The sequence below is a fragment of the Meriones unguiculatus genome, chromosome 15 (genome assembly GCF_030254825.1).
Source record: "Meriones unguiculatus strain TT.TT164.6M chromosome 15, Bangor_MerUng_6.1, whole genome shotgun sequence".
In the NCBI taxonomy this organism is placed as follows: Eukaryota; Metazoa; Chordata; class Mammalia; order Rodentia; family Muridae; genus Meriones; species Meriones unguiculatus.
Genome location: NC_083362.1, coordinates 65836625 through 65950118, shown reverse-complemented (window position 1 = coordinate 65950118; position 113494 = coordinate 65836625). Strand labels below are relative to the sequence as shown.

General features: G+C 42.0%; 1 protein-coding gene across 1 annotated transcript; it reads left to right on the top strand.

Annotated features, from left to right (window-relative positions):
* The first annotated feature begins 15538 nt into the window (after positions 1-15538).
* Positions 15539-80179, top strand: Ap1s3 (adaptor related protein complex 1 subunit sigma 3). The gene is made up of 5 exons (XM_021644483.2): positions 15539-15787; positions 62251-62429; positions 63757-63865; positions 73037-73174; positions 78171-80179. Exons 1-5 carry the CDS (start codon positions 15785-15787, stop codon positions 78204-78206), a joined length of 465 nt encoding a protein of 154 aa, XP_021500158.1. The 5' UTR covers positions 15539-15784; the 3' UTR covers positions 78207-80179.
* Positions 80180-113494: the final 33315 nt, after the last annotated feature.

The following is a 113494-nucleotide window of genomic DNA, read 5'->3' as shown; positions in this document are numbered from 1 at the left end:
GACTGATTTGCCTACATGCTTATTTATACACATACCCCTAAGAATGCACTAAAGATGCAGATAGAAGAATGTGAGTTGGAAACTACACAAACCACATTGTGGGCCAAAGATTTTGTTTTATTAATGCAAATATAAGCAATAGTGTATTTTTTATTTCTAATTTATAACTTTGGTTATATTGGTTCCTTATAAATACAAGTCTTTAAAAAAAACTTCAGAAAGAATATTTCTTTCCAGTTTCCCATATTTACATAAAAATAAAGTTGAAATTGTGTGCCCTCACTGGATTGCTATTTTCCAAGAATAAAGAAGCACAAAATACATATGTTCTTGTATGCTGTTTTTCGATTCGATACTAGCACGTTAGCGGGGGAAGAAATAGGGCATTCACTTGGATACACAGTGAATTCAATGTTCTGTATCCTTGCAAGTTGTTATTCCTTTGCGACGCCTTTATTTGATTTTAGGTAGTTCATTTAAAAATTTGAACCAGAGCTGAACTAATCTCCTTATTGAAAAAAGTATTTGCCGTCAGCCTATGATTTTATCACTTTGAGTCTCGGCCTGACTGGACACGAAGTTATGTAAATATTTTCTGTCAGTGTATGAACTGAGACTGCATACTTGAGGCCAAACCTGTGTGGATGGGTGCAGAGGTATGTACCATTTCTTTCCCCCCTCAGTACTGCTGCTGCCCAGCATTTTTTTTAAATGAATTGATATTATCAGTTCTTCAAGTCCCAGAGTTGGGTCATCTGAGTCCAGAGTTGAAGGAATGGAGTAGCAGGTGCTACTATGTCTTGTCATTATTTTCCAGTTCCAGTGCTAACTTAATTTACCTGGACTATTTTATTTAACCCATTCAAGAAGGATTAAGTTAGGATTAAGTTAAGTTAAAAATAATTCCCAAGTTAGGAATTATTTTTATTCCCATTGCATACATAGAAAAGCACTTCTTAAAGTCTACCTTTTCTGACCCCAAAGTATATGTTCTTACTTTCCTGAGGATTCTGGGATGCAGAACTATCCAAGAAGAAGTGTTAAGGAGCACCTTCAGGTTGGCATAGGGTAGAAATATCTTGAGCTTGGGCTTTGGCCCCAGACTCAACTGCCTTTAAACTCCATCGCTGGGTATCCCTGGCTATGTTAACATTTACAAACATTGGGGGTAACTGGCCGCTCTCATCACCTGTAGAATGTGTACATAATGAAGACAAAAGGCAGGGAGGCCAGGCTCTGTGGGGGAAGACTGAGATGTGTCACCTGGCCTTGTCCTGAGTTCCATGCTCATGGCCTTGAAAGACCACAGGGTGCTTCCTGGGCAGGGTCATGCACACGTTTTCAGACGCAGCCCTTGTGAGTCTTGTTATCCGGTTTCTTGAAAAAGGGACCCATGAAGACTGAACAAGGTCAGGGTTGGGATGAGGTTGCTCCCCAAAGGTAGCCAAGAATGCACTGTGGGAGAGAAACCCTCCAAGAACGAGGGGTGGAGCTGTCAGTCTGAGGCTGAAAATACTGTAGCCCAAAAAGCATTGCAAGGTGTTGGGAGTGGTGAGTGGTGGTGATGGTGGTGGAGCATTTTCTCAGTGAGTGAATTTCATCTTGGTTCAGTCAAAATGTATCCACAAGCCCAAATGCCGTAGCACATCCAGGGCTTGGGGAAGGAGTTGGAAGACACAAAGACTGTGGGTTTCTGTCTGATTCCCCAGAGCACTGTGTCTTCTGATTACGTGTCTATCGGGTGGGGAGAAAACTTACCTCCAAAGAATGCTGTAGCAAGGATGATTCCAATGAGCTGTTGCCCATTGGGTGCTTTTAGTCCTGTTTGCCTGCCACACAGACCCTCCAAGGAAATCTTGTTTATTCTAACAGGCTGGACTGGGCCAGAGCAGCAGTTTATAGCCCAATAGGCTATCCCATTGTGATGGGTTCAGAGCTTTGCTCCGTGGCAGCTAATCAAAGTAAGAATGGTACTGAGTGGAGCCCAGATTCAGTCACCAGTCCAGAGGAATGGACTTTGAGAAGCCCACCTTACCTCTCTTGGGGCTTCATGTTTGAATCAGTCTTTGATTCCCCCCTCATCTTTTTCCTTATGCCTTTTCATTTGAGGACAGCCCGCACTGTAATGGAAATGACCCCAGATTCACAAACAGAAATGCATAGGATCATGGGCTTGGAGAAATTGCAGCGAGGATATATTGAAAATAAACCTGAAATTTACAATATATGGATTGCATCAGAAGTGCCCAGGCGGTCACCAAATCCTGCTGTTCTTATTTGGAAAGGCACCAACCGTGTGTACGCAGAGTCAGAGATGCTCTTGAGTAGCTCTGGTATGTAAAGAATACTTCCTACACAGACAACTTATAACTTGATTTAGATAAATGTGAGTTGCGGGGTAGGGGGAGAGACAGGAAGAGAGGGAGAAAAAGAAAAAAGAAAATTAAAAAGCGAGAGAAGCAACGTCTTACTGGTAGCTATTACTCATAATGAACAGTAGATGGCGCCACGGACATGTTTTGGCCTAAAAAAAATTTCTTGGTCTTAAACTCTTTCAAGAGCGTTAAAACCCATTTTTTAAAGTCGAAGACAAACCCAGAACACGATTCTTCGCTGCTCTGAGCTTCATTGACGAGGCATCCAACCCTAAGCTAATATCCTGATGGCATTATTTTGCCCAGAAGTGTAGGCTTGCAGCAGGACCATCTAAGTCAAGGTTGAGTGATGACTGGATGGCAGCATGAGAAATGTGGGGTCTCCGCATAACCACCTCCCAACACAAAAGCATTCCTCAGGCTGCGTACTGAGTCGTGGGCTCAGTCCCTGATGACAAGGGCAGGGACCTAAGGACACCATTTCATATGAATTGAAAGAGAAATGGCAGGAGAGGTGGGCCGGGAAATCAGTTCATAAATGCTGATCAGAAAGAGAAAAAGAGGTTCTTTTTCCACAAAACCCCGGCTTTTTACCAGAATCGGGCTTACCTAGGACCAAGATCTTCCACCACCTTCCCCCTTCTGCACTCCAGCCCCACCTACCTTCATTCAGCTCCTCCCTGCTAACACCCCACCTGGTTGGCCCCCTTCAGATTTCAGGTTAAACGTCCCCTTTCCAGAGTTTCTCTCTGAATTCCCCAGCCAAGTCTGTTTCCCGTTCTTCCCTATCCTCGTCCTTGGCTGTGTCAATACTGGGCCTTACCCACTTGCCAGGTGTGCCATTTCTGTGACGGATTGCTTGCCTGTTAGCCCCACCACCGAATTAGAAACACGTGCATGGCGGAAATACCCGTCCCCCCCCCAGACCTGGGCATGTGTGACTTGAACTGTGCTAGACTAGAGAAGAGACTGGAGAGAACTCTGGAGGGTTCAATGAGGAAATAAATAATGATAAGTGGATGCCTGTGAGCAGGGAAGCCACTTCTTGTATTTAATAATTAACTGCTTATTAATTAATAAATAATCCAAAGTCTGCAGTCGTTTATGTTAAAAAGTGGAACATGTTAATTAATGCAAACTCGTTATATCCTTTAACATGTAAGAGGAAAATATGTCCACTGCCTTGAATCTGGTATTTTCAACCTGGGCAGGCAGGCCTTCTCGGGGATTGACTAGAAGCAAATCACTGGGCATCTGAGACAAAATGAACTGAAAAAAATGGCTCACACAGGAGCTTACTGAATGAGTTGGAGAAGGAAAGTCAGAACCTGAGCTCTGCTATGGTTCCGTTGAGCAGACAGGGTCCAAGAGAGAGCTATGTCGTGCGGGTTCTGGACAGAACTCCATGAACTGTGGTATCAACCAGAGCTGTTAACTTTTTTTTTTAAGATTTATTTATTTATTTTATGTGCATTGGTGTTATGTCTGCATGTACATCTGTGTGAGGTTATCAGATCCTCTGGACCTGGAGTGATAGACCATTACAAGTGAACATGAGGGTACCGGGGATTGAACTCAGGTCTTCTGGAGGAACAGCCATGTTCTTAAGTACGGAGCTATCTCTTCAGCCCCCAGAGCTGTTAACTCTTCTTCAGTGTGTACTAGATCCTGGCATCTTAGCAAGCATTTTCTAGGTATGCTGTGGTTAAGCTCTCACAATGATGCTGAGTCAGCCACTGCTGTGGCCTCCATGTACAGATGAGAGAGCTTGGGCAGAAGCCAACACATAGCGAGACAAAAACTGAAACCAGAGCTTTTCAGTAGTCTTAGACCAGTGCCACGTCACCATGAGCCTTTGGACTGACCTGTGTTCCACTGGGCTGTGAAGATGTTGAGTGGGCCCTCAGTGATTCTTTTTACAGAGCGAAGTTTGGGGCTCATTGGCTCTGGAGAGAGAGGCCTGGGTCTCATGGCATCTCCTAAGCCTTCTCAGAATGTTTGGGTTTTACCTTGTAGTCAGAGAGACCCTTACCTATGCCTGGAGTATCAACTCCGTGCCTCAAGGTGGAGAAAGAGGTCTGGATACAGTGTGAAGGACAGGGGAACCTCTTCAGAACGGTCTCCCAAGGGACTGGGGGTGTACTTCTGAGGCAGAGCACTTATCTAGCATATGAAGGTCTGCATTCAAGTCATAGGAAAAACCAAGCCCCTGCCTACACGCTGTCCCACAAACATGACATGTTAGTGCCATGATTGGCGTGTTGGATGCCCCTCAAAGACGATCCTGTTAAAGGCACAGTACACAGGGTGGGTCTACTAGGAGAATGATACAATCTTTAGGAAATGGGGACCAGTCAATCTCCTTTGTGGGGCACATGCCCTTGGAGGAATTGTGTGATACCGTCTCTTTCGCTTTTGCTCATATTCTGTGCCCCCTCCTCAGAGGCCAAAGCAATGGGGTTGCTGGATCGTAGACTAGATCTTCCAAGGCAGTAAGCAAAAATAAACCTCATCCCTATGTAGGTTATTTGCCTCTGTTCCTTTGGTGTGTTTGGTTTGGTTTTGAGATAGGGTCTCAACTGTATAACCTACGCTTTTTAAAAGTTGCCATCCTCCTGCCTCAGCTTCCAGAGCGTTGCATTACAGATGTGAGCTACCATATCCACGCTATCAGAAGGCTTTTGTCGTTACTGTTCGTTTGTTTGTTTGAGGCAGCCTCTGACACTATAGCCCAGGCTGTCCTAGAACTGACTACGTATACCACAGCTGGGCTTTGAGACTGTGGCTCTCCTCCAGCTTTGGCTTCCCGAGTGCTGGGATTATAGACACACATACAATCTCAGCACAGTGAGAGATTGTAATGTATCTCACCAGCCTGAGTCTCAGTTCCCCCAAATACAAGCAGAATTGTGATGCATACATAGCATCCGGGATAATCTCAGCTCTGTAATATGTGGCGTGAGAAGAAACAAGGGGAAGGGGATGTAGAAGAATGTGGTTAAGCAAGGAAAATTCTTCATCAGACTCAAGCTAACATCGGTCTACTACTGGTAGTAACAGCTGTAACTACTGAGCATAGACTATTTAATGCCACTGCAATGTTTAGACATGTAGGAGTTATAATCTCCATTTCATAGATGGGGAGACAGTCTCTTGGCTGGTAGGGGAGACTGAATGGTCACTGAAGGCATCTGGCTACCTTTCCTCTTGAGAGGCCAGTTCAGAGCCAGGACAAGTTCTGTGGAGCTGCATGTATTATCTTGGACAGAGATTTGTTCTCAACCTTTCTCCTGTAGCAAGTCACCTGAGGCTAAGTCACTCGGCCTGGCCCCTCTTCCAGCTCTGCTCTAGATTTTGAACTGCTGCCCACTGAGGTTCAGTCCACTGTCCAGCGCATGAATTTTTACCCAGGGACTCTGCCCTTCATGCCCAGCCTTCATGGGGCCATAAGATTGCAAGGGGAATGGATCTCAAAGCTTCCAAAACAGAGTGTCACCAGGACTGACAATTCTACTTACTGCTGAGTTTAAATATTACCAGCCAGTTCTGGTGGCACATGCCTGTACTCCCAGCTACTTGAACTGAAGCTGATGCAGGGGGATTGTCAATCTGGGCCACTTAGCAAGACCTATGTCAAAACAAGCAAGCAAGCAAGAGAACAAACAAACCCAAAACAAAAAACACGCCATAGCAAGTTGAAAGAGTCAGACACCAATGACCAATGCGGCAACAATGTTGAGGTCAAATTTAAAGCCTTTATGTATGTATGAGTGTGTCTCTCTTCCATACTCCTGGTCCTGGCCCCCAATTCTTCTGTGTCGCAGGAGATCGATCCACATCACCACAGCTTTGAATTGTGGTTTTTAAAACTGCTCAGTAACTACTAGGCATTCCAGAGGGTGGCCCTTGTTTGAATATTCAGAATCCCAAAGTAGGGTTGCTGTGGGGGAGGGCGGAGTGAGCGTAGAAATCATAGCAAAATGGGATCCTGACGGTAGGAGCACCGCTTGCTCCCTGAAACCAAAATCTCGAGTGAAGAAAAGACTACCAGCAGTGACTTTGACACCAAATCACAGCTGTTTCACGGGTTTTGGAGGCTCGCCATCTGGGCACTCATGACTCTGGCCTGATGGGGTTTTCCCTGTGGCTATTGTCGACATCTGAGTCCTCAGGTGCACCTGCACGCCACTTAGTGTCTTCCTTTCGGCGTAGTGGTGATAACCATCAGCGAGCATTTTTGAGGTACTTTGGAGTTAAAAAGGCTAAACGGATGAGAAAGTAGGTAGCTGCTCCTCCAAAGGCCCACTTTTATCTTCAGCGTAGCTAACCTTTAACCAGTCTCCCACAATGGGCTCTGCTCTAAAGCAAAGACCTGTTTATTTCCCAACAAGTCCTGTTTGATGACTCCAGGTGAGTCTATTTGAAGATTCCAAAGATTATCGGTGAGAATTCATTAGGTTTCAGGAATAGCCTGAAGATAGAGATGGCTATCCGCCTTTGGCTGTTCTGCATCCTTTTTCTTTAAGACAATCAGAGATTTATAGTGTTGATAAAGCTATATGTATATTCCCAGTGTGTAGGGATCTACTAGATTAAGATAGCCCTAGGCCTCTTAGGCAAAGATAAACGTAGCCATAGGATTATTGTGCAATTCCCTAATAATGTCCCATTCTGACTGGTCTGTAATGTTTATACTAAAAAATATGAAGGATTGGCTCACTCTCAGGAGTTTGTGGAAAGCTAGGTCTCAAGGGAGTTGGTGTTGTCCACAATGGACAGAGCTAACTTATGAACGGTCCAGCCTTGTTTTTTTCCCTGAAATGCATCCGCTGTGGAGAACATGCCGGGTGATGATCAACCTAAGACATCTGTCTTTCTGACTCTGCCACCTTCCTCAAAAACCTCTGAAGGCCCCACCACGGCTCTAGCTCTGGGGGTTCACTTCCTTTTTCCTGTAAACCTAGAGTGCAAGGAAAGCATATTGTTAAATACACTCGTGTAAAAGTGAAAACAACTCAAGAGCTGGTGTACTGCCTTTCTTGTTGGTTAATTTCTAGGGACAATACGAGCATCAGCTGGCTGAAATGAGCCTCTATAGAACGCTGTGACGCTGTTTGTTTTGTATGCATAAGCATGCATACTTAGACCTTACATTACAAAAATATGTGAATCTCTGTTTCCAACTAGTTACTAGGTGCTTCTCAAGCCTTAAAAATACATCTAAATTTTCACCACATGGACATTTAGTAGTTTGAACAGTTCTTTCTGCCATTACGTCCCTATGCCCTGCAGCTGAATATCTTCTCAAACTAACCTTCAAGCACAGCTCTGTTCCCACAACACTAACTTCTAGCCTACTCCCTCACCCTCTCCATCTTTCTCTTGACTCAACATCCTTCACTACATCCTGCTTGTCTAATTACTCAGCTGGCCTCTGTGTCCCTTCAGGACCCAAACCTACACTAGCAGCTTTGGAACAATGCTATCCTACCTACCTGCGCATGCTAGGAAGGCAGGAGTAGGTCAGAGAGCCAGCTGGAGCACGATATGGCTTAGAGGTCTGGATGAGGGACTTTAGCAAAGGCAGAAGGATCAGGGCAAGGAAGCAGCAGGACCCACTGCCTGCTGGACAGTAGTGCTTCCCAGTTGGGGCAGTTTAGATGCAATGAAATGAAGAGTGGGTGATGCCCATCAAGGAGGGATAGGTGCAGAAGCCTCATGAAAGAGGGTTGATCAGAATACAAGGAAATATAGAGGGGAGCAGAAAATGAGGGAGCCTGTCAGAAGTTATGAGATCAACGAAGTCCCCCCCCCCCACAACCCCAGAAGAGGATTGCTGTGTGCTTCAATAATCCTCAAAATGGGAAAAATGATGATAAAAGTGAAAATTGCTGAGTTAGGTCTTTGTGTGAGGGACAGAAAAACGCTGCTCAGAGGGGGACCCCTGCAGACTTTGTTTATTATTGTGACAGGGATGGCACATGAAAGATCCCCAAATTGTGGCAGGGCTGGACTGCAGTGCTTGATGCTTTAATGATGAGGAAGTACTCTCTGATTGCTTCTGTTTCCTGAAGAAAAGTGAAGAAGGGAGAATGATGAGAAGATACTGAAGCAGTCCTTCAGAGGAGAGAGGAAATCAGAGTAGGGAAAGGAGCGAGGGTGCCAGAAAGCCTCTGGCCACTGAGTTTCATGGTCAGGACTTAAATGAGTCCCACTACTACTGGGGACAATTCCCTTAGTTATGAAGACATAAGCTCCAGGAATTGCTTATGTCAGTGATAGTGCTTGCATATAGCATTTATAAAGCTGGGAATAATCTGTGTTGAGTTCTAATGCCACAGAGATAGCAAATTATATTACTCAATTATTCAGAAGCAAATATGAAAGTTCAAGAATGGACTATTTTATATCCTTGAAGTATTATTTTCCAAACTAGAAGTTGATCACAGGAAATCTCCACAAAGCAACAGTAGATCAAGTATCCATTGTAATCCCCTTTCTACAGCCACCACAACACTTTTAACTGGAAATCATTTCGAACTCTTAGCCACAGTCCTGTATCTTTTCTTATCCACCATCCTTTTTGTTCCCTTTTGTTCAGCTTGCCAGGTTGCATCAAACAGAATAGTTGCGAAATAATATTTCTAAAACTCATTCTTGAAGATTTTCTGTTATGTGAGCTCTTACGGCCTCCTTTTGCTTAGATTCTGATTCTGAGCAATAGATGACGCATCTCTGCTTCCAGGGAACCTTTTGTAACAAGAATCAACAACATGCAATCTAGCAAACTGGTTCAAGTAACCAAAAAGTTTGGTACTTGAGCCAGGCCTTAGGAAATGTCAGCGGTGTTTGGTCAAGTCTCTATTAGTTAATCCATTATTCTTTTTCACAAAATATATTTTGCTTACTCTTTGCCAGTGGCGTATATGTGTAATGTACCTCAATCATCTTACCCAACTCTCCCCAGACACTCCCTAACACCCCTGCCTGCCCTCCCCCAACACCATGGTCAGGTACTTTCCTTTATTTCAGATTGATTTTAATTTGGTACTTCTATCTCTGTTGACTTCTTCTTTCATATCTTGCATTACCTTTTGTATTTCATCCAGCTGTTCATGTCCTCAATCAGGAGTTTATTTTCTTATTTGAGTATACTTATAAATCATTCTTTTGTGTTCTCTGTCAAGGATTTCATCTAACCAGCTCCCTAGATGCTATTTGGTAGGATTAGTAATTTTTCGAGGAGTCTTTTTGTGTTCCATGTTTCTTGGGCCACACCATTGAGGTTTATACATCTGTTGATATTTCTCTGCCACTCTACCTGAAGGTGGCTTCTTTGAGAAGTGAATCCTTCCTCTCTTTTAACAGCTACAGCAACACCAGCTTCCCCTTTCATATGTAACATAGCAGAAAGAAACGGGTGTTCTTCTCCCAGAGAAGCACCCTTCTACTCTTCCCCAGCCTCCCATCCCCAGTATACCAGAATTTAGTTTTGTTAGTTTGGGCTTCTTGACTCTGGGCATGTGCCTATTTGAGGATTAATAATTATTACTATAGTTAATCAAATTTCTGATTGAGATAGATTGGGTCTCCTCTCATCTATAAAGTTAACGTGAGTGTTGGGTCCCCAAGCCCAAACTAGGACTTACAGGATGATGAGGGACTGGATCTTGGAAAAGTAACCAGCAAACGGGTCATCTGGAAGAAACTTTTTTTATTATGTGTTTGTATAGCTCCTGCTGCTTTCCTTTCAAGGTATTTGAGATAACTACATATTCGTGTAAGCTATTATTTGCTGAATGTATGTCTTCTGTGTCACAGTGACCTCTATCTATCCTATCTATCTGTCTGTCTGTCTGTCTGTCTGTCTATCTGTCTGTCTGTCTGTCTGTCTGTCTATCTATCTATCTATCATCTATTTATTTATCTTGGTGGTGAGACGTTCACTTGTCATGTAAAGAGTGTGGAGGTCAGAACACAACTTTTAAGTTTCTTCTCTCCATCCATCACTTGGGTCCTGGGGATCAAACTTAGGTCATCAGCATTGGCGGGAAGTCCCCTCCCCCCCTTTCACCCAGTGATCCATCTTGCTGTCCCTGTGAGAGAGATCATGCCTCCCTTTTCCACTTTTTTGTATCCAGTGCCCAGCACCGTTCTTTGTGTAGAGCCCATGTCCGATAAGTGTTTCTTCAGTAGCCGTGACACTGAAAAATAAAACAGTAGGCTGGAAGGCAGTGCGTATGGTAGTTGTTTCAGTCCACTTGTGCTACTGTAACAAATGGTCCAAGACTCTATAGTGGATTTAAAAAAACAAAAGAGTGTTTGTTTTTCACAGTTCCAGAAGTACAGGGTTAAGATGCCAGTAGCTTTGGTACCAATCTGGTGAGGGTTCAGTATCTTTTCTAAGGTTAAGCCTGGAATGCTTCTTGCTCTGGAGGGGGCTGATGTGTCCATAAATGTCAGCTGGGACACAAGGTCAAAAGGGGCCTAATCAAACTCCCACCATCTCTTTTATAAGTCCTGAGCCCTTATGATTCAATTGTAACCCCAAAGATGCTTCTTCCTCTTTGTTATGTTTTGTTGACAGAGGATCTTACTCTGCAGCCCAGGTAGATCTGAGACTCAAGGTGTAGCCAAGGCTGAACTTAATGTCTTGGCTATCTCCCTGCTTCAGCCTCTGAAGTGCTAGGATCACTGGTGTGCAGCACAAGGCCTAGCCAAATACCCTGCCTCTTTATATTCTGGCCAGGAAAGTTAAGTTTCAACATAAATTTGGAAGAGGACACATTTGAATCATAATATCAGGTCCAAAGGGAACCCTAAAATGCCAGTCTTGGCTTGGCTCAGGCTGAGGGACTGCTGTTGGAGAGACAGAAACGTTTAGCCAGTATGCCTCAGGAACCTGCAAAATGGGTTTCCCCCTGCCATTTTCCTTGGCTAGACCTGTGGTTACCTATCAAAGCCCGTGCTAGCCTCTAGACAATTCCAGTCCCTATTCCGATGTACCTGTTACACATTTTAAAGTCCACACTAGCCTCTTGGCCCTTCTTACCTCCTAGTCTACCCTAAACTCCCAGGCTGCTCTATTTCACAGGCATCCCTCCTGGTATCTCCTCATCGTCCCTATAACCTGTGTGATTTTTCCATACCTCGTTTATTTCGTCCTGGCCACATACAGTCTGCCTCTTTTTCTCTGTGCTCTAGACTTGTTCAGATGCCTGCAGCATCTCTTAACCAAAAGAAAAATGAAGTGACCCTAAAAATGAAGTGACCAGTTCTGTACCCTTACTTACCCATAGGAATAGGTTTTGCATTTTTATAAAAAAACAAAAAACAAAAACGAAACCTCTTAGCTTGGCATAGGGGCACTTTCTGCCATCCCAGTATTTAGGAAGTCACGGGAGGGGGATTGACAGTTCAAGGCTAGCCTGAGCTACACAGGGAGCCACACCAAAAACCTATTTAAAAAATAAACACCTTTTCTCTTCCTAGTCTTCCTCTAGAGAACACAGACCTAGATGGAAAGGTTCTAAATGTAGCTGGTATTTCTTGAGGTAGAATTAAGGGTCAAGCGTCAATTGAGTAGCTGCATGTGTTTTCTACTTTTGCACAGAATCTCTAATATTTTATAACTGAGCAGTTTCTGAACATGTTCTCTAGAAATATATTGGTTATGGTTTTCTACTCCTAACTATTGTTGTGCAAAGTCAAGGGAGTCTCTAAAGCACATAAAGCCAGGAACTGAATGTTTCACCATGCTCAGATGAATTGAATTTCTTGATGCCCCGAGAGATTTCTGTAGATGCTGATTGCTCGTGACATTAATGGGAAGGCAGGGAAGAAAGAACAGCAGGACTGGGGCCCAATTAAACATGCCTGTTGCTGCAGGAGAATGTTATCGAATTCTCTCTGTTTCTTTGATTATCTCAAGGTTGAAACTCCTACATCAAGGTGTCTAATGGCCTGACAAGTGTTGAATCACATGTGCATGCCCAGAAATAGCCTAAGCTGATACACAGAATGGCTTCAGGCTCATACCACACAGTGTGAGCCCCAGAACCCCTGTGGGACCTGAAGGGTCTCATCTTAGCAGTGGGACATCTCTAGCTACTAGACTTTGAATCTTCTCTAAGATGAACGTGATGGTTGACGGCCTTTCTATAGAACCAGGAGTTAAAAAGGGAGCAAGATAGGCTAGGGCACGGAAACTCAGGATGTCTGAGCTCAAGGTGAACCCACATACACTGACTGTCCTAATTAGGTCTCTATTGTTGTGATAAACATCATCATCAAAAGCAACTTGGGAAGGCAAGGGTTCCTTTGACTTATGTTACAGTCAATAATTAGGGGAAACCAAGGTGGGAACTCAAGGAAGAAACTTGGAGTCAGGAACTGAAGAGAGGCCATGGAGGGGTGCTGTTTTCTGGCTTGCACTTCCTGGCTTGCTCAGTTGGCTTTCTTATACATCCCAGGACCATCTGGCCAGGGGGCTGGACCATTACTCATCAATTATCAATCAAGAAAACATCCCACAGACTTTTCTACAGGACAGTCTGATGGACAAATTTACTCAGTTGAAGTTCCTCTTTCCTAATGACCCTAGTTTGTTTCAAGTTACTGGGGTTGGGTGTGGGTAGGGACCCAAAACAAGCAAACAAACAAACAAACAAACAAACAAACCAAAACCTAACCAGGCTTACTTAGCTCAATCTACAAACTCTTGCCTAGCATGTGTGAGGTCCCGGGTTCAATCCCTAGTACTGAAGGAAAGGAGGGTGAAAGGTAGGGGAGGAGGGAGGAAGAGAGGGAGGGCAGGAGGGAAGAAAAGACAACCTAAAAAAGTCAAATTGAAACTGTAATTTACTATTCCGGCTATTCTGGCATCTAAGAGCCAGCGTCCTTCCCCCCTACCAGGTGCCTTTCAGGAGTCAGCCTGGATTCTGATGCCTTTGCCCCTGTTCACCTTTGTCTCTTATTAGCTGAGCCTGCTTTGGCCTTGTCCCATACAGCCTCAGGCATTCATCTGCACAGTACAGTGGACACATTTCTCATTTTATGGCTGATGAGATAACTTGTGTAAAATGTTCAGCCCGCTGTAGGCCTTCCTCTTAGCATGACTGGGTAAGCTGTGAGAATGTGGAGAGAAGCCCTTTAGACACCAGGAGCCCAGGACAGTGTCAATCTCAGCAGGATCAGAGGGAAGGCGAAGAATGCGACTTACTTTTAAGTTAACCTCTGATCCCACCCTCTCCAACATGAGCCAAATACTCTGGGAACTTTCCCGTTTCAGGATTTGACTTAAGTCTTAACTCACTGAGATTTCTTTAGTTTTAAAGCTCTTTAGTAATCCCACCTCTTTCCCACTATAGATTAAAAAAAAAAAAAAGGTCAAAACAAAGCTTTGCAATTGGCTCACCAAGGCGAGTGGTCTGTACAGAGCTGTGCCCTGCACTGAAGAGATGAACTGAGCTATGACAGTAGCAGGAATGAAGGTTACCATAGCTAGGTAAAGCCAAAACCAAGGCAAGGAGCCTAGGCCTGTGCAGGAATGTAGAAAGCAAACTTTCTGGAGTTATGTTCTTTTTCAGCAGGCAAAAATACAGCCTGGTGTTTACCTGAGGCCAAGTAATTCTCTTCCATGTCCCTGCAGATGGCACAACACCAGCTTGTCAGAGTACATAGCAACTGGTACCTGGAGGCAGAGGGCTTAATGGGAACCTGAGGCTGGAGGCTGTTGACTCATGAGTGCCTTTAGCACTCACGTTCCTCCGTTCCCTCAGATCTCCCTGGCACTGCACTCCAGAGGCTGTCTTTGTGGTCTGACTAGGACAAGACTTTTCCTTCAGTTCTCTGGCTTCTCTGTCGGGACCTTCTATCACCTTGCCAGGGGCCGGTATACCTGGTTTCTTGATAATTTACAGAAGCTAATCTGTGCCTAGCTAGGCTAGCAGCTAGGGTCTCTTAGCACTCCCTGGGCTTTGTTGCAACTTGTGTATCACCGACTGTCCCGCACGCACGAGAATGTGAGCACCAGCAGAAAGACAACCTGTATGCCCTCAGCCACCAGCTGGATTCCTCCACAGGGCATGGCATGGGGGAAATACAACAAATATTTGTAGCAGGAATTCAGGAGCACAGCGGGAGTTCTCTTTGCTTTCCTGTCCCTGGATGGGGTTTATATCCTGCAGAAGGTTCAAAGCGGATCCTGGGGGAGGACTTCCGTTGATTTGTGGGTCTAAGAGCCACCCAGACAAAGGTCAATCTTTTAAGGGTCATTGTCTCTGTTTAGGTATACGGCAAGACCAGTCTATTCCCCTCCAAACTGAAAACTCTGCTTACAACTCTGCGACCTGTAGATTCTTAACGCCGGCAATTTAAAACTCCTTTAATTGGTTATCCAATATCAAGGGGTCAGCCATGATAGCATATACATTAAAAGACAGAGCAAGTTGTATTTATGCATTTAGGTCACCGCGCACATAAAAGAGGCCATGATTTCAAAAGAAAGCGCGGCAGTGGGGCGGAGGAGGGAGCGGGAGACGAAGCGAGAGAGGGAGTGTACGCGAGAAGAGTTGGAGGAAAGGGGTGAATACTGTAATTATATTTTAATTTAAAGAACACAGACATTCTAGGCTTAAAAATCAAGGGGAGGGGAAAAAACAACTGGAGAGAAAAAAAAAACGAGTTTCATTATCATAACGTCTTAGAGAAATTTAAGTGGGGAGGGCTATGTATGTTCTTGAATTGCAATTTTGGTAAAAAGCAAAACAAAACTCAAGTGTGTGTGTGTGTGAAATTTCTATCTATTTCTAACTGCCCCCTCTCTTAAGTGTAGGGCCAGGCAGCTCTCCACACTTTCTCAGGTGTAAAGGGAAGCAATCTCCGCCAGTTCGAGGAACGCTTTTCCAGCAATTGTCCAAGTACACAACCCGGCAGCCGCAGGAGTGAGCAGAACTGGACCAGCAGCGAAGCGGCGGTGGGGGCAGTGGGTAGGGCCAGCGTAGGAGGTGCGCGCGCAGGTGCAAGCACCGCCCTGGGCGGGGCTAGCAGTGATGAGGGGCGGGGCGGGCTTTGGTTCGCGCGGGAGGGAGCGAAGAAAGTACCTGGGGAGGAGGCGGGAGGAGGAGAGGGAAGAAGGAGGAGGTGGAGCGGCAGACCTGTGGGGAGGCGGAGAGCGGGTGGTGCGGGCGGAGGGAGCCGGGAGGAATTTGTGTGGGAGGAGCGGAGTGGAGGAGCGGCCAGGAGCAGGGAGGAGTCTGCAAACTTTCAGTTCAAGGGCATTGTGGGAAGCAGCCATGGTCTGAGGCTAGCGCCTCACCTGTCAGCCGCCCGGGCTGCTGCTACGCTCTCGTCTAGCCCTCGCATCCCGGGCGATCGCCGCTGTCGGGACCCGGGCGGCTGCGGACACCATGGTGAGTGAAGTTGAGCAACGCGGTGGAGCTCGCGGGGGCGGTGCTCGCTCCGGGTGACACCTGCGGCTCGGTGGCTGGGAGGGGGCGCGCGCCGAGCCTGGCTCCGGGTACCGGCGAGTCACACGCGGGGTGGCCCGGCTGCTCCTCCGGACAGGGCAGGTTACCCCGCCTGCCAGTCCCAGCGCGGCTCCATTCATTTCAGTCTCTAACTGATCGCTTAGTCCGAGTCAGGCGCTGGGGATGTCGCAGGGCACCAGGTACTTGTAGTCTTTGGAGAGGATGCCGAGGGAAGGAAACTGTGATGGAATGGTGAAATAAAAATTAAAACAACTTCCCAGAGTGAGAACTCCGAAGCCTCAAGCAGCCGGGCTGAGAGGCAACTTTGATTTGATGACCTTTTTGTGTGTGTGTGTTGGGGGTGTTGACATTTGAACTCCGGGTGATCCTAGAAGAGCGCAGCAATTGGAGGGGTTAGCAACTGTGGAGGAGAGAAACGAAACCCCAGCGTGTGGTTGGAGAAGCGGCCAGGGTACTTCATGTCTCCATCAGCTAGAGTTTTGGTTTTTGTTTTGTTTTAACGAGAAAACCGACCTTATCTGTCCAACGTTTCATGAACCCTTTATCTGATGATGGAGAATGGACTGGTGTGTGTGTCTCTGTGTGTGTGGCTCGTGTCAAAAGGAAAGCCGGGAGACGCGCTACACTCAGAAGTGAATGTCCAGTTCTGGGTGGAAACAGTACCCGAGGATTGTCTTGCGCAGGCTTTCTGCTGGGACTGTTACTGGGTGGGCACTTCCCCAACTGTGCACCTCTTCCCAAATTCTCAGAGAAGTGACCTCCTGCAGGCACTCTCTTCTCCACTCACCGCAGACAGCAGCACCGGGTGAGTTAAGAAAGAAGGTTGAGGAAGACGGTAGCCCCTTGCTTAGGCGTCCAGCCCAGAGGATGTCGGTGAGGTTCTCAGTGTGCCCATTTTTGTTTGTGGAGGGTTCCTGGTGAATGCTGGGTGGTGCAAAAAGGCACCTGTAAATAATGGAGTAGCTCTCTTGGCTTGCTCAAGTTTCCCCAAGGAACAAGGTGACAGTGTGCCCAGGCAGCCAGCTCATTTGCCTAATGAAGGTGGAATTGGGGGCTGTCCCCCAGTTTCTATGGAGCTCAAAGCTGCGCACTTCTGTAGGCAGGGGCAGGATCTGAGGGAAGGACCCGGTGTTTTAGACACCTGGGGGGAGTTTGTTCTTCTTGACCGTGTCAAATGTGGGAAGTTTTTCAGCTTTCCCCCCAGCCCCTGTCCTCATGTCATGTCGTTTGGCCCTCACCCCCAGTGGGAAATACCTCTGGTATGCCAGATCCTCCCCTTCATGGTCTCACTCAACCCTTGCAACCTCCAAGCCAGGTGGTCACCTGTCAAGACTGTTTATTTGAGTCCAGGTGATCTGAGATATTAATAACACAACAAACCAGTTGCAGAAGTTGACAAGGAGTCGGCAACTGTTTTCTGTTGGGCCAGATGAGAGGCATTTGCCAAAGTCTAATAAGATGGCACTCTTTTCCCTCTTTTCTTTCCTCTCTCCTCACCCCTATCTTTATTATTTTCAATTGAATTAGTAAATACCCAAAGTTCATTTCTTTTCCGTTGTCTTTTCCAATGCAGTAACTATCAATGGCGTAACCCATGTAAGCAAAAAGATCCTTGCTGTTCACATTGTCATGGAGATGCTCCCAGGACCATGAAACAAGTTCACACACAAGTGCTTTAAGGAACTCCACCCTGATTGGTGCTGAGTAGCATTTCATCGTTCCTGCTCTGCTGTCAGGAGCAAAAGAGGATAAGCAAGCCAACTGCTCTATTGCTCACAGCCCTAGAGCTCAGCCCTTGCTGCTGACAGCCAGTGACTTCTTCCTCATTCCTAGATCCTATCTCTAGCCAGTTTCACTACTGAGATATTTTCAGAAGTGGTCCATTCCACTCAGAGCTTACCATGTGTGGAGGCTGCTTAGGCCCTGTTTGCACCTTGATCATGCCGTTTGAATCAACTGTACCTTCCTCTTGCTTTTTTGTGAGAAATCTTTAGGGATGGGCGTGGTGGCACACACTTTTAATCCCAGTGGAGACAGAAGGATCTCTGTGAATTCAAGGCCAGCCTGGTCTACAGAGTGAGTCCAGGACAGCCAGGACTCTGTTATGCAGAGATGCCCTGTATACCCTTGACTTTGGAAAACAATGCTGAGCATATTTCGCTTAAGAACACCCCCAAATGGGGAGTTTGGGAGGAGTAGAGAGAATGATCTTTGGTGTTGTCTTGTTGTCTCAAGTGCTCTTCCCACATGTCTCTCCCAGCACTACCACTAAGGCTGGTATTGACCCCTGACCATGATGATGGCTACTTCTGAACTCCCATCACTTCTTTTTCTCTTTTGTGCCAAATATCGCCATCCGCTTGCAGATTTTGCATGGGGTTTTATTAGCACAACTAATAAACAGTTGGTACAATGTGTATTTGCCACCTTGGGTGGTCAGTGCCTGTTCTTCAGGGGCTCATGAATTATGCCATTATGAGCTAGGGTATAGCAGCGAAAACTACCCCCTTTCTGCAAACACACACACACACATCAAATTCCTTTAAGAGTCCCTTGAGACGTACTTTGTGACGTCCCCATGAATTGACTTTTTGGTTTTATCTTTTTGTCACCAGAACCAGAACTTGTTCCTGGGATCAGAGCTCTCACCCTCATTGCTTTTGGCCTTGGTCTGGTCCTTGTCTTCCTCATAGAATTTTCCTTTCTGTTTATCTAAATCTCCCCTGACACTTTCTTGTGAAACATCCTAGCCATTCCCCAGTAAACTGGCTTGAAACAAATCGAAGCTCTGAGATCCTATGACTTAAAAGAATGGACATTGTGGATGACAGGAAGTACCCTTGAGTCACGTCAGCCACCCACCCAACTCTCTAGAGAGATTTATTTCATATAAAGCTGCTACTAGTGTGGTCAGTTAGGAATTTCAGCACCGCTGGGCAATGCTGCAGATGGTTCCTGTCGGGAATGGAATGCCTTAAGAACCTGACCTGCAAAAAACTGCCACTCAAATCCCCAGTCTGGAAGCTTCCTGACAGGTAGAGCTGGCTCTCAAGATTGCTCTCTCTAAATAGTTGTGAAAAACTGCCTGGGGGGAGAAAATGATCACTCAGTAGTCATTCAGTGTAATCACGAATGGATTTAAAGTCCATTCAGGCAAGAAGAAGGGCACAAAGAGGTCTTCATGCAAATGACCTTCCTGGAGCATCTCTTGCAGGTTTCTGCAGTGGAAATGACTGGTTTATGTTGAAGCTCAGGAGACTTGTAAAGGCTATGGGAGACTTCCCAACTGAGTGTATAAGAGAGCAACTAAGAGTGATTTGCACACTGAGGTGCCTGTTTCCTTTGCATGCTTATCCTTATAGAGCCTTATAGTGCTTCTCAACCTTCTTAATGCTATGACCCTTTAATACAGTTCCTCATGTTGTAGAGACCCCCAGCCATAAATCATTTTTGTTGCTACTTCGTAACTGTAACTGTAACTTTGCTACTCTTATGAATCATAATGTAAAGATCTGATGTGCAGGATATCTGATATGCTATCTCTATGAAAGGGTCATTCGTCCCCCAAAAGGGTCATAATCCCAAGTTGAGAACCAGTGTTAAAAACAGTGGATGCAGAGGGATAATCATGCGTCATCCTTGGCGCATTGTTTAGATTTGGAAGAAAGTGTTTATATTAAAACACATGCATGAATGAAAATGAGGACATGACCGCTCCTAGGCATGTTTGAGAAGGGTTTTTATTGTAGATATGAGGGAGAAAACAGCCAGAGCCATATGGAAGGGTCCAGAGCAGAGAGAGAAGGAAGTACATTAGACATGGCCAGCATACTGAACCAGGCCTTGAGAGGAGAGAGATGGAGCAAAGGGAGGGGACCAAGAGAGGGAGAAGAACCGAGAGAATGAGGACTAAGAGAGGAGAAGAATCAGGAGAGCCATGCCTGAAGTAGCTGGGTGTTATAGGACTCAGAAGCTGGGGAAAGGGAAGTGATGCTCAGAGGCTGGAGCAGCTTAGGGTAGAGAGTAGGGCGGAGGTGGTGTCGAAAAGTGCTGAGAGGAGGCAGGACCCTGTAACAGGTCCTTGTGCTGCTGGGAGAGCCAGGCGGCCAGCATCCGCTTTCATATTTTAGTAGACAGCCCAGTTAGCCATTTGGGACCTAGCAATGCATATTAAGGTTGGAGATAAAAAATCCACACATACTTATAAAGTCCCAAGACAGGTTGTTTGTGGCTTAAGGCAAGACAACGTCTCTGGTGGCTCTCAGCTTTTCCTGTTGTTTTTAGATAGGATATATGAGAGACAGTGATGCAAGGTTCTAGGACAGCACACTTTCTTTGGAGAGGCTAGTTGGCTGACCCTAAAGTCTCTATCACCCAACTTTTCTTTTAGGAATCAAGGCAGGCAATAAAATGTTGTATACAATGGCAGTCTGGGGAGAGGGGCCTTTACCTATAGAGTGTAGTTTTGTGACCTGTATTCATCTTATACCTACATGTGTGCACATGTTGTATGCATGCCTGCATGCACAACCCTGTATGCAGGTTTGGAGGTTAAAGGTTGACAGCAGGTATTTTCCTGTGTAGTTCTCTACCTTCTTTTTTGAGACAGTCTCTTGCAGAATCTGGAGCTTTCCATTTTGGCTAGCTTGGCTGGCTGGTGAGAGCTCCTGGGAGCATTGGGGTTACAGGTATATGCCATAGTACTTAGCATTTACATGGATTTTGGGGATCTGAACTCCAGTCCTCATGCTTGCATAGCAAGCACTTTACCCACTAAGCCATCATCCTAGCCCCCAACTTTTGGTAATCCACTCATTTGTATATTGGATAAATGCATTGGGTATCAGCTTGGTGATTATCAGCTAGCTACCTAATTTATGGTTCCCTGCAGAGACTAAGAACTCAAGGCTTTTCTTCTTCAAAACATTTTGAGAATTTGAAGACAGTGATGATAGAGAATTAAACCTAGTGCCACGTCCTTCTGAATGCAGGTCCTTGTGTAGTGACCTTATGTCCACAGAAGCCATCCTAGATTGAGGCTTTAGAGACAGAGGTGGACAAACCAGAAACTCCCCGGCCTCCCGGGGCTCATGCTCTTGGTATGGTGGTAGCTAAGTTCTGGCAACACTTGAATCTACTATTGTGTGTCAGGCAAGGAGAGCTTTCTCTAGCAGATCTAGCTGTCATACAAGGGACATTCTGATGTTTCTAAGGCATGTGGTTGTGTGTGTGTGGACCTTGCTGTGGTACTTGAAGACGAATAGCACTGGCGTCCACGGCTACTTCCTTCTTGGCCTGAAGGGGCGGGCCATTCCTCCTCCTGTCTTAGCTAACTCTTGACCTTTCCTTGAGCTGGTTCTGACAGGATTATGGTATCAGAAGCCATTTTCACCTCCCGGCACGGCATTTGGTTTCAGATTGGGAGCTCTCTGCTGAAGGCTTGCCACATCAAGTGTCTTTGGTGAGCCCTGGGTGTGGGGTGCCAGGGTTTCACCAGCCCTGCCTGGTTTGCCCGCTGCCTGTAAATGGTGGGATTTGTTGGCTTAGATATTCTACATGTCTAAAATAAAGAGGTTGTAAGGGGTGGTGGTGACCACCTCACACCCGAGAACTCAGGAAGCAGAATCAGACAGGCCTGTGGGTTCTGGGCTGGCAAGAGTCATATAGTGAGATCTGGTCTCATAAACTAGACTACAAAGGAGGCAAGTACAACTGTATTGAAACTGGAAAGTTCCAGAAGGTTATGTAAGAAGTTGCTTTTGCTGAAAGTTGGTTCTAGATGTCTGATGTGGTATTTTAAAAAGTTCTTTTTTTTTTTCAGCTTTTTGAGCCTATCTCTTTATAGTGAATTGAAGACCTTACATTTTCTCAAATTTTATCACCTTGCTAACTTTTTAGGCTAGCACATGGTGAGATAAGTTTCATCCCAGCATCTTCAAATGTATATGTCATTATACCGTGTCCTCATTCGTTCTCTTCCTGGACTCTACAGCCAGCTCCTTTTCTTCTTCAGTTGGCCCCACTCTTTTCCCACCGTGTGGATTTTACCACCCTTTCTAGTCCCACCTTCTTTAAAATTTCTTCTTTCACCTGGGCTCCGTGGCACACACCTGTAATCACAGCACTCTGGGAGGCAGAGGCAGGCAGAACTCTGTGAGTTCTAGGCCAGCCTGGTCTACAAAGTGAGTCCAGGACAGACAAGGCTACACAGAGAAACCCTGTCTCGAACAACAACAACAACAACAACAACAAAAGATATTCCCTTTGTGAGCTACATGTAATTTTAAGTATGAGGGAAAACATGGCAATACTTGTCTTTCTGAGTTTGGCTTATTTTATTTAACATAATGATTTCCAGATCCATTTTGGAATATTTACTTTTCAATTTATTTTTTTATAAATTACAGTTTATTCACTTTGTATCCCCACTGTAGTCCCCTCCCTCAGCTCCTCCCAATTCCACTCTCTGTCCTTCATTTCCTCCCATACTCCTCCCCAAGTACACTGATAGGGGAGGTCCTCCTCCCCTTCCCTCTGACCCTAGCCTATTAGGTTTCATCAGGACTGACTGCATTGTCTTGTTCTGTGGCCTGGTAAGGCTGCTTCCTACCTCAGGGGAGGTGATCAAAGAGCCAGCCACTGAGTTCATGTCAGAGACAGTCCCTGTTCCCATTACTAGGGAACTCACTTGGAGACTAAGCTACCATAGGCTACATCTATGCAGGGGTTCTAGGTTATCTCCATGCATGGTCCTTAGTTGGAGTATCAGTCTCAGAAAAGACCCCTGTGCCAGATTTTTTGGATCTGTTGCTCTTCTTGTGGAGCTCCTGTGTCCTCCAGGTCTTCCTATCTCCCCCTTCTTTCATAAGATTCCCTGCACTCTGCCCAAAGTTTGTCTATGAGTCACAGTATATCCTTCGATAACTAGCTGGGTAGAGTGTTTCAACAGCCCTCTGTGGTAGGCTTCTGTCCTGTTACCTGTTTTCTCCTTCTTTCAATGTCTATCCCATTTACCTTCTGAATGAAGATTGAACATCTTACCCAGGATCCTCCTTCTTGTTTAGCTTCTTTAGGTGTACAGATTTTTATTATGTTTATTCTCTATTATATGTCTAATATTCACTTATAAGTGAGTGTATACCATGTGTGTCTTTCTGCTTCTGGGATAACTCACTCAGGATGATTTTCTAATTCCCACCATTTGCCTGCAAATTTCATGATTTCTTAGTTTTTAATTGCTGAGTAGTATTCCATTGTGTTAATGTACCACAATTTCTGTATCCATTCCTCAACTGAGGGACATCTGGGTTGCTTCCAGGTTCTAGCTATTACCAATAAAGCTGCTATGAACATGTTTGAGCAAATGTCCTTGTTGTGTACTTGAGCATATTTTGGATATATGCCTAAGAGTGGTATAGCTGGATCTTGAGGAAGCACTATTCCTAATTGTAAAATATTTACTTTTAAAATTCTATATTATTTTATACACTTCCTTTTTTCTTATATGTCAATAATGCATTTTAAGTTATGTAGGAATGTTATACTTTCAGAAAAAAAAAACACTATGTTGTCTTTTCCTGCGCTTTTCCCTTTCTTAGGCTGGGCATCTCTGGAGTTGACATGTAAGCAGAAGAAGCCCCATAAAACACATATGCACATGGACACATTCATATCTGTGGACACACCCTTCCTAGGTGTAGTCTGCTCATTTGCTATCTGTTTTGGTTTCTTGGCCAGACTTTCAGGACTCTAGCCTTCTGTATGAGAGAGAGAGATCAGAGGAGGAGAGTGGAAAAAAAAAACCCTCTTGTCTCTCTTTTCTTCTTAGTGACTCTGAAGAGACTTGGTAATGAGACCTATGCTGTTTCTCGTCAGTTCTTAGGAATGAGCCTGAAGCACAGGGATGTTTGTCACACCCGCTGGGATTGGCGTTTGTGTTCAGAAGACACTGAACACGTCTAGAAGATTAACACTGTGTGGTGGTACATGTCCGTAGTCCCAGCACTGGGAAGGATGAGGCAGGAGGTTTGCCAGTTAGTGGCCAGCCTGAGTTACACAGGGAGACTGCAAAAACAAAACAAAAATAAGTCATTCCGTGAAAAAGTAAAAATAAATAAAATAAAATAAAATAAAATAAAGGAGCTGCTGGGCTGGGTATGCAGACCTAAGTGTTCACTCTGAGAACACACGTAAAAAGCCTGTGCAAAGCCAGTGTGCTGTCATTCCAGTGCTCATGTAGGACACAGGAGAAGTGGACACAGGAGAATCCGTGGAAGCTTGTGGGCCAGCTAGCGTGGCACACAGCAGAAAAACAGCAGAGACCTTACTTCACAGTGAAAGCTGAGCAGCACCCAAGGTGTCCTCTGACCTCTACACATGAGCCATGGCACACATACACACACACACACACACACACACACACACACACACACACACACACCGAGTCAGGTCACAGGTTCATATTATTCAGTGAATTGCCCTGCTTCAGGTTTCATGTCTGCCATTTTGCCCCTCCCCCAATTCTCCCTCTTTGCCTCCACAGTCAGGGCGGCAAATTTTATTTTGCAGTCGAAGCTATGAGAGGTGAATAAATCCGGGCGTGGTGATGCACACCTGTAATCCCAGCACTCCGGGAGGCTGAGGCAGGCAGATCTCTGTGAGTTCGAGGCCAGCCTGGTTTACAGAGTGAGTCCAGGACAGACAGGGCTACATAAGAGAAACCCTGTCTCGACAAGCAAAATAAACCAACCAACCAAACAAACAAAAAAAGAGGCGCATAGAATGAAAACATTATTAAAGAGTGTTGGAATCTCATCTGATGACAATGCATGCTGTTAGAAGTGTTTCTGTATGTGCACATTGGGCTGTATGTTCCCTGGGCAAGTGACACTTGGGGCATCTTGCTGGCCCTTCATGAACTCCTACCTGAAGGACGGCATGGACCCCATGTGGTAGAAAGGGAGACGCTAGGACTCAGGCTTCCTGTTCCCTCTGCTCAAGCTTACCCAAGCATTGGATGAGATTATCCCATTCAGCCAGCGCAGTACCTGTCACCAGGAGCACATTCGAAAAATGTAAGATAGGGCTACTGGGAAGAGACACAGGAAAACACTTTACAGTGGCTTGTAAGAAACTACATTGGGAGCCAGGTGGTAATGGCGCAGCCCTTTAATCCCAGCTCTCGGGAGGCAGAGGCAGAGGCAGGCACATCTCTGTGAGTTCAAGGCCAACCTGGTCCATATAGTTCCAGGACAGTCAGGTGACACAGAGAAACACTGTCTTGAAAAAAAAGAAAGAAAGAAACTTAGTAGTATAAGTAAGTAAATACATAAATTATTGTAGGCATCACAGTTTAAAAGAGTCAAAACTCTGGAGGTAGAACTTTATTTCTTCACCATTTTTCTCTCCCTCTGCTTCTTTGATTGTTCTTTGACTCTGTTCCTATGCTGGGGATTGAATGTAGGGCTTTGTGCATGGCAGGCAGGTGCTTTTCCCCTGGGCTGTATCCCCAGCCTTCTTTCTAGTTTCTATTTTGAGACACATGAAACCAGGTTGCCCAGGCAGACCCTGAATGTTTGATCCAACCGCCTCGGCCTCCTTAATTATTGGGAGGACAGGCCTGAGTCACTTGTCCTGGCTCAGTTTCTCTACCACGCAGTCACAGCTTAGTTCCAAGTGCAGCCTGTGTAAATGCTGGCTTTCGAAACCTGTTTGATCTCACATTTTCAGTGTGTTAAGAATGCAGCCAGGCATGGTGGTGGCTCATGCCTCTAATCCAAGCGTTTGAAACTGGATTATCCCAAGACTGAGGCTGGGAGGATTGCTGTGTATTCCAGGCCAGCCTGGACTAAAAGTGAGTACCAGGTCAGGGCAGGCTATGGAAGGAGACCATCTCTTAAAATGGAAGAATGTATATCATGCCCTCCACATCGAAAAGTCTTTGTAAAAGAAGTTGAATAGGTGTGGTCTGAATGTCTTTAATAGCCCTATAGCTTGAGCTTTGGTTGGCACTGAACTTTGAGTGGCTAGATATGGTGCTGCCCACCTCTTTACACATTTCGTTTGAAGCTGAAGCATCTCTGTCATTTTTTGATGAGTGCCAAGCAGGCTCAAGTAGGAATAAATTAAATTTGTTTTTTCTTCCTTTGTGCTGAAGATGGAACCCAGGGCTCTGCCATGCTGCGTGAATGCTCTCCTGTGCTACTTTCCCCAAGCCCTGGAAATCAAAGCGAAATCAAAGCTCTTAATAAACATTTAAGTGGACATTACTGTGTAGAGTGGTGAATTTAGCCTATTAAGCATGGTCTCTTAGATAAAGTTTAAAAAAAATTCACATTAGGAATAATCAAATAAAAAAAGGAATAATTAAATAATAAAAAGAAATCAAACCAGGCGTTGGAGAGGTAACTCAACTCTTGCAGAGGACTTGAGTTCAGTTCCTGGCACCCACATTAGGTAGCTCACAACCACCTATGACTCCAGTTCTGTGGGGGATTTCACACCTCCACCTGGCGCAGAAAAGTGCTCACATGAATATGCTCTCCCCGCTTCGCATGGACAGCCCCCACCAACACACAATTTAAAAATATACCTTTAGCCGGGCACGCTGACACACACCTCTAATCCCAGCACTCAGGAGGCAGGGGCAGGCAGATATCTGTGAGTTCAAGGCCAGACTGGTCTACAAAGGAAGTCCAGGGAAGTCAAGGCTACACAGAGAAACCCTGTCTCGCAAAAACCAACATATATATTTAAAAGAAGGAAAGATCAAATAATCATTGCTAAGAAATAGGAAAAGAGTCTCATATTGTTTGTGTTTTATTTTTTTTCCAATTCAAGTTGTCTTCAAAATTTTCTCTAAGTTCTGACTCCTATTTCTAGGGTTTTCTTTCTCCTTTCTTGAATGATTTGAAACAGGACAAAATACAGTGAAGTCTGGCTTTTCATTGAACTCCAGAGGAATATCTAATCAGCGCATAGAAAAAAAATTAAACAACAGGTGTCTGTAAACTCAGAGTTTTTCACTCTGTATAGGAGTGAGATAAATGGAGAATGACTGTTTTTCACACATCAGGGAATTTTCCACTCGTCCATCTTCTGTTTTCAGCTGCTGCGGTTGCTAGGGCAAGCCCACAAGTGTGAGACTGTCTACATCAGCAGAAGCTCATCACGTTGTTCAGGAGGAATTACTCATGTGCATTGCTAAGTGTCAACGTACTCAGAGTTTTTCACTCTGTGCAGGAGAGATGATAAATGGAGAATGACTGTGTTTTTCACACATTAGGGAATTTTCCACTCGTCCATCTTCTGTTTTCAGCTGCTGCGGTTGCTAGAACAAGCTCACAGGTGTGAGAGTGTCTACATCAGCAGAAGCTCATCACGTTGTTCAGAAGTTACTCATGTGCATTGCTAAGCTAGACTCATACAGAGGTGAGAAAGAACCTTTGAAGTATGAAGCTCATGTTTAATCATTACAGATTCAGGGAGGAGATGGGAAAGAAAGGCTTTGGGCCGACCTTTGAGGGGTGAGGTGACCCTGCCTTTAGTTTTTGTTTGTTTGTTTCAGAAAAGAATGCATGTTTGAGAATGTCTGCTATGGGGGTGAGAGGAGAATAGAATATAAAGAAGAGGAATGCTTCTTAAGAAAATGTAACTCCAGAAGAACCCGTATAAGGAGTTGGATATGTTCCATGAACATCTATCTCTAATCCCAGTAGATTGGAGGTGAAGACAAGCTCACAAACCAGCCAGCTTGGTATGGCAGCAGAAAAACAAGAACGCCTTCCTTCAAACAAAGTGGAAGGCGAGGACCAACACCCAAGGTTGATCTTTGGCCTTCAGATACATGCCGTAGCATGCATGCTCACTATCACATACACAAATATGCATATCCTTAGTATATGTGTATATAATATATGAAGCCCTGGGTTCTTCCTCTTCTATTGCAAAAAATGCTATCACTAAAAATAAACTGAGTCTTCTCCTATATGGAGCAGCTTGGCTATCCCCCTTTTAACTGTGGGTATCTTTAAAGAATGTAAAATAAAGATGTGATCAGGGTCTTCAAAATTGTTTCAGATTTGGACTGGTGAGGAGTGCATTTCAGACAGGGTAGTAAACTGGATTCTAGGAAGATATGCCCCATTAGGTATGGCTGCTTAGGTATGCTAAGATATGCCTTCAAGAAGGTGTGGCTACTGCATGGTAGAGTTTGGTAAACACCGATTTCTTTCCCTGAAAACAAGTAATACTTCCATATCCCTGGAAGTCTAGATCCTGAGAAAAAGGGCATCCATTTGGATGTTGAATGAGAGTAAAACTTCAAAAGTCTGGCTAATACATATTAAAAAAAAAATTGAGAGTCCTCATTTTGTAGGTATGGGATATAAGCAATGTGATGATCCTGATGGCGTCAAGTGCTAAACAGAGTCCTCACTTACAAATCCACACTTTTTGATGGTAAAAATCATCTGTGGGGGGATACATAGATAGATAGCTGTTACTGACTGGAGGCTCTAAAGGTGTGATGTTGGCTTGTGATTTACTAGGCACACTGGACAACCACACCTAGAACTCAGACACACTTGAACTTCTCTTTGCCTGCAACCAAACTGAAAGAAAATTCAGGCAATAAATCCATCCTGCCTGGCTATATGTCAGCTAGTTCAGTCCTATTGAATTCCAAACCATTAAAGCTACAGAGCATAATAATAAAGTAAAGGGAGACGTTTTGAAGCATCATAGGTTCAGTATGAAAAACTTCAGTTCTGTTGCCTTGTAGAAACGTTTGCGACATTTATGGTGTTTATCAGTTGCAAGATGTTGCTTTAGGTCTGGAATCAAAACCTTTTTAAAACTTGAAATAATGGGGTAGTTTGATCTACTTGTGAATTGATATCACAAGTGCTTTTAAAATCGTGTGAGAGGGAATTATGGCACAATTAGATTAGTAGATATTATACAAATATAACTTACACCGGTACAACCTCTTCTGCCAGAGATTAGTTCCAGGGTCTTTGAAAGATCATACTAAATCTAACCGAAGTTACATTAAGACTTAAAAATTCTCCAGTGTTTAAATTTCATTTTTTTCTGAGCTTATTTACTTTTTTGGCTAGGTGGGTGTATGTATGTGTGCACATGTGTGCTTATGTGTGTGTATTCATGTCCTCGGGCTTGGTAGAATGTGTCTCTACCCATTGAACCATTTTTCCAGCTTCTGGGTTACTCATGAAAAAATATACTTAATTAATATGTATTAATAATATATGTATAATATATAAAATATAACTCATGAAAGTACTTGTATTTTATTAATAAGAATTGAGAGACCAGAATAGATGAACTCAGTAGTAATTGCTGTGTTTGTAGCAGATGTTTGTGTGACACAGATGCTTCTATACTACATTTAAAACTTGAGTTATGTCCTATTCTAGAGTCTTGTATATAAAAGCAAGGACTTTGAGTAAAAGCAACCCAACCAGGCAGAGGCAGGACTCAAAATTCTTTTTTTGTTAACTGTGGAAAACTGACATATTTTTAACACCCTTGAAAGATTGATAATTAAATGCCAGATTTATTGCCAACTGCTAAAATTAATTTTTATGTGCTGTAACTTTATGGTTTATTCTGCAACTATACATTGCTAAAATTAGGTTAGATTGCTGAATTTTAAAGTTGTTATTTAGAGTGTTTGGCAAGGGAATGAAGTGAGAAAATACTTTCTATGGAGTGATGGCAAGAATGATTATTTCCAGCAAAAGCATTCTGACAACATCTGTAGCGTTCTCCCAGAAAACGCTTCATGAAATATGAGTATTTAAAAGGTCTGAGGAAAACACATGCATCATGTGACGAGGGCAGAACAAGACCCTGGCAGGAATCAATTCATGGAACTTGGGTGCGAGGCCTGCTGCACTATCAAGCAATTGGTCCTGGGATTGCCTTAATGAAATTAAAATAGTATGAAGATGCTTCCCCATGATGAAAGCTTATGCAAGTGACCATTAATTAATATTGTCTTCAAGGAACCAGTAATTCTCAAGGTTTTTGTAAGATAAAATCTTTGAAAATCCATAGGAAGATGAAGTGGTGTGCCCCTGTAATACTAGTGCTTAGGAGGCTGGGGCAGGAGGATCACTAATTCTAGGCCAGCCTGTGACATACAGTAAAACTTTGTCTCAATTAAAAAAAGAAAAGGCCTATTAAGACTTCAGGGTCCTTTCTCTACAGCGATGGCTATGGTTATTCAAAAATTTGCATGTAATTTCAGGAAGTCTACAAATACCCTGTTTCTTCCAGCGTGAATATTTTGCAAACCCAATAGAGTTTGGATCTTGGCTCAATAACTAGCCCTTTCAGAAAAGTCTCCTAAATGCCAGTATGTTTTTGTCCTCAACACAATACATGGCGTAGACATGTGGCTCTGCCAATATAATATATAAGAAAGTACGCAGCATTACACTGGCCACATGTTGGGTTGCTTCTTGGTGAATATAAAATGTCATGTGGAGCATGATGTTCACATTCGTTCTTTCACATGTTTGAGTTTCTGTGGGGAAGAGTCTCCTTGAGGAGGCAAAACATTTTAGGGGACAAATCAGAGTTAGGGTAGCAATAATGGGAGGCGATTTCTAACTCACTGCTTTCAGCTATCTTTACTCCAGTTGAAGTCAACAGCAGCTAAATTTAATGTACAGTGAGGACGACTGTGGTGGTTAGAATATGAACGGCTCTCAAAGGCTTAGATATTTGACTACTTACCAGGGAGGGAAACTGTTTGAGAGCTTTATGAGGATTGAAAGGTGTGGCCTTGTTGGAGGTAGAGTGTCACTGTGGGTGGGCTTCGAGATTTCAAAGGCCCGGACAAGGTCCAGTTCTCTCCTGGTGTACTGATCAGGATGGTGTGTCTCTCAGCTACTTATCCAGTATCATGGCTGCATGCTGCATGCTCCCTGCCACCATGCTACCTGCCATGACGGACTGCCACTATAATGGTCTAAGCCTCTGAAAGTGTAAGCAAGGGCCCGGTTAAATGCTTTCTTTTATAATAGTTGCCATGATCATGATGTCTCTTCACAGTAACAGAATAATGAATATGACAACACCTTTGAATATGTATATGACAATGAAATAATGAATATAATAAAACCCTAGAGATGTGTTTCCAGATGCTTCCAAGATAGATTCTTTTTCCAGCTATGAACACATCTATCGTCACATAGGCTTCAGTAGACTCCATACTGGAGCTACTAGTCTGGTGATCATCCCAACCCTGTCTTATTGCACTGTGATCACACCTTGGTCCCATTGATTGAACCGTTTCCTGTACAGAAACCTAGCCACACTGCCCATCCACTTTTAAAATTTCAATCGTCAAATCGTGTGAAATTGCCAGTAGCCTGTGGCGTGCTGGGTCTGGGCTCTATATCGTTATGGCATACTCAATTACTCAAAGGCTTGTGTTGGTGATAAGCAGCCGCTTTCACACCACACGGATGTAAAGACTATATGAGACTCCTGGCAAGTGTGAGTACTAGTGTGGTGGGACTATTCTTGCATCAGGTCATAGGTAGGTGGTATCGCTGCCTGCCATTCCCAGCTCAGGCTTGACATGGGACTGTGCCTACCACCATCTGTCCACACCTGCCGACTGCTGTGGTGATTGTAACAGCTGTGGCTACACAGTGTTGTTTGTGCATGGCCCAGAACCTGGTTTTACTCAAAAAGGGATCTTGATTCTCTTGATTTATTTTTGGGAAAAGTGCCGGGGGGTTTTTGCTGGTCTTCAGGCACATGGAGTTGAGTGGAGCACCCATTTGCTGTCAGAGAGACTTGTCATCAAGGGTGTTGCATTACATTCCTTGCATTCTTCATTAAACCAGTGGCTCAAGGGTGATGAGGGTCATTCTGATAGTATTAAGTTGGGTAAAATGCAGAGTGGTGTGCAGGAGAAGAATGGCCTACAGGCTTGAGTTACTGCCTGTGGAGTTAAAGATATTTAGATTTTATAGAGAATAAGGACCTACCAACTTAAGTTTCTTAAAGGGGTCACAAGTTGGATTAGTTTTACAAATGTATGCACACACACACACACACACACACACACACACACACACACATGCACACAGTGGATAGTTCACAGTCCTCAGGAATCTTTAGAAGAGCAACTGTTACCTTGGGTCACACTCTAAAGAACCATGACTTTAGTCTGCCTGGAATGAACTTGGTCCTTGTGCTTTTCTTGGATCTTGGATCGTTTCCAAAGTCAACTACTGATGGCTCCTGGAATTAGCACCTCCAGTCTCTCTGTCTCAAAGTAGATGTGTTCCCAGTGTGTTAGATTCTGGGCTAAAACAAACCAAGCAAGGACTCATGTCTGTGTCCTAAGTGTTGTTACAGCAAGAACAAACATCCAAAGAAATATTGTCAGTCTTTATTTTAAACAACGATTAGTTTTTTGTTTTTACTGTCAGCCTGATTTCTCCTCTACAGACTCAGGATTCTTGTGGATCCTGAGTGTCTGTCACTGAAGTGGGATCAAGGCTGGCAGGCAGGAAGCCACAGCAATCCTCCTGTCTATGGCTCCCAGTACTGAAATTAAAGATGCTCCTTTACATATGGATGCTGTGGATTTGAACTCAGGGCTTCATGCTTGAACACTAAGCATTACCATCTATTGAGTCATCTCCCCACCCCTTGTGATAATCTTTTAGTTTGACATAAAAAGCCTCTTCTTGATTAAAGACAACTAAGAGTTTCTAGCTTTGGAAGAGGAAAATGTTTCAAAAATAGGGGATGTTCCCACGAACAGTGAGAATTTAAGCTTATCTCATACACAGAGCCTGGAGAGATGGTTTAAATTCTAAACTTTCTGGTTTCCAAGCTAGGTGATGACCAAGGGGTGAGAAGGCCAATCTTTATGTCTTGTTTCCTTAGTAAGCTGTGGGCGCTGTGAACTAGATAGGGTAGGACAGAATGAGAGGTGGAGAGCAGTCACCACCTATGACTGACAATGGAAAAACACGGTGGAGGCCATGGCAGCCAGTGGTACCAGCTACGCGCTAGAGTCTCTCCCTAGCAAAGTCAGGTAAGGTCAAGACCACTTTCCTGTGGAGAGACCGGGCCACTTCTATTTCTCAGAGCCTCTGGTATGTGGAGAAAATGAGGTGTTCAAGTGAGGCTGTGTGTATTGTAGCATACTTTGAAGCCTAGGCTTAGTAAGTTGAGAACACCATCATGCCCCCAAATGCTGTGTGGTTTCCTTTTGCTTTTTGCAAACTTTTTAGCAGATTTACAAAGACATGTAAATGTGCTGTGCATGCCAAGAACTTGGTGGTTCGACACACACGTACAATGTGCAGGTGTACAGCGAGTCTCTGGGTTTCAGCATTGTTGGCGTAATGCCACGGCTCTGGACCAGGACCTTTATGATGCGAGGGCTGCCTCTTTCTTCTCACTCTTTTTTACCTAAAGTTGCTACTCGTCATTCTACAGATGTGTGCGTGTGTGCTGCCCCAGGCATGTGTGCTCCTAGGGTCCTTACTTTGGAAAGTGGTTTACAGAGGATATACAGAGTTGTACCGCACTGGATTTAGCCTAGCGCTATCTTCTAAACACCTACAGTTGGTAAGGTTTGGAGAATCTGCTGTCTATCTGCCTGGCTGTCATTTCACTGTTTATAGTCGCTGCTTGGATGACTTCATCTGTCTCCGCTTTAGTTGCTGTTGTTGAGTGTGCATTAGAGAGGACTGCTTGGGCAACAGGATGTCTTTGTTAGCACGAGACTTTCTCAGGGTGAGCTTTTGAGCACACAAACCATGTTCTGGGTTGACATACTTCAGTTAACAAGAACAGTTGCCCAGAAGCAGAAATGCGGAATCCAAAAAGGTTAGAGACTTTCTCAGAACTACAGACCTTGGCGGACTGGGCCTTTGTTTTCATTTTGGCTGGTGCTGTCTACGTGCTGAGTTTTATGGCCTGAATGGCACTTCCATCGTGTAGTCAGTCAGTTCTGCTGCTGTCCGGGGGGGGGGGGGGGGCTGGTATAGTAACCTCATTTTTGTCTCAGCACTAGTGATCTAAAGCACGGCTTTTCACCTGGTAGGCAAGCAGTTTACCATTGATGACCATCCATCCCCAACCCAGTAACTCCATCTAAAAAGAGGGGAAATAATTACTATGTATTTGTATTGGAGATTAAGGGATTCAAAACTTAACATAAAGCCTGATGACTAAGTGATATTCCAAATCACGCACGGTAAAAGTATGTTGTCAGCCACCCCTCCTTTCACGTCTGAGGCTGTACTGTGTTATTGTATTGATTTAAGTAAACAGGTGTCACCACTCAAAGGAGATCGTGTCTGGAACCACACCATCATACACTCTAACTTTCCATATCTTAGGTCCAGACAGCCATAAGACATAAGCCCAAGTTTATATTCCAAATAACCATTGACCCATTGACACCCAAAATGTCCCCAAATCTTCAGTTGTATTTAGTTGGAGTCTTAAACTGTCCTCCAATTCTATTCCCTGAAGGAAGGCAAAGGGCTTAGGTAGCTATTTCTCTAAAAACTATATAGAAAGGGTTGGTAAACTTATAAAAGATGTTTAACATCACCAACCATTGGAGAAGTACAGTTGAAGCCACCATTAGCTGGAGTACTACAGGCATTAATATGGATCATCACATCAAAGCAGAAAATAAAAAATATCGCGCATATGAAGGGCTTAGAACCCTGTGCATTGTGGGCAGGCATGTGAAATAGTGAAGCCACTTGTGGAACTCAGTATAGATAGTCTTCAGTAACCATATAATTATTATTGTATTTCCTGGGTACGTGCCCCAAAGAATGCAGAGAAGGGCCTGGTAGAGGCAGTTACACACTCATCCATAGCAACATTATTTACAATAACCAGTGGGTAGAAGCAACTCAGCTGTCTCCTGACTGCTGAATGCATAAGCAGAATGTGGCATGCACATAGCTATGACGGAGCAGTGTTAAGCCTTTGAAAGAAAGGGATCCTTAGCATGGAGGGGCCTTGAGACTGCACTAAATGAAATAAACCTGTCACAAAGGATCACCAGTTTATAATTCTACCTCTGTGAAATACCTAGAGTAGACAAATAGAGAAAGGATGCTAGCTGCCTGGGGCAAGATAGAGCCAGAGGACAGGAGCATGATGAATAGTGGTGATAGGACCATGCATCTTTTCACTTAAGTGAAGAGACAGACTATTGTGTTAAGAAAGGGAATAATACTGACTGTTTCAGGTCAGAGTTTTGTGCCAACCTGGGCTATCTACTGAGGCCCATCTCAAAATAAAAACGGAATCAAAGTAGACTTGGGTGAAACATTAAAGAAGCTGCACAGCCCTCCAGCCGCAGGCCCTTCTGTCAAGACAAAAAGAAACCAGACAGGTTCCAACTGAGAAAGAGTCACTACCCTCAAAAGCTCTGAGGCAAACTGTCACCTCCTGGAAACGTAAATGCAAAGTGCATGCTGTGGGTAGGCATCTGTCACATTAGGAAGCCTTAAAAGGAAGGAGCGTGCTGGTACACTTGTAATCCTAGCACTCAAGAGGTAAAGGCAGGGCCACCAGGAACTGGTTGTAGGGGTGTGCATACGTGATCCCGCCACTCAGGAGGTGGAGGCAGGTGGATCAGGCGTTCAGGGTCATCCTCTACATAGCAAATTCTAGGTCAGCCTGTGCTTTGTGAGAGTGACTGGGGGAACAAGCCTTCAAGCAGAAAGTACCATAGGGGAGACGAGAATCTGGTTTGTATTCAGCTGAAATGATATGAAATAGCATGCCGTTTAGATTAAATTAAAAAACAGCAACAACGAGAAAAGAAGGCTCTGCCTGGAGTGTGACCCATGCTCACCTACAGCACGCGCTTTGCATTCACTGTCAGATACCAGCAAGTGTTAGGCTCAGAGCTTTGGAGGCAGTTGACCCCTTCTCTGCTGGAACCCGTCTGGAACCCGTCTGGGAGGGCCTGCTGGGGGGCTGTGCGGTTTCTTGAATGTTTCACCCAAGTCTATTTTGATTCTGCTTTTGGTTTGAGACGGGCCTCAGTATGTAGCCCAGGTTGGCCTGAAACTCACTGTGCATCGAAAGCTAGTCTTTTTCATTGCGCCACCCCCAGCGCCGTAGTTATTTTTTTCTCTATTACTACCAGTACTGCTACTACTACTGCAACTACTACTATTATTTTATTCTTTGAGAATTTCACACATGTCTACAATGTATCCACTCCCCAGCGCTCATCCCAGCTCATCCCAGCTCATCCCAGCTCATCCCAGCAGGTTCCCCCTCCCAATTTCATGTCCTATGGTTTGTTTGTTTATTTCAATGTGTCCCATTAGCACTGCCGGGGTATGGGGTGAAATATTCACTGGAACAACCTGCTAGTGGCCATGCCACCGAATAAAAATGACTCTCCCTTCCCTGAACAGTGTTTTGCACTCTAGATAGCGTTAGCCTGGAATTCACTGCGTAGCCTCAGCTGGCCTTGGCTTTATAGCAACCATCATGCCTTAGGCTCCATGCTGCGCTTACAAGTGTGGGCCATCGTGCCAGGCTCTAATTTTCATTTTTCTGGAGTTTACAGTTTGGATGTGGTTTCTTTTTTTTTTTTTTTTTTCTCCCCTGGCTGGCTTTCTTTATTTCTCTGTAGTTTGGTAAAATCTCTGCTTAGTAAGAGAGAGCGCCAACTCTTTTGAATAGCTTTTGCTGCTTTCCTAGGCCAACTGGCATTAGAAATGGAGGCTTCTCCCATGCTCAGAGTACTGCAGGCACCAAGTATTCAAATTCGACCTCAGCATCACTATAATTTGCAACACTTTGAGAAAGATAAATAAATTATATACAATAAAAGCACAGTTAAAATACAAACAAAACAAAGCCAACCCCGAGCTCCCCCAAACTTGAATTTATAATTCAAAGCCAAACAGTTGGAGATATAGCCTTTGCTAAATGCCAGCTATTTTCAAAATTCATATTAAGAAATACAAGATGTTAGGTTTTATACTGAACTACGACATATTAGTACGTATTGGTTAGAGTCATTTAGAATGATTCTGGATAGCTTCACTATAGATTCTCTAGCTTCACTGATAGATTATTTATCCAGGAGAATGAAGTTGGAGACTGAATGCTTTTCTCTTATCCTCAGCAGCTCAGCATGGAATGTCATGAACATAAAGAAAAAAAAAAAGTCATCTTCAGAAGTACTGAAAGCCAGGCTAGGGAGAAGGCTCACGCCATTCTAGCAAGAGACAGAGAGGTTGGATCCCTAGAACCCTTGTTAATGCAGGCTAGGCTTGTACATGGAGGCCTGCCTGCAGTCCCAGACTTAGAAGGTGGAGACAGTGAATCGCCAACACAAACTGACTAGGGAGACAAGTCATATCATACGAGCTTTGGATTTGACTGAAAGACCCTGCCTCAGTGAATATATGGTGGCAGGTTGGTCAGCGTCATCCCCAATGTCAACCTTATGTCTCCTTGTGCATGGGTTAGGGTTAGGCACATACGCACACACGCCCACATGCAGTTTCTGCCGTGGTTTGCCTGTGGATTGTTTTTCGCTGGTGAGTCTCTTGTGTATGGGCTTTAAGTCTGCTTTCAGCTGTTAGTTTTTAGCTTACTGTAGAGCTGCTTGGGCCAGGCAGTACTGCTTAGAAATCCAGCCTTTTCGAAAGTCTAGATACTTGAGATGGACATTTGGGACCAGTTTTGGGATTTTGCCTTTACTCTTTGTCTGAAAACTCCCCTTCCTTCCATTTGATTCAGAAACTCCTACTCTCCCTTCTCTCCTCCCCTCCCCCCCCCCCCCCCCCCCGGTGATGGACCATGCAGGGCTCCTCACCTTAGGTTCAACTGCAAAGTGAATCAGTAATTCTTTCTGCTTGTTTGTGGCCCAGATCTCCAGCCTCTTCTTGGAAGGGATTGGGATGTGACACAGTAACTGTGAAAAGCTGTTCCTCTCACAAGATGGAGGCAGGCAGACTAGGACCTCATTTAGATAAGACCTAAATGTGAAAGAGGGAACATAGACTTGGCTATCTTCTCCTCCCACAATACTACTGCTGGCCAACCAGTCTACTACTGAGCTACATACCTCAGCAGTAGACTTACCCGTCTAAGTCCACTGGGAGACCTCACTGGTTCAACCTCTGAAAAATAGATGTGGTATGGGTGGTCTAAAATTCTATGCTTTGTGTAAGTTGAATGAAGACATCCCGTCAGTTCCCCTTTGTGCAGTGCGCTCCATTTTCAATACTGAGGGAAACTACTTATGCTTTCCGCATCACAGTTGATCTGGCTCCTTTAGTTCCTCACTTTTCCCACAGTGATTTCTAAACGTAGGCATACAGTTACCATCCCAAAGGTAATGGGGACCTGCTACCTTGGGATTTTGAATAACTTTATTTGAACACACCATGCTGCCCACCATCCTAGGTGCCACACTGTGAGATGAGAATGAAACCATTAATTGTTACATGAAATGAAACCCCATAAAATGCAACCCACTGACATGACTTCATGGATTCTAATCATTAGAAACCATACAAATAGCAATCTTATTTTGTGTGCTATTCTAGTTAGATGCTCTTGACTTACCGTGGATGTAAATAAAAAAATTAATTGGCTGTATTTGATTTTAAACTGATCTTTAGCTTTCTAAAGATGGGAGTTATAAACGAATAGTCACATGGTTGAGTAAGGAAGACCTTGAAGTTGGTATAGCTTATCCTTATTGAGTCAGCTATTTATAAGAAAATATGTGTTTCCTACTGGCCCGCTTGATACAATTACTTGCCTCTGACAATATCACAGCAGTTTGAAATGTCTTTAGAGTGGGTTTAGATAGTCACAAATGAGGATTGGTCTGTACTATTACCCAGTATGCAAATTTATGGTGGTAGAAATGCTCTAATTTAATTACAGGTAAGTAGACGAGTAACAGGGATGCCATCTTACTTTGGCTCCTTAATATAACTGCTTATATAGCTAGGGATGTAGATTTAATTTCAGTTTCTTATGCAAAAAAATGTTTGGTTATTCAAAGAATATTCCTAGACTGCATTTATTGTAGAATGCTTCCTCCTCTTCCTCCTCTTCCTTATCTTTTGGTGGTTTTTTTTGTTTGTTTGTTTGTTTCTTTGTGTGTTTGTTTGTAGTGTCTTACTTTGTAGCACTGGCTGTCTGGGAACTCTGATCAGTCTTACTTAGGCCTGCACTCACCTTTGGTTAAACATGCTCATCTTTTAGGTCTATGGTGAAAAGTCATTGCTTCCCATGTGACTAACCTTCTGCTTCAGCTTTCTTACTAGCTGAGATTACAGACCTGCACTCACCAGGCCTGACTTACACTTGCTGTCATTTTCCTGCTTCTGCCTTTTTGGTGCTAACACTACTGGTGTGCACCATCGGGCCTGGACCAGATGCCTTTTTTCAGAACTGTGCATGGTGGAATGGAATAAAAATTTCAGAAAAACTGGATGCAATGATGTACACTTATTATTCTGGTTTTGGGGATATATAGGCAACCTTATGTATATACTGGAGAGACAATTAAAATGCCAAAAACCAAAGTAACAAAGCAAAAACTCAGAACAAATGCTCCTTCCAGAAATAATGAGTGACTCCTTTCAGAAATAATGAGTGAACTGTGGACAATTAATTTCACACTGTGGGTGAACATGTTTGAGAGCACATGAAGGGTAACTTCTAGATAAAATCAGCCTTTGCTGCATTTGAGGTTTGTGAGTTTTTTTTTTTTTTTTTTTTTTTAACATGGAAGCATTGCTATTTCTTTTATTCAACGCCACATCCCACCCAATAATAGGAATTGCAACTATAGTCATAATTTCTTAAAAGATGAAATTCACTATGAGTAATTTTAAAAGGCAAAGACTGTTGATAATTTTTACAGTGTCTCTTATCAGAAGACACATTTATATGTTGGAAAACAGGATTTATTATTATTTTTGTGTGTGTGTGAATGAATGAGTGAATGGTTACTTATGGTAGGATGGGTCAGGGAGAAGAAATGCCTCAAATACAGCTACATCACCAAAAGCCCACACCAATACACAAAGGCTGGAAACCAGAATCACAATCTGCAGGCAACTCAACAGGTTGAAATACACCTGGCAAATAATGTTAATATTCCCACACAGTTGAAGGACTAGTTGGGAACCTTTATTTAAACACTTCTGATTAGGTTGTTTCTTGGAAAAGACTGAGATTCCCTTAATCTAATACACTATTTTATTAATTTTTTTTCTGGGAAATTTGGAGATGGCCCTCCCTTGGGAAATCTAAAACGTTAAAAGTATGTGCAAACAGTGCTGGGTGCTCTAATTCTCACCGAGTTTTGCCCTAGCACGGTGGTAGGAAGAAATATATGAGAAGTTCAACTTTTGCCCTTGAGAGGTGGTAGATGGCCGTTAACAATGCCTAGACCCTTTATCTAATTAGTCATTTTTCTTCTCTTTCATGTATCTCAGTTTATACATTTATAGATATGGACTTTAGTGCAAATGACTTCAGAGGTATCTGTCAGCTTTCTATTCTAAACCTTTTCCTGGAAAACAATCTTTACACCCCAAAGGATATTGAGGCATTACCTGGCTTAGAATTTCTAAGGCTGTCATCATGTCTGCTCCTTGCCTTTGATTCGTTATTCACCCTCCTGGTTTCCTGACTCAGAAACCTTGCCCCCATCCTTGGGACTCTCGACACTTACTCTGGGCTTTTCTCTGGCTCTCTCACTTGTGGCGAACCAACCAAGTCCCATTGTTCTGCTACTTAAAATCCCCATAGTGCTTTGCCTGCTGATAGAAGCTATTCTCACTGGCTCCCGCCTGGGTTTCTCCATTCTTGTACTCCTTAATTGCCATCGTGGTTTAGCCTAAAGTCCAGACCCCTTACCGACAAGACCCTTCTGGAGTCGACCGCTGTCCTCTCTTCTGCCTGACATGTGCTCTGCCTGGTTCCTTGAAGGTGTGCATATACTCTCTCCTCCTGTCTCACTTGTACAGTTTTCTTTCGTCACTCATATTTAGTGTTTATACCCAACTCCTTTCCACTTGGCTAAAACGTTTCCTCTCTCAGGTCTTAGACTGAAAGTCATTTACTTCCTCTGTATCCCAGACTGTGTTTGATATTACTCTCCTCTCACTCTTGCTAAGATTACAGGACTGCCAGGAATGCCATTACTAAGTCTGGCTGTCATTTACTTTCTTGTAAGTCACCTCACTTTTCAGACATGGTCACATTCTCTTGCAATAAATAGCTCCTTGCATTGCTGCTTTGACATGCTATGCTTGGATGTGAGTCAGACCATTGAATCGTTTACCTCTTACCATTAGAATCTTCGCTGGGAGTAAAATCTTGTTTGTCCTGTTTTTAGTAGTATTCTCATCTCATGTCCTAGTACCCATTGGATAGCAGACACTCACGAAAAAAAGAAGGAAGGAAAGATGAAAACTGAAAGCATTTTCTGTAAGAAAAAAAAAAAAAGCCCACCTTTTCCCTCTCTGTTGCTGTCTCCCAGCCCCAATTCTATTAGTGACAGGGACTCCCCTTCTGATAAGGCCTGTTTTGGTATTTTAGAACTGCACAGGAAGTGATGATTTCTCTTCTCACTAACTTTATAGGACTTTGGTAGAGAGGGTCACATGGTTTTTCTTTTTTTCAGTTTCAAGCCCCTCTTCTCATTTGTTTGAGAAGAAATAAGGACTATGTTAGAGCTTGCCAATGTAGATGACTTCACACATTTCTTTTTCTTTTTTTTTTTTTTTTTTTTTGCTAGCAAAAAGTTGGTTGTACAAGAAATTTGTTTGGAGTTTCCTCACCCATCTCGTTGCCTCTTCTGAGGTGTATGCAGTAACTGTGACTTGGGGTGATCCAGGGCCAGTGCCACAGTATCTTCAGCTTTGCTCTTTCTCACCCCTATAGGGCCTTTTGTCCTCCCCTGCTTGCTTACATAATCAGCCTAGAAATCTCTGAGGTTTGAGAGCTGTCTTCATGTTATAAAGATCGACTCTGTAAAACACATTCACTTTAGAAATGGGCAAGACCAGTTTGATTGGTGCCAGTGTGTATTTTTACTCATGCCTCCACGAACGCTGTAGAGCTGTTTAGAAAATGGGATCCATAGGTAAAGGCCAGCTTTAAGAGTCATGTAGTTAATTATAGTTAGTTATTTGAAATAACATACTCAGCTTTTGGTGGTTCCAGGTTTCTTTTCAATTGAATTGGGTAATGATACTCATATCTTTCAATTTTGAGTCATATTAAGTGAGATATACATGTGAAATGCTTAAAATAGTGTCTGGCACATACCCTAGACATGTCAATTGTTAAATACCAATGTAGGCCTCTAATCTTAACAAAGACTTACATGGCTATAATTATTTACACACAGAAGAAATGAAGAATAGTAATAGCTTTACCTTTTCCTTTTCTTTCTTTTCTGTCTTTTTTATTTTAAGAAATATTGGTCTAAGGAACTGAGTGCAAGGATTCTTGGGTCCAAGCACACAGATCTCCTTAACTTTAGTGCTTATTGCTATCTGATCTAGGGTATAGTCATAAGTTCTCTGGCCCTTAATTTCTCTACTTTTCTTTTCTTTCTTTCTTTCTTTCTTTCTTTCTTTCTTTCTTTCTTTCTTTCTTTCTTTCTTTCTTTCTTTCATATGTCTCCCTTTAAGTTTTCTTTCTTGTCTTATTGCATTAGTTAGGCATTTTAGCTAATGCAATAAAGAGTGAAAAGTAGTGGTGATAGAGACCATTCTTGCCATGCTCTCATATCAAGAGCAAACTGCTAGTTTCTGACTGTAGTAGAATGTTAGCTGTATTTTTTTTTGTAAAAGGTATTTATCAGATCAAGAACATGACCTTCCATTCTCAGTGTTCTGAGCATTCATGTGTGTGGGTTCTGGATTTTCCCAAGTGCCTTGATAGTGTCTATTGATATGATAATATTTTTTCTTCTTTAATTCTATGGCATATTTTTGTGGTGGATGAATTGATTTAAAAATTAAGCCTGAGGCTGGAGAGATGGCTCAGTGGTTAAGAGCACTGGTTAAGAGCACTGGCTGCTCTTCCAAAGGACCCGGTTTCAACTCTTTTTTTTTTTTTTTAATATTCTTTTTTTATAATTTATTTAATTTTATTTATGCGTATTGGTATAAGGATGTCAGATTTCCTTAGAACTGCAGTCACAGACAGCTGTGAGCTGTCATGTAGGTGCTGGGAATTGAACCTGGGTTCTTTTGGATGAGCAGATGGTGTGCTTAATCACTGACCCATCTCTTCAGCCCAGGGTTTAATTCTTAGAACTTTCTGTAACTCCAGTTCCAGGTGATCTGACACTTTCTTAGAGACTAACATGCAGGCAAAACAGCAATGCACAGAAAATAAAAAAAATATATAAATAATTAAAAAATAGTTAAGCCAAGGTTGCCTTCTGGGAATTAATCTGTTATTTATGGGCCAGCCTTTTGATTCTACGTGTATTGGGTTTGATTTGCTAATATTTTATTGACAATCTTTATACTCACTTTCATGCCAGCTTCTTACATTTGAAGATGCAATAGTTTGTATCAGATCAAATGTTTTACCCATTCTAGTAAATGTTATTTTCATTTTATGAGTCTAGGAAATGATTGCTTATTCCATTTAAAATTATGTCAGTCTGCTGGTAGATAATAAATATTTGCTAAGTTGGATGGACTCTGTTGATTTCATTTCAGGAATGTGTCTGAGTTGCCTTTATGATATTGACTTATAACCAAGTAGAAAAATGATAATTTTTAAAAATTTTGATTTTTATTTTCCGAGGCAGAGTTTCTCTGCATAGCCCTGGCTGTCTGTATATTCTCTGTAGACCAGGTTACCTGAATTTGCTCTGTCGGCCAGGCTGGCCTCAAAGAGCCACCTACCTCTGGGATTAAAGGCATGTGCTACCGATGCCCGGTGATAATTTTTAAAACAGAAAAAAAAAAAGTTGTAAAATCCAAAGTGAGAGCAGAGTTTGGTTAGTCTACTAGGCTGCTGTAGCCAAGGAGCATGAGCCAGGTGGTGCAAGCCACAGAAATACCAACCCACACTGTTGCAGGCTGGAAGGCCAAGAGAAGACATGGTCAGGGTTGGCTCCCACTGGGAACTGAGAGAAACTGCTGCTGTGCCCTTGTCCCAGGCCCTTCTGCTTTGCAGACAGCCTTTTGTATTGCCACTATCTCTGCCTTTATCATCACATGACAGTGTGCAAGTGTGGTTCTTGCTCCAAACTATTAGATTTTATGACTCCACCATCATGCTGGATGGTGGTAGTGCCCGCTCTTATCTGCGTGGCTTCATTTTAACCGACTTTTCTCAGCAGCTAATCTGTTTCCACATAGGATAAACTTCTGAGGTTCTTGAGTTTAGAATGTAATCATGTGAATTTTGGGGTGACATACTTCCATTCACTGCAGGCTTGCTGTCCTGTCGTTTGTTATTATTACTCCTTCCTTCCTTCCTTCCTCCCTTCCTTCCTTCTTTCTTTCCTTCCTTGATTTTCTTGGTGGCTGATGACTCTTACTCTATTAACACTGTCTAGCATTACTGTAGTAAAAAGAAATTTTATTGCTGTTTTTGAGGCAGGGTCTCATATAGCTCACACTGATTTTGAATTCCTGCCGCTACCTCTGAAGTATTAGGCGATAGGTATCCACTACAGTGCCCAGCCAAATCTGTCTGCCTGTCTGTCTGTCTACCTATCTATCTACCTACTTATCTACCCATCAATCAATCACTTATGTGTCTTCTCTATCCCTTTTTTTGATTTGGAAGCTTCTCATTCAAGAAAGTGCCTACTTATCCTAACTTATTTTCTTCTGTTTCAGTCTTTCAATAAATGTTATTGTGCCATATAGGCGAATGATTAACAGTCTTAGGAGATTTTGTTTGTTTTGCAAAGAGAACTTTAAAGTTTTACACAAATGACCGTTAGGTGATTCTTGGTGGCCAGCCCTTTAATTTGCCTGTTACTCATAGCTGACACACACCCAGTACATGTTAATGTCCACCTTTGTGTCTTTCCACCCCGCCCACCGTGCCTCTTATTCTGTTTTCAGTCTTTCTGCCTCCTCAAGCTTAATTTGCCTCCTTCACTGAGCTCTTCTCATAGTATAAGCAGAAAGGTCTGCCACCAGATGGTGTGCAAGGACTGGGAGAGCTTCTGCTGTGTTAGCCAGCGCGGCTGCCTTTCCGCATCTTATTTCATGACAAGGGCTGACGCCAAAAGGCTAAATATGAGATTCTGAGATTCAGTATATTCGTGGACTTTTTTTTTTTTCTCTTTACACTGAAACAGAACCTAGGTTTGAAATCTTATACTCTATAGAGTTGGATGAATAAATATTAGTTGGAGAACTTGGTCCCAGAATTGATTTGACCGTAATATTAAGTTGAGATATGGAAGCAGGGTTCTGGAACCAGAGGAGTGCTTCTTCAAACGAGTAACTTTAAAAAAATTACAAAAGCAAAACCTTTTGATCCGATTGAAGCTGTTATGACAGTGAGAACCCTCCGTCATCACTTAAGAAAATGTTTGTATGTAGCGTATATGTGTGCATTTGTTAGTGTGGGTGTTCATGTGCTATACATGCTTATGGAGATTAGAAGGCAACGCCGCTGTCAGTTCTCAGTTTCCACCTTGTTGGACACAAGGCCTCTCGTTTGCCTCTCTGTGGGTCAGGCTAGTTGGTTGGTATACTTCTGGGGGTTCTCTTCCTGATGCCTCCGGTCTCATGTTAGGGGACACCACTGCATCCAACATGACATGGGCTACGGGGATTTGAATTCAGGTCCTCATGTTGGCACAGCAAGTGCTTTGCCCTCTTGAGATATCTTGCCAGCCCCTAGCCACCATTTTATTCAGTGCCTTAAAGTGAGACCCACAGACAAAAGCAGTGCAGAGATCATGCTCACACACGATGAGTTTTATTTAGCACGATCAGTGTCCTTTTGCTTTGATATTTGGTTACCAACATTAAAACAATTCTGTAATGATCTAAATGTCAGGCTTCTCGAAGAAGAAGCAATAGTAACTGGCATGCTTTTCTTGGTAACACACCACTGTGGTTCCTGGAGCAGCTGCCTCTTTTCTCTGGGGCTTTTCTTTTAGAGGTGACTACTGTCGTTTTTCACTTCCTGTTTTATGACACTGAACCTTTGCTCACATTTGATATGATGCAAGCCTCCGCCCAGCCCATGGAAGGTATTTGAACATGAGACCTGCACTCTCCTATTTCATAGATGAGGCTAGAGGTTACTGTTGGGGCTGACACTCCCCTGAGTTGCCTCCCCTGTGTCCCAGTTCCTTTTAACCCACTGTTGGTGGGAGAGAGTAAATGATTCACCGTAAACCAGGGGTCCAGTTCCAGGAAAGAATCAGTAAGAAAAACACAAACTACAACCCACAAACAACTGCTCTTAATTATAGATAAAAGACACAAGAAACAGAGAAACACACCTAAGGAGAAGAAAACTGAAGGGAATGGCAAACATCTTGCAGGGACCTGGGAGACAATGAATGAGTTCATAGCCATTTATCAACAGGCTAAGGAAAGTAGGAAACTCGGAATGATGGATCTGCAGGCTTGTGCTGTTTCCGGGTAAACTCACTATTTACACATTGGAATGGTGACTCATACGATGAGGTGATGGAGGAGACATGGCAAGGTCAGCTAGTTAGTCAATGGTTTGTTCTGACCTAAAGAACCGGCACAGTAGCTTTCCAGATACTCAAGAAATGGATGTCAGGGTTATTCTCTCTCCTTTTCTCAGCGTAAACATCAGAAGTTTGGTTTTTACAGTTCTCTGCAAGCTAGAGAGTCAAGATCAAAATGCAGGCAGTGTGGGCATCTACTTGGCTTGCGAATGATGCTTCATTGCAGTTTGCCCTCACATGGCCTTTCCTCTGCATATGCATGTTGGAGTGGAGAAGCTAGGCCAAGGATACCTCTGGTGTCTCTTCCTCTTCTCATAAAGACACTAGTTATATCACAACGCTCTGTTAGCTCCACTTAACTTAGTCACCTCCTTAAAGGCCCTATGGCCAAGTATAGTCACACTGGGGGCTTCCATATAGGAATTTTGTAGGGATACTCTGGATCAGAATATGGAAACCTATTAGTGAAAAACCAGGGGATAGTGATGTAGGGATTTGGAGGAGGGAGGAAGAGAATATTCTTGTTCACCTCAGGGAATGTAAATGAGAGGAACCCACTCCTAGGTGAGTTAGCAGCTACGGGAAGCCTATGCTGAACTTGCTCTGTGTGTGGCTCTGCGCTAAGTGGCTGACCTGTACGGTATGCTCGTATCTTCTCAGCATCACTGATTGTAGAGTTCAGGAGACCAGGGGCCGGAAAAGCCAGGGAGTTTTCCGCATTTACTTAACTTGTGCACATCAGAGTCAAGATCAGATGCAAACTCTCAAGCTACTAATTTGCAAAATCTTTTCGTTGAGTCACTTACCTGCTTTCTTTGCCTGCTGCCCCACCCTGGCCAGGGATGTGGCTCTTCCTGTTGATAAATGCCTAGCGTGGCCTGAGCCCAACATAAACTGGCCTTACGATAAGTGTCTGAGCCAACTCTAGTTTAGCCTGTTCATAAATATGTAGGCACATCATGCAACAAATCAGGAAATGCAGTTGAGACATGCAATCTTGCTTGGATGGCATGAAACAAATCTACAAGAACTAAAATGCTGAATTGTGGGATAGAGCATGTTTGTTTCAAACTCGAAATGAGTGAGAAGCCTGGCAGATTGTCAATAAACTTCCAGGTTAAGGATGTATATGAATGACACCTGGGAAACCAGTCTGGTGAATCTGATTTGCACCCGGAGCATGCTGGTAAAATCTCTAATAAGGATAGGCCATGGGAAGCTTACCAAATGATTCTTTTAGGGAAGGGCAAGGTTGAGCCATTTGAGAAACTGACTGCAAAGGCTGGCAAAGACACATGGGAAGATCACTATTTACAATGATAGATCTGCTAGTCATCTTGATAGACGTCCCTTCCACTGAGCCAAAGCATCCCTTCAGTGAAAGGAGCTGACCAAGAGGCACAGCCTGGAAGGATAGTCTCATGGACTATCAGAGTGGACTGAAGAAGGACTTAGGGATTGTTGTTAAAGGGCTCACTCCTGCATGCGAATGCATTCTTTAAGCCCAAGAGCATTAAGGGCTCAGGCCAGTTCTGTGTGGATCTTTATGGCTGATCTAGCAGGAAGAGAATGGCCAGATCCACGGGTTTGCAGAAACTCTTAAAGCTCCAGCCACAGACCTGTCACACCAGTCCTGACAAGTTACAGGGAGAGCTGGCAAACACGTGTGAGTTGACTCCATTGCACCTGGAGAAAATTCATCCCAGCAATAAATTTATGGTGCCCAGTAAAACCCAGGATTTTGTAGGAGAGCAATCACAGGAAACAAACAAAACAAAACAAAACAAAACAAAAAAGAAAGAAAAGAAAAGAAAACCAAAAACAAACAAAAAGCACCACCCAAACCAAAGTATAGTGCTCTCCAGTCCTTAGAGAATACCCAAAGTAATATTATTATTATCATTCTCATTATTGTGTGAATGAGAGGGGGGTAGGGGTTGTGCTTGTGAGTGTGGGTATGCCTGTGCCCCTGCATGTGTGTGGAAGTTGGACGATAACTTCTGTGAGTTGCATCTCTCCTTCCACCTGGTTGAGGCAAGTGTCTGTCAGTCTGCCATGATGTGTGCCTCAGGATAACTGGCCTGTGCACTTCCCAGTGATGGTCCTTACTCTACTTTCCACCTCATCAAAGGAGTGCTGCTACTAAAGATGCCTATCACCGCAGGTGGCTTTCTGATCTAGTTTCTGGAGACTGACTTTACCTGTCAAGCCATTGCCATTGTGCCAGGCCATAAAGTAACTTTCAACTGTGAATATGTATGCAGGCCTACTTGCCATTTTCTCATTCTCTCATATTTAACGGTTGCTTCAGTGTGAGTCCATTTTGAACTAGGAGTAGAGTTAGAGGTCGTTCCAGAAGAGATGTGCAAAATGAGAAGGGGATTAAGAAATTTGTGATTGAAAAAAGATGAACTAAGAGGTGAGATTACTTCAAGGTGAGGGGTGAGGGAGGATTTATAGTGACTTAAAATAAAAGAGTGACTTTAAAATACAGTGGCTTAAAAATAAAGGGTGGGCGCAATCATCAACAAACCTCTCATCAATCTTTTCTCCTTAAAAACTGTACATGCTAGGAGGGAGAAAGGGTTTCAGTTGGGATGGGTAGATTCTGAGATCCAAGGGATGGCATGGTCACTATAGTCGTGACAGTGTATCGTATGCTTGAAAATGGCTAAGCGGATAGCAAATGCTCTTTACACACACACACACACACACACACGCACACACACACAAACATGAATTTCCTTACATATACTCAAAATGCTTTTGCCACTTATACCTTAATTAATCTGGAAAAAGTTAATCACGAAAAAAAATCTTATATGCCTTGAAGTAAAATCAAGACCTACATTAAATGCATCCTTTATTCCCCTATATCTGGAAGCCAGCAAAGTAAGCGTTTCCTTACTCGATGAACTGGCTGAAGATAAACACTACATCATTTAAGTGAATTAATAGCTCACAATGAGCAGTCTAGAACAACCAATGTACTTAAGGATTTTTCTTTCTAAATTTTTGTGTTTAACATCTCAAAGGGACATTAATGTCCCAGTATGAATGTTGGCTGTGCCTTTTCAAATTGCTTTTATTTATTTGTTTTTAATATTTCAGTTATTTCTTCTATGTGAATGGACACATTGCCTGCATCTATATCCATGCACCATGTATACACCATCCGTCTCCAGCCCTACTTTTTACTTTTTCTAATCCAAGGTATATGCAGGCTCACACAGACAGTTCCAAAGTCAACTGCAGTAAGGTAATTTACTTCTTTTGTGGGAGCTCATATTTTTAAGTGAAACAATTTCATATAATGTGGTGGAAATGATATTGGACTCTAGAGGGCTTCTCTACCCTGGCAATTCTCCAGACAGAGACCTCTTGGATTTATAAAAGCTTTAAGGCACAGTACCTGGGCAGGTATCGAGCCTCTAAGCTATTTTGCTGTTTCTCAGCTACACACCCCAAGTTGCTTGCTAAAATATTTCCTGCCTCAGCTGTTTCTTTTCCATTAGTCTGAACTCTGGGCAAACTTCTTTTTGCCACATGCTCATGGTCCTTATTCACCATAGCAACTTCTTCCTCTCCAGCTTTCTCTCCTCCTGCTATATCTACTCCTTCCTCTCTCTTCCTCCTGGCCTTGTGGTTCCTCTGTGACCCAAAGCCTAGGAGCCTAAGCCCCCTTAATTCTCTTCTGCCCAGTTACAGGCTTCAGCAACTGTATTAACCAATTAACTTTAAATTAGGTAGAGCAAAGTTTACACAGCAAAGACCAGTGTATGTGAGGATTTAGTCCTCTCGACTACAATCAGCTCTCTTGGGTGCCAGTATTTAGGATTAGAATACATAGCGCCAGACCAACCGCCAATAATATAATGTATTTTGATAACCAGTAAAATAATTTCTAATGAAGGCAGAGCCTCCTCTCATTTCCTGAAGTTTTTCTCGAAGAGGTGATTGCTTTCAATAATTCCAGCATCTTATATTGCGGATTTTCCTTCATATTCCTAAAAGTATGCCATTTGCAGATCATTCCATTCATCCATTTTACGTTTCTTCCTGGCTTCCTACTAGGTTAGCTGCACCTCTGAGCATTTCTTTCTTCTCTGCTTTCCCCTACCCTAACACACTCACAGAAGCATAGCATGTAGGTGTGTGTGTGCATTAGCACAAGTTTTGTCCTTCTCCCCCCTCCATTTTCTTTCCTCCTGTCTGTCCTCTCTTTTCTTCTCCCTTCTCCTCCTCTCCTCCTCTCCTCAAAACACCATTAAAACCATGAGTAGTATTTTTTTCTTACATTATATTTCCCTTTCCTCCAGGGCTTATAATTTTTCTCTGTCTGCTGAGTTTGGAATCTGTTAGTAGTTTTTCACCATTGTATCACCAGGCAGATCTTTTAGGTGTCAATCAATAATTTCCCCAACTCTACCAATAAATAAAATGACTTATAAATTCACGCATCCATTTATAGCTGTATCACATCAGGCCGGCCTTTCCTCTCGATACCCTTTGACTCCAGTTCTCTGTGTTCTGGAGAACACAGCTAACTGCATTTGCTCCTCCATTTCCCGAGGGCCATCCTCCAGGGGTTTTTAAGACATATTTCAGTCTATTTCATTGTCAGCTTTCAGACATGTTATATATTATATGTTGAGCACATTCCTCCTCGTTCTTCTTCACCCTCTTCTTTTTCTCCCCTTCTATGTTCTCTTTGCCCTGGGAAAGTTTATTTCTCTTCTTTTTCACATTTGCTTTGTAAGTTTGGTCTTTATCTATTCATAAGCATCATCTGAGTCTTCAGTTCTTTGCCTCAACTGACTGATAGTTTGCAGGGATGCAGACTTCCAGTCTTCCAGCACCCAGACTGTGAGAGTCTGAGGCTTACTGTGATTTTGGGTCCTTTTCAATGGAAACCTCTTGTCTTTCTGTAATCATTAGGCTACTTGCTTGCTTTGTCGTTGTTGCGCTGAAGTTTTGTGCTGTTGTGTTTTTAAAATCTGTCACACAGTAAACTTGGTTATCTTTGCTAATCCGAAATCTCATCCCTTTAGTTCTGGGGAAAGCTCAAACAGTTTCTTGATGCTCTTATCTCTTCTGTTAAAGCGTAGAAATCTGTTCTTGTTCTCTTAGCACAGAAACACGGTCTTTTTGTAACTCTGAGCGTGGTGGGTGTGTGTATGTGTATGTGTATGTGTCTGTGTGATACTTCATTCTTCTCTGTCCTATTACTGTTTCTAGTGTCCAATGTCTTTTTTTTTCTGCTTGATCTTTTATGTCTCTTTTGTAAAGATGTACTTATTTTTCTTTCATGTGGATGAATGTTTACCTATGTGTACACTCTGTGTGTGCCTGTTGCAAGCAGAGGCAAGAAGACAACATTATATTGCCTGGATTTGGAGTTACAGATGGTTGTGAGCTGCCGTGTGAATGCTGGGAAATCGAACCTGGGTCTTTTGGAAGAACAGCATGTCTCTTAACTGCTAAACCATCTCTCTGGGTCCTTTCTGTCTCTTAGAGGTTTCTCAACTGTCTAATGACCTTGAAGTGGAATGCTGAGATGTTCTTGGGCAGTTCAAAGGATAGAGGTGGAATTAGCCAAGCTCCTAAATGAGATGGGCTCTTTCACAATGCACAGATATGGGTGGAGGCTAGAAACACTCTCCTCCCTTACAGGAAGATCCATAGATTTGCTGGCTCTGACTTCCATTTAAGTTCCAGGAGAGCTGAGGGTATCTGTAAATATCTTAGAGCCTCAAGGGTTTGTGCAAGCCTCCTGAATGGCACTGTGATGCCCTCCCCAACCTAACACCAGTATGCTACACAACACTGTTTTAGTTAACGATGGGCAGTGGTTATACCCTAAGAGTATAATCAAACTAAAATATTGCTGTTGTCTCATGATTTCCTGGCTATGGCTACATTATAATACAATGCACTACACGTTTGTGGTGAAGCTGTACCAAGAGCTACTCCAATGGCCTGGCCTTTGCTATATTTCTGTATCTTTAAATAACACAGTGGGAGTATGTCATGGGTTATGTGTGTGTGTGCATGCAGATATGTGTGTTTTCACTTAGCTTTGGTCCCTGAAAATGCTACAGGTAGTAGATGCCAACCCCCCACAGGAAGCCTTTCAGCCATTCTCCCTATGTTTAGAACCTTGCTTTGTATCTGGCCTTCCCAGTTTTCCTAAATACACCCCAGAGGTCACATTCCCCTATCCTTTCCATATTTCAAAGATTGGTTGAAACCTTTGGGCTACTATTATCTCCCCATCTGTCTCTTAGTCTTTGGGGTTTAACACAGTTTTGAAACTTTCACCACTGTTGTTTTAGTGGCATATTGGGAGGGAGAAGCAATAAAAGTTGGTGCTTAATTCAGTGTTTACTCTGAAGTTTCTTTGGGTTCCTTATCACCATGATAAGCTTCCCAAGGTACAGGATACAGTATCCATCTGTGTGCTTAGTACCACACATCATAGGCGCTGGTAAATACTAGCCAAATGAATTAATGATCTGTGCTGACAGGTCTTTCTGAAATGCAATTACTTTAGTGATTGATGGGATTATTTCCCTGGAGACTGTCTCTGCTTAGTCTTGGAGTGAGGGAGGAGTCCTGGCTGCCAGGTAGAGGGTTTTTGAACTGACATCAGTAACCAAAGGATGGATTTTTCTCCAGGTTGATTGTTTATTTAATTTGTCAGGATTAAGAAAGAGAATGGAACATCTTTATTTCACTTAAAGGAAATCCCTCTGTTTTTCCCAAGGGGCCTTGGCTATCTGTCCTCATTGTCCTTCTCAAAGTGCAGTGGTTTGACCTGCTGAGTCTCACTCAAGTATTGCTGCTAATACTTTGAGGAAAAAAAAATTCTATATGTAGTCTTCCTGGAACTCTACAGTCTCTAAGAGTTAAATATTAACAGTAAATGAAAAGTTGATCTTTTATTAACATTTCCTTACTGATCAGCCTCCTGTTTAAACATTTGTTTTGCTTTTGTACTGCATGAGTGACCTCACCAATAGATTTGGTGTTCTTGACTGCCTCCTCCTTCTAGTTCGCTGCCATTCCTCACTCTTTGGCTCCTATTTAAAGCCATAGCCAATAGCAAGAAGTTCATTTATGTCGCTACCCACTACAAGTACATGCAACTGGAACAAGGTTTTAATATTTACCCTTACTGAGATATCTGTTTTGCTGTGTTTACTAAAACATTGTGATGGGAATCCATCTCCTCAGTTTGTTTTACAACCCACTGCACTGCTGCTTGCTGTTGTGAAAACACTGCTTTTGTGGATGTCATGCATATTTCCAGTGTCATACATATTTCCTCGCTCCTTCTCCAGATTCATGTCATTGCTGGAATTCCATAATATCGCCTTGAAGTCGAAAGGAATGATTACTATGATCCTTTTCCTGCTAATAAGGCAGTAATGATGGATTTTGTACAACATTCCCTCCACTCCCCTGCTGCTGCCTTAGTTGGTGTCTTTGTCTTTGTTCATGTCCGGCTTACATCTGAGCCGTGTAATTAAGAGACATTCAGTCTGGTCATACAGTTTGCTCTTTTAAAACATACCATGTTTTGCAGCCTTTTTAGGTTCGTAGCTCAGGAGAGCAGAGTGTACAAAGCCATCCTCCTCTACACACAGCTTCCCTCATTATCAACATTCTGTGCCAAATGGCACACCGGTTAAAAACGAACTGTGTTGATTCTTTTTTTTTTTCAACTTTTTATTGATTCTTTGTGAGTTTCGCGCCATGTACCCAAGTCCCACTCATCTCCCTGTCCCCTCGTATTCACCCTCTGTCCTTGCAACTTCCTCCCCAAAAGAAAATAACAAACAAAAATGAAAGCATAGAAAACATCTCGATGTGGAAGCTGTAGTGGGTCGCTGTGTCACACAGTATTCCCCTCTGCCCACACATCTTCATTTGCAAATGTTCATTACAGCGAATCATTGGTCTGGTTTAGGTCTCTGGCCCCTGTGACACCATCGATATTGGACCCTCACTGGGACTTCTAGTTATTCTGTTGTTGCCCTGTGTTGTGGAGATTCTGCAGCTTTGGATCAGCAGGACTGGTCCTTTCACGTGCTCCAACAGTTTATAGATGGTGTAGGTTTTGGGGTGGGCCAACTCAAAGGCCTGGATCTGGGCCTGGGTTAGCTGAGCTGGTCATCGCTGTGGTTCTCCCTAAACCATGCCACTAGGGGGAGATGAGCTCTCCAACACGGCCCCAGCTATCTCATCCACTACCACCACAGATAGGGGACAGGGTCAATTCTCCTCCTCTCATGCCTTTGGGGCCAGGTCACTGACACCCCCTACCCAGGAGAAGTGCAGGGCTCACTCTTCTGAGAGCTGCAGCTGGAGAGGGTCAGGGACAGCTCTCCAGCTCTCATGACCTCGGGGTAAGTTCTCCTGACTACCACTGGGGCAAGGAGGCAGGAGGGCATCACCCCAGTGCCCACACCATCTCATGGCAGAGTCATGGGTCTGGCCCAGCCACGCCCCCTATTCATTCTTTGTTGCCACCTAAATCCACAGTTTATATTAAGGTCCACTTCGGTGTTGGGCATTGTGTCAGTTTTCACAGATATATAATGTCATGTTTCTGCTGTAATGCTACCATGCCAAGCATTTTTAGTACGTCAGCGATCATATCTGCTTTTCCTGTCCTCCATGCATTGGCAGCAACTCGGTATTGCTACATGCTGCTCTGCATAGGGTGCCATGCTGTGAGGCAGAGAGAGAACCTCAGCATTCATTCAGTGTCAGGCTTTGGATTGAATGCTGACTGTTTATTGTTGGACCCGCTAGGATGTTTTAGTATACATTTTATAATTATAGTATCGTATATGGGGATTTTAGAAAACTCACTGAAGTACAAAGAGGAAAACGACATTTATAATTCTGCTATTCCAAGACAACCACTGTTGATAGTTTAATGTGTTTCCTTCATGTAATTTCTTTGCAAGTATGTTCCATTTGAGGTATAATATAATATCCAACTTCATGTTTATTATCAGAATTATTATTTTATTGAAATTGGTTAGTAAGCATAACTCAAGACTTTACTTATTTTTATATATTAGGGCATTTTCCAGTTTTGTGGGTGTCAATATGATGAACATCTAATGACTTGCTTTTTGCTTTTTTTTTTGAGACAGGTTCTCATTATGCAGGCCAGGCTAACCCAAAGCTCTTGATTGTTCTGTCTTTACCTATTGAAAGCTAGGATCACAGGCATATATCATACCCAGTTTTTTTTTTTTTTTTCAATTTAAGGCACTTTTTTATTTTTATACTATGATTATTATTATTATTTGAGACAGGGTTTCTCTGTGTGGCCCTGGCTGTCCTAGACTTGCTTTGTAGACTAAACTGGCCTCTAACTCAGAGCTCCGCCTGCCTCTGCTTCCCGCTGGGATTAAAGATGTGCGCCACCACACCCAGCTTAAGGCACATTTTAAAGGTAGATATTTTGAAAGTAGACTGGGTTTTTGACACTATTGAAAGTCAGGGGTCTTGACAGGTGAACACTGTTTTTTAGAAAGGAGAAACTTATATTTACCCAGTATCTGCATGTACAGAGCTCCAGAAGATGTGGCATGGACACATCTATGGAGGGACAATGAAGTGCCCTTTCCCAGGTGTGAAAAGGGTGAAAGTCAAGGCCTGAGGGGTATGTTGTATTCCTCAGCAATGAAGGAGACACACTCAGTTAGGGCTGGGTGTGCGTGGATGTGGGAGGAGCTGAGGAAATCCTCAGATTGGCCTTTATCCTCTCTCCATATTTAGGGAGTGAGGATAGAAACAGGAACTATGAAAGACATAGTGATGAATCAGAATAACAGATAGGGAAAATGTAAGTGGGGACATTCAGACGTTTTTTACATTAAGAAGGACCTGGAGGGGTATAAATGGGTAGATGCTCTACCATACAAGAACACTTGCTCAACTATGTTCATAGCAGCTTTATTTGTAATAGCCAGAATCTGGAAACAACCTAGATGTCCCTCAACAGAAGAACGGATAAAGAAATTGTGCTCCATTTACACAATGGACTACTACTCAGTTATTGAAAACAAAGAAATCATGAAATTTGCAGGCAAATGGATGGAACTAAAAAAGATCATCCTGAATGAGAAAATGCAGACCCAGAAAAACAGACATGATATGTAGTCACTTATAAGTAAATTTAGCCATATAGCACAAGATAACCATGCTACAACTCACAGACCCAAAGAAGATAAGTAACAAGGAGAACCCATGGGAGGATGCTTAACTCCCACTCAGAAGTAGAAATAGAATAGACAGCAGAAGTGGGTAAAGGGAGGGAGCACGGAGAGAAATGAGGGTTGGTATCAGACCAAGGGAGAGCGGGGCTGGGAAGGCAGAGGGCTTGCAGAGAGAAGAGAAACCTTGAGCAGGGACTTCTCTGTGACAAACTGGAGACCTACGACAGGGTAGGCTCCTGGGAGGATATGAGGGTTATTGTAACTGAGACTCCTAGAAATAGGGGTCATAAAGACTGATTAGACACAACTCCTAATGCAGGGAGGGGAACACTAACCCATCCACAAAAACTTTTACCCAAAATTTACCCTGCCTACAAGATGTGCCGGGACAAAAATAAAGCAGTGATTGAGGGAATGTCTAACCAATGACTGGCCCAACCTGAGCCTCACCGCATGGGGGACAGCCACCCCTGACATGATTAATGACATTCTGCTATACTTGCAGATGGGAGCCTAGCATAGCTGTCCTTGGAGTGGCCCCACCCAGCAGCTGATGGACACAGATGCAGTGACCCACAATTAAGTGTTGGGGGAGCACAGGGAGTCTTGTGGAAGAGTTGGAGGAAGGATAGAAGGATCCAGAGGGGACAGGAGCTGTACAAGAAGAGCAATAGAGCCAACTAACCAGGGCCCCGTGGGGCACCTGTGGAGACTGAAGCATCAAACAAGGACCTGGCCCCTACAGAGATGTAGTTGATGGGCAGCTTGGTCCTTATATAGGTTCCCTAGTAAGGGGAATGGGGCTGACTCTGATATAGGCCCTGCTGCCTGTTTTTCTTTTTCTTTTTTCTTTCTTTCTTTTTTTTTTTTTGTTGTTGTTGTTTTTCAAGACAGGGTTTCATTGTGCAGCCTTGGCTGTCCTGGACTTGCATTGTAGACCAGGCTGGCCTCGAAATCACAGAGATTTACCTGCCTCTGCCTCCCCCTGGGACTGCAGGCATGTGCCATCACCTGCTTTTTTATCACTTTCCCCTGGCATGCCTATCTCACTAGGCCACAGGGGAAAAGGATGCATTCAGTCCTGATGCAACTTGATTTGCTGGGGTGGATGCATGGGGGCTCCCCGCTCTGAAAAGTAGGGGAGGAAGGATAGGAGAAATAGGGAGGGAGGGTGGCACTTGTTGGAGAAGAGGCAGGGGGCTACAACCAGGGTGTAAAATGAATAAATAAAAAATAAAATAAAATAAAAGAACCTGTAAAGCTTCCAAGCACCGTTGGTGATCCATGAGTTGGCTTATCCAATAGTCATGGTGGTACCAATCTGGGGAGTCCTTTATGATTTTTCTCAGCGGTGTCTTACATCTCTAAACAGAAGAAAGATAGGATCGTGTGGGCTGGTCGTGGGCTGGTCAGGGCTGGGAATTTGCAGAGTTGCTGTAAAGGTAGATCAGACAAACATTGTTGTTTAAGTGACAAGCACTGCAGCCTGGATCATGAGAGGATCGGCCTAGCTAGCTGATTGACTAGGAGGAATAACACGTGAGCATTAATATTGTGGCTTACATCCTGAGATCCCGATAGTGCTGCTCATGGAGCAGAGCTGCTGGGGTCAGGAAGTCCCTGGCTGTCTCTTATCATGGAAGCTGCTCATGGGTCCATTTCGTGAATTGAGGTTATGAGCTTGTGACTTTGCAAACACAAAGAACTAATGCTGCTCGGAGAAGCCTTTCCCGTACATAGTAAACTAGAAGTAAGATGCCAACACTGGTTCAAAGTAATAGAACAGATGGGTTGGCACTAGTCTGCTTCGTGTTCCCCTCAAGTGTTTGATGGCACTGCATCCCTGTGTGCAGATATGTAACAAGAAAATACCCCAAACTATCCAAGCTCCAGGGTTGCCCAATGAGGTCAAATATTACTCTAGTGGACCCTGATGACAAGGAATGTTTGATTCATTTGACAATTCATCTTTGCATTTGAGAGACCATCTGTGCCCAAACTAGACTCCTCAAAATAGGGCCTATAAAGTGGCCCTTCCTGAGAAGAGAGTGAGAGTTCTGGGTGGACTCAAGGGACAACCCAGGTTAAGCATTTGGGTCAGATGTATAACAAATCCTTAATCCTGCTCTCCACACTTTATTGGATTTTATGTAGGGGGGATGTTACTAGTCTATTTTCTTTCCTCCCAGTGACATTGGTGGTGGTGGTGGTGGTGGCGGCGGTGGTGTGGTTAGATATTGCTTTCTGAAGTCAGATGAAGTTTGTTTTGGACATCTAGTCCAAGTTGACTCTACAAATGCTGAAAAAAGAAACCTTTTCATTTGTCTTTTTTTTTTCTTCTGTAGGCAAGATAATGCTAATACAAGACTGTATTTGATTAACCTCTTGAAATGAATTAGCCAAATGTGCCCTGAATGACTGCACCAATAAATTAGATAAAATTAATTGTAGGAAGCAATAAGCTTGTGAAATCACTGCAATTCATGATGTTAGCTTGTCCAACCTATGAGATTAAATCTGAGAGGGTGCCTGATTCCCCAGCACATAGCACAGACCTTGCCAGGACTGGGTCTTCTAACCATCACTTATGCATTGCAGCTATTGGGTGCACTTGAACTTGATCCATTGTTTCATTTGAGCAGGGAATATATGTAACTATTTCACATGAACTGTGTGTGTGTGTGTGTGTGTGTGTGTGTGTACTTGTTCTATTTATCCTTTCACTTTGAATTCATTACTGGGTTTTTTAAATGTTCTTTCTTTGTTCATTGTTCTAGATTATTGATACATGTTAGCATGGGCAGCTCATGCTGAGATATTTTTGCAACAAGGAAAAGGTGGAAGGGAAGCCACCACTCCAAAAGTTCCAGTCTTGTAGAGAACTCAGAACTAATCTAGGTTGACAGTAGACTTTAGTCTATGGAGAATTCCAAAGGACTGTCCAGAGTAATAATGATGAGATTGGTAAATAGATAAAAAGTAAACCCAGACTGTTTCTTATGGAAGGAAATTGCCGAGAGTAGCTTGCAGGGCTCTCTTGACTACATGATGAGTTTGCTATTACTCTTTCTCTCTGTGTGCACTGTGAAAAAATCAGGAGAAACTGTTTATGTTGAAGCAGAAGAGATTTATTTTAGATGGGAAGAAAACAATATTTATCCTAGGAAATGAGAGCAAACAGAAATCTGACTACTTGCTAGATTTTGCATTGAACAGTCTCGTCTGGTGGTAATCCCAAACTGAGCTTTGTTCTTGAGATCCTGAGTTGTGTGCTGTCTTTGAATTAATTAATTAATTAGACAGTTCAGAGCCATTCAGTTTCATACTGTTAAGATAATATTCTAGTTTGACCTCTGTCACTATGAGAAAACACTCTGACCAAGACCAATTTGCCGGAGTAAAGAGTTTATTTCGGCTTACATTTCCAGGACATAACTCATCATTAAGGGAAGTCAGAACAGGAATACATGGCAGGAACACATGGCAGGAATCATAGAAGAAAGCTGCCAGTTCATCGATTGGCTGAGCTAGCTTTCTTATTCACCTCAGGCCCACGTTTCTAGGAATGGTGCTACCCACAGTAGACTGGGGTCTCCACAGTCAATCACCCATCAAGAAAATTCCTCAGACTCGGCTATAGGCCAATCTGATTGAGGCAACCCTTCAAATGAGATTCTCTCTTTCCAGTTTTTTAAAAAAGGAAGAGGGTCTGTGCAGGGCCTTGCTATACAGTCCACGGGCCATACCAAGCTCCATTCTGAGAGACCACGTAAGACAGAAGGAGCGAATCAACTCTACAAAGTTGTCTGTCTTCCATAAGCATGCTGTGGGCACCACTTACTCACAGACAGAGAAAGACAGAGAGAAAGAAGCACATACCCACGAACTGATAACAAATAAAATTAATTACAAAAAGATGCTCCCAAATTCTGTAAGTTAGAGGGAGTTCCAAGGGAAGAGCCTGGTGTCCTTTGGCTTCAGGTATCACCACCTAGTGAGCTGTTAGGTCTGTGCCATGACATTATGAGAAATCTCTTTAACAAAAGAGCAGACTATTTGTTTTTTGTTTTGTTTTCATAGTTTTAAACTGTAGTTATTTTTGATTTGCAGCATATGTTACAAAACAATTAGCTGAAACAATGCATTTTATTTATAGTTTTAAGTTTATTTATTTGATTTGATTTGTAAGTGCTATTTTAAAGAGTAGTTATTCTCCTAAACTGTAGTTATTCTTTGTTTGCAGAGTATATTGTTCCACTCACAAATAGTTAACTGAAACAATGCATTTTATTTTAAATTTATTTTTAGATTTATTGATTTGATGTTATTTTTAAGTGTGTTTTGGTGGCATGTATGTATGTGCAACACAGGAGTGTCTCATGCCCTCAGAGTTCAGAAGAGGGCATTGGATTCCTGGAACCAGAGTTATGAATGGTTGTGAGTTACCAGCATGTGGGTACTTGGAAACAAAACCCAGGTCTTCTGCTAGGGCATCAAGTGCTCTTGATCACTGAGTCATCTCTCCAGCTCCACATTTTCTTTTATTTTTTTAATTGCTACCAAAAAACCCCAAACAAAATAAATCATGACTTTAAATCTTATCTCCTAATATGATGGGCTGAGAAAATGTGGTCTTTTGTAAACTAAAGGGAGGGCCACTTGTTAAATAAGATCTGCTCAACCTCTAAGGCAGTGAACTTAGACAGTTGTCTTTCATTTACATTTCTCAAAAATTCATGAAAATATGAAATTTCATTTTGAATACATATTAAAAAACCATTTTTTTTTTTAACAGAAGGAGGTTACTTCCTGGGGTAGCCAGCACATTACCTAAATTGTTACCATCTTACATGCTGAGGAGGCAGATGGAGCCTTCACTCTTAGGTCCTCTCATTCTTTCTTGCTCTTTTCCCTTGCTTTCTCTATGTTTTCTTTGGTTCTTTAAAAAATGTTAAAGTTTTTACTAATTTAAAAAATATATCACCTTCCCCTCCCTTCTGCTGTCTTCTCCCCATCTCTGTGTTTTCACAGTTGTGGTACGGGACGTGGAAGGCCCTAACTCTAAAGCAAACCCTTCCACCGTTCAAAACATTTTTCTTGTTTGTTTTGCTTGTCAAGGAGGCATTTGCTTCAGACAGCACCACTCCTTCTTTTGATACACTTTGTTTCTTAATGAATTTACAACCCTTGGGAGGAACTAAAAATATATTTTAGTGTTCTTCTGGAACAGAGGTAAGGTTTGTGTGTGGTGTTCCAGGTTGGGCTCCTCTGGTGGGTAAATGTAACTTATCAGATGGAATCATTCTCAGCATACATTCCTGGCTCCACCCAGCTCCAGAACACCCTGAACTGTGCAGTGACTTGGCTGACCAAACCCTGGACTTCTCTGTGCGTTTTTGTTTTAGATACATTTCATCTTGCTCTTCAGTCGACAAGGGAAATTGCGGCTGCAGAAATGGTATACCACGCTCCCTGACAAAGAGAGGAAGAAGATCACCCGGGACATCATTCAGTCTGTCCTCTCTCGTGGGCACAGGACCAGCAGCTTCATTGACTGGAAGGAGCTGAAACTGGTTTATAAAAGGTGTGAGTAACTTCATGAGAACCAAACTTTTCGTTATTGCTTTGATGTGCTCTAGTTCTGAATATTTTAGATTGCGATACTGATCTCAACACCTTCTGAAATCTTTGATCTAAGTATTTGCAACAGTGAGTGAGCTAGTGAAGAACTCCCATTGACTGAAGCAGCTTCCACGTGTTAGATGGATCCTAAATACTTAAGCTGTGTGCTGCATTTGCACGCCCGTGCTCAGTAACATTTTGTGAGCACCACTTATATTCCCAGCAGCATCTCAATGATTATAGATACAGAAGCAGATGAATGAGGTAGATTATGTTCATATTTCCAAGAAGCATATATTTTTTTAAAGCAAACAACATATATTCACCTAGTAACAAATGCTATGGGAAAATGCAAGTGACTGTAACAGAGAAATGACAACCATTTGCAATGGATTGCTCATTATACAGTTGTTCATATATTTGCAGATGGGTGAACTGAGGACACACAGTTTAAGTAATTACTTCCTAGTCACAGTAGTTGAGTGATAATCAGTAGAGTCAGGACTCAAGTCCAGATCTTTCTTCCTTTAATGCCTGTGTTTCTTTTGATACATCTGTTTGAAGTAGCAAGACCATACTAGCAAGGAATCCTCATTTATAAATGAGAATTCTGAGGCTTGAGAGGTAAAGCTAGCTTTTCAGTGAATGGATGCCTAAGTTAGGATCTGAACATAGCCATCCTGACCCCATGTCCTATAACAAACCACAGTTTCCAAAACAGAAATGTACTCACAGCACACTGGAAATGTACTCACAGAGAGTGTTCATTAAAAAACAAAACAAAACAATGGTAAAAGAGAGGTAGCATGAACGGCCTGATATTTAATGGAGCCCATCACCAGGAAGTGCTTTGGCAAAGTGGCTTCAACAGGTTCGGTAAGTGAGAGTGGGAGACCATGTGAAGCCAGATATGGGAGCGTGCGCTTCCGAGAGCACCGCTAGGGGCTTGTATAGTAAAGGAGACAATTTCAAAACTGGAGAGGAGCTTGAATGAACACCCTGATTACCATGGGCCAAAGGATACCATCTCTCTGATTGCAGCTCTTCAAGGTTAAATTCTGTTGAGAGCCTTTTGTGTGATTAACAGAGGTAATCTAACCCCTGCGACATTTTTATATATTCTGGTTTCTATTTGAGGAGTATACTACATGCCATGAGCAATGACTTTTTATCCTTGTATGGGAAGAAACTCGAGAGAGAGCATGAGGTTACACACCCACTGGGAAACCCACTTTGCTTTGTTTATTGTCTCATTCAGTTTTTCTTTTCCTTATTTTTTTCTTTTCAAGGTATGCTAGTTTATATTTTTGCTGTGCAATAGAAAATCAAGACAATGAGCTCTTGACACTAGAGATTGTACATCGTTATGTGGAGTTGCTGGACAAATACTTTGGAAATGTAAGTGTCCTTCTGGCCCTTTAGAGTCAGTATCCATCTCGGTTCTTGCTTTTGTTCATCTCTTGCATTCCTTTTCTCTCTCTCAAGTCTAAACTACCAATTGCATCGTACTAAAAATGGTGCTGGCCCACCTTGGTTCAGAATTATGGGATTCCTCCCTACCTGCATCTCTTAGTCAATGAATCACTCAAAAGATGTGGCTATATCTTTACCTTCAAATTGCAAGTACATCGAAAACCTTGTTTCAGGGAACTTGGATTTAATTGTGAATGATCTCTGTCCCTTATTCCTCATTGGCTTTGCCATTTTGTCTCAGTTTTGACATTTTGTTCCTTCTCTGGCAGTGTTTAAAGTTACAACATTATTAGTACACAAGGAACAACAACAAGAAGGTACCAACCCACACAAACAAAAGTCCCCCGTCCTTTCACTTCACATTGCTATTCCACAATCTAATTTGCATGTATTTCAATAACAGATGCAGCGATCTCTCACAGCTGCTCCCATCTTCAGAACCCATTCACTCTGTGCCAGCTTGCGGGAGTGCCCCACCTTACCACTCCAAGGAGCTCATTCAGTTACCACTGAGCCCTCCATACTGCTATGCACCATTGACTTTTCTTAAGTCTTAACCTGCTTTGCCCTTGCTGCAGCACTGAATCCTTTTTTTTGCCTTTAGATTCCCTTTTCCCCTTTTATGCCATGACGTTGCTTTCTGCTAGGTCTTAGCCTGTGTATCAGACGGCTCCACCTTAAATTTTTTCTTCTCCTTTTCTCATTTTCTGAATACTGTGCCTCTTTTTCTGCCTGTCTAGTGTCTATGGATTTTTAATTCCAGAATCTACCCCAAGTGATTCTTCTCTGTTTACCCAGTGAGGAACTTCACTGACCTTCTCATGGCCAAGTGCTATGCCCATCTTTTGCAAACCTGCTGTGTCTAGTGGCTGGAATTTTCTATTTCCCAGAATCCTCTAATACAAAGGATAGGGTTCTTTTGCCTTTCTTTGCCTATTACTAAAACCCACCTGATTCTTCAATTTAAACCTAAAACTCATCTCCTTCATTTTCCTCTCACTAGTTTGTCTTAGGGTTTCTATTGCTTCTATGAAACATCATGACCAAAAAGCAAGTTGGAAAGAAAAGGGTTTATTTGGCTTGCACTTCCATATTGCTGTTCATTATCGAAGGACAGAACTCAAACAGGGCAGGACCCTGGAGGCAGGAGCTGGTGCAGAGGCCATGGAAGGGTGCTGCTTACTGGCTTGCTCAGCCTGCTTTCATATACAACCCAGAACCACCAGGCCAGGGTGGCCCCACCATCACTAATTGAGAAAATGTCTTACAGCTGGATCTCATGGAGGCATTCCTTCAACTGGACTCTCTGTGACTCTAGCTTGTGTCAAGTTGACAGAAAACCAGCCAGTACTCTACTATAGGAGATTTACTTGGCATTTTTCTTCTAACTTCTTATTTGGCCATTTCTATCCCCCAAGCCCTTCTTTGCTTCTCTGCTTTGGCATCTTTGCCTTTTTTTTTTTTTTAAATAAAGCATAGAACTAGGTGGGGCATTACTTCTCATCACTTTCTGTCATCCGTCACCAAAAACCTTCACCCCTCCTAGGCTATAATGTAAGCTTTCAAAACAGTGGTGACAAGCCACGTCTCCACCCTCGCTGTGTTCTTTCCGCTGTGCACCTGTCCTTCTCCTCATTTCCAGGTTACAGCTTAGAGCATCTCACCTGGCGCAAAAAGCTACTTGAATGCACAAATGTATGTTCCCTGAGGTAGTGACGGTTGACTCCCACCCACACCCCACCCACTCACAAATACCTCTGGGCCATAGGTCAGCAAATGCTGTAGAGACACTAATAAGATGCCCCGTTGCAGGTAGAAAACCATCAGATCTGAAGAAGGTTCCTTCAGCTGTGTTCTCCCCTCACTGCCTTGGGGTCAATAGAAGTTTATTGAATGATGTTGGGAGGATTTGCTTCCAGAAGAATTCTTAACATTCTTTCTCAGAAACTGAACAGGCTACATTTTCATCATTGGTTAGGTCTTACCTGCCTTCTTTTTTTTTTTTTTTTTCCTCCAGTTTTTTTCTAAGACAGGGTTTCTGGGATTCTCTGTGTAGCTCTGGCTGTCTTGAAACTTTGTAGACCTGACTGACCTTGAACTAAGAGATCCACGTGCCTTTGTCTCCCAAGAGAGCTGGGATCAAAGGCATGCGGCTTTGAAACAGGCTTCAAAATGACAAGTATTGGATGGTTTTCTAAATGAATTTTCTCCCCTCTTTCCCTCTTCTTTCCCTTGAAAATGATGTTATAACAGCTTACATGTTGCTTGGGAGATTTCAATTATTGTCAATATTCAGGAATAATAAGAAAATGACACCATGTTCTTTCTTCTCCTGCCTCTCCAAGTTTATTTTTCTCAAATAAACTTGTACATATATAGTAGCATGTTTTCAAACACGGAAGTATTTTTTTAACTTCATGCTTTCTTTTATTCTAATGAATTCTGAAATTTTTGGTGCTTTCCTTTGAAATGAGCTGCAGATGGGGGTCTTTTGTAAAGGGCCTGGAGGAGTTTCTTGAAGTCTGAACTTTCCTGTAACCTGCTCTCTCTTTCTCGTTTTTTTTTTGAACTCTGGTTTGACCTGTTCTGTTTCTGTAGATTAAACTAACTGTGATCATGTGACTTCAGGCTGAATTCTGATCTCTCTGTGCTTAACTGACATTCAACCAGATATTTCGGAGCACATCATTTCTTGAGAGAATTTGAATGACCTCTCCAGCAGTATCTAGGCCCAAGGTAAATCATAGAGAGGATCAGAATAACTTCCTTTCTAGCAGTGATTCTCTGTCCAATTCTAGTACACCTTTAGCTCTATCTTTGTCATGAATCAAAAATTTAATTCATTAAAACATTCAGTGAATCTTTCATTATGCTAAGAGCTCTTCAGGGCTCCATGCCCAATAGGTGTTCAATTCTTATTAATTATCAGTGTTGGCCAAAGGCTTCTAGGACTGATCCTCCTTGACATCATCTCAGGAATAGGATATTTCTCTTTGGATTTATTTTCCTCTTATACTAATACCAAAGATATCTTTGAATTCTGCCCTTATATTATGTAAGGGGAAACTTATATCTTGAAAACACTGTATTTTGAAGACAGATAAATCAAAATCTCTGGTCACTAATTTGAGTGATGTATTTTATAGTGCTTTTCAATTTTAAGGAGATTATCAAGGATTGGCTAGTTAATCTTTCAATCTTCAGTAAGTAGCATCAACCCCAATTTACAGATGCTAAGAAGAAGTGCCTCAGGGTCTCCCAGTAGATAAGGGATTTAGACACCTGCCACATTTCCATTCTGCATTGCAGCATGGATTTTGATTGATGTATTCTGAGTGCGTAGATACTGCTGTCCCTGGAAGCTTTTGAATTGACCTAGGGTGTTTTTCTGTTGTAAGAGAAGGGGCACTAAGTGTGTTGATCCTGATGTCTGCTCACTTAGCAACCAGACCCAAGATTTCAGATCTTCACCCATCTCCATTTTACGGATGAGAATATGACACTAAGATGTTGATAAAAACGTTGGCTTTGCTAAATTCATGAGCTATTGTGAGGGTAAAGACAATGGATAGAGAAAGTATGTAAACTATTGCCTGCTATTAATATGTTGCACTGCAATTGTTTTTCATATATAGCTCTGCAGCATTTCTTATTGTCTGAAGCATTTCCTTTGTGTAACTAGAAACTTCTTGTATCTACTTAAAAACAGCGTTCAAGGACACATGCTTCTTAGACTCCACCCAAGAGGATTTAGTTGACGAACTGTCAGGAACAGTATCAGAGTAGAATGTGTTCTGTAAGAGAAGAGCTTCAAGCCAAACTACAGTGAAACAAACAAACAAACAACAACAAAAAAAAGGAAGTGGAAGATAAAGTGAAATTTTTTTTTTTTGTAAGTGGTATGCTGGAATCTACTTACATGGGGGGAAATGTCACAGAAAAGTTTTCTTTTAGCATAGTCTGTGAAGGAGGATGTGATGTATATAACGCAAAGGGTCACTGAGCATCAAAGGCACAATTCTTATATACTAGGTTCTCTTTCTATCTCTCTCTATAAATATACATATATACACACACAAACACATGTGTGTGTTTATAACACAGTACTGTATGTACTTGTATACAGAGCCTTGAGGTGGAATTTAGCAGTATTGAAGTAATAGGTGAAAGAACTTGAAGTTTGCAGGTCATCTCCTCTTCTTATGCTTAGATGGAGTCCGGCTGTAGAGTAGCATTCTGGAGTTGATGTATATAAAGTACTTGCTCACTCACTCACTTTTCTGTGATTGTGTGTGTTGTGTGTATGCAACTCTGCATGCCTCCTTACCTTATTCTCTGAAAGTAGAGGCAGTGAATGGATCGTCCCATTTCTGTTGAAGAAGCCTTTGGGTGTGGGGACTGGTGGCTGTGCTCTGAGTGGACCCTGGGGAGTTCCTAGTGAATTTGTAGGAATGTTTGTCAGGACTTCCCAGCAGGACTCTACTGAGGTTCTTAGTGAGGCTCTTATCTGTCTTGGATTTCTAGTCTATACCTGCCTTAAACACCGAGGCTTCTCTGCTGTTGCTACTGTAACTCCTGATTTCTGCTTCTCCTGAGCACTGGTAACTGATTTCTTCTGGTACTTTCTTTCTTGTACGTGTGTGTCTAATTTACTGTAATTTCTTTCTGTTTAGTTTTATTGTTCAAAATTATTTTTTAAAATGTATTTTCATACCCTTCTAAACATATAATCTTTTAATCTTAAACAAATGGATGGCAGTATGCATATTTTCTGTAGCTTATTATTCTCCTTACAAGCCTGTTAGAAAAAGATTTTTCTATATCTTTCCATGTAAAAAACTACCTTATTCTTTCCAAACTATACATAGGTACATACAGTACTTATGCTATTGTAGAAATGTGCATACATTATTTAAATGGTTCCCCATAAGAGGACTTTGAATTGTTCCTAATTATTCTTATAAACGAGGCCCTGATAATCATTGATGCTTATGTTTTATTTGACATTGATTTAGTATATGGTGGGCTAAGCCTTTTATGGTACTATTGGGTCTAGGAATTTAAAAAATTATTTATTTTGGGGTAATTATTATTAGTATTTATTATTAGCTATGTGTATGTGCATGGTGTGTGTGTGTGTGTCTGTATGGGTGTCTGTGATGTATTTGTATGAATACCAGTACATGCAAGGTACATTGTACATGTGGAAGTCAGAGGACAACTTTGGAGTTCCTTTTATGTTTACATGGGCTCTGGGCATGGAACTAAGGTTGTCATTGTTGTGTGGTATCTACGAGAGATTTAAGCCAATAGAAAGTCTTTATTAGATGGCCAGCAACTTCACTGGGTGTTCGGGATTCCAGTGTAGCACCAAGCCTTTCTCAGGGCAAGCTTCTAAGCACAAATACTATATTCTGGGTTGACATACTTCAGTTAAGAAGAACAGTTAGCCAGAAGTGGAACTACCGCAGCCAAAAGGCAACATTTTCCCAGAATTATGGACTGTGATGGCCTGGGTCATTGTTTTCATTTTGGTAGATGGTGCTGTCTACGTGCTGAGTTTTATTGCCTGAATGGTACTTCCATCATGGATGGAGTTAGTGTGCAAATGTCTGGGGCCCCGTTATAGTCAGGCATCTACAGCAAGTACCTTTACCAACCTATCCATCCTAGCAGATGTGGGTGCAAGCATTTTTGCATTTAAAACTGTCAGACACTACAGTTTGATCAGCTAACCAAAAATGGCATATAAGATTTATAAATTCCACTGACAGTAAATATATGTACTTATTCATACCATCACTAGCAATGGATATTTTCACTGAATTTTCTGATGAATATGGATTCAGTTTGCCTGTCTCTTGATTCCTTGAAGTTATGTTTATTATTAGACACGTATTACCATCCCTTGCTTTGTCTGTGAATTATTTATTGTTTTGTTGTGGTTTTTGTTTGTCGGTTTTGGTTTTTGAACTCTTGCTGTCCTAGAACTCACTGTGTAAAACAGGCTGGCCTTGAACTTACAGAGATCCACCTGCCTGAGCCTTCTGATTCCTGGGATTTAAGGTGTGTGCCACCACGCCTGGTTTTATTGTTTGTTTTTACATTATGTTTATCTTAGGTAGGCATTTGCAAAAATTCTTTCCACACTCAGAACTTTATATGCTTTTGTCAGTAGGAGAATAAAAGAAAGGGATCTGAAGGACTGGTTCAATTCTTGCTGGCATGTGCCAGGGTAAGGGCATGAAAAAAAAATGGTGAGCTGGTAGCTTTTGTGACTGTGGCATAGGAAAGCAGAGAGGGAGGGCTTGGCTGAAGGTGAGATCCTCTATTTCATATGGGAGACTCTATCTTGAAACTTAGACCTAGACCTCATACAAGGAAGAACGAGAGCAGCATTTTAGCAAAGTGTGACTAACTATGATCTTGAATGGACAAAGAGATTACCTGAAAGATCATTGCTGTAAAGCCAGTGGGAGGGGTTGCATGCCAGAGCAGCTATGAAGTGGAAGGTTGGGGAGATAGGGCTTTATTTAGACAGTAGAATCAATAGAGTCAGTGACTAAGGCAACACATCAGGATCAATGGAAGAAGAGGCGTCTTAGTTAGGGTTACTATGGCAGTGATGAAACACTATGACGAAAGAAGATTGGGGAGGAAAGGGCTTATTAGGCTTATGCTTCCACATTACAGTTAGTCATCAAAGGAAGTCAGGACAGGAACTCAAGCAGGACAGGGACCTGGAAATAGCAACTGATGCAGAGGCCATGGAGGAGTGCTGCTTACTGGCTTGCTCCTCATAGCGTGCTCAGCCTGCTTTCTCATACAACCCAGGACCACCAGCCCAGGGATGGCACCACCCGCAATGGACTGGGCCCTCCCCCATTAATTACTAATTAATAAATTCCTCTACAGTCTTGCCTACAGCCCAGTCTTAAGGAGGCATTTCTCAGTTGAGTATCCCTCCTCTCTGATGACCCTAGCTTTTGTCAAGTTGATGTAAAACTAGCTAGTACAAGAAGTGTGATTGGTGGGGGTGGATAAGAGAGCTCTTGCATGAATTAGATGAAATAGTAAGAAAGAAGCTACTAGGCAAAATTAGGGAGTAAAGGAAGAAAGCGTATGCTCGAGATCAGTTTGGGACTCAGTGATGTGGAATGAAGAATGCCCAAGTAGACAAGTGCAGTCAACAGATGAAAACACTGGGCCAATGCACAGTGGTGTTGTATTTGTGGCACCATTTGCTGGCTAGGGCAGCTATTGAGTGGAGGGACATGAAGTGATCTATTTGGATGTTAGAATCAATAGGAATTGGCAACCAAATCAAGAGGGCAGAACCAATGGACCGGGAGGAATGAGAGAAGGGAGCTCTCACTGTGAGACCCAGCGAGGTTTTCTAGGAGGCGATGTCACTGTGAGACCCAGCGAGGTTTTCTAGGAGGCGATGTGTATTACAAAGAGAAGGAGCTGTGCAAAAGCACGCCAGGATTTCAGAAGATGGCTGAGCAGCATGAGAGCCGTATGTGGTGTGGTGGGCACATTAGCTGCTCTGCAAATCGATATGTCCCAAACACTCCCTAAGTACTTCTTCAAAAATGTATTTTTAAAAATCACACATATTGTTTTATTTTGGTGGAAGATTGCATGTTTGCTAGGCCATGGATGTAAAGGTCAGAGGACAAATTGTGGGACTAGGTGCTCTCCTTCCTCCATGTGGGTCTCCAAACTCAAGTTCCAGGGCTTGGCAGCAAGCACTTTTCCCCCTTGAGCTGTCTTGCATCATCTAGCAGTACTTTCCAATCAGTTACAAGGTAATAGGGAGGAGTAAAACAAAATCACCCAGAACGTCTGAAAAGGAATTAACAGTCAGAAAAGGGCCACAGGCACTAAATGCCAAGCTCTAGGGAGCAAGGAAGAGATCTTGTCAATCAAGAAACAGATTGGCAAGAGTATCTGGTCCTACTAAGGTGGGTGCAAGGGAGGATGGGGGCACTTTTGGCTAGATGGTTTAAAGAGAGCAGCTTTACTTGGGCAGGTAGGGTGTGGCTGCAAAAGGGTGCAATTTTCAGTAAGTTTTGGAGCAGGCAGAACAGTGTGGTGGTATTCTCTGGGTGAAGCATCTGGAGTATGGGGATAGCTTTGCCTCTGGCTTCACTTGCACACTGAGACCTGTCAGTGTCTCTGTTGGCTTTGATCCTGGTTAGTGTGCAGCTCTGCTTACTAGAAGCTTCATGTGGGAAGTATCATGTGGGAGTCTGGGTTTTGAACCTACTGACCCAGAAGTCCAGGAGCAGGACCTTTTAGGAAGAGTTTTTAGGAGCCTTAACAGGTGAGTTTGATATATTTAAAAATTGGCAGCTCACTAGCCTAACAGCCAAGATCTTTAGACCCAAGTGCAGGAGAACTGAGGCTCTGGCCTTGTACTTAAAAAGCAGCAGGGACCAGTGTCTGCCACTGTCTGTGAACACAGGAACCTAGAAGCCTCACTCCCCCACTGAGTTTCGTATTTTCTGTTACATTAGTTACTCTCCTGTTGCTGTGATGAAATAGTATGACCCGAAGTAATTTGATTTTGGCTTATGGTTCCGGAGGAGAAGTACACAATAGCAGGGGAGATGTGCTAGCAGGTAACAGGGGCAAGAAAAGGAGAGATCAGATCTCAGCCACACACAGGAAGCAGAGATACGGAGTGTGTGAACTGGAAGAGGGATGGGGCTATAAACCCTCCAAGCCTGCCACAACCGACCTGCTTCCTTTAGCAGTTCTGTACTCCCCTAACCCCAAGGTTGTATACAGTCCCCAAATGCCACCAGCTGGTGACCAAATACTCAAATGGTTGAGACCATGGGGGTGGGGGTGGGGGGATATTTCTTATTCAAACTACCATAAACTTTATTAACTAAAGACATGCTCTACTTTAATTAAAGGTCTGGGGTTCTCTCCTCCCATCTTTCTGTCCTTAAAATGCCACAAGGTGTTTTATGTTGGGATATCCCATGAATGGCAAAGTTGGAAAAGCTGGAGACTGTGGTGGATGCCTTCATGACCCTACTGCAAATTTATCACAAGGTTTATTTTTAATTTTCTCCTTACCAGGTCTGTGAGCTGGATATCATCTTTAATTTTGAAAAGGCATATTTTATCCTTGATGAGTTCATCATAGGTGGGGAAATCCAGGAGACATCCAAGAAGACAGCAGTCAAGGCCATTGAGGACTCTGATATGTTACAGGAGGTCAGTGCGGTTTTCTGTGCGTGGGGAGTGGTCCTAGTATGTATTATTGCACTCTGGGGACTGCGCCCCACACGTTCCGGGCATAGCTTCTGCATCAAATAATTCACATGTATTAGCTTACTTCATTCATTCAGCAGTTCTAACTAGGTGTGAGCCTGTTTGATAGTGAGTGAATAGAGCTTCAGTCGAGGTGAAATGTCCTGCTCGTTTTCGTAGTTAGTAAATATGAAGCCGAGCTTTGGACCCTTGAAATTTGGTCCTGAGTCTTCATATGTCCTGTTTGGCTGAGCTGCAGGGTCTGAAAATATCTTACCCTCTGAAATGGATGAAATTCTTGCCGCTATTCTTTGCAAATTTAATTTTATGAGATGTATAAAAAGACTTTCATTAAAACATCTGCTCTGCCCTGGGAAGGAAGAACAGCAGTACGTGGTTATTTCATTTGCTGGGAATATTAGAGCTGTGTTATGGAAGAGGGCATTTGTCATTTTAATTGAAATTTCCTACCTCTCTTGGGGAGGCCTTAGGTCTGTGTGCTCTTGTTTGCATGAATACATGGGGAGCGCTGGCGGCCGGATGGCAGGGGTATAAATGGCTCCTGAAACCTGTGCTTGGCATTCCTCCTGGCTCTGATTGCTTCATAAAATACCCTGGGAATTTTTTTTGTTTTGTTTTGTTTTAAAGAAACATCCCAGGTTTGAATCAGACCTAAGAGGGGAATGTAATCTGCATTAGCCCCTACAAGGCCGCTGAAAAGGAGCACCACTGTATTCCACTGACCCTTGCCTTCTAAAATGAGGTAGCTCAGACCAGTCCTAGAGCAAGCATGTTTTCGGGTGCCTAAATCCCATCCCAGGTCCCCACCCCATGTCAGTGGCTCTTCCTTCCTTCTATCTCTTTCCCCCTGTTGTCTCCTCCATTCTTCTGTTTTTGTTTTGTTTTGTTTTTTGTTTTCTTTGTTTGTTTTAGACAGAGTTTCACTATATAACCCAGGTTGGCTTTAAACTCCGAATGATCCTCCTGCCTCTACTTCCCAAATGCTGAGATGACAGGCTTGTACCACACCTGGCCTCAGTGGGTCTTTCCATCTTCCTGTTTTCATAACAGCAGGTCAAGAGTCAAGAGGATTTCAAGAATTATAAAGTACCTTTTTAAAATTGGTGCTAAAGCCATTCTTCCTGCTATTTGGAAATAAGAGACGGGTTAAGTTAATAAGACATTAGGCATGATTTCCCAGCAACTGTCTTGGCAGTACTATGAGCTGATTACTTACGTCTGCCCATAGAGGGACCCCATTCTCAGGTGAGTGGAAATGAAGAAAGATAAGGGTGGGTTCCCATAAGCAGCTCTGTGCCTGTCAGGCCAGTGCATTCACTGTTAGAGGTGCTGACTCCTCAGAGAAACGCATTACATGTCTCTCAGCCTACTTGATGCCAAATGCCACAAGAAGGAGATTTTATGAGGTACTGAAAAAATAAATCAATGGTTTGGAAATTCCACAAAATATGTGGGGGTAGAGACGTAGGGAGTAGGAAGTGGGAGTTATTCCTGAGACTCTTCTCTTGACCTTTAAGATGGAAGCTCCTTATAGAAGAGGCAAATTTTCCACAGGGTCTTTGGCACATCAGTAATTAAAGCTTTCTTAATTGAAGCAAAGGCACACCTGGGTTATTTCAAAGTCCCTCCCCTTCCCAACCCCCAGCTGCAGGAAGCAGGATTTGAAACAGCTTTCAGTGAATCTGTGTTTCTAGTTTCATTTAAATCTTGGGAGCAGGCATTTCAGGAAGTGAGCCCTTTCACAATAAGGCACTAATGTGTTGGCTCTTGTCCCTGGTGACTGAGTGGACGGTGTGAATGGGTTTCATCAGAGACCCTGTGTTAAATAAACCCTGTTCCCCAATGAGCAGGCAAGGTTGTGGCTGTCTTTAAATGGCACTTCTTTAATGAAAGCCGGACAAATGAAAGAGTGTTGCTAGTGTCCTCATGGGCTGTGGTACCCCTTCAGTGATATTGAACATTTGTGGGGGCTTGTTGAGAAGTTGACTTTGCATGTCTGGTCTCCTTCAGAAGTTTCAGAATGTGAAGGAGAAAATGTTAAGATTGCAAGAGGAGAAGGATTGCCCCTTTATCCTGTCCTTCAGGAACAAGTATGTTCTAAGTATATATCTGTAGTTAGTAGAGGCATAGGAAGGCCTTTATGACATTGTATTCCCTTTAGAAGAGTGTTTTTCAATCTCCTAATGCTGTGACCCTTTAATACAGTTCCTCATGTTGTGGTGATCCTCAACCATAAAATTATTTTGTTGCTACTTCATAAGTGTAATTTTGCTACTATTAGGAATTATAATGTAAATATCTGATATGCAGGATCTCTGATATGTGACCCCCAAATGGGTTGTGACCTACAGTTGAGAACCACTGCTTTAGAACAACTAAAAATCCTGAAGTAGCTCTTAGGACTTCCCCCTAAAATACACCTACTAAAGGTTGCTCGGGGCAGGGGAGGGAAGCAAACATTATTTTCGAATATTTAGTAAGAAGAATCATAGTGTCAAAGCTCCAGGTGCTCAAAGCTTAATCTGAGTGTATTCAGGTTAGATGTTGATAATCCAGAAAGTCTAATTGGCTGGGGATGACTTCTATGGGAAGGAGTGAGAGCATTGTGGGTGTTGTGATAAAGTTAAAGCAATGTGACTGGAGTAGAGATTGTAATTCTTAAGATTACCAGATGGGGGCAGCCATTATTGGATGATCACCACAGACAATGGCTTGTTAAGGAAAGTCCAAAGGAGTTCAAGCAGGAGGCCATCTAACGCATCTGTGGAGGCATGAGCAACTGGTTGTTGGGCCCCAACACCTTCAACCTTCGGAGCATAAACCAAACCCACGATGCAGTAGAAAGGGACTGTGTATGAGGTGCAGAATCATACCACCATGGTGTGAGAGTATCCAAAATGGGTCCCAAACTACGATTCTAGCCCGACTCTCGTAAAGGCAAGAGAAGACAAAGATTTGTCTTAAATGTGACCTAAAACCATGCCATTTTTAAGTGGGTTCCAACCCTTTTTAGTGGCAAGCTCAAGAAAAGAACAAATTCTTTCATCACTTCTTCACACTCCTGGAGTGATAGCAGGACTCAGACATGGTAGGTAGGGCAGAGTTCAGCCCCTGAGTCATCTCCTATTAATGCAGGGCAGATACCCAGAGCTGGTAGACCCTAGAGGCTGTGAGGTGAACACTTTATGACTTTTGACCGTCTCATGCTTCTTCAAAGCTGTAGAAAGGGCAGGACAATGTGTCCATATGGTCAATTCATCTTAGATTTGCAAAAGTAACACGTTTTAAATGCAAAGACTATATAGCCGTAGCACATGTAAGGTAAGAGTATCAAACAAATAGAACATGCTATTCTATATTTTGTTTTGTCTTCTTTTTAGTATTAATGGTACACTGTTAGACTTAATTTGTTTTGGATCTTTTTAAAATGAGGATAAACTCTACAAAACTCCGATAAGCTGCCAGTGTTGACACCTCAGTCAAGTTAAAAGATAAGGATGGAATATTTAAGAGGAGATTCAGGGCGGATGTCTTGGGGTATAGGTCTCTCGGTGCTCAGTTAGGAGGCTGAACAAGATTTGGAGAAAGTATACACGCCTAAGCACACGTAACTCCATCAGCGACACAGTGAAATTCTAAAGAGACCGAGGAAACAGTTTAGAAGCCCTGATTTCTGCTCCTCCTTCTAAGGCTGCCACCCTTTAATACAGCTCCTCATGTTGTGGTGACCCGCCAACCATAAAATTATTTCGTTGCTGCTTCACAGCTGTAATTTTGGTTCAACTGTATTGTAAATACCTGATAGGCAAGATATTTGGCAATTTGATCCCTGTGGAGGTCATGGCCCACAAGTTGCGCTACTCTAGAACAATCTTGTTGGCCAGTAGCCTTTGGCCTATGCTGTCAGCCTTTCCTGGGATGTTCAAAGTGGCATACATGTTGGAGTAGATACTTAAATGTTGATTGCTAAGCAACTTGTCAGTGACACACAGTGACGTAAGGTATTGTCTAAGGATAACTTGATGCTCCCCTCCCCCATGAGCTCTCTTATTTATGGGCCATGCCTTTTTCACAAATATATACCTGTTCAGTACGAGGAGGTTTGCAACACTACCATAGAATTCTACTTCTTACCACGAGTTGTGGACTCAAACCCAAACACTTAGGGAAATAAAATGAATGCAGAAAACTAACTGTGGGGCTTGTTAGCAAACTGGGTAAGTAAAGAGGGTCTGGAAGGTTTGGAGAAACGCTCTTCCAAAAGGCATGGCTGAAATCTTCCAGAATTACAAGACGTTTATCCCTTCTGACTGGGCTGTAGGTTTAATGAAGAGGTTTTGCACAGTACAGGAAATGACACGTATGTTACATGTGTGTATTTACTTGGGCTCCTCTAGCAAACACATGCCTGCATGTGGCCTTCATAACCATTTTAGACACATGAGCCTTACATCAACGGTGGTGTCTGCACAGTTGTTGAATTAACATCTTTCTTCTCTCTCTTATTCTCTTCTCTCTCTTATGTATGTATGCATGTATGTATGTATATATTTTTGTGTGGGGGAGGATTGAGACAGTGCTTCTCTGTGTAGCCTTGGCTGTCCTGGACTAGCTTTGTAAACCAGGCTGGCCTCAAACTCACAGAGATGGGCCTGCCTCTACCTCCCAGAGCTCTGGGATTACCATTTTTCTTCTCAAACATCCACTTCCTCATCAAGCTTAGCCTCTTCTGTTGAAAGTGATATATTTACAGCCATGTGGACATGTAGATAAAGGATATTCAAACTTGCAGTCACCTCCAGTGGAATGTAAAGGTTTACATCTGTATATACTTTTTGAAATTTGTTTTCAATATTGCAAAGAAAAAAAAAACAAATCATAGTCGGCTGAAGCACATTGCTTACAGGGAATATTGCTCTAAGTCATTGTTCTCTTTCAGACAATGGAAGAATACATGAACAAACCCACATTTTAAGTGTACAGTCTGCTTGAAGATTCTGAGTGCTTCGTGTTGTGACCCTACAGACAAGCAACTCCTTGCGTCCAGGCGCCACAAGTCCTGCGGCACCACGCCAATGATAACTTAAAGGGATTCTGTGTTAGCTAGCAAAACTTAAGGTTGTTAGCGTAATGTATTTGTGGTTGCTACACGTCTGTATTGTACTGGGTATCGCTACTCATCGTGGCTCTAGTTGTTTCAAACAATTGCTGCAGACTGAATAGTTGCTTACAGTGTTTTAAGTCCTTGTGGTATTTTTAAGGTAATTTCAAATATTAGTTGCAATATAGTGATTTTTTGTTGCCATTTGATCTTCTACCTGTAGACCAAAAACTGCTTTGTGATAACACCCAGTTTTGAATGTAAAGTATATTTTATATAACGAATGCCTTTCCTAAATGTTTTAAAGTGTACATAAATTCAAGTTGATGTTAATAGTTCAGATTTCATACATGATGCTAGACATTTTTTAATATTTTTCAACAGTACTATAATTTCAGGTCAGATACAATGTATATGACTTTAATGTCTTGAATTCAACTTTTTTTTTTTTCGGAATCGGGATAGACTTCATAAATGACTTAAATGTCTTAGAAGGTGCTAGATTGAAGTTTTAACTTTACTTTCAATTGAATATAAGGGACATTTCAATAATGCTATGTTTTCTACAAACTGTGTATTTATTAAGGTTTCAAGAGATCTGAAGATGACATGTTACAGCATCTCCTGTTCTTACCAAAATGCTGAGAGGAAGAGCTATAGCAATATTTATATAGCAATAATTGTGATCTCTACTACTATTTTACATCTCGTGCTCCAGTTATTCCTTGTGATTCTTTTTACGGATATTTTATTTTCAAATATCTCACACCTTGTGAAAAATGTTAAAATATTTTTAATGTAAGCTGAATGTACCAGGCTTCCTTATGGCATGAATTTCTGTACCCTTCATAAGAGGGGACTCTATCCCTTTTTTTTTTCCGCCTTTTTCTCAGGAAAATATCTTCTGCTGACTATTATTGTGACCATGTCACCTTCATGCTTCCAAAACAAAAGTTCTGCATAGCCAGGGACTGTGGGTACTGAGACAGGAAGTAGGAAGTCGCTTATAGCATTTGTTCTTGGCGTCACTGTCTAGAGTTTTGAATCTTCATTCTCAGCGTCAGTATCAAGGTCTGGGGTCGCTCCCATCAGAGTGCTTAGGACTCTTGTATTTTCTTGTGACAAGAGTGTGCTTGATTTTCTATTCTGTGGGAGATCTCACACAGCTGACTCTTAGAGAATGTCATTGTTTGTTATCTTTGGTTCATCTGATCAGGCTTCTTTAAGGGAAGGTGTCAAGACCAGAGCAGATCAGACAGACAAACTGACCCATTCCTTAATATAACTATTTACTTAAAGGCAGCAATTCAGTTTGTATATGAGGCAATAACTGGGCTTCTAATAGCTGACGTATCTTCAAGTTAATGATATCATTATGGTGGCAGGTTGACGTTTGTCTTTTCGCTTTATTTCGTAGTCTTCAGTTTTGTGGATTAACTTTTTTTAAAAATGATTAAAAAATTTTGTTTTTTCAAATATTTTTGTAAAAGTGAACTTTCTGTAACTTCAAAGGTTTTTCAGTTTCTTTTTTTTTGTGGATAAAGGTATTTTTTGAGCCTCATTAAATGTACTGTTTATATTCTGTATAATTCTATATTTTACACTATTTGGCTTTCACACATTCTTCCTGTCAGTTTACTCATAGAATGTGATCATATTTATGTGACACACTGGAATAAATTCAAGGGATTTGGGGACCAGCTTACATGAGCTTTAGTGAAAAATCAGTACATATATTTTCTTTATTATTATAAGATTCTAAGGAAGGTACCAAGTAAAAGAAAAAAATAATACTGAAATGTATATAAAACTTCCAAATAAAAAGTTAAAAATGTATTAATGATGAACTTGTGTGTACTTTCATGACTTCATATGTAATATATATTTTTAAATAATCTTTTTATTCTCGCAATTCCAACATTAGTTTCTGGTAAAATCCCTTTAGGATTTCTTGCTACTTGCCAATGAGGAGAAACTCCGGTCGAGCATTCCTTCATAGTGTGACAACAGAATTTCTTTGCTGGATGTTGAGAAAGCAATCAGTCTTTCATTACTTTCATAAACAAATGTAAAGACTTTTTTTTTGTGATAAAGTAAGTGAATTTTCACATCCCGGATCTCTTAAAATACTAGTAAGGCTTTCAGCAAATCTACCATGCTTCAAAACTTGATAATTCTTCCAACATGCTTAATATCAAACCTATAAAATATCAAATGTATAAAATATCATTAGTAGCTACATCAATAAATGCTAGTGTATTTTTCCATATAGTTCCTGCATTTTTTGATACAATACATTCAGATGTTCTGGGTTATGTAAATGACCCAGTGACAAGTTTCCAAAAATTTGTAAATGGATGTCCATTTCTTTGTTTCAGCTCCTTTTTGACTTGTAAGGCTTGATAAAACTGCCCATAGACAATGTGCTCTGATATTGAACAGTAGTAAACTGTTTCGTCACAGTTAAAACCAGAAGCTCCTAATAGTATCAAGGGCTTTATTAAAGTTGCTTCTTTCTCCTCTCTCCCAGCCAGCCTTCTTTTCTTCCTTTGTCACTCTTTTCTCCCTCCTCACACCTTCTTTCCCCCTCCTTTCTTTCCTCCCCTCCAATCTCCACTCAATGCCTTCTTCCCTCTACTTCCTTCCCCCTTTTCTTCTCCCTTCTCCCCTACCTCCCTGACTTAGTTAATTTTCTATTGTGATGAAACAGCACAACCAAAAGCACCTTGGGAAAGAAAGGGTTTATTTCAGCTTCTGGTTATATAGTCCATCATGGGCGGAAGTCAGGGCAGGAACTTAAGGGAAGACAGTGGAAGCAGGAACTGAAGCAGAGGCCATGCAGGAATGCATCTTACTGGCTGGCTCCCCAGTGCTTGCTTGCTTATGCCACCCAGGACTGCCTGCCCAGGGTGGTATCACACACGGTGAGCTGGGCCCTGCCACATCAGTCATTAATCAAGAAAACATCCTACAGATTTGCACAAGGCCATTTTGATGGTGAAAATTTCTCAACTGAGATTCTCGCTCCCTAGGTGACTCTCGATTATATCAAGTTGACATAAAACTAACCAGCACATCCATTACCATTTTTTTTTTTTTCTGACACAGGATCTCACTATGTAGTCCAAGCTAGCTTCCAGCTTGGGACCCTCCTCCCACTGCCTCCCTACTGTTGAGGTTATAGGCCTACCATACACCACCTACCTTAGGGTCACATTTTGATGTGCTACTTGGTATGGAGTTCAGGCCTATAGACGGACTCTTGGTAAGTTCTCCGTGAATGTATTTACATACTTATTGAATCTTACAGACTATGGCACCATGCAGTTCCCATCATGACTTCAGTTCTGTGTATTCATTCACTGTTTTTGCTTTCTAGTGTGTTTTGGAATGTTACCAGATGAAGTTCAAATGTTCCTTTAAGAGCACCTCTCTCTTGACTAAGAACAATCAATTAATTTGAGATACATTTATGACTCCATCATTTTCTTTAATGGAGTGACACTGGATGTATCAACCATAGTCCAGAGCAGGCCTCAGTCTTAGGAATAGTTGGCCAGAACAGACTCCATGCTTTTTAGTGGACTTTATATTTTTCTCCTTATTCTTTTCTTTCTCTCTCTCTTTCTTTTTTCTTTAAGAGAGAGAAACAACAGGAAGCTGTTATACCTAGATCGTGAGACCCCCCAAGAGACCACCAGGAGTTAAGTCTGTTGCAAAACACATGAGGATCTTTTTATTACAAGGTAGAGTTTGGGATCACACCATCACTGATGCAGTGGTTGAGAGCAGAGAGCCTCGTGCTCAGGGTAGGTCAGTGATTTAAAGATCCCAGTCCCCCCCAGTGTGCCAAAAGCAGGGGAATTCCTGCCTGGCAAATGTCTATTGGTTAAAACACAAAAGGGGATGTTGCATTTTGATCTGATTGGCTGTGGGAAGGCCCCCAAACCATTAACGGTCTGGCTTCCCTTATTTGGCTGTCCTAAGGGAGAGGGGCAATCCGGGTTGGTTTTCTAGCAACTGTATCTCTAGTGGGCAGGAAAAGAGTGCACTGTTTTGCTTTCTAGTATGTTTTGGAATGTTACCAGATAATGTTTAAATGTCCTTTTAAGAGCATCTCTCTCTTGACTAAGAACAATCAATTAATTTGGTTCCTCTACACAGGTGGCTGGGCATGTCACCACCTGTCTGGCCTTTGTTCAGGATTGTGCTTTAAACTTTAAACCAATAACTCATAAAACTAATTTTTAATTCTTTGGTCTCTCAAAGCCACGCGGGTTGAGAGGAGAGATCAGGAGGAGTTGGGGCATGGAAAAGAGTATGATAAATATACTGTGTGAAATTCTCAAATAATAAATCATTTAAAAAACAAATCAAAAGTTAGATCATTTGCATTCATTAGAATGGAATCAAAGAAGCTGAGAAGTGAAAGTGTGATAAATTTTCAAGTAATGCAGTTTCAATGTTTGCAATATTAATTTTGGTTAAATAAACTTCCATAAAGGTCTTAAACTATAGATATTACTTTTAATTATGTAGGACTAACCACATTTTGGGGAATTTATCTTCTATAATGAATTGACTTAGTGAAATTACATTTTCCTATTAATAGAAATGGGCATTTTGAAGAAACAATGCTCAATGGCATTTTGTCTAGTCAGTTTTTGAGAAATTGTAAGATTAAAGGCTAAGACCAAAATGATGGAGAAATGAATAAGTCAAAGTAAGTTAATGAGAAAAATAACTAAAATCAGTTGCATGTTCTACTGGGAGCAGTTATCACAGGTAGTAATAGTATCAGCAAAGAGAACCATTTTAGAACAATTGAAAATTTTACTAAAATTATAAAAGCATAGTTTGAAGGAAATCTTTTACATGTGCAATGACCCCCAAAGTAAGAATCAGGTGAGTTGTTGATTTTAGGGCATGCTTCCTTTGAGACACGTTTATTTTAGCTCTCATCACATTGTGTCCTATTTTCTTTCTTTCTTTCTTTCTTTCTTTCTTTCTTTCTTTCTTTCTCTCTCTCTCTCTCTCTCTCTCTCTCTCTCTTTCTTTCTTTCTTTCTTTCTTTCTTTCTTTCTTTCTTTCTTTCTCTCAGTTTGACACAAACTAGAATTACCTCCATCAGATTGCCTATAGTCTGTGAGAGCTTTTCTTGATTGTTGATAACAGAAGGCCCAGCTTAATTATTTAAAAATGATGCACACAACAGATATTATATGAAAGAGGTTTTTTTGGATGGATATATATAGAGAGAGGGAGAGAGAGCATGGTGGGAAGGGGGCGCCTGACAGAGAAAAGGGGAAAGAGCAGGAGAGAAGTGAGAGGAAGAGAGAGACAAAGTGGCAGGTTGGCACTTTTAAAGTGCACAGTTGAACTGCATCTGCCATGTGGTGGGTGACACTTGATGACATCATAGGTTACTAGGCAACCCAGGAGCAGGCTGCCCAAAGGCTAACACCCAGCACACTGGGGTGGTGCGACCCCTGGGCAGGTGGTCTTTGGTGGTATGTGAAAGTGAAGAGCAAGTCAGTAAGCAACATTCTTCCGTGGCCTCTGCTTCCTGGTTCCTGCCTTCAACTTTCTACCCTGACTACGCTGCTTCCTAAAGTGGAAGTTTCTGGTTTCCTTGGAAACTCAGTTGTGTCATGTGAAAATGTTTTCTGTTTTGGTCCCCCACCCATGCAGAAAATAGCTTTCATGAGAAGGCGCATGATATTGGTCAGCTGAAAGGTACCTCCTGCAAGGTGCATAGTTTTTGTTAGTTGCAAAACATCCTTGTGTGGACTTTGAGACGAGGTAAATGGAAGTCCAGAGACAGTGAGACAACGCTTTCTGCATTTCCACATTTTTGCATTGCTAAGGTGGAGTTTTGCTGCTTAGACGGACTCCTGCCATTTGGGCAGAGACTAGCAGGTTCTACTGAGTCTCTCCACAGCTGCTGCTGTGCGTTGCTGCTGCTGTTTTGCTGTTTGACTAGACTGCTGATATCCTGATGATTGCCTTTGGTAATCCCCAAGGACCCATTCCTTATCAGCAGGAAGTAGATAAAAGAGGTCTACATCCCCTTTCCCTGCTAATCTCTTGCCTAAGGTAGGAGGGTTGGAAGGGAGGTAAAGGCATTTAAGAACCTTAAATAAAGTAGGTGTTTGAAAAATCTAAGCCTACAGCTTCCACCCGAAATTGTTTTTGGTCATGGTGTTTCTTTACAGACTAATAGAAACCAAACTAAGACACTCTATTCCTGTAGTCTGTACTTAAAATATTATGAGCCAAAATGTGTAAGTGCAGAAGTTAAGAATTTTTCTGAGGACACCATCTGCATACCATTAAATATAAACTCAATTTTCATGAACTTTCAAACAATAGGAAATAAGGCTTAAATTTTTATGTTTATGTACACACATGTGGTCCTCGGAAACCAGTCTCTGAAACCAAGGCAGTAAGCCATAACAAACTGGCTAGGATGTGTGATCAATGAGACTGAATCCTATTTGTGTTTAACTAGAGTTTCACAATAGACTAGGTCTTGGGAACCTTGATGCTAGTCCTGAGTCTCGCTGACGGGACTCACATACTTGCTCTTTGGAGAGGTGGATTATGGGAGTATAATGCGATGACTGAGGTGAGCAGACTAAGAACTCATTATACGCCAGAGGAAAGAAAATGAGAACACCAGTGCTCAGGCTTTGATGGGGTCACGGTGCTAATCATTTGTTTAATTAACCCTCCTTTTGATCAAAGGCATTACCACAAGAAGGTATTTGATGAGCCTGTTTTCCTGGTGTGCAATACATGCTAATGGCTTTCAGGGCATGATTTTCTTTCTTTTAACTGATGTGAGTCAAGTATATTGAGTGCACTCTAAATGACTTACAGGAGTAGAGAAAAAGCTGCTCCTGGAATAGAGACAAGAAGTGAACTGTCGAGTTTGTGTTTGTGAACTTTGCAGGTGGAACTTCTCAGTGGTTTGAGAGAGAAATGTGTTTTTCCTGGCACTGGATGACGGTCTGAAATGGCAGAGTCGGATGACTGCTGACGACACTTAGCTAAGGCATCCGTTTAACCTTGTTTATAGCTGAGGATGAATGAAAACTTCACATTTGGTTCCGAGCCGAGGAGCCAGTGTTGGATGCAAACAACATAGCTTGAATAATGAAGCAGAGACTCTGCTGCTCATTTGTGAGATCACTTCCTGGTGCTCTTGGTTGTGCTGCTACAATTTATTTCCCAGCCTCCTTTTCAGGTCACGCTATTCATGGCATAATGATAACCAATAGAATGCAGGTCAAAGTAATGCTCCCATTGCAGGTCCGAGTTGTATGACTCTGATAAATGATCCTGCATTTTCCAGTTTTCCTTGTTACAGCTGAAGGAAAAAAATCCATAATTCAGAAAAAGCAGAGCCATGTCAAGGGTTTTAAACTGTGTTGTCAGAAAAACCAACCGATTGATCTATCTTAAGCTATAGAAAGGGACTTCTACTGTCTGATGCCGCTGAACTCCAGCTGCTTGTTGTCACACTGCTCCTGCCCTAAATGACGCAGAAATCAACCTCCGGCTGTCAGCAGAATCATCAGAACTGCATGTCTAGTGCGTCATCAGGACACAGACAACTATAACACCCTTTAGACTGAGCCCATAAAACTTTACCTCATGGTTACAGGAGCAGGCTACTGTCATGGTTAGAATACCAAATGTCCCTCACAGGCTTATGTTTGAAATGCCTTTCCCCAGCTGGTGGCACTGTTGAGGACACTGTGGATTCTTGAAGAGGGGCCTAGCTGGAGGAACCTACTAGGCTTGGCCTTTGAGGTGGTGGCCTGGGGCTTAGTTCTAGTGCTGTTCTCTTTGCTTGGCCTATTGTGCCTGAGAGGATCCTTTACACGTCTCAGTCATGGTAGCCCTTTCAAACTCAGCCAGGCTTTCCCTGGCACGATGGGCTGAAACCATGACGCAAATTCTTTCCTTCGTCAAGTTATTTCTGTCAGGGTTTTGGCAGCAGCAAGACAGAAGTAACTAAGACAGCTTCTAAGATGTAGATATCAACATATATTAGCAAAACCAGGATTATGATGTCACTTGTATGCCACAGATGTTTGATCGAGATATAAATTTGAGTCCCAGGGACACCCTAAGCCTGCATACAATTTTTTTTTGTTTGTTTCTTATCATGTAAAGATAGTGTCATCTCACATAAAAATTTGATCTAGTGTTACAATTTAAGGACTGGCAATGTTGGGATTTCCAGAATGTGGAGCCGAGAGGCTTGCCATGCTGTGTCCTGCACTCCCAGCACCGTACCTGCCCACGTCACTAGTTTGTATGCTTGCCTGTCCCTGGATCCAGCTCACTTGATCCCTCTTCAGAGATTGCTGCTGAAAACTCCTACTCTGCCTTCTGAGAGTCTCCTTGGTCTGACCACTTCTAATCTGACAAGTTGCAAATTCTTCCCTCTTCTGCCTGGTACATGTGTTCTACCTTTTGTGGCTTTTGCCTGTTCAGTTTATCTCTCTTACCTGAAATATGTCTTGTCCATCTTCTAATCCTACGTTCTTTTAAAAAAAAAACATTTATTTTTTATTTACTTGTATATGCCACAGAACATGTATGGGCATTAGAGCTTGTAGGAGTTGGTTCTCTCCTGCCATTTGCATTCCAGGGATCAAATTTTGGTTGCCAGGTTTAGTAGCAAGCACCCTTCTACATGGAGCCATCTCACCAGCCCTTCTGTTTTCAGATTATTAAACATACCAATTAAATACTACTATCTTCATGGATCAACCTGATACAATTCTTCCTGCCTCCTTTGAAAGCCCTTTCAACTGTATGTCTCTTTCAATGTTTTTTTGGCGTAAGTATCTATGTCATGTTATTGTTGACATGACAAAGCATGCACAGTGACAAGATGGTTTTTATTGTGTGTGTGTATGTTTGTTTGTATGTGTGGGTGTAAAAGAGAGGGATGAGAAATAGAGAGAAGGATACTTTTGGTAACAGTTTGTGAGTGTCATGTAAGTTTTTCTTGGGCACTCTCTGGCTTGAACATATATATGTGTGTATGTGTGTGTGTTTTATTTTATTTTATTTTATTTTTTTTTGAGACAGGATTTCTCTGTGTAGCCCAGCTATCTTTAAACTCTTTCTATAGATCAGGCTGGTCTCGAACTCAAACGTCCTCCTGCATATGCCTATAGAGTGCTGGTATTAAAGGCATGCACCACCACTACCTGGCTTCAGGCTTGAATATGTTTAAAGAAGCATGACACATTCATGAAAACAGCAAGCAGTCTCTTTATTCTCACAGCAGATTACCTGAATTGTTCATTTTTGGTCAAGAGGCTTTGGCTTGTCTTTTATCTTGAGTTGAGAAATAATGTTAAAACATAATTACATTTCCAAAGCATGACAGGACCTCAAAACTTCAGGAGAGTGGTTTTGACTCTCTGGTCCAGGGTTTGTTTGTTTGTTTGTTTGTTTGTTTGTTTTTCCCATTTGCCTTTTGAAAAAGGACTCATCCATCCCTATGAGGTCCTGGAACAAGGGATGAGTGAGGGCAGGACAAGGAGGTGAAGAGGGAGGAGGTTGGGATCAGGCTGTAAAGCAATTAAATAAATAGATACATGAAAAAAGAAAAAAAAAATGTAAAGTGTCAGTAAGTACTGATTGAAAGTTGAATGTTGGTTGCCCCATAATGAAGTGATCAAAACTGAAACTGAACACAATGATGACACCTTAAGAATTTCTATTTTATTTTATATTTTAATTTGCTTATTTTATGAAAGAAACAAGTGTATTGGTACTAGAATCTAGGTGATCACATTCTCAGGTGAGCTTTAATTCAATCCTGTTTATGCAAAACAATTCATCCTGGTGGCAAATCTGCTGTCAACTTTTGTTCCTAAGATGGATGAGACCATGATGGTTCCTGGTTATATGTGAAAGAATAAACTTTTAAAAACTGTAACTTATGTCTACTCAAAGCTGAGCACTTCCTGTGCTCCTTCCCATAGATTATGAGTTTAACATAATCGTTGCAGGGATAGCACTTTTAAAGAGGAGCCTCTGTTTGAATTTTTTAGTTAGTTTGTTTGGTTGGTTTTTTTATTTACAGAGCAGGCAGTGGTGGAGGGCTAACCCCTGATTCTCATCAGTCTTCCTTTGGCCTTCTGCTACACAGATATGTTGACATTCTCTTTTGATACCCTGTGAGATCTGCACAAATACAAGTGATAAGCAAACAAAGCCAGCAAAAGCACATTTGTAAGCAGAAAGGGGAGGATACGTTTTAAGGAAGCCTGAGTGTAGCTCAGAGTGGTAGTTGCCATGGGAATGACTGATAGCCAGTTACACTAGATGGAGCTAAGTCATTCCTCATAAGGAACAAGAAAGGCGTTGTCTTTTTCTTTTCCCTTTCTCAAATTTATAGAGGTTGAACAATTGAGAAAATATCGGCCAATAGTAGAAAAGATAGTTTCATGTTGATAAAAATAAAAATTCCTGGTTTATTTGATTCTCCATTTCATTGTCTTGGTTGATGATGGAAATGCAGCAACAATAACAAAATTTAGAGTAAAAAATTGTAAAGGAGGTGTGAATGCCGATTCAGTCTTTATTGGCTCCTGCAATCCATTTTTTAAAATATAATTAAGTTTCAGTGTCAAAGGAAAATTAATTCTAGGCAATAGAAAATTAGGGTGAGTGTCATTGCTGTATTAAACACATCCTCATGGGTGCTGTTGGCAGTGGATGTTTGGGGCTTTGGAGCTGGTTTTCCTAGGATTTTGTTCTCTGTGCTCTTTCCCTTTGCTAATTCTGAGGTCCATCCTTTCGTTTCCATAGTGTCTAGTCATCACTTCCATAGCTTCAGTGTCTTCTGAGTCCGTTTAGTGAATTCCTGACATTAAAAGTTGCCTCGGGTACTTCCAAACCTAGCCCTATTCAGACACTATGGTTCAGTAACATCAAATATAAATGAAAGTAACCAGGGAAACCGAGTCAGAAGAAATCGAGGTAGAGTCTCAGGTAGATTCTCTGAAATTGGAATGCAGTAGTCTCACAATATACCAGGATTATATGGGGAGCTAGAAAAGACTTGGCTGAGGTAAAGACTATCAGCCAACAACTTGAATTAGTATACCTTAGGTTTTGTTGTTGTTTATTTTCACCCAAAATTTATCTCCATGTTTTCTTCTTTATTTTATTTTTTAATTTTTTATTATTTTTTTTACAGTTTATTCACTTTGTATCCCAATTGTAGCCCCCTCCCTTATCTCCTCCAGATCCTACCCTTCCTTCCTCTCCCCCTCATCCTCTTCCCTAATCTACTGAAAAGAGGGAGTCCTCCTTCCCTACTACCTGACCCTAGCCTATCAAATCTCACCAGGACTGCCTGATGAACTTCCTCTGTGGCCTGGTAAGGCCACCCTGTCCAGGGGAAGTGATCAAAGAGCAGACAACTGAGTTCATGTTAGAGAGTGCCCCTGTTCCCCTTATTAGGGCTCTCACTTGGAGACTGAGCTGCCTATGGGCTACATCTGAGCAGGGGGTAAAAGTAGATTTACATAAATGTATATGTTAGTATATCTGACAGTAGTGCTTGTGTGCACATGTGCACGTGTGAGCACACACATACACACACACACACACATAAATATATATTTGTCATTAACAAAATTAAAATGGCAATTAGCTAAAAACAAAGCTCAAATAAAGTCATTATCAGATGATAGGTAAACAACATTATGTTACTGAGGAGGCGCACGTTGGTATACGTGAAAATATGAAAATGATCATACCTTCTGGCCCAGGGATGCTTAGACTCTAACTCAGGAACTCCAACTGCGGTCCAGGTGCCAAATCCAACCTGTGTAGTGTTTTTGTTTTGTTTTGCTTTTATTTTTAAATATGGCTGCCTTACATAGTAAGAGTACTTGTGCATTTTTTAAAGTGTAAGTAAAGGAGGAAGGAGAAGAATGGGGTGCAAAAGTAGAGGAGAAAATTCCTACTCAGTCTTTCTCTCTCCTTACACAGTAAATTTCTGACTTGTGGTTTTACCTAACGGGGGAAGAAATCTCAAATGTGCAAAATCCTCAGAATGTCATGGGGTAGGGTGAGCTTTCAAGCACTTTAATAATCATTTAATCCCGAGAGTGAGCTAAATATTCTAGGACAGACTACTGACTGTGCACTCTTCATCACGCCAGAGTGTATCTCCACCAATAAAGTGAGGCCTAGTGAAGACTGTGGGAAAGCCCCTTGGCTCTCAGTTTGGATCTCACCTCTCCCAGAAGCCTTCACAGACAGCCAGACTCACAGACATGCTCAAACTCTAACTGTTTGAGGCGGATGTGGGACATATTACCCACGTCATTAATCCATCAATTCATTAATTCAAACCGATCCTCAACAACATACAAGTTGTCCATATTAGCAGTGTCTCACGTGTTTTATATAAGCACATCTTAGGTATCGTTTACATCAGGCTAACTACACTTCCATCCCCAAATGTGTGTCAATTCTCTATAGTGCAAACTCTTGGAATCCTTTCCTGTTTTGAGACATGCGGTGCAGAATATTTACTTAACACCCTACTGTGTGTTGAACCATATGTTACAAAGCAAAATACTTAGAACAAGATGACCTTTACTTATAAAGACCTTGATAGTTCCTGAGGCCTGTGCTCAGGCTGGAGACATAACTGGGAGATGCCACCCCACAATCCACTCGGAGGTGTGGTTTAACCCATTTCTCCTCTCTGAGAAAGAGTCTCTGTTCCTTAACCCACAGGGTTCCTTCTTCATGCACGATCTGACATGGGTGGGGTTGATTTGGACCCCCATACTTGATTTGTAGGTCTTTTGGAAGTTATGCAACATGAGGAATTTTCCATAGACATCATTGCATATCACTTTGTGATTTTTTTTTTTAAATGTTTGGTTTCAGAGCACTGGCCAGGAATGAAATCAGATATGCGTTACATTTTGCTGATAGGCATCGGATTTACTTTACATTGTTGACTCATTGCCTGTTGTAAGTCTTTCAAATAAAGAAGAATTTGAGAAGAATCTTTGAATCCAGGCCCTTGGCCAATAATTTCCCCAGGAGGGAACATAGCTAAGATAGAAGTTAGATACATTCCCTGTGTGGCTTTGAACTCCAGAGTGATGTATCTGTTCCTTTAAAGATAGCTCCCACATTCCTTGATGTGGAGGCAGGCCTTTTCATGATGTCTCCAACCTCACTGTTGCTCACTTACCCACCCCCCAACATAGGATGTGCCTGGTTGCTTTGCAGTTTTGCTTGTTTAGGATATCGAACTTATTTGCCCAACACCACCACTCAGAGTCGTTGCTTGGTCAGCGGAGTGAAACAGCAGCCTATCCTCCCCAGGGTTACGCTCTCGTCCGTGGACCTGTCTCCTTTTCTTCAGAGCACTTAGCTTGTCTGAAGTTATCCTATTGATCTATTTGGCAGATTAGCTATTTCTTTATCTATATGTACCACGTGTACATGTTTCTGTATGCACTGTCTTCTCTTCCACATCTTCTTTTCTTTCTTTTTTTCCTTTTGAGGTCAGAGAAAATGTATTCTTAACACCTAGGATACCTCTTAAGAGCATCTGGATTTCAGTAGTCCCTCAAAGTGTCTTTCTTCCATCATATGCTCTTGAACCTTCCAGGTAAAGGCTGATACCCACTTCTCTCTCTTCATACAGCTCTCAAGTGGCTTTTGCTACTGTTGGAGGCATTGTATACCGCTTTGCACAATAAATAGGCTCAGGAAGCAAGGCTGGTCTTTCTATATCTGCAGCTCAACAGGCTGGCATGTCATAGAGGCAGATTTCTTAGCGCATGAGTGAAAAATGAGTAAATCCAGAGTGTTCCCAACTAATACTTATTATGCTGCATTGATTGACATCTACGATTTTTGGGACCTTTTCTTAACCAGAAAGACAAGCATGGAAACCCTCCAGGAAGCCTTTTCCTTCAAGTTATAAAATCTGTGTGTATGAAACAAAATTTGTTTTGTATTGATGTAACCAATCCCTCTTCTTCGGCTCTATCCTCCTCCTCATTTTCCTTTTCCTTTTTGTCTCTTTCCCTTGTAATAAAAAGACAAAACCTCTAGAAATCAGATGAAGGGACTAAGCCATTAGAGTGTTGAACCTACCCCTTTCCTTTTTATTGAGGGTGCACAGCAACATGGAAAATGGGGTTTTTTAAGTGGCTTTCAAAAGTTCATGAAGTTTATGATTATAGAAGATAAGATTACATTCATGCCAGAAATATCACTTACAGAGAAGAGGGAGTTCATTAGAACCACAGCTAGGTAATAGTGTTGACATACATTAAAAGTCAAGTGGCAACTCTGTTCAGATAATCAGAGCAGACAGTCCAGGGAACGTGGAAAGACCATTTATTTATTCATTTATCCGTTCATTCATTCATCCACTCATCTCTTTGTTTATTCAGATATGTCTCCTCTAGTAGGATCTCAGGTGGGGGTGAAGGGATTGGGGATGAATTATATTTCCAGACAAAACTCAATGAACTTTTAATACAGCAACCAGCCTTGTTAGTCCTGAAGAAATGACTCTAAAGTCATTGTTCTCATCACTCGTTTCTGGATGATGAGGCAGGGTTAGGAAAAAAATTGACTCTAGATCAGAGATAAGGTTGAGCAGAGGAGGACTAAGCAGTTACTTTGGGCCAAAACATAGATCCCAGAAGTGGTGCAGTCTTGTGTTGGAAAGATCCATGCTTATTGGTGTTGCTGCTGTTGCTCACACATATTCCAGAATTCATCTTTCAAACATACCTAAGGGATACTACAATATACAGCCATGTCATGATTGGATGACATCTGAGCTCCCACTATGAAATGCCTGCCGTATAGGAGACCTCACTCTTTAAGCTAACAGGCACCATCCCCGAGTTATAACCAGGGAAATGAGGGCCTAGCAAATGACTGACGGGACTAAGGTCCCACAGGCATTAAGATAAAGAAATTGGAATTCTTCCAAAACCTTCTGACCTCATATTCCTGGTGAGAATCCAGATAGTTGAAAGCCTCTTAAAGCCAAGCCTGCCAAATAGGGTAGATGGTTGATTTGAGCCTTTCAAGTAAAAATGGTATTAATTTCATGAGAATAGTTTTCATGTGCAATTTGGAAACTGAATTTGAGAATAATTCCAAAGATTAGTTTTCAGATGAATAATTGAGAAACGTGTTTTCTGACAGCAGGAATGGTTAGCATGTAAGTAGAAGCCAGAGTAGTTATTATATAGGACTTTTGATTTTAAGTCACAAATTCAATATAAAAAGAAAGGAAGGGAAGGAAAGAGGGAGAAAGGAAGAGAGGGAGGGAGGGAGGCAGAGAGAGAGAGAGACACTGTGTTCAGCAGAGCAGGCAGCAGGTTTTTATTTGATTGACCATTTACTGGGTTTCAAGAGGTGCTTTTCTTAATGTACATGTGCTCTGGCTTTGTATTTGCTAGTCTGATGGGGAGTTACTTGTCCTAGGGACTGATGAGTTTTACCTTTTGCTGTTGGCATTGTCAATCTTGGAAAAGGACTTTTCATTGCTTTTGTCAACAGAAGTTGAACCCATCCTGATACTGACATCTTCTTGTATAAACTTCTTAGTCTTGTGACATGGGCTGGGCCTTATGATATGACTGAAGGATTCTGGGTACAAGGCATGCTGAGCAAGCGTGGAGTATAGTAGCAGAAACACATGCCAGCTCCAACATGCAATAGGCCAAGTTCACCTTGGTAACACAAAGGGATTGTGTTAACCCACTCAGTGTGTTCACAAAATTCCCCAATGTCTTAGCCAGAACACTTTTGAAGTGATATATGTGTCTTACATTCAGTGATGAACAGAGTGGGACTCAGGAGTTATATCAGCAAAGGGAACAAACACTATAGGAAGAAAGAGATACCAAGACTTCCATGTCACATCCAGCAGAGATCTGTAAACCCTATAGCAGAGTCAGAGCTTCCAGAAAAAAATGGTCTTCATGTTATCTGCACAGTTGTTATAACAACCCATATATCAGAGTGGGTATCAAAATTAAGAAACTAATAATGTAATTTTCAGTTATGTGAACTTCAAACTGAGTAATTTTTAAAGTAGAGCAAGCAAGGCTTAGAGGCGTGTAAAAGCTTCTCTTCAGTAACAAGTCCCTATTGCTTTTGCTTGTCATCTGTGTGGCCATCTTGAATCTTAGTACTTTCTGGTTTCTTTAGTGATAAGAACCTCCTACTATGTAAACATCCTATCCTTGGGGCCTCATCTGGTATTTTAAGACAAAGCTGTTGAGATAGTACAAGGATGGAGACAGGTGAGAACGCATGTCACATGTTCAGTGGACAAGAGGTTAAGGGCTCTAAGCTTATTTGCTTTGTAGCACCTTAAGTTGGTCACCACTTATTTTAAGAGGACAGGAGAGGATAGTGATGAGAAAAAGGAAAAGAAGAGACAGGAAATGAAAACAAAGGAAGATAAGAAAATAAACAGCCATTGCACAGACATAAGAACATTTACCACATTGATGATAGTCAAGAACACTACCCTGGAAAAGGGTGGGAACCAGGACATCTTCAGAGTGTCCACCTTCAACTTTGCAGTGGAACTCACCCTACATTGACTGTTGAGCTTAGAGCTGCTGTCTATTCAGAGTTATACAATCCTGGCTCCCACTGCCCCAGAACTGTGGTTGTCAGGTAATCCATAGTATTGGAAGATTTCATCTGAGATCATCCCTAGGTCTTGTGTCATGAAGTTTCCTGAGTTTCAATTTGAATCACTCTGGTGGAGTCATAAATCCATCTCTTGCCACTCCAGGGAGAAAGTTGACAAAGGTACCTCTCAATGTATGGAGATGCTTCAGAATCACATCAGCGCCAAAGTGAAACCCTGTACCTTATACTCTGCATGGCAGAGTGGGAACTGTCCACAGGGAGATTAGAGTACTTTAAAAAGAGAGAGATAGAACCTGAGACAAGAAAGAACCCAAAGAAATACCCAAAGCTTTCTGAAAGGACAATCGTGGTAGTAGACTCCAAACTCTTTCATTTTAAATATTTTTTGAAAAGTGCAATGAGTGAGTGCCCTCTTTATCTGTGCACTGAGTTAAAAACAAAACAAAACAAAACAAAAAAACAAGCATAAAGGCTTTGGATTATTTTAGCTGAAAAAAATCTTCAAGATCATGCAATAACCAAATGTTTTAATTTTTATGTGTGTATATGTATGCAAGTTCATCCATGTGCATGCGTGCATATGGAGGTAAAAGAACAAACTTGGTGTTATCCTTAGAGACCCTGTACACCTATTAAAAAAAGGTCTTTCATTGGCCTGGAGCCCACCAAGGACACTAACCAGGCAGGCCAGTGAACCCTGAGATGCTCCTATTTCCATTTCCCCAGTGTTGGGACTATATGGTGGGACATCATGTCTGGCATCATTCCATAGGCTTAGGGGATTGAACTCAGGTCTCCATGTTTGAAGAGCAAGTAGTTCCGCTACACATTCATCTCCCCAGGCCCCACCCCAATGTTATTTTAAAGCAACACACACACACACACACACCAAAACGAAAACCAAAAACCAAAGCCCCAAAACAACAACAAAAAACCCCTCCAAAACCCCAAAAAACAATGAGTGACTTTCTCAGCAGAGTAGAAAATTACAGAGTTGTAGCTAGCACATACAACCTGATTCCCAGTTTAGTGCTGGAATTAAATTGGGATTTCTCATTGTCGTATGGAAGCCCAAGATGTGGTCTGTGACACTGAATTCCTTACAGGACTTTGGGTTTTGTTATCTTCTCAATTTATTGTTTTTTTATTAATAAATTTCTTTTATCCTTTTTGTGGTAATTGAAATAAGAAAACCTTGTAAGAGCTTGGTTCACTCCTGTCAAATAGAAAGTCCCCAGTAAATGTCAGCCAAACCCATAATCTCACTTACTGGCCCTCAAGTGATTGAGATTGAGATGATGCATTGACAGGGAACGCTTTTCTGAGCCTTAGATGGAACAGAGAAGTAACTGGGTCCAGCAGAGTGGTGAGTAAGTTGATGATGAATGTGTTGGGGAGCTGTGCCAAAGAAGCAGCTAAGGAAAGGCAGAATTCTTGGCTCAGGGTGTTTGTAAACCTGGACATGTGCGAGGTCCTAGCCTAGCCAAGAATGTACTTAGGACTGAACCTGGAACATGAGGAAGAGGACAGGAGAACACAGCTGTGGCTTTCAGGAACTTCGAAGTCCCCATGGACAGCCCTGCACACGGCTACTCTGGGGACATGGGGCTGAGATTGAAAAGTATGTTAGGACAGAGCTTCCAGATACTTGGGCTAAGTCCATGCCTTCACTTAACTATTTTCAATATATAAAGCATCTAATCTACCACAGGGAACATTTAAGGAAAGAAGAGTCCTGTGCTAAAACAAACTTAAAACTTTAAAAACTTTGCACCATACCTTATATCCTATTACTCCTTCTGGAAGCACCTATTGTGGAGACCTTTCTACTTAGTGTTGTATACTTGCTCATCAGTTTTAATGAGCTACCTCCTGTCTTCACAGGATGTATAACTTGTATGTGTGCATACGTGCATTGTTGTTGTTCTTTAGAAAGTATTTGATGACTAGAAGTCTTATGTTAAACTTTTTTTGTCCCGATCTCTGTGTCACCAGCAGTCCTTCATCGATCACTGCTTATTACTTTGTGGCTAGACAGTGAGAGTGCCTCTTGATCAGTTACTGCTGCCTATAGCCCAGGGCTCACAGATCACCCATCTATGGTCATGTACTCTTCCCCCTCCACTATATAGTCCTCGAAGTCAGGCTTTTCTATCAAGCATCATTTTATCCCCACAGATTTGTATAAGGTGGTTCATGGGGACGCGTGATGTTTTCTAAAGGTATGGAGATATATTTAAGAGAGCTGGTCCTCTCTGGAGTGAGTGGCTTTTGCCACTACAGATGATGGAAACACAGAGAAAAAATCCTGAGTGGAGATTAAGATGAATTCATGCTCATTTGCTTTGTTTATAAAGGTTCTATTTTATGAAAATGAAAATGTTTGCATTTAGTTAGCTGTCTGTTCATAAAGGATTTTAAATTATCCTTGGAGAGAGTATGACGCAGAGAAATAAGCATGACTGACGTTGATGTGTGGCTTATGTGCTTCTGCAGCCTGCTCATGGGTTATATCTGGCTCTGTATTTATGGTATGAACTTGAATTCAAAAGGCTAAATATAGTGCCAAGAGCCCCAGGCAATTTATAGGCACTAGGACCAGAAGTTTATCTCATTCTTTCATTCTATCAAGCTCTTATTTCAACCCATCCTGCTTATATTGGCTTCTTTGATCTCATTGTGTCCAAAAGAACAGAAGTGAGGACTGTTTTATTAAAAACATCTTCATTTAAAGTCACAACGTGACTGTCTACCTGCAGCTTCCACTCAAGGGCATATTCAGAGAGATTTGATTTGCACTTCTCTCATTATTCCCTTTCTTTGTATTTTCCTCATCCCCCTTTTCAATTTATTTATTTATTTACTTATTTACTTATTTATTTATTAATTTATTGTAGACTGAAACATCAGCAAGGGAAGGTAATAGCATTAGGACCATAATTGGGTCACATGAGAGTGAGGTTGCCATTTGAGTCAAACCTGACGTCAGTCCCTATTCCAATGGGCAAATATTGAAAGCAAGATCAGGTTGCCTATGAGGAGTCTCAAGTTTTTGTCTAGTTTCAGGAAGAGATGGGGATCGTGGTGTTAAGATGTAATCTGTGCTGTTGTTTTCTGGGCAGGGCGGTCTGAACTCAGCACCGGAATGAGTAACTAATGAATTCATAAATCATTCATAACTATCCCCATTTGCCATTCTCCGGGTATATGGTTGGGAATGTGTGTAATTAAAAGAGCTGAAACTTGAACCACACTCCCATTAGTTACCTCTGCTTGTTGAGAGGAGGGGGAATAACCTCCCGACATCGTAGCATATTGTCTGGCTCACAACGACACTCAGTAGATGCTAGTTGAAGCTGTGCTTTTTCCAGTAAGTTATTATCACTGTGGCTACTACTCATTGAACTCTGTCCATGCCCCGGGCTCTAGTGTAGCTGCTTTGTGTCTCTTCCAAAATGTTTTAGGATTTATTTTTAGTTATGTGTATATGTGACTAGATGCCCTCGTCTGTTGGCATCCTTGAAGGCCAGAAGGGGCCACTGGATCCACTGGAGCTAGAGTTACAGGAAGTTGTGACCTGTCTATGGTGGGTGCTGTGAACTGATCTCAAGTCCTCTGAAAGAGTGGCAAGTCATCTCAGCCTCTGAGACATCTTTCCAGCATGAGTTATATCTCAAATATAACTAATTTCCCCATCCGCATCACTGTTTATTTAGTTTTCCATTTAAAGAAACTGATTCAGAGGGCTCAAAATGCCTGGCTAGAAAGGGATAAAGCCACGCCTTCGTCAGTAAAATCACCAGTACTTGGAGTTGGCTTTGGGGAATGCCTAAGAAGGAGAATTATTGAGTAGCTATCAAGTGGAAAAGACTTCTGCATAGAAGGGCTTTTAAGACAAGATTGATTCAAATTGTAAAGCAAGCAAAAGTTTATTGGATAGAGTTAGAAACTGAAAGGAAAAAAACCCTAGAAAAATGAAGAACTTTCCATTACTCCATCAATTCCACTTTAATGAGGTTTGAGTTATAATTTTAACAGTCTTTAAGCCAATTCTAAAAAAAAAAAAAAAGTATATTGAGTAACTTCTAACAATAATAGGTTTTTTTTCTATGATACCATCTAGCCACTAATATGATCATATGAGTCTTTTTTTTTTTTTTAATTCATCCCCAAAGAACCTCAAATGTGTAGGAGATTTAGATCATGGTGATGTCCTTATTTATCTTGCCTATTTGCCATGTAAAGAGGTAAAAATTCATGGCAGAGACCATTGTGCATCATCAGAATAAAAATCAGACGGAGGCTTCAACACTAACATCTGTCCAGATGTGGCTGACTGGGGCAAATCTTGCAGTTCTCACCATTGGTCATGTAGATCAGTAGCTGTCCTCACAAATGCAGGTGTCTCTATTCTAATTTGGAAGGACTGTCAGAGGCAGTTTGCTTTTCACCTGCCAGGCCCAAGAGTATACCTTCAGGGCTGTGTCAACTCTCCTACCTTCTGCTACAATATCCTGGCAGAACTCTTGATAATGTTGTCATCCTGAAGAGCAGCACATGAGCCCTCAACTTTGATGACACTGCGCTGGGTGGACTTGGATGAGCAGGTAATGGCAAATACTTCTGATGTCTTACATAACAAAGCTGCGTGCGAGCCAGAGGCAGAGAAAATTTCAACTCCTGCTTGTTGTTACTATGTCAGTCAAGATCCCATCAAGAACACAGATGTCAGTCATTTTAGCAGATGGAATTTATCATATAAGAATGGTTAGCAGAGCTGGCTGGCTCAGTGGTTAATAACACTGGCTGCTCTTCTAGAGATCCTGAGTTCAATTCCCAGCAACCACACGGTGGCCCATGACCATCTGTAATGGGATGTGATGCCCTCTTCTGTCATACAGGCACACATGCAAATAGAAAACGCATATGTATAAATAAGTAAATCTTGAAAAACAAAAAAGAATGGTTAGCAGGACACAGGAATGAAAGGGCTAGGGAGCCACACAGGTATGCCACAGAGGCAGCAACAGCAGGAAGCAAACTGCTCTGAAAGAAGCAAGAAAAGAATCGGACTGTTGGCCTCCAGAGTGCAGAGCATTGATCTTCTAGGTGTTTGCCTGGGCCTCTGAGGAGATTCAGGACTTGGAGAAGAGTTGATAGACCTCAAAAAAGAGAGGAAGGAAAAGAAGCCAGGCCACAGGAGATGAAGATGCAACTGGATGTCATGGTCTGAGTCAGTAGTGGAGAGCCTCTACTATGAGGAGTAGGCGAGTGGGGGAGGAAGGAGTGGGAGGGAGGATGGGAAAGAGGAGAGGAGTCAGAGCCTAGATTGGGATGTAAAAAAGAGGAAGGAGATAAAGAACAACAGGGGTTAAGTAGGCTGGGCAGATAGTGGGGCTGGCAAATGAAGGTTCATACCAGGCCAGGGACGTCAGTAAGTTTACATTACTTTGAGAAATTCACTTGACTTGACATTTTAGGAATGGGATAGGGAAGTAAACACAAGCTGGGAGCTGGTGGAAACTCAGTTTCTGAATACGGGACCTGAGAGGTCCCAGTACCCGGTGTCCATTCCATACTGGAAAGCACAGTGTGGCATTTCAGCTAGGTAGAACTTAGTTCAAACTTCATCCTTCTCTCAAGTGGCTAGCCCAGGGGCTGTCAGGCTCAGAGAAAAACTGTGGCCAGAGTTATTAGGGTCAGACTGTGTACCCCTGGAGCACCTTCACATGCTAGCTCATCCCCTGTCCTCAGGAGACAATAGTGAGATTTATTCAATGTGGCTATGTTGGGAACAGGAACAAAGAGGTCAAGCAATTCTCCAAGTCTATCTTCCAGGTCCTGATATGAAGTTCAGGTTGAAAGAGAAGCAAGAGGTGTGTGTATGTAAGCAGTCCCGGTCAAGGTATGTTCCACTGCCTCAGCTCTAGTGTGTTCTGCAAAGTGTGTCAGATGAGTCCTTAAAACCGTGTGAAATCTCTTCCGGGAGACAAGCTCTTCCTCTGGCCAAACCAGGCTCCAGCCTTTTCTTTCTCCCATCATGAGATTCCTGGGGGGGGGGAAATCCCAATTCCTTGTGTCCACTGCTTCAGTAGCCAAAGGGTGAGCATGTGTCTCTTTAGAATATTTTCATTCCCTGCAGGACAGTTACATTTTGGCATTACTCGAGTTACTTAACCCTTTGTACCACAGTTCCCATGTAATTCAGATCCTATTACCATTACATATTGAATTTTATGGAGTAAAGCTTAAATTTTGCCCCAACACTTTATCTGTGTTTCGTAATCTTTTATTACACTAAACATGAACTTCTGTCTATTCCTGATATTATATATATATATATATATATATATATATATATATATATATTTTAATGAGCTTACTCCCACTGTCTTGTCTGGTAGAAGCCAGGAGTTTGAGTGTTTTCAGAATAAACTCCAGAAACTGGCACTCCCCCACCCCCATCTGCAGTGCTGTTGGTAAGCAAATTCTCTACCACTGAGGAGTAGCCCTCACCCCTGTTTACTTTTCATTTTGCAACAGAGCCTCACATAATTGTTCAGGTTGACCTTGAACACCTCAGCCCAGGAAAGCCTTTCCATCCTCCTTCCTCAGTCTTCTGAACAGATGGCATTACAGGCCTTCACCACCAGGCCAGAGCTGTCTTTTCTTTTGATATACACTCAGATTTGAGAGAGTCCAAGCTGATTATTTAAAAGATTTGGAGGGAGATCTAGCATCATGCAGATAATGGAGATTTCCTCCAAGATGAAAACAGGCTCTCCAGAAGAGGGAAAAGAAAAACAGACAAAGGATAACAAAACCAAAAACAAACCAAACAGGCAAAAGACAGGAAACAATGCTCCTTAAGGAAGATAAGACAATGAGAAGACACAGATTAACACAAACTCTTAAAAAAATGTGAGGAAGGAAGGAAGGAAGGAAGGAAGGAAGGAAGGAAGGAAGGAAGGAAGGAAAGAAGGGAATTTATCATGATGGTCTTGTGTACTTTCTAAAGAACTGAAATTCTGATACCTGTATTCAGAGTTTTATCCCTCTAGGGAAAGGAAGTGTCCATTTCTCATTTCTAAAGCCCATCAGATAGATCTGCTTTGCTCTTAATTAGTATTTGTTAGGAATCTTCTTTTTTCATTCTAATTTGCTTTCCTTAGAAGACTTAGATGCTAGGAAAAAAGCATGCTGGATTGGTGTGATGGTTCATGGATCAGGCTCTCCTGTCATCACAACTAGGATAACTGGAAAGTTGCTTGTTGGCAATCAGGCCTGTGCGCTTGGATGGCTGTGATATTTTGAGGTTTAATTTGGGCCAGGACTAACATCAGATAAATCAGGCCTAATGAGGACATCAATGGTATGTATATGGATATGTTAAGAGCATCGGAAAGACATAAGCAGCTTATCTTACCCGTCTCAGTGTCAGAAATGATTGACACAATTAGCTGAGACAATGTTTGACTTATGGTGGTTCAATTTGTGATTTTGTTTTTACTTGTTCCAAAGCAGGAAACATTAGGTAGATGATACTTTTAAAAAAAATTTAATTTTGATTTATTCATTTTATATCCCAGTCCTACCCCCTCCCTTCTCTCCTCATGGTCCCACTCTCCCTCCTTGTTTTCCCTATCCTCCCTCCTCTACTCCTCAGAGAAGGGAAGCCCCCACCCACCCACTCACCCCAGCATATCAAGTTGTAGATGCCATAGTTTAAAAAGCAGATCTTCTAGATTAGCAGTGTGTGGCTCAGGAGACTCTGTCGTGATATTGAGCAGGGGCAGTGTGCCACAGCTTCCAGCTCTGTGATCACGAGGGTAGACAATCAGCACCCAAGAAAGTACAACCGTTAGATGTACTACTACATGTTCAACTCATGATCTTCTCAATGACGGTTGGTTTACTGGACTTTAACCCTATCATAAACTTAGCCTCATCTGTAGTTCTAGAGACGACTGAAAAGAAAGCCCAGCCAAGCTGAGACACTTAAATCTGCAGGGCAGGGCACTCTGATGGGTTTCTGGGTAAATGAAGAAAAAAAAAAAAAGCAAAAGATTAAATGGCCAATAATGTGTATTACTCTCAAGAACCTCAGAACAAATTGCTAGTAGTAATGCTTTGTGTCAAGGCTTTGTGTTCTTGTCATAAAATATATGATAGCAGTTTAAAAGAGAAAGGTTTTAATTTGACCCACAGTTTCAGGGCACACTTATCTGGCTTTGACGGGGAGGAGGATGAGACTGGGCTTGGCCAAGAGAACTCATCACCCTATGGCAGCCAGGAAACCACTGTAAGGGCAATAAGATATACTTTCAAGGATACACACTCCTGAATGGCCTCTTTCCTTTATCTAGGCCTTATCTTCTGAAGTTTCTAGAAACTGGGTACCAAAGATGGGGGACATTTTGTATTGAAATTAGAACAGTTTAGAACAGTTGTCATGAAATATTTATATCTATATCATCTATGTATGTATGTATGTATCCATCTATCTGTTAGGATTGTGTGGTGGAGTTATATGGTAGGTTCATAAATCATGTGCAACTAGTTTCACATGGGAGGTTTTATTAGGGGAAATGGGGGGTACAGAGATAGTCTCTGAGAAAGGTGAGAGGGAGGAGAGGGGCCTTGATATGTTGGGGTGGGTGGGTGGGGGTTTCCCTTCTCTGAGGAATAGGGGAGAAGAGGGGAGAAGGGAAAGAGAAGAGGGGAGAGAGAAGAAGAGAGAGGGGAGACGGAGGGGCAAGCCTTCTTATAAAGTGACCCAGCGCATGTGCAGGTGGTTGCCGTTGGTCCGTAGGTGGCCTCATAGATGCCTGATGTCCCATTTGTCAGGTCCTCTGGAGGCTGGCCCTAGAGATGCCTGCTTATAGATCCCAATACTATCTAGCTATCATCTATCATCTTTATATTTATCTATCTATCTTTACTTCTAAGTAAAAGAGAAGGAAAGTTAAAAAAATAAAGAACTGATAAAGTTTGTTGCTCTCAACAAACACATACACAAAGTGGAGAGCGAAGCAATGGAGTGATAAATGCTATAAATGCTCGTAGGCAATAAAGAGTCACCGTGGTGATTGCTGGACTCTGGAGTAGCTAGACTTACAACTTGAACTCAGTCTTCAGAGGTAGACTAAAGAGCTGGTGCATTCGCAGTCATAAACAGATTAGCTTTGCTCTGTTCCTTAGATATCTAGACTTCTTGGAAAGAAGAGGAGGGTGTGGAATAGAACTGATCATGTGGTTTAAGGAGCTAAGCAACACACTGCACAGGTGAGACAAATACCTGGGGGTGAGGTGACATATGTTGTAGCCCAAACCTTTCTAGGGACAAATTTGTTTGACTGTTTACATGAGGCTGTCAGAACATTGTTCAGCTGTCCTGAACTACTTTGGGTACCTGTGAATGTCTCTAATAATGTCAAAGTGACCACTGGGCATGTCCTATACATAAGGTCCTAGGAAATCCTGGAAAAAAAGACACACTGGTAATGGTGACTCTTTAACAGGGATTGATGGAAAAGACATGGATGTAAAAGAAAGAATAAACTATCCTCTCCACAAGCAGATTGTTTTTAATAAAATAAACTAAAAACAAACAAACAAACAAAAGAAAAAAAAAGGACAGCAATATCCCTGAGGGAATGGATACTGGCATTTGGTACAGGAAGGCTGAGGGTGTTGAGGAAGGGAACTTTTGGGAAGGAAGGTTCCATTTGGAGGTTGGTCTCCTGAAGTCACAAAGTGCTAGATGCAAATGGAGTTTGGTATTCTGACCCTCCTACCAGAACCTTCCTCCATCCTCATAGCCCTAAGGTGTTATCAGTCAAGTCAGATTTCCCAGGGAGTTTTTCAGTCAACTCTCCCTGAGGATTTAGGTCATTAACCCTTCAGCCATAACTGAGGTCTTGTATGCAAGTTGTTATGGAATGAATGTTTCTGTTCTCTCTTTCTTGCCCTAACTGTGTGTGTTGAAATCCTGCCTCATTGGGATTTGGAGATGAGGACTTGAGGGATAGTTAAGTTAGGTAAGTTATGAACTAAGCTCAATGGGATGAGATGCTCTGTGTCTTTGTAAGAAGAGGGAGAGAAGGGGAGAGGCAGAGAGGCAGACAGAGAGGGAGAGAGAAACCAAGTGTGATGGCTTGTGCTATAATCCCAGGACTTGGGATGAGGCGGCAAGAGGATCGGGACTTTAAGGTCATCTTCTACTACATAGGGAGTTTGAGCCTAGCCTTGCCTATGTGAGACTCTTTTAAGAATAAATAAACAAACAAATAGGATAAGTGAAGGAAAAGATTGAGAGAATAGAATGACTGTTCTCTCTCTCTCTCTCTCTCGCTCTCTCTCTCTCTCTCTCAAATGTAGAAGATGATAGCTATTTGCCAACCAAAAAAAGGGCGTTCACTGACACTTTGACCTTGAATTTGCCTCAGAACTGCAAGATATAAGTGAACATTATTGAGCCTACCCAGTGTATGATATATATGCTTAGGAGCTCAAAGGGACATCGACCTAAGTCATGAAACAACGTGAGCTACACTATGAAAGGTACTAAAAGCCTTCAACATCTTCCGGGGGAAAAATTCATAACAAAGACACGATGTGTTACTTGACAGGAAGAAAGGCTCCTGCTTCTGGTTCTCTAGTGAAAGAAAAGTTTCACAGCTTAAACTTTGAGTTGTTACACATCTTTGCCAGATATGGGAGGAGGAAGCAGTTCTGACCCACACAGGTCTCAGGAGGGCATTTGGGTCATTCTGCCAGGGCCGTTACCACTCTCTTCCTCCTCCTCCTCTGAAAGGAAGGAGGCTTTGACGTCAGAGGGATGAGTCATCCCTCCTCCCAGCACCTCCAGGCCGGACTTGAAGGCTCTTTGTAGCGTTTTTGTTAGTCATTCACACACAAAAAAAAGCATATTGCAGAAGCAGAAGGGAAATGCTTGGATGAGCAAGTGATTAAATTTCTATTTTCATGGCTGAGGACCCGCTGGCTTGCTCACAAAAGCAGTCTCATCCAGCATTAGGCACCCTAAGGGCAGCCGGTAAATACTTACGAGTTGGATGACAAAAGGATGTGCTGGGCTTTTGTAAATCTCAGTGCTGAAACTGAATTTCCCAAAATGATTATGTGGCTGGTAGAGACAGCTTTGTGCCTATTTATGCCTCCAAGCGGCTATGGAATGTCACCTCAGATTGATCTGATTTACATAAAGAGGTTAGTCACATCTCGGGTCTCCACTGTCAGGAACATTCTGAAAGGAAATAACTAAGGACTTTTATCTGTAGGGACTCATATGAGAGTCAATGGAGGGAAAGTTGAACTATGATCTAAGAATTGTTCTCCATGTTCCTTCAGTGAGACTTTGGCAATTTAGTCAATATCAGCTGAGAACTTGTTAAGTAAAAGAATAAAAATATCTCCCTACCTGTCAGCAGTAGACTGGCAAGCAAGCACGACGAAGAGAAACAAGGGGTACTAATTAGTCTTCGATTCTTCTAGCAAACTCAGTTTGGGTTATGCTTTGTGACTTCTGACTGACAGGGAATCTGAGATCCATCCTGGGCAGAGACAGTTCATTAACCACTGAAGTCTGGCACAATAGCTCGATCCCTCATCTTTTCTCCCTGTCTCTTCCTGGCGTTCCATTTCATCTGCATGTTCAGGACATACATTAACAATCTCTAGCCACAGGCACAACCTCACATAGGCAAGCTTGTGCCTTTATGTCTTTTCTTGATGGTCTAATATATATGAAACAAACCTCATAATCACCCCTGCAAAAACAACAACAAAACCCAAAACAAAACAAAACAAACAAATAAATAAACAGCCCAAAAGCCTGCTTTAAAAAAAAAAAAAAAAGGCTCCTGGCTACCCAGTATTTCATTTTGACCCATCTAGCTTATCCAGTTTCACATTCCTGTGTGGTTGTTAGTTATAATTGTCAATATAACACACTGGGAAGAGTCTCAATGAGGAATTTGTCTACTTTGGGTTGGTCTGTGGGCATGTTAATAGAGGGACTGTCCTAAATTAATTGATGTGAAAAGACCCAGATTACAATGGCTGACGTCATTCCCCAGGCAGGAGTAGCAAGCACAAGCAAGCAAATGAAAACATATGCATCCATTTTTTGACTCGCTGCCTCAAGCTCTCGTCATTCTGACTTTCCTGAAATGATGGACTATCAACCTGCAACTGTAAGCTAAAATAAACCCTTTCTCCCCTTAAGTTGATTTCTTTCTTTCTTTTCTTTTCTTCTTCTTTTTTTTTTTTTTAAATCAGAGAATTTATCCCTGCAATAGAAATGGAACTAGAGCGCCTGTCTGTACTCAGGTTTCTCTCAGTTCCTCCACTATGCTTGCACATCATGCCTTGCACATACAGCTTTGCAGCTGCCATTTTCTCTGCTGGAAGTCATTCCTCTTCCTCTTTTCTATGGACCTGTCTTTTTGTTCCACCTTTAGACATCATCTCTAAGGTCTTTCCTCTGAGAAATCATTTCTGGCTACCCTCCGAAAAACCAACCATCCTGCTTTTCTCCCACCCTCTCTTCCTATCCTTAGTTATCACACCACTATCTAATTCCTTTGTAAAGTTAGTCACATGCTGAAATTATCCAAATTATTCATTGTCTTGCTTATTACCTTTCTACCAACCATTCTCCATGGGGCATCCCTAACACAAAGACTGCATGACAGCCAGAAAGCATGGCTGATTGTCATGCTGTTAAGCACAAAGTCTGCTATTAACTAGCACACAGGTTGTATTTATTCAGGAATCACTTCTGTAGTGTTTTTTTTAAATTTTATTTTATTTTATTAATTACACTTTATTCACTATGTATCTCCCATAAGCCCCTCCCTCTTCCCCTCCCAATCCCACCTTTCCTTTCCCTTCTTCACGCATGCCCCTCCCCAAGTCCACTGGTAGGGGAGGTCCTCCTCTCCTTCTGATCTTAGTCTATCAGAATACATTAGTAGTGGCTGCATTGTCATCTTCTCTGGCCTGGTAAGGCTGCTCCACCCTCAGGGGGAGGTGATCAAAGAGCAAGCCAATCAGATTATGTCAGAGGCAGTCCCTCTTCCTGTTACTATGTAACCCAATTGGACACTAAACTGCCATGGGCTATATCTGTGCAGGGGTTCTAGGTTATCTCCATGCCTGGTACTTGGTTGGAGTATGAGTCTCTGGGAAGACCCCTGTGTTCAAATTTTCTGGTTCTGTTGCTCTCCTTGTGGGGTTCCTGTCCTCTCCAGATCTTACTATTTCCCACTTCTTACATAAGATTCCATGCACTCTGCCCAACAGTTGGCCATAAGTCTCAGCGTCTGTTTGATAGTCTGTAGGGCAGAGCCTTTCAGAAGCCCTCTGTGGCAGGTTCCTAGGTTGTTTCCTGTTTTCCTCAATAAAAGGTCTTCTACAATAAAAGATCTTCTGGAGGTATCTCCATCCCTGATCTTAAGCTGTACTATAGAACAACAGTTATAAAAACTGCATGGTACTGGCATAGAAACAGAATGGTGGATCAATGGAACTGAACAGAAGACCCAGAAATAAACCCACACACTTATGGGCACCTGATCTTTGACAAAGATGCCAACACCATACAATGGAAAAAAGATAGCATCTTCAACAAATGGTGCTGGTCTAACTGGATGTCTACATGTAGAAAAATGCACTTCTGTAGTTTTAGAAGAGGTTTTGGAATGCATTGAAAGGAGGGTCTCATGCCTGGGGCCGATGGAGCAGGGGTGTCATCCTTGGAATTTGACAGTGGAGTGATACAGCTGTTCGGAGAGAGGATTGTGGAATGGAATGCAAAAAAAACAAAAAACAAAAAACCAAAAAAACAAAAAAAAACCAAAAAAAACCCAAAAACCAAAAACCAACAACAACAACAACAAAAAAACCCAACAAACAAAAAACAATAGAAGCCAGAGTTTATCTGCTATTTATTTTGTGCTATATACCTAGACTCATTTTTTTATTTTTTCCTATCAGAATTATTGATATATTTCATGGCAATTTGTATGAAGAAACAGTCCTTATGGTCACTCCTTATACCAGTCCTCCTCATGCCACAGAGCTGTCTGAGGTCTTCCTGCAAAGCAAATGCCCTTTAGCTTCTACTCACATGCCTTTGTGGTACCCGTAGCTACTCAGCTCCATGAAAATGCCATTCCTGTGGAGGAGCCTTGCCTCACTCTACACAAAGTTGCAGATGTCCATGTTACATGTGCCCAGCATCTTGCCTTGTCTTCCCTTGATGAATCGTGACTTAGCCTTACATGACTATTGTATTAATCTGCTTTCCCAGTCAGAAGACGAGTTTGGTGGAAGCAGGCTCTGCCTTGTTTTTCTCACTGTTGTACGGTGAGAAGCTAGTGGGTGGTGAGCAAGAAACACTTGATTAAGTGGGTGTCAGTACACCAGTAGAACAAGAATCCTAAACTTAACTTCAACTGTTCTCTGGAAGTGGAGAATGCAGAAGGCATTTGATTTGAATTTGAATGTGTCCTTATTATACATGCTTTTCACTTCCTTCCCATCTGAAATTAACCTGAGGTAATGACGCTACACAAAATTTTTTCTTCAGTTCCGAAAGAAAAGAGAAGTCAAATCAGGCATGGCTGCTGGTAGGTCTAGCTCTGGAGGCTGAAGCAGGACAGTTAGGGGTTTGAGGTCAGCCCGGGCTACAGAGTGAGTCCTAGGGCAGCCTGAACTGAATTAAAACCAGATTTTTTTTAAATTTTTTTTAAAAATTAAAACTTTTTTAAAAAGTTATAATTACAACAAAGAGACATTGATGTCTAAACTGCGGGGAATTGTTAAGTTAAAGATAAAACTAAGGTGCTTTTAAAGTTTTTTTTTATCATATTAAGAATATCTAGGGGGAAAAAATGACCTTTTGTTTTCTTGCAGCTGAGCAACTACAAGTTTCATGGTCCCACGTGACTCCAGCAGAGATGACACTTCTCAAAGGAAAACTTCATTATCCTCAAAAAATTTAAATTACAGTTCAAAGAATTTCTGCTGACACTATTGAACCTACAAATGAAAACAAAACAAAACTAAAACAAAAGAGCCAGTGTAATTGGCATTATTTCTTAAGAATTTGGCTCAAGAACAACACGAAAATTGAAGACCACAGAAAATTGAAGTAAAAGGAACACTGAGAAGTAGTGTTTCCATAATCGCTTGATGAGAAAGCTCAGTCAGCACCGTCTCATTTTCATAAAAATAAAAATGACTTCATGAGATCCACACTCACGGTTGACAACCCTTGATTATTTGTGGCGATTCTGCCCCAACCAGGGCTTTTTAGGAGACTAGCTGGGAGCCTCATGCAATTCCGAGGGAAACTAATCCCACCCTTACTGATAAAATCTTCAGAGATGACAAAGGAGAAAAACCAACAAGTGAAGATATTGTTTTACTCACTGAATTGATGGTTTCTGAAATGCAAGAGTGCTTCTCAGGGGAGAGGTCAGAGCTTGGGACAGGAGCTATGCAAGTTTACAAAGGAAACCATGACAGGTTTAAAATCCAAGAGAAATCACAAGACATTCGTCAAGCCTGTTTGTGAAGAAAGCTACTTCAGATATAACGTAATGCCACATCTCTTGTCTGAAATTTGAGGTTCTTTCCCCTGCTTTTGACAAATTAATATTTCAAGCAGGGATATTATTTTTTTCACAAAGGAAAATGAAAGGTATATTTACCATTTGAGATTAGATGTCAGAGCAATAAACTGAAATTACATTATTGATGAAGTTACTGGAAGGTTTCAATATGAATTGGAACACCAAAGAAAAGTTTACATAAAAAAATTCTCTCTTCTGAATCAGTGTTCAACCTGAGAAATACAACTTATGCGAAGAGGGGGAAATGGAAGAGAATAATAATAAAAGTGAACATAAAATGAGGACTTTCAGAACAGCAAAGTCTAATCGCCTCTCCATCTTCTTTCTGTCATAAGTTCTCTTTGTCATTCTTATTTAATTTAAATTCAATTTACACAATAATTCAGGAACTTGACTCATTCAATCAGCTCAGAATCTATCTTGATTAACGTTGCTAAAAGTTTTCTAGATTAATGTCCAGTTTTTATCTGTCTTTTAGAATGCTTTTGTATAGAGGTCTGCAGGATGGTGTCCTTTTAAAAAATTTGTGTATTTTAATAACTATTCCCCCATATTAATTCTGTATATTTGTTTTCTCTGTTTTTCCCTATTGATTAAGGTAGTATTTTTTTTTTTTATGTTGATGCTTGGTAAAACTCAACATTTTATCTCAGTGGTTAAATCACAGTTCTTTTACTGTCTTCCTGGTATACTTCTTTTGTATTTGTTATTTCTTACCTTCTGCTGTATCTAAGCTTATTTTGTTTTGTTGTTTAGCTTTTATAGTTAGGAAGTTATCTTCTTTTTTTATTCTTTCCTTTGCTTTAACAAATAATTTAAGACAATGAATTCCCCTCTCAAGCAACTTTAAATATATACCATAGACTCTGAAATGTGTTTTCACACTTACTCATCCTTACAAGTTTTGTTATTTCAGGTGCACGTCCCTTCTTCTTAATAAGTGTTTGTCCAGCATATTAGCATATGACATGCAGTGCGGCCAATCTTCTCTGAACTTGAAAATAATGCAGAATCAGGTCTTGTTAGTACTTGTTTATGGGAAGTTCTTTTTCTTCTGTATAGAATCAGCCCAGGAGTCTATCAACAGATGAATGGGGAGAAAAGAAAGTGAGAAAGATAGATAGAATAAAAGAAAGAAAGAAAGAAAACCCAAAACTATGGTCCATGCACAAAATAAAGTTTTATTGACACACACACAAGAATTGCATCATGTCATTTGTGGAAAAAGATTAGAATTTGAGTTTATTATGTTAAGTGAAATTGGGTATACAAAGAGAATGAAAAATATCATTTTCCTTTGTACATGAAGACTAAAGACTGAGGACATCACCATAATACAATGGGATGACCTGAACACACTGAATGCCGTTTAAAAAAAGGTAAAGTGATGGGGTAGGGCAGGCAACAGATGGTATTTAGGGGACTGGATAGACCAAAACATGAAGCGCATGTATGATGCGCATGTATGAAGCCCATTATCTTACATAATTTGTACTATTGAGTAATAACAAAATAATTATTTTTTATTATAATGTATAATATAATAAAATATATTTATGTAACAGTTATATATCTGTATAATATTTATATAGATTTATAGACTATTTATAATATATAATATAATTTATAATATAAACATAATATAATATTATATAAGAACCTTATTGAAATAATTATGTTATTTTAACATTTTATAATTTTAGAAGTATGGTATATACGGTATATATGGTATATATATGGTTAATACATACATGAGGTTTTGTTATAATTTTATTGCATGTGATGTTTGCAATCATCGAGCTATTAACATATCTACCATCTGACATAGTTAACAATTTTTATGGCATGGGATAAAAAAAGTTGATACTGCTCTAATAGACCTGTTTCTACTGTCATCAGGTTGTGTGTTGGCTAGTTTCATGTCAACTTGACACAAGCTAGAGTCATCAAAGAGGAGGGAAGCTCAATTCAGAAAATGCCTCCATGAGTCTGGGCTAGAGGCAAGCTGGAGGGCATTTTCTTAACCAGTTATTGATGGGGGAGGGCCCAGACCATTGTGAGAGGGGCCACCCCTGGGCAGGTGGTCCTGGGTTCTATGAGACAGGAGGCTGACCAAGCCATGAAGATCAAGCCAGTAAGCAGCACCCTCTATGACCTCTGCATCAGCTCCTGCCATCAGATTCCTGTCCTATTTGAGTTCTTGTCCTGACTCGCTTCAATGGTGAACAGTTATGTGGAAGCAGAAGCCAAATAAATCCTTTCTTCTCTAAGCTGCATCTAGTCATGGTGTTTCCTCACAGCAATAGTATCCCTAACTAAGACATGTTGTATGTTAGAGCTAACTTATTCATAAGGGAAAGTTTTTATCCCCATTTATTTTGTACCGATTTTCTATTTCCAGAAAAGTTATAAATAAACCCAGTACAGGGCATCTTCATACACTTTTTTATCATTTTGCTTACTGTTAATATATTTTATGTTATATTGGTCAAAGTTAGGAACCAATGTTGATACATGAATTACTATAAGTTCTTCAAATTTTATTTAGATTTCCCAGTTATCCCTATTCAAGTCCTTTTTCTGTATCAGAGTCCAATCCAGGTCACTACATTGCATTTTATTATCACATCTGCCCTCTGGTTTGTGACAGACAGTTAAATATAAGTTTTTAAATTTTCAGTGAAGAAGAACCTTATCGATAATTACTGTTTTCTATTTTCTGAACCTTGCTCTTTTTCCCTCTTTGGCCTAATGTAGATTTGCTGTTGCACATGCTCTCTGCATGCT

Excerpts from the sequence above, each read along its gene's own strand:
- Ap1s3 (XM_021644483.2), top strand. Across the intron at positions 62,430-63,756 it reads CTGAAACTGGTTTATAAAAG|GTATGCTAGTTTATATTTTT; the intron begins GTGTGAGTAACT and ends TTTCTTTTCAAG. Across the intron at positions 73,175-78,170 it reads ACTCTGATATGTTACAGGAG|ACAATGGAAGAATACATGAA; the intron begins GTCAGTGCGGTT and ends GTTCTCTTTCAG.